We start from the raw sequence: 144179 nt of genomic DNA, 5'->3' as shown, positions 1-144179 counted from the left end.
TCAGCCCATTGTTAACATAGCAAGCCTCATTGGTCAGGTGGTTGTAATGGCATTGTTGGTTCTGAATAGCATTTAAGGGAACATCTGCAATGTTTATAAAAAGCAGTCATATGAATTAGTGTTGTTGAACCCCTTTGGATGTTCAGTCTGTAGAATACCTTTGCATCATTGTAATGGCTGTGAAGACTACCATCGGGGATCGTGCATGATCTCTCATGGCAGTCTCCACAGTCACAGCACCAGCAACAGAAGAGCTGGACCATTGCTGGAAAATCTGGAACTTTGCTGGTGTTTCGAAAACTCGGAAAAATCTGGATTAACAACTTTATCCAGGGTTAACTCACACTTGTATCATTTGTATTCCTCAGACTAACACACCTTCTATAGTGCATTTTCTGGCAGCTTAGATGGATCCTAAGAGACTGAATTTTGAATCTCTTGTTGCTGAGAATTTTCTGGGAACTCAGAGTGGGATCAATAAAGTGATATTATATGGAAGGAAAAAGGGAAAATCAAGGATTTTAGTGGGGTGGGTGAGAAACAGGGTTCTCAGAAATTCATGTAGTTGTTTATAAGTGGGTCTATGTAAATAATTATTGTAATTTCCAGATTCATTCTGGTAAACTGGCATTGTGTACAGCCATTTAACTTTTAATTTAAATAATATTTAACATAAGCTTAATAGTGATTTTCTCCTTTCTAATGTAAATACAATTGAGTTAGTACAGTAAAGGTAAAGGTTTCCCTCTGACATTAAGTCTAGTCGTGTCCAACTCTGGGGGTTGGTGCTCATCTACATTTCTAAGCCGAAGAACCGGCGTTGTCCATAGACACCTCCAAGGTCATATGGCCAGTATGACTGCATGGAGCACCGTTACCTTTCTGCCGGAGTGGTACCTATTGATTTACTCACATTTGCATGTTTTCGAACTGATAGGTTGGCAGAAGCTGGGGCTAACAGCGGGTGCTCACTCCGCTCCCTGGATGCAAACCTGCAACCTTTCGGTCTGCAAGTTCAGCAGCTCAGCCACCGGGGGCTCCTAGAGTTTATATATATATATATATATATATATATATATATATATATATATATATGATTAACTACAGCTTTTTTTGTACTAACTTGCCTATCTCTATATTTACTGTAGCACATTAAAACATTACTTAACAATACACAGGGCAGTGTATATATGTGTGTTTGTGTGTGAAGAATGGGGGTCTTCAAAACTGATTGGAGAACCAACACTGGGAAAAGTAACTTTGAGATGTAAAATTGACCCACCACATATCTCTTCCCATTTTCTGTGAGTTTGGAAACAATGATTCATATGAAACTCCACACTCAGGGTCCTTCCATACTGCCATATAATCCAGAATATCAAGGCAGATAATCCACATTATCTGCTTTGAACTGGATTATCTGACCCTACCCTGCCATATAATCCAGTTCAAAGCAGATAATGTGGATTTTATACAGCTGTGTAGAAGGGCCCTCCACCTCTCAGTTTGCCACTCATTCCATGAATATGTATATAACAACATGAGTTCATTTTGAAAGGATGAAATAATGTATGCTTTCCCAAAGTGTCAATCATGTGTAGTGAACTTTGCATTTGCATTTGTAATTTCAGAAAACAAAGCATTTTTGTGGATACATAACATCCCAATCACAGTGATGCTAACATGTTTGATTGCTTGTTTTCTTTGGGCAGCAGTCTCCTCACTTCCCCAGTACACACTTGTCTCAATAAAGAAATTAATTTGGAAGTCCCTTTTGCAGACAGTTGATGTGCAGTTGTCCCTCAACGTTGGCAGTTTTGCAGATTTGATTATTCATGGATTTGATTTCAGATGTTCTGTCTAAGGATCTCTAATTTCTCTAGTGTGATTCTATGGCCAACTTCCTCCAGTTGTGCCAGAGGTCCTAGAGGTTTATGGAGAGAACATCTCTCTAGGAATCTCTGATGTAATTCTGTTGCCGACATCCAGCATAGCTTGACTTCAGAGTCATGCTGAAAGACCTAGGAATTAGTCTTGTGCATTTGTATGGAATCACTATCCATTTTGTGTTGTTCTCCCCATTTTCATTTTGGTTTGCTGCTTCTGAAAATGGGGCACCTATCCGAATGGGAATTTCATCCTGCCTCCGAAAGAACAAATTTTTTGGACCATTGGCAACAATGGGAAGGCTTCCAAGGCTTACCCTCCCTCAGTTTTAGGGATAGAGGGGTGAAAATCGCTATACGTGAAGGGCATATTGACCCCTTTTAGCCCACCAACTTTTAAAAGGTTTTCTAAATGGAGAAGGTAGAAGCCCAACAATTTCTTTTCTTTGAAAAATATTTGTTTTTTAAAAAACAATACTACCTGGGGGGGGGGGGGCTTAAAAATTAAGAATAAAAGATTTAAAGATATAAAAATATTACAGTACAGCAAATAGAAGCTACTGAGATCCCCTTCGTTCCCCCACCCCCAAAGCCCTGCGTGTACTCCACAGCCAAACCTACCCTACCCCTTCAAAAATCCCAACCCCCTTTCCTTCAAAGAAAGAATAAAAACAGAAACCAAGCAGCCAAGCTTGGTGAAAAAAACGAAGTACAAACAAATCTCTTTCCCCTGGCCAAAAGCCCCTAACATCCCCTCCTCCTTCTCTGACGCATGCGGAAGAACTCCCTGAGCCGTATGAGGAAAGCCACGTGGCCCAAAAACCAAACAAAGAAACTGAAACCATGCAACTTTCTCTTTCGTTTCACCTTTTATTTCATCCAAAAATGGGCTCTTTCATTTCGTGCCATCCAAATGGATGGTACGAAACAAATACTCAAATGAAACAAATGGAACAAATACTGTGCTCACCTCTACTAGGAATTTCTAAAGAGATGTTCTGTCAGGATGGAGAGAGAGAGAGAGAGAGAGAGAGAGAGAGAGAGAGAGAGAGAGAGAGAGAGAGAGATTTGTGAAAAATATAGCAATTTGTGAAAAAGTGAAAAAAGAATGTTTTTTTCATTTTCCATGGGTGTCCTATGCCCCTAGGTTCTGCAAATGTGAAGAACTCACTGTACTATTCTTCTTTTTAAACCTCTAGAGCCATCCTGAATGTCAATCATAGCAATTGCCTCTCTTGTTGACTGAAAACACAAAAAAAGAAAGGCAGAACTTTGTCTTACATGAAGAACTGCATAGAATAGAGTGGGGCTTCTTAAACCTTTTCACTCAGGACTCCTTTCTGCCCAATGAATTTTTACATGACCCTGTATATATAGGTATATAAAATAAGCATAAAAACAAACATTTACTGATAATAAATCAGCATTTGCAAGGCTTGCTAATCACTCTGATGTTCCTTTTTGGGCCCTTCTACACATGCAGTAAAACCCAGAAGTAATTGGAATAGAGGGGTGTGTGTGGTTAAATGGCTTTTGGGGAAAGTGTGGGCGGAATGGGTTGACAGCTAAAAAGGACATGTTTAAAAGGTGAGCTTAAAACCCAATTCCACTGCCAAAATGCGCACTTTCACATGACTGTATATCCCTGCAGTTATGGAAAACACATGATTTCCTTCTGATCCCCGTATGTGGACTGCTCTAGTGCATGTGTGCATTTTAAAAACATGAACAGCTGATCGGGTTGTCAAACAATAGAGCCATGGACACATAGGTGGCTAAAGGGAAGCACAATTGGAGAGCAATTAGAACTCACTGAAACCATTCCTTTCTTTAGTTCAGTGGTTCTCAACCTGTGGGTCCGCAGATGTTTTGGCCTGCAACTTCCAGAAATCCCAGCCAGTTTAACAGCTGTTAGGATTTCTGGGAGTTGAATGCCAAAACATCTGGGGACCCACAGGATCTTAATAATATTAAATAGAGCTTGAATTTAGAGTTAGGTGAAGAGAGAGAATGCGAAATCTGCTTGTGTGTACATTATGATCTCCTCATGAGCACATATGAGTTCCAGTGCATCTTGAAGAATTCTTTTGTATATAAAAAAACTTCCACCGGATATCCCCTGTCAGTTCTCCTTGATCTGCTTCAAAAGAAGGTGTGAGGACGGTGGGCAACCATTTCCTGACAAGTCTGTGTGTGGATTTGCTGTCAGGACCCAGGATTTTTTGCCCCACTTAAAAAACCCGCATTTTGACGCAGTCTGGAAAAGCCCTTTGTGAAGCACAGCTGAAGCATCTTCTGCTGAATCCACTGTAAACACTGCACAACAGATTCGTATAAATATCTAAAACAGCCACTAACTGACATTCAGAAAACTTTTACTGTTGCTAATTTTTGTGACCCCAACACTGAGCAAAGGGAACCCACTGTTTAAGAAGCAGTGGACTAGAAAATTGGAAGCATACAAAACATTAATACAGTAGAGTCTCACTTATCCAACATAAACAGGCCGGCAGAACATTGGATAATCGAAAATGCTGGATAATGAGGGATTAAGAAAAAGTCTATTAAACGTCAAATTACATTATGATTTTACAAATTAAGCACCAAAATATCATGTTTTACAAAAAAATGGGCAGAAAAACAGTTCAATACACGATAACGGTCTGTAATAATTACTGTAATTACGAATTTAGCACCCAAACTTCGCAATGTATTGAAAGATTGACTAAAAAACATTGACTACTAACATGCAAACTGCGTTGGATAATACAGAATGTTGGATAAGTGGGACTCTACTGTATTTTGTTATTGTGCAGTTTCCACTATTCTAGGGCCCCAAAGTTTTTGTATGTTTGCAATACAAATCTATTAGGAATACAGCTATAATTTGGAACTGCATTATATGGCAGTGTAAATGGGGCCACTGTCTGAAGGCATAATGCCCTAAAGTGAGTTTCAGAAAGCACAAATATACTGTATGAAAGCATTCAGCATTTTGCTGCCATTTTTGGGCCAGAAATGGATTTTTAGATTTCATTCAGCTACAAAGGCCCCTCAGTCTGGAATGTGGTAGGCATGAGAATGACATTTCCAGGTCCAAAGCTATGTAGGAACACATTATTTTAGGGATCTATATAAATGTTAGCAGCAAGGTACCATCTGGAAAGAATTTTTCCTGAGAATTTCCAAGGTGCATTATCTGAATTTATTATGGTTGAACCATATAGTGTTTTCCTGTATTTTCAATAGCACAATAGTAACAGTAACAATAACACTGTAAAGAATGTACAATCCAGTTCATTAAATTTCTGGGCTACAGTAACAGAAACAAGTTCAAGAGAGATTTATAAAAATATTCTTTTTACTGTGGTGATGCTGGTGGGGAAGAATTAGAAGAAAGTGTCACATCTGAAGGTCAAAAACAAAAGGCTACAATCCAGATTGACTTGTTCTGAGTAAACACCAGATGCTTGTGGAAATTCAGTGGGAGAAATGTATTGGTGATGACAAGAACATCACCAGCAGTGACAGAAAAAGAACATTAGCTAGGTATAAAAATGCAAATCCAGATCCATCTTTTTGGAAAACATATGGCAGGCTCCACCAACCTGGTATTATCCAGCTGTACTGGATTATGACTTGTGTCACCCCAGCCAATAACCATCTCAGTTGGGGATGGTCACAAATGGAGTTCAGCTCTGCTGCAGGATCTCAGGTTGGCAAATCTTATGGTGGTGTTAAATGACAAAATGCAATAGTATGCATTCTATGCATAAAGCACTCCCAAATGTAGTTTGAATTATTAGTTTTATTAATATTTTATTAGTATTATGGTATTACGTATGTTGCTATTACAGGCATATATGTTATCTTTCACGGAAAACACTATCAAACACAACCTTGTATCTGTGGGGAGATGCATTCATGATTAATAACAAATTCAAAAATTTGTGTATACTATAGAATTGCACCGTAGGGAATATTTTTAGACTGTGGGTAAGTGAAACATAGATATCTGTGGATAAGGGGAATGTAAGGGGGGGCATGGTAGTAAAACGGGTTAAACCGCTGAGCTGCAAGACTTGCTGACTGAAAGGTTAGTGGTTTGAATCCGAGGAGCGGGGTGAGCTCCCGTTGTTAGTCCCAGCTTCTGCCAACCTAGCATTTCGGAAACATGCAAATGTGAGTAGATCAATAGGTACCGCTCAGGCGGGAAGGTAATAGCACTTAATGCAGTCATGCTGGCCACATTATCTTGGAGGTGTCTACGGACAACGGCGGCTCTTCAGCTTAGAAATGGAGATGAGCACCAACCCCCAGAGTTGAACTCAACTATACCTTAATGTCAAGGGGGAAACATTTCCCTTTAATACTGTATTTTTAAGAGCTTGTACAAACTCTCATGGAAGCATACAAAGGGCTGGAGGTTCTTTTTATATTTTTAACGTATTATATTGGATGTGATTTGCATATGCAAAGTGTGAAACTTTCATGTGATATTTATGAGATGCTTTCTGAATTAAATGCAAAATGATGATTTCACCTTGAAATAATACACTCTTTCTGTGACACCTGGATGAATAGTCTTCATTTATGTAATATTCAAATGATAACTAACCAAATTAATGTGAGTAATATTTATGGCAAAAAAATGATTGAATAAAAGTCTTGCTGCTCCTTGGTTAGAATCATAAAGTTAGAAGAAACCCCAAGGGCCATTCTGTCCTGTTCCCTGCCATGGGGAGAGGCCATGTCTGAGCCTTCTTATCAAAGGGGAAAGGATCCATAGGAAAGTGATTCAACCATGAGGATTCAGTTGCTCTGGGCTCCTGCAGGAAGGAAAAGGCTGAGTATCACATGTTCAGAAATATGCTATGTGACCTTGATGTAGGATGTGAACAAGTAACTACAGATAGGTCAAGCTGCCGAAAGATGCAAGCACCCTCCCAAAATCAGACCACAGAATAAATATGTACAGACCAACCTGAGCAGCCGTCCCATTGCCTTCCCACTTTTATACCCTTTCCTCTCCTTGCTATGACTCAGCAAGGAGCAGGGGATTCCTCAGAGGATGAGGGGGATTATGGATTTCAAACTGAGCAAACTGGGGAGTCTGTGTGTTATCAGGGAGAAGCACAGGCCTCAGATCAGAGAGAATTGCAAGCAGTTGAAGATGAGGCAGAGGATGTTTTGAATTCCGATGTTTATTCCTTAGCAACAGGGGAAAGGAAACCGGTGAAATGTCCATTTCTCTTGGGAATTGGCCTTCAGCTGATGGGGAGTTTCCCCATGATTCAGATTAGGTCTCTGAATGGCAGGAGCGAAAGATAAATTAGGCACTCAGAAAGACTCCATGAGAAGTCCTTGAAACCCAGGTGTGTGAGGCATGACTTGATGGCTTCTTGGTCGGGCTTGGGTTTAAATTAAGTGCTGTTTCTTTGTGTCTCTAGAGGAGATAACATTGCTTAAAGGTCCATGTTCCTGACTAGCTCTCAAGTTCATGATTCAAGTTACCTGTGTTTGCTTATGTTCTTGGAAGAGTTTGCCTTGGAAAAGTTCCCACTTTCATGCTTATGGATTCATGCCTGTGATTTTGACTCTTTTGACTTCATGTACTTTGCCATTTTTGGGGTATTGCTCTTTTGTATATAGACTGCTGGTATTTTACAGTTCCTTTTCTACTGCTCTTTGGGGAAATGCCCTTTTCTCCTTTGCACCTGGTTTTCTTAGGACCTCATTACACTTTAAATCCGGTTTCTGCCTTCTGCAGAATTCTGGTGTTTGTAGTTTGATGAGGCCCAGGACCTGTCTGATTTAGGTGTTTAAAGCCCCCTTCCTAAAGTGGATTTAAAGTGGATTTAAAGCGGATTTAAAGCGGATTCAAGCTCTAGTGTGATGGGGTCCTTAATAAATGGATGTTGATAATACTACTAGACTCTAGTGTGGTGCTGGGTGAAAAGATGTCTCAAGACTAGAGTGCAACACTCCCTGTGACCCTGAGTGACAGAATTCACTTACTATCTCATTCTCAGTAGTGGCTTGGCCATACATGATATCTAGCAAATGAGTGTACAAACAAGTTTGAACGGCATTATTATTTTTAAGAGATTTATTTAATGTAATTTTCTGACAATTCAAAAATTGTCTACAGCACCTCTATTGCTGGTCAAACCTAATCCAAGACCTTCTTCCCTAACTAGCTCTCATAATCCATGCTAATATGTTTATGACAAAATCCTATAGTTTTAAATAGCATTAATTCCCTGAGTTTTCAGTATTTTACATGTACTGTTCGAGCAGACAGGAGTGTTTTACCTTTCTTATCTGGCCCACTCTGTCCATTAATAATTTTAAAAGAAAGAACTTGGGGTCAAGAAGCAAGTTTTCGCTAAAAGAAATATTGATTGAAGCTGTCACTCGTTTCCAGCATCTTGGTCCAAATTGCAATACATTAAGTAGAACTTTGAGTTATTTTAGACGTAACTAGTCATGATCATATACCCAAAGTAGAGCATTGGCACTGGTTTTTTTGTTGAGTAAGACAACTAAAATAGATATTTTTATTTCCTTTTAAAAAACTGGCTTGTACAAAGCACTTTCCTCTTGACAACATGAATTCAACATCCTCAATGGAGCATGAGGCAAAAGCATCAGACAACAGCAAAAAGTCATGTAAGATTTCAACCACTTGACATTCTCCCACCAATATATAGTGAGGCCACAACTCCAACATTTTATTCATAATTGCTAGTTCCAACTGTAATGTTATGAACTTATAAATATTGAGTAAAGGATTTAACTACCATGATTAGTTATTTGTTCAAATGAAAATCTGACTTTAATTTTGGGATTAGATGTAACTGCAATGATAAATTTATTAGTGTATTGCTAAATAATTTTTTCTACCCAAATTTTCCTTTTTAGTTTACCACAAACAATTATTTTATTTAACAATTTGGAAATGTATCATATCTGTTCTTGCTAAGCCACTTCCTCTTAGCTTTTCAATATTTGCAAATCAGCCCACATTTTTGTCATACTTAAATAGATTAGTTATACATCACCACTCTTTCATTCTTAGCATTAAGGGTATTTTGTATGCAAAATCTGTTTGTTTAAGGATAATAATTTAAAGGCTGGAATGTGCCCTAACCAGGAAAGATATAATTTAAAAGATTTATTAAATTCAGTTTGGAGTTCATTCCTTGTTATTTATGTTTATTTAGTTCCTTTTGGAGCTTAATCAACACATATTGGATACAGGTAGTCCCCAATTTACAAACATCCAACTTACGAACGATTCATAGTTATAAACAGGGGTGAGGCAACAGGAAGTGAGAGAAATCTATCCCTTGAAAGGGGAATTCATTCCTGAAATGGGGGAAAGGTGTCTCCACTGAAGCTGTATCACCAATCCTTGTTTCCACCACAAGCCACATTTTTCAAAATGATCACAGGGACAGAAAGTGAGGTGAAATCTTCTGAACAGGGGCTCAGACAGCAAAACAAACACCACAGGGGAGTTAACCCTTTCCTATGCTATCCAAAGCGCATATATGGAATTTCACTTTAAAAGGTGCCCATTCTGATTTACATACAAATTCAACTTAAGAACAAATATACAGAACCTTGTTATTCATAACTTTTGTCACTAGGTAAAGGTAAAGGTTTTCCCCTGACATTAAGTCTAGTCGTGTCCAACTCTGGGGTTGGTGCTCATCTCTATTTCTAAGCCAAAGTGCCAGCGTTGTTCATAGACACCTCCAAAGTCATGTGGTTGGCATGACTGCATGGAGCGCCGTTACCTTCCAGCCAGAGAGGTATCTATTGATCTACTCACATTTGCATGCCTTCGAACTACTTCTGAGCACAGCATGAATCCTTTCTCCTCAAGGCCTACTACTGTCCATTCCCAAGTACTATTTGGACTGAGCCAAGTAATTTTGATAAAGCTAATTCTTTGAGGAGATTTCATACAATTTAAAAAGAGAGAGAAATATGTTATATTCACCTCAAGGTGAATCAAGTTATTGCTGCTGGGCCGTTTGACAACCTATGAATGTGCTGCCAGGCAATACCCTTCTACGTTTCACATCTAATAATCTGAAAAGTACAAAGTGGCATTTATAAAAATGTTTGACTTCATGCCACAAATGGCCACATGGGATCTATATCCTACTGAAAACCAATTGAACAATTTGAAAAATCCTGTAGCTTATTTTACTGAAATTACCATCCAACAAAATTTGTCGAGTTCTATTGAGTTGTGTCCTAATTAGCTTTAAGTGTATTATTCTTTTAATTATGCCTAAGTAAATTAAATGTATATAGCCATTTTGAGTATCTTGCAGGAGAGATAAAGTGGAATAATAATAATAATAATAATAATAATAATAATAATAATAATAATACTCAAGAACATCCAATCACATCAAAAGTAGGCATATCTGTGCAGCATTTTAAAGCCTCCAACATCCTTTCCTGATTTATGAACATTATCATCCTTTCACCTGAATCACAAAGCATAGGCAACAGAACAATGGAATGCTTCCATGTTGCTGTTTTTTTTCAAATATCCAGAACAATGGCAATGTGGAAGGTTTTTTTTTACCAGTTTCATCTGAATAATTTCATACTAGGAGACAGATAATGCCATACATTTTTCTGCAGCTCTGCAGAGACAACAATGTCAATTTCCCTGTTCAATGAGTTGTGAAAGGCTCCATAATGGGCAGTTTGCACTTTGAGAACTGGACATACCCTTGCAGGGCTGCAGTGAACCAAGAAATTATGCATTGAAGTAGAACTTCTGGAGTAGTAAACTGTTAACTTTCCCAGAACAAAACTCTGGATTGCAGGCCTTGTCCTTGGGACACTCACAGGGCTAAAGAAGGCTTAGGTTCCTGTTCTTTCAGCTTCCTGATGGGTTCAGCCATTAGCCATAGGTCTGAGCCAGCAAGTCAGGTTGCAACAGAGTGAGCAGGCCAAGCTATTTCATAGATTTCATCTTCTGATATCCATACTATTTGAGCAATCCTTCCTTGATTTCTTTGTCACAAACAAATGGCTGTAAAAATTTAATATTCTGACTCATATACAGTAATGACCTTGCATTTATTTCCCTCAAAATCTTGCCCAATACTCTTCTTATTAATTTCCACTTGAGAGTTTCTTCAGATTTTTTCAATTGTTGTTTTGAAGTTTCTTTGGAGTGGGTTTAAATGTCATACCGCTATAGGTAAATGTTTGAAAGGGCTTTTAGATGAGAGGATGGGGGCAACCATATTCCGCCCCCCCCCCCCCCCAATACAATAGCTGCTAGGAACATTTTGAAAAAGCACACAGCAGGAGCTGTGCAATGCAACATCTCAGAATATTTTTTTTTAAGCGCAAGAATCTTTTTAAAAGACTCTTGGACCACATCATGCTATCTTGGTCATATTGGGTATTTGTGCCAAATTTGGTCCAGATCCATCAGTTGGGTGCACATTGCTCTGTCGATGTGGGTGAACCATAACTCCCAACCTCTGAGGTCAGTCCCCTTGAAACCTCGCCAGTATTCAAAGTGTTGGGAATGTGTTTCAAGTTTACTAGTTGCATCACAAGTTTGGTACAGAGTGCTTTCTGAGTGTTAGTGAACTACAATTCCCAGAATTCAAAAACAGCCCCCCCCCCCCCAACACCACCAGTATTTAATCTTGGCCATGTAGGCAGTGTGCCAAGTTTGGTGCAGATTCATTATGGGCTGGGTTCAAACTGCTCTTTGATTGTAGGTTAACTATAAATCCCAGCACCTACAACTCCCAAATGACAAAATCAATCCCCCCAACCCACCAGTATTTAAATTTCGGTGTATCAGGTATTTGTGCCAAATTTGGTCCAGATCCATAGTCGTTTGGGTTTACAGTGCTCTCCGGAAGTAGGTGAACTACATCTCCCCAAACCACTGTCAATTATTTCCAAATTAAAGCCATTTATTTTGAACCTTGCCCATATACCTCCCTTAAGCACCCAGAGGTGGCAGACATAGAAAGTGGCCACATTAGAAGCTTGAAAGGGGACAATGACAGTTTATTAAATTTCCCACTAAACCAGAAAACCAATCAGCATCAACAGCAAACAGTGTGCCTCCATCAATCAGCGCAAAGATTGGAATTTGCACCAATAAGTGCCCAGCAAGGCAAAAGTCCACTTTTTTGGATTGCTGTCAAGTTTCTATAAATGTCTCTGTATGTATCCATTGCCTTTACATCTGATTTGGGAGTGTTTTTCCACCTGACATCCACCTTTGGCCAAAGTAAATAAAATCTCTGATCATGCCTATACCTGTTGTGTCCCATTTCAGAAAATTAGCGCTTAGGCACGATAGGAACCTGGACCCGTAGTTCAGTGGAGTTTCAAAGATAGTAAAAGGTAAAGATTTTCTCTGGACATTAAGTCTAGTCGTATCAGACTCTGGGGGTTGGTGACCATCTCCATTTCTAAGCCGAAGAGCCAGCATTGTCCATAGACACCTCCAAGGTCATGTGGCCAGTATGACTGCATGGATCACCGTTATCTTCCCACTGGCTCGGTACCTATTGATCTACTCACATTTGCATGTTTTTGAACTGCTAGGTTGGTAGATGCTGGGCTAACAGGCGGAGCTCACCCCACACCCTGGATTCGAACCACTGACCTTTTGGTCAGCAAGTTCAGCAGCTCAGCAGTTTAACTCACTGCACCACCAGGGGCTCCTTATCAAAGATAACACACCAATAAAGCTTTTATTGCAACAATGGTGTGTGTCATGAATACCCAGCCAGGAATTGCATCTGGCTGTTGCTTAATATGAGGGAGGGAGCAGCATGAGGTGAAAAAATGCCTTTTGAGAAGCAACCAACATGTAAGATAGAGAATTGGCCATGGGTGTCTGTGTGTGAACAATATTATGTATTGATTTGGCAACTGATTTGTGTTTTCAGATCCTTGAATCACAGGTATTTTGCAAACAGAATAATTATTCACGGAATGTAAAAGGCAATTGTGTGGTGCTGTGCCAAACACTTGAAGGATTCATCTTGCTGGAAAACAAGCTACCCCTGAGGTTAAAATGTTCTTTCTCCAAAGTGGAGTACAGATGTTGGACAGGGATCCTTCTTCCGACTGTCTACTTTGAAGGAAGCCATCTAGAACGCAGGCTACTCCCCCCATCCTGTAACAAAGTATTTTGCAAGCACAATGAGGATTATAGATCACACAGAATATTCTTATTTCAAGTGGTAGTTTCCATTTCAATAGAAGCAAGGCTTTAAAGGATTTTTTGGCCCCTGATGTGGTACTACCAGAATCCCAGAACAGGGTGAGGGCAGTTGAACTGAGCAACAATGGCCTTGTGTCGTGCTTTTGATGAGTCTTCACTGTTGAAAAATAGAAACCATTTAAAGAAATATTTTCTTTCTAAATAGTGATCCATAGATGACTAGTTCAGGTGGGTATGGTCTTATTCATAACTTTTTATTTATTTCATGTCAAAAGCGTTGCATAATAAGTAAGTTTAAAAGTGATGAAATAAAGGAATCACAAGCAGCTAAATAGTTTTAGACCCAAAGCGGGCAATGCCGACCACATTGTTTGTAGCTTTAAACAACTCCTCCTCCATACATGAGGCAGGACATTGTGGGCAAGCATACATATGAAGAGTTGTTTCTATTTTCTTGCTATTTTCCCCAGCATGTCATTGTTGAGGTCAAAGGACCTCCTTTAAAGTTTTTTAATTCTTTTTTCCCTAGTTTCCCCATTAAACATGATCCATATTCCCATCCATTTGTTAATTTCTCTAATCTAACCCACCTTTTGGGCTCGCCAATGTCCAGTTCGAGTAGCCTGGCCAATTGGCAAGCTTCAAAATAGTTTTGGAGGCAAGGTGTTCCCCAGCCTCCATTATCCTGTGCCCATTCTTGGTTTGCCCCTGAAAGAAAACCCTCATGGGGGGCCATCCAGTTGGGATTGCCTGGTTTAGCTGCCCAGGGGGATACTCTTGCTGGAGGAATATTAAGAGGAGTGATGGTTCTCATGAAGCTTTTCCTTGATTTGAGTCTAGTGGGAGAAGGCTGATAGTCATTTAGTGAATGGCTTTCACAATGTTTGACCTTATTTCTCTCATAGTTAGCAGCAACTTCCCGTCGCACATCGGGGAGGGGGGGGGGCAATGCCAGCTAACTTGTAGAGTTTATCAACAGGTGTAGGTTTAAGGCATCCTGTGATTATTCTGCATGTTTCGTTCAGTGCTATGTCCACCTGCTTCGCATGGGCAGACTTGTGCCAGACAGGACAGGCTTATTCAGCAGTTGAGTAAGACAAGGTCAGGGCTGATGTTCTTATTAATTGTGGGTCTGCACCCCATGCACTGCCAGTAAGTTTCCGCAGGATGTTGTTGTATGCGCCTGCTTTGTGCTTGGTGTTCATGCAGTGTTTCCTATATGTTCGTGTTCCATCTAAGGTGACACCAAAAATTCTTGGAATGCAACTGACAGTGGAAGGACCTCACAGACAATATGGTAGTGCCATTTGTGTACGATCTGGTGTAGCAATCTCTGCAACCTCTCTCACAGAAGTGAACAACATTGAAATCCTATCTGTGGAACTTGATAGTTGCAGTGTATCACACTCTATAAACCACCTGGGGCTGATTTCTATTTTATGCCCCCAACTAATTGCCACAATCATGAAGCCCATTTTGTTGTGGGAGATTTCAATAGCCATATCTGTGTCTGGGGCTATGACGAAGATGACAGAAATGGCGAAGCAGTTCAAACATGGGCCGACAATAGTAAAATGAGCCTCCTTCATGACAGTAAATTACCACCATCATTTAATAGCGGCTGATGGAAGCATGGCTATAAGTCTGATCTGATTTTTGTAAATGAAAGCATAATCCACCAATGCATTAAAAGGGTATTAAACCCGATACCTAATACCCAACACAGACCAATATGCTGCATAGCATATGCAGCTGTAAGACCAAAAAGTGTCCCATTCTGCAGAAGATATAATTTCAATAAAGTTAACTGGACAAAGTTTATAGAGACCTTGAAAGCTGCTATTTCTGATATAGAATCTTCTATAGAAGGCTATGACCTGTTTGTAAAAGCTGTGAAAAGATCCTCAAGGCTCTCAATCCCTAGAGGCTGTCACACAACCTCCCTACTGGGCCTAAATGAAAAATTGCTTAATCGGCTACAGGAATATCTCAGACTATTTCAAGAAAATCCACACAGTGATGAGACTATACCAGCAGGCCAAAAATTATCTACAGCCATAGCTAATTGTAAGAAAAACTGCTGGATAGAGCTGCTTGAGAACCTTGATATGTCCAAGAGGAGCCGAAGAACCTGGCAATTGCTGAGACGCCTGGATAGTGACCCTCTGGTCAACTATAGACACGCAAACGTAACACCAGACCAGATAGCTCACCAGCTAATTCAGAGTGGGAAAACCAACCACAGTAAAGATGAAAATCAACAGGGTGCCAGAACTTGAAACCCACCAGTTGTCTTCTCCTCTAAACTTGAAAGAACTCAGAGAAGCTATCAAGCGATGTAAGACTGGTAAAGCACCTGGCCTAGATGACCTGATGATGGAGCAAATCAAACACTTGGGCCCCAAAGCTGAAAACTGGCTTTTGAAATTCTACAATCAATGCCTGGCACACAAACAGATTCCCAGAGCATGGAGGAAAACTAAGATCGTTGCCATTTTAAAACCTGGTAAAGATGCCTCCAATGCCAGGAGCTACTGACCAAGCTCTCTCTTATGTCATCTATATAAAGTATATGAGAGGATGCTATTAAATCGATTAGGACCTGTCATCGAACCTAAGCTTATTGCACAACAAGCAGGTTTCAGAACAGGGAAAAACTGTACAGGTTAAATTCTTCATCTGACTGAGCATATTGAGGAAGGCTATGAGAAAGGCTGCATCATGGGAACAGTTTTTGTGGACCTTACAGCAGCCTATGGCTCGGTGCAACATAGAAAAATGCTGCATAAAGTCTACCATATTACCCGGGACTTTGACTTTACAAAAACTGGCCAGACCCTCCTGGAAAACTGCAGTTTTTATGTGGAGTTTCAGGGCAGGAAAAGTAGATGGGGCAGGCAAAAGAATGGTTTACCCCAAGGAAGCGTTCTTGCACCCACCTTGTTTAACATATTCACGAACGATCAGCCACAACCATCACTCACAAAGAGCTTTATATATGCTGATGACCTTGGCCTAACAACACAAGCAAAGTATTTTAAACAGTTAAAAACCGACTCACTAATGCCTTGAAAGATCTCTCCAGCTACTACAAAGAGAACCACCTGAAGCCCAACCCTGCCAAGACAGAAGTGTGCGCTTTCCACCTACGTAACCGTGAAGCCAACAGGAAACTGAAAGTTACTTGGAAAGGGCAAGAGCTCGAACAATGTTTCCATCCTAAATATTTTGGTGTCACCTTAGATCGAATACTAACATATCTATAACTAAACTTGTGGCTCGAAAACACACACGGAAGGACTGAACAACAGTAACAATTCATTCCTTTCCATTTTTGATGCTGCACATTCCATAGGACTGGCAGAGTACTGCCTAGATCAGTAGTTCTCGCCCTGAGGTCCCCAGATGTTTTTGGCCTTCAACTCCCAGAAATCCTAACAGCTGGTAAACTGACTGGGATTTCTGGGAGTTGTAGGCCAAAAACATCTGGGGACCCCAGGTTGAGAACCACTGGCCTAGATAGATGCACTGGATTATTTTTGGGTATAAGGTAAATCATGTGGAAAGAGAGAAAATATTTTTATATACAGTCGTCCTTTGGTATCTGCTGAGGTTTGGTTCCAGGACTCTGTGTGGATGCCAAAATCCATGGATGTTCAAGGGTTCATTATATACAGTGGTGTAGCGAAATTGTGTCCTCTACATAAAATTACAAAACCAAGATTTGCTGTTGAGATTTTTTGGGGGGGGGGGCATATTTTCAAGCCATGGATGCTGCATCCAAGGACACAGAGGTCCAACTGTAACAGATACCATATCAGCATCAGTGAAGAGACTGATATTGTAATAACTAGGTGTCCAAGAAACAGCTTATAGGCAGTCATGAAGTAATCCATTCACCTCCTGTCATCCAGCTCCAGTTTCTGTCAATCTAAACTTTAGTGATATTCTGAACATGAGGTTATGAGACGTTGATAATCTTATCTTCTATGGAATTGGATAGGCTTTTCTATGCTTATAAATGCTTTGACTGTATCAATCTTGAGGAGGCTTAAAACTCTATTCACAAAGTCTAGCGGATTGTGATATCTTTATGCAGCCATTGAAAATGTAATAATGCCAAAGATGTAGTCAAATCTGGTGAAATACAATGTGCTTTAGGACTCCTGATTTCAATGGCAGGTATGTAAGGTTAGAGTCAACTTTTTCTTTTAAATCAATGGTCCAACCAATCCTATGTTATAGAGTTGAGTGGGTCATTCTTTAGGTTGCTTGAGATTCCAGCTTTAAAAATCATAATTTTTCTCTTGATTTTACAAATGAAGACATCCACTAAGTTAAGAACTGAGGATGCATCTACACTGTAGCATTAAATTGTTTGATACTGTTTTATTTACCATGGCCTAATGCCATGGAGTCCTGGGATTAGTAGTGGTGTCAAGTTGCATTAATTCTATAGTGTAGATGACCCTCAGTAATTATTCTTTCCACTGAGCTTTAAAAACAAGGGCTATATGGAAAGATCTGCAGTATTCGGGAAAGCATATTCTTATATATTTATATTATATAACTAGATATTTTCTCCTTTGTGTCAACAGGGTGATAACACAGGCATTCTTGCACCGAGGAACTGATTAACACATCTGATATGATTAAAGAAATTCTCAAAGTATAAGACAGAGTTGAACCTCTTGTGCATTCTTGTCATATGGGAACTTATCCTCTCTTAGCTGGTACATGATATCAAGAAAAAAAGTGGACAGTTGAATGAAAGCAAATTTTTAAATAAGACAAAAAATGTCACAAAGCAGTGTTGATAGTAAGATATAAACCTGGTACTGATAAATTAATTAATCCCTGTAGTAGGATAAAAATACTTTATTTCAATTCCAAGCAGAGTTGAGAAAACTGAGATTCTTGATAGGTTGTGATTCATCAGTTTCACTTTGGAACTTAATTTTCTAAAGTTGTTTGCATAAGACAACTTTAGTACAGTAACTACATGTAATGGGAAACTAAAATGTTATGCTATCAGGCATGGACTGAATAAGTGCCCCTAAGTTATTGGGACCAATAGTAGCCCCTGGTGGCGCAATGGGCTAAACCCTTGTGCCAACAGGACTGCTAACCTGAAGGTTGGGTTGCTGACCTGAAGGTTGCTGGTTCGAATCCGAGGAGAATGTGGATGAGCTCTCTCTGTCAGCTCCAGCTCCCCATGCAAGGACATGAGAGAAGCCTCCCACAAGCATGGTAAAACATCAAAAAATCCGCCCAAACATTGGGGTGTCCCCTGGGCAACATCCTTGCAGACAGCCAATTCTCTCACGCCAGAAGCGACTTGCAGTTTCTCAAGTCACTCCTGACACACACACACACACACACACAAATTGGGACCAATGCCTTCTATAGAAACATTGAAAGGTCTTCCTACTTATGCACCCACATTAGAAGTGCTATGAAATATTAAGTGTCATCTTCACTGTCAGCATTGTCACGACTCACATTATGCTCCTGACTGTTTCTCTGGTCAGTAAATATATTTTTCTTCATCATATATCAGGCAATTTACTATTAGCATCAATAAAGCCATTGACTCACTGTAATGCCTGCAGAATGTTTCTAAGGTGCCAAGAAATAAGTAATGAATTCTAATTTGATCTATTTTGCTGATGGCAGCGCTTCTTCCCTTGGCACTGGCACCGTGGTGACAGACTTCATCACCTATAGTCAGATTCCTGTGTGATGTCAGCAGACTTACTTCTTTTTGTGTCACCTTGGTCTTTCTCCACCTTCATAGTTGGTCAAAAAAGGGATGTGCGATTCACTGCCTTTATCTCTGTTGGATCAGATGAAGTGATTAGTATTTGATTTTTATACCGAACATTGTTGTTTTCAGATCAACTACTCTGTGAAAAAGATCAACAGAACTATGGACTCAAGGAAGGGAAGAAAAGTTGTATCATCTCAGAGCCCCAAGCCTTGCCTGTTTCAATGGGAGTAATAAGATGCCAGCAATTTTTTCTAGTCTGGTGGAGACAATTTAAGGAGAAGCAAGTATAGTTAAAGGTAAAGGTTTTCCCTTGACATTAAGTCTAGTCGTGTCCAACTCTGGGGGTTGGAGCTCATCTCCATTTCATAGACACCTCCAGGGTCATGTGGCTGGCATGACTGCATGGAATGCCATTACCTTCCCACCAGAGTAGTACCTATTGATCTACTCACATGTGCATATTTTCGAACTGCTAGATTGGCAGAAGCTGGGGCTAACAGCGGGAGCTCACCCCGCTCCCTGGATTCGAACTGCCAACATTTCAGTCAGCAAATTCAGCAGCTCACATGCATCACCAGGGGCTCCTAAAAGCAAGTAATTACAACCACTTCCAAGAACATCCCATAAAAATAAACCTTGATGGAAACATACAAGACTCACATAACAATTACTTTTTGTCAACTCTCTCTTCACACACAACACAAACTCAGAAAGGGAAGAGAAAGAGAGCAAGGGGGGACATAAAAAAGCAGAAAGAATGTAGGGAAACTGTGAGACAGAAACAGAACTTTAGGCGTTTTTCTTTCCAAAACACCATTCTGCAAAAATTGCTGAGTCATGCCAAGAACATTCAGGCTTCTGCCTTCCGCCCTTTGGGATCGACCAGCCCAAAGCATAGGCTGTGCATGATCAGTAGCTGCTTTGCCCATATTTAGAGAGCAGGAAATGATATTATTATTATTATTATTATTATTATTATTATTATTATTATTATTATTATTATTATGCCTTTTTGTAAGCCTGAATAAACCTACTTTTAATCTAAACAACAACTAGTCATTTTGCTTGTTCTTGAGCATTTTGAAGCTGTCCATCCCAGGCCTGAGGGTAAAACCAACAAACTGCAAATTACTATTATACTGTGCAAAATCCAGACGCTTAAAAAACAATAAAGAATAACAGAAGATTCCGAGTTGGTTCCATGAATAGAATTTTAGAATCCTTGAGTTGGAAGAGACACAAGGGCCATCCAGTGCTATCCCAATCTGCCATGCAGTAACACACACTCAATCTGCTTCGAATGTGATTTTCCTGCTTCTTGGCAGGGGATTGGACTGGATGGCCCACAAGGTCCCTTCCAAATCTATGATTCTATGATGCTGTGAAAGCAGTTCCGACAGATGGCCAACCAGCATGTGCTTAAAAACCTCCAAGGCAGGAGATTCTACCACACTCTCAAGGAGCATATTCCACTGCTGAACAGCAATTTGAATCGATAGCTGCATGTCCTAGTCTCCAGAGCAGCAGAAAACAAGCTTGGCCTTCCTCTATGCGGTGTCCTTTGAAATATTTAAAAGTGGGTATCATATCTCCTCTAAGCCTTCTTTTTATTGTCGAACACAGAACTCCCACCCCAAAAGATTTATAGTTTTCAAAGGACTTTACACCAGAATGAAATAAAGCTTTGTCACCCTGAAATGGACCAGCAGCAGCCAAACCCTTTCAAACTTACTTTTCCCACTTTATATTTACTAAAAGTTCCTTAATATGCACTGATTCGTACAAGTACATATCTAAGTGAAGCAAGACTTATACTTGGAGCCTCCCACAAAGGGGCAACTTAATATCAACCTTCTAAATAAAATGTATTTTTCTCACCATTACAGTGTATCTTATTTTCTTTCACTGCGCCTCACTCCATATCCCTATTTACTAATCATACCTGCAACTCCACTGATTCTGAGATGCGCACATGTGCAGAGGTTAATAACGATATATCATTAATAACGATCTATCAATTTCCCTAACTGCATATATCCGATCCAGACCATTCTGAATAACCTATACCCTTGCTTCCTTCCTCCATATCTCTAGCTGTGAACTATATTCTATTTTGTTCTATTTTATTCCTGGGAAGAACATAACACAAACAACATTCACTATATAACCTCGGCCTGATCCAGGGCAGAGGCAATGACGCAAAAAAACCCTCATTGCACCTCAAGCCAAATAGTTCAGCAAATGGGCTTATGATTTCCCATCCGATATCGCTTCAAGTTGGACCCTGGCCATCAGCCAAACAGGACACTAGACAAAGAAACTATGATCACCCCCTGCATCCTAATAGATGTTTTGGGATCTTTATTTGTCCCATCTGAGAACGGACTTAGGTGATCATTGCCCATTATCCCCAGAATCCTGGACTCTACATTTAAATAATCCTGTCATCTCCATGTATGGGCATCCCTTGTCTTTGAAACTATGATCGAATCCCTCCAAATATGTACTTCCTGGGAACTTCCTTCTGCTCAGGGAAATACCCTGGCCATCTGACTGGCAGTGCCAGGGCTTCTCCACCTGGCAAGGAGGGGATCACCAACTGTGTCACCAGAGACAGTGCCAATCGAAAGGTTAGCCAGCTCAGTCCCAACAGCACAGGTGGATTTAGGTGCATGATTCTAACACACCATTGAATCTGATACGCACTTCAATTTTGGCAATGTAATTTAGCCCAAAGTGGTGAGCATTGGACTCAAAGAAATATGGTATATAAAACAGATAGAAAAATAAAATCATTTACTGATAATAAATCAGCATGTGCGAGGCTTGCTAAACAGGCTGTTTTTCCTTTTAGTAAAGTAGAGCCTAAGCATTTTCTGCAGACTCCACTGTAAACACTACATGTTGTTGCTAACAGAGTTGTGTAAAATGGGTGAGTGGTGATCAGAAACCTTTTACAGTTGCCACCTTTTGCGTAACAGCAATAATGACTAAGGATAGCATTTGTGGTAGGGACCCACAGTTTAAGAAGCAGTAAATTAGGTGGTCTGGTTGAGTGGTTAGATTTCCCTGTTCAGTGATCCTGCTGTAGCCTCAGACGGTTCTGGGCAAAAGATAATACCCTGGACACGCCTGATCTCTTCCCATTTTGGAAGGTTGCTTGGGAAAAGTCTGGTCAGTACTAAGGTAGGAAGATACCAGGGATCTCTAGGCAGGCTTAGGAGGAAACACCTGGCAACCACAGGTGACAGTTGGAGGTGATGCTGCTATGTTGAAACAGAGCAAGAGTGTGGTGCCAGAGTCAGAGCAAGGCAGCTTCTGGTGCCCTCATACTCAGACTTGCAGCACTTGGTTGGAACTCCATCTCCTCCAGTGACATATTATATCTTCAGATTGGAACATGTGGAATATTATGGTATTTATCTGTAAATGTCACAGCCTGCAGGGTATGCATGGTAAATATCAAGCCACCCATCCCACCCACCTCTCCGTGACAGATTTCTGACATTTTTGCCTTTAAAGCGGTGCTGGTAAATGTCAGCATTCTGGTGTTTACCATATATACTTTTACCATGTGTGTCAGTACAGCAGGATAAAAATATATACAGATATAGATTTTATTAAAATATTTTACTGTAATTGTTTCAAGCTCTTATGGCTACAATGAGAAACAAAACAATTAACCAGAGGGGAAAAAGAGCGCCAGCGAGAACATAGACCAAACAGAAGAGATGTGAAGAAGCCGTAAGGATGACGCGTCTTGGGCCAAACACAGGTTCATTGGCTACTATTCATTCCCTGGCCAGGGGAAAAGGAGTCTCCTGGCACTTGGAAAACACAGGGGTGAGGGTTCTGCAGTTTTAACCTGAAGAAAAGCACAGGATGGTATATTTTGGCAAACGGTAGTGAAGCCCAACAGAGTGGGTCCATGACAAATCGGATAGGACTTCCATTGCAGTTTTAGAAAAACACAAATGGGGTTTTGTACACATACACAAAGTACAAAACATGGCAAGTGAACAGTATTTTTTGGACCGAAGAAAATGTTTTCACACCTGACACCCTCCCCCTGCCCCTCGTTTTCAGATACTGTCTGGCTTGTTAGAAAACCGTGGCTCTTTCACAAGAAACCATGTCATCTGCATCTGCACTCTACTCACACAAAAAAACCCTTTTTTATTTTTTGCTCCAAACCATTTTCATGGGACACTTTCTAACAGAGCTTTCCAAAGGATCCTATGTGTTGCAACCTGTTCAGAGTGTCGGCTGCAGTGTGTGGCATGATTATATTTTATTATTATATTTATGTATACTCTCTCTCCCTCAAGGAGCTGCGGTGGCGCAATGGGTGAAAGACTTGTGCCGGCTGAACTGCTGACCTGAAGGTCAGCGGTGCAAATCCGCGAGATGGGATGAGCTCCCGTCTTTCAGCCCCAGTTTCCCAAGACATGGAAGAAGCCTCTTACAGTATGGTAACACATCTGGGCATCCCCTGGACAACGTCTTTGTAAACAGCTGATTCTCTCACACCATAAGCAACTTGCAGTATGTTCTCAATTTGCTTCAGACACAATTAAAAAAAATATGTCCTGCAGGAGACTCAAAGTGGCAGTGAGAAAGCCCTGAAACTAGGCAAGAGAAGCAATAAACCCTATATATGTGTGTGTGTGTGTGTGTGTGTGTGTGAGAGAGAGAGAGAGAGAGAGAGAGAGAGAGAGAGAGAGAGAGAGAGAAAGCTTTTCATGAGACATGTTGTGTCCCCATACATTTCCTTATTACACTTGACCTATGTCCATAGTTCTGATAAGCGGGTGGGTTACCTTCTGCTTTGCTAAACTGAATAACTGTGTGGCAAAATGATGCATTTCTAAGGCTGAATCTACACTGTCCTATATAGCTCAGTTGGTGAGAATGAGAGAGCGGGCCTTCCTTCTCAGTGGATGCCCCAGGACTCTGGAACTCCCTTCTCCCCAGGGAAGCCAGAACAGCCCCTCCCTCCAAAACCCTGAGTCTACACTGCCAGATGACCTGGTATAAGGAGATGATCTGGGATGAGATTCTGGGATATAGGGCCGTGTAGATACAGCCTAAAAGGGCTGTCACCAAGATGTGATGCTCTGAGTGTGTAAGGAGCACATAAGAAGAGTCAGGGTGAGAAGTGCAGAGTTTGGACCCTTCCACACAACCATATAACCCAGAACAGCAAGGCAGAAAATCCCACAGTACAGTGTTCCCTCACTTACTGCAGGGGTTACATTCCAGGACCACCCACGAAAAGTGAAAATCCGCAAAGTAGGGACGCTATATTTGTGTTATTTACAATCTCACTGGCAAGCAGCGTCTCTGTCTGCCTCTACCTTGTGAGACGAAAACAAAGCTGCTTCAGCCTCCTTTTCTCTCCTTTGGGCTTCTCCTTCTTTCCTTCCTTAGGCTTCTCCTTAGGAAGGCAGTAGAAAGGATTTATAATACTATTTTATGATTTATACTATTATTTTAGTGTTTATTTAAAAACCATGAAACAGCAAGTCCACAAAAAGCAAACTGTGAAGTACCGAGGGAACACTGTATCTGTTTTGAAATGGGACCCCTTCCACACAGTTGAATAAAACCCCACATTATCTGCTTTAAACTGGAATATATGGCAGTGTGGACTCAGCCCCCGGTGGCACAGTGTGTTAAAGCGCTGAGCTGCTGAACTTGCAGACCAAAAGGTCACAGGTTCAAATCTGGGGAGCGGAGTGAGTGCCCGCTGTTAGCTCCAACTTCTACCAACCTAGCAGTTCGAAAACATGCAAATGTAAGTAGATCAATAGGTACAGCTCCGGCGGGATGGTAACGGCATTCCATGCAGTCATTCTGGCCACATGACGTTGGAGGTGTCTACGGACAACGCCAGCTCTTCGGCTTAGAAATGGAGATGAGCACCAACCCCCAGAGTAAAATATGACTGGACTTAATGTCAGGGGAAAACCTTTATTGCCTCAGATAACACAGTTCAAAGCAGTTATTGTGGGTTCTCTGCCTTGGTATTCTGTGTGGAAGGGCTCTGGGTTATGAGGCCCCTTCCACCCAGCTGTACAAAATCCACATTGAACTGGATTATATGATAGTGTGGAAGGGCCCTGGGATATCTGAGTCCACACTATCATATAGTGCAGTTCAAAGCAGATAATGTGGGATTTTAATCAGCTGTGTGGAAGGGGCCTCAGGGCCCTTCTACACAGCCCTATATCCCCGTATATCAAAGCAGAAAATCCCACATTATCTGCTTTGAACTGGGTTATATGGCAGTGTGGACTCAGATAACCCAGTTCAAAGCAGATAGTGTGGGATTTTCTGCCTTAATATTTTGGGATATAGGGCTGTGAGGCATGGCTCTCCGTCGAGGGAGGAGAGAAAGCCCTGCGCCCTAACCCCGGGGCAAGCCAGCGCTGGAAACCCCCGAGAGCAGGTGGTGGGGGGGGTTCTCTCCGGATGCCCCTCACAAAGGCTTTAGTGGGCGAGGCTGAGCTTGCCAATGCAGCTGTGCACGCGGTGTTGCAGTCCTCCTCTTTCGGCATGGGCGCTCTCCCCCGTGGAAAGGGTCTTGCGGCAGAAGCCCCTCCTCTCCTGCCGAGGCTGGCCTGGAAACGGAGACGGGAAGACAGCGAGGAAACCCCGGAGGAAGCCCCCGCCCCCTGCTTCCCTCCTGCTGCAACTTGCTGCAGTGTTGGGGCGCGCGAGCGAGGGAGTGCGTGCGTGCGTGCGTGCGCGAGCGAGCGAGTGCGCGAGAGGGCGCGCGTGCTGGTCCCGGGCTGGCTGCCTGGCTGCCTGGGTGCCCCGCTCCGCTCCGCTCCCGATGTCACATGTGCTTCCTACTGGGGCGGCGAGCGGGCGGCTCTGCTGCTGCTGCTGCGGCTGCACGACGGCGGCGGCTCTTGCGGCTCTTGCGGCGGCGTCGTCGGAGGATGCTGCGGCAGGCGATCCACAGAGGGCTCCAGTCGTTCTGCCGCCAGCTGGGCTTGTTCGTGAGCCGGCACCCGGTCTTTTTCCTCACCGTGCCGGCCGTGCTGACGCTGATCTTCGGCTCGAGCGCGCTGCACCGCTTCCAGCTGGAGCGGGACCTGGAGCGGCTGGTGGCGCCGAGCCACAGCCTGGCCAAGATCGAGCGGCGCCTGGCCGGCAGCCTCTTCCCGCTGGACCGCGCCAAGGGCCAGCTCTACTCGGACTTGCACCCGCCGGGCCGCTTCGGCCGCCTGCTCCTCCTGGCCAAGCCCGGCGGCAATGTTTTGCTCCAGGCGGAAGGACTGCTGCAGATCCACCGAGCCGTGCTGGAAATGAAGGTGAACCACAAAGGCTATAATTATACTTTTTCCCATCTGTGTGTGTTGAGGAGTCAGGATAAGAAATGCGTGCTGGATGATATAATTTCAGTGCTAGAGGAGCTGAGGCAGGCTGCCCTCGCCAATAAGACCGCGGCCAGGGTGCCAGTCAGCTATCCCAACACTAAATTGAAGGTATGCTCTTCGCTGCTGCATGCGTTTGCCCCTTGCCCGGCCGGCACGGCCTCTCTTGCCCTCCACAGCCAAAAAGGGAGGAGGGCAGCATGGTGCCACTTGTGTTTGTGTTGTGTGACAAATAAGGCAGCCGGTGGCAGGTCTCCCCTGCGAGAAGGACACTGGCGGTGAGTGGGAACCACGACGGCGACGAGGGGAGGGAGGGAAGGGGCATGGGGAGCGGGGCGGGGGGCGGGGGGGGGCAGGCGGGGATGTGCCTGCTAACACCTCCCAACAAAGGATCCCTCCCAGCCAGGAAGCAGCCAGGCTTTGAAGCTGCAAAGTTATTCGGGAAGGGGCATGGGGAGGGGGAAGAAATGATGGGGATGACACCAATGAGCAAAGCATCCCAAAACTTCTAACACTTACCAGCAAAGGATCCCCTCCAAGCAGGAAGCAGCCATGCTTTGAAGCTGCAAGGCTATTCAGGAAGGCACATGGGGAGCGGGGAAGGGGCAGAGATGGTTGGGCGGGGAGGGGAGGCAGACGGGGATGTTCCTTCTAACACCTCCCAACAAACGATCCCTCCCAGGCTTTGAAGCTGCAAGGCTATTTGGGAAGAGGCATGGGGAGTGGAGAAGAGGCAGAAATGGGGGACAGACTGGGATGACACTGCTGTGCCAAGCATCCCCAAACCTGCTAACACCTCCCAGCAAAGGATCCCTCTCCAGGCAGGAAGCAGCCATGCTTTTAAGCTGCAAGATTACTCGGGAAGGGGCAGAGATTATGGAGACGGGGATGACACCAGTGTGCAATATATCCCCAAACCTGCTAATACCTCCCAGCAAAGGATCTCCCAGGCGGGAAGCAGCCAGGCTTTGAAGCTGCAAGGCTATTACGGAAGAGCCATGGCATGAGGAGCAGGAAAGGGGCAGAGATGGGGACAGACGGGGATAACACCACTGTGCAAAGTATCCCCAAACCTGCAACACAGAATATTTTTGGTTAATAGATGGTTAGAGATATTTAACCACTCTTAACAACCACCATGCCAGACAACGCAGAAGCCATTGAGATCCATAAGCATGCGGACAATTTCAACAGAAAGGAGGAAACCATGAAAATGACCAAAATCTGGCTACCAGTACTTGCTAACTCTAAAATCAGGGAGCAAATAAAGAACAACACTCTGAAAACAGGGGAATTCCAGGCAGGAAACAATCAGGGTCAGCTTACACCTCCTAACAAAGGATTCCCCCAGGCAGGAAGCAGCCAGGCTTTGCAGCTGCCAGGCTGTTCAATGCTTATTAAAGTGGCCAATTGCAACATCCACACCTGCCTCAAACAGGCAAGAGCTCTCTCTCACACCCTGGACATTCCACAGATATATCAACCCCACTTGCCTAGTTTCTAACAAGCTTCACAACCTCTGAGGATACCTGCCATATATGTGGGTGAAACATCAGGAGAGAATGCTTCTGGAGCATGGCCATACAGCCCGGAATACTCACTGCAACCCATCCCCAAACTCTGGGTGACCCCTGTGTTAAACCACTGCAGGAGGAGCAGAGGCCGTCTGTCCCTCACGTGTGCCAACTGTGGCTTTGGCATGAGGAGAACCCCCTGCGATGCTGCTCCTCCGAAGGGCTTCCCTCAAACGCATCCTTGCCAGAAGCCTGCCCTGTGGTGTGCTCCAAGCCGAGCCGGAGCGCTGCAGTGATTCGAGGAATTTCATCCCAGAAGCGAATGGAGGGCCAGAAGTGTCAGCCCTGCCAATGGCCACTGCCTGGGCCCATTGTGCTGCAGCATCAGGGCTGTCCCTATGCAAAAGCACACAGGGAAGCGGGCTGAAAGGGTGCACTCTAACAATTTCAAATATCCCCATCCCAAGGCTAGCACACACCCTATGGTGACGGACGAACCTCCAAAACAGGATCCTCCTCTTGCCTTTCGTAGAAAATATCTCCACTCCTGGAAAGTTGCATTTATGATGCCTTTGGAATAAAGATGACTTTGTTGTCGAAGGCTTTCATAGCCAGAATCATTGGGTTGCTGTGATTTTTCCAGGCTGTATGGCCATGTTCCAGAAGCATTCTCTCCTGATATTTCACCTAAGACAGGCATCCTCAGCGGTTGTGAGGTCTGTTGCAAACTAGGCAGGTGGGGTTTATGTGGAAGGCCCAGGGTGGGAGAAATAACTCTTTGTCTGTTGGAGGCAGGTGTGAATGTTGCAATTGAACTCCGCAATTCATTGAAATCCACAAGCCTGTGGATAATTTCAACAGAAAGGAGGAAACCATGAAAATGAACAAAATCTGGCAACTGGTATTTAAAAACTCTAAAATCAGGACAGTAAATAAAGAGCAACACAAAAAACAAGGGAAATTCCAGACAGGAAACAGTCAGGGCCAACTAACACCTCCCAACAAAGGATTCCCCCAGGCAGGAAGTAGTCAGGCTTTGAAGCTGCAAGGCCATATAATGCTAATCAAGGTAGCCAATTGCAACATTCACACTTGCCTCAAACAGACAAGAGTTCTTTCTCTTGCTCTGGACTTTCCACAGATATATAGACTCCACTTGCCTAGTTTCCTAACAACCTAGGATGCCTGCCATAGATGTGGGCAAAATGTCAGGAGAGAATGTGCTGGAACACGGCCATACAGCCCGGAAAACTCACAGCAACCCAAAGATGATTTTAATTGTGCTTTTCCTGCATGGCAGGGTGGTCTCTTCCGACTCATGATTTTATGACAAGGTAGATATAGAGTTTGTTTCCAAAACGTACCAAATCCAAAAAGAGAAGAATATGTAAAAATGTTATAGGTAACAGCACCTTGCTGGCTCAAAGTAGAGTCTTATGTATAAATCAAAACTGTCAAATTGTATAATGACTTGGAAAATGTCCTTTTTTAACAAAAGGATGCACGTCCTTATTGCTGCTTTGAGTCCCCTTTGGGGAAGATAAAACGGGGTATAAATAAATAGTAATAATAGTAATAGTAATAGCATCCCCACACCCCTGATTCTTGTAAAAATGGTTCAGATTGACTTGTTGGTACCTTTTGGAATGGAGCTCCACAACGTCATTCATTTTGCATTTTGATGCAAAGATGTCAATATCACTGTTTTGTTGTTAGTTTTTTGGGCTGTATGGCCATGTTTGAGTAGCATTCTCTCCTGACATTTCCCCTGCATCTATGACAGGCATCCTCAAAGGTTTGTTCAGAGGTCTGTTGGAAAATGTCAAGAGAGAATGCTCCTGTAACATGGCCATACAGCTTGAAAAAACTCACAGCAACCCAGTGATTCCAGCCATGAAAGCCTTTGACAACACATGTCAGCATCAGATTCCCAAACCACTGTGTCAATGGGAAGATTGGTGTTGGTCACTGTTCTCACTCCTCACAATTTCGGGTGCGATTTTTTCAATGGAAAATCCACGCAGAATGTTTACAATAGTAAAAGTGCTCACTAAAATGGGTATACATGTTAGTGAGGGTGAATAGCGAGGATTTTATGAAAGCATGATATATGGGGAAAGGCTGTTTGAGGAAAATATGTATACCAGTATATATAATTGCATACAAAAGTGAAAACTAAATTGTACAAAGGGGGATAGAAGAAGAGAGTTGCAGGCTGATGTGGAAATGGAATAAAATCTACACTCTGGAAAAATGAGATTCTGGGAGAAGCAGAAATAGATAGGTAACTTTTCCTTTTGCGGAAGGATAAGGTCATTTGTGAGTCTTACTAGTCTGTCACCCTCAAGTGACCCAGGGTTTTTTTTCCCCATGTCAAAAGCAACTTGAGAAACTGCAAGTCGCTTCTGGTGAGAGAATTGGCTGTCTTGAAGGACATTGTCCAGGGGACACCCAGATGTTTTACCATCCTGTGAGAGGCTTCTCTCATGTCCCTGCTTGGGAAGCTGAGCGGACAGACGGGAGCTCACTCCTCTCCTCGGATTCAAACCGCTGACCTCTCGGTCAGCAGTCCTGCTGGCACAAGGGTTTAACCCATTGTGCCAGCAGGGGCTCCACAGTCACCCAGGGTAATGTCATCATGCAACTGACCACCTAAAAAACTATTTATTGCAATCATGTTGGAACTGATTTTACTCAAGCCATGTTGGATTCCATACTATGTGTGCTTGTCTCATTTTAGCTAAGCTTAACAATTTTTGTAATTCTCACAAAGTCAAGTCAATGAATCCTATTAGATAAGGAATTCTAATTTCTTCTTCGTTTCTTTGGAGTCCTAGCTTCCAGCTATTCTGCTTGTTCACTCCTTTCAGTTACCAAACAACTATTCAACTTCAGCTCACAAAAATCTCACAAAGGACGCCCAGCCACAGTGAGATTCTACCAACCAAACCAATTTATTCTTCCATGATAATAACTACAGATACATCCACATACCAACACATATTGTGTTCTTAAGCATGATTAAACCTGTATTTTAATTATATAATATAAATTATATAAAATGTCGGTAAATCCTCAATTTCCCTGTGCTAGATTTGTTCACCCTATTGTTGAAAGACAATTTTACATAACTGGCAGAATTGGAGTTGGCAACTTCAGTGAGGGTGAGTTCTCAGCTGAACATTGGCAAAAATACACCTAGGTAGTGACCAGAATTTTGTTGGATCTCACTTTAGCTGATTTTTGGTGCCAATTTCTAGTGATTTTTATAAGGTGGGTGAAGGTGGCTTTAATCCAAATACCTTTCTAGAAAGCCTTTACTGTTTTTTTTTTGTTTTTTTTTGGGGGGGGGGCTTCTGACTAGGGCTGCAGAAAACAAATGCAGGCAAGTTTGTTGTTGTTTTGTGTCTTGAAGTCATTTCTGAGCTAAAGCGACCTTATGGGGGTTACTTGGCAAAATGCAATTTCTGGTGAGCTTTTCCCCTACTTTTCCCTGAGGCTCAGAAGGTGTGATTGGCCCAAGGTCACCTTGCAGGTTTCAATGGATGAACTATGGTCTCCCAAAGTACTAATCTAATATTAGTCACTGCCCTGCAGTATCTGTCAAGTAAGTAGGTAGGTAGGTAGGTAGGTTTGACACTTTTTCTCCCATGGCCTACAACTTTTCCTGTCATTATGAACATTGCTATTGGCATCGATAGCTGGAGAATACAGCCTTACCTAGATTTCAGTTTCTATTTACAGCCTCTCAGAATTAGACCAGAATTAATATTGCATTTAGGAAGACATTTTTCTTTACTAGACATTGACTGAAGTCCAGCGGCTAGTCTCAGCAGTAATAGACGAAATGAATCAAGTAGCAACTTGGTAAGTGAACACATAAATTCCATTGAGTCACAGGATCCAATCTGATTGGAACTAGCAATTGGTTCAAGGCCATTAGTAGTAGCAGTGTTACTCCTCCTATGGGTCCTGGTTTTGTCAGATGGAGGCCAAGGACCTATCAAAAACCCAGTAAGCATGTTCTATCTGTTAGGATTTTCTCAGGTGTGTGTGTGTGTGGGGGACTACCCAAAAACAGCAGAGCATCCAAAATATGTAAAAACGGGATACATATAGTTGAGCATTCAGCTCACAGCAAGCAGAGCGTGAAGTGCCATGTGAATGTAAAGAATTTAGAACTTAAAAGACAAACATACAGAGTTCCGTCTTGAAGATTGCAAAAGGTTTATTTAAAAAATAATATCTACATTTCTTAATAGTAAAGAATTGGATCCTAGTTACTCTATAACTCCATCTCTTCTGCGGTTCATAAGAGAGGGAAAAATCTCTTAGCACTAGTGGTGCGCATTTGTATGAAATCGCTGTTCGTTTTATTTAGTTTCATTTGTTTTGTATCAGTTTTGTATTTGTCCCCGTTTCTAAAAATGGGGCGCCTATATGAATACAATTTTCATCTCGCTTACAAAAAAAAAATGAAAATTTTGGACCATTGGCAGCAATGGGAGGGCTTCCGAGGCTCCCCCCCCCCCCCCCCAGCTAGATATTTGGGCTAGAGGGGTGAAAATCGCCATACACTTGAGGGTATTTTCACTCCTTTTAGCCCACCAACTTTTAAAACGTTTCGGTCTTCCCCAGAGTACTATTGTTATTATTAATATTATTATTAACATCCATGGGCATACATCAGCTGTCATGGGGAAGTAGCCCTCTCTCAGACCCAGCTTAGGATCCTGGAGTAACTATTGTTATTAATATTATTAACACCCATTGGTACACATCAGCTGTAATGGGAAAGCAGCCCTCTGTCAGTACCTGCTTATTGTTACGTGGCCCGAAACGAAAGGAAAATGAAAGCAAGCACGTCACCGTGCAACTTTCTTTTTCGTGTCGCTTTTTGCTTCATCTGAAAATGGCATCTTTCGTTTCGTGCATCCGGATGAACGATACTAAACAAATAGACAAATGAAACAGATGAAAGAAATATTGCGCACATCACTACTAAGCACTACATCTCTCCTGACACAGAAGCAGAGAGAGACCTCAGTACACATTCAAAGACAAAAGGCATGCACCTGCGAAGTATCCATTCTACATAACCAATCAGAATGAGAGCAGAAACAGAGAGGAGAGAAGGAATAGATACATCCCAACTGTCATTCAGGAGACGGGGGGGGGGGGGGGGGGAATTCCCCTCGGCCTATTCTAAAGCTAACTAACTTTTCCTCATTGAGGACTGCAGACTTGGGCAGTGTGGGGTTGAACTCCAACACTATCTACCATAATCTAGTGACATCTAAAGCCCACTGAGATGAATGGGATGTACTAATCCCAGTTAATTTTGCAGTCCTTAATAGGAAGTGCGCTCTATTAAACACAGTGGCACTTAGTACTGTCTAACAATTACAGGATTGTGCTGAATGTGCATCAGTGTTACTAGGATTCCACATTGCTGTGCATGTTTCTTTGAGACATTTCCTATATTAATTATCCCTTGTACATGTGCCCAATATGAGACATAATTTCCATATGGGGAAATGTGCACAAAAGGCATTTATTATAGTTGGAAAAACTCTAGTGTAATACCTCAGCTAACATAAAGCTCATGCATTTTCTTTCCTAGAAATTATTTTTTTAAATCTAGGAACAATATAGCATATGAAATAGCATTTTCATCCTTTAGGTCTAATATTTAGGAATCTAGAACTGGTAGGCATAACTTCGTTGGTAAAACACATTGAAATGATCTGTCAACTGTTAAAAGTTGTTTCTCTGTTCTTAGTTAAGCTTCCTTGTTGAGCAGAAATACAAAATAAATGTTAGGGTTTTTTTACGGTCTGTATAGGCCCTACATTTACAGCAATTGAACTGTCCTAATATTGCACCAGCCACTTATGTGGTAGGATCATACTTTGAAGAGAGACCAGGCAACAGTCTGAGTGTGAGTGTTCATATGTGTATTCTAGTTTATTTTGTATTTCTGTCTTGTCACCGTGTCCTGGCAAAAGCTCAAGTCCACTTCTACTCTCAGTGTTTGGCTTTGGTCTCAGGGGTGAATGAAATTAATAGATTCCAGAAGGCCTTCAGGAATTTCTAGTTAGCCATTCCAATGAAACCCAGGATGCTCTATGAAATGACTGCAGCAATTACTACAATATTTCACAAATGCCTTGTATATTTTTACCCACTCAGCAATGTTCTTGTTTCACCAGGGAGCAAGGTGGGGGTAGGGCAAGGAAACAGATAGGGGGATAACTGGGACATTATCAATAAAAGGCTTGAAGATAATGCAGCCATGCTGAGACAACAGCATGTTGTCATGCTGACTGTGACAGAAGTAATGGTGATGGAGAGTCATTACTTCAGCTGCCGTTGCATCAGCAGAGCTTTTCCAGGATATCTAAACTTAGTTCAGTTTGGTTTAAGAAGAGACCCTAAATCCTCCCAAAGAAACCCTGTGGCATGCTGGCAAGACATCACTCACATCTGCTGTAGATTAGACAAGTGAATACATATTGAGAACATACAGTACATACATACAGTACATACATACAGTACATACATACAGTACATACAGTACATACAGATAGCTTTATCATTGTTGCAGTCTTGGGGAGCAGACAGGATAGTTGGAGGGTTTCGTGCTCTCTCAACCTTATGGTTTCTTGTTCAGTCTTGGTCCAAGAGAGAATGGTCCTAACAAGGGGTGTTGGTCTTGTGAAGCTAAAGAAGCCTTCCCTAGGTATCAGGGCCTGGGTGGATCTACACTGCCCTATATTCCAGGATCTGATCCCACATTTTCTTTTTTTTTTTAATATGCAAATTGGCTTTAATCTTTAATACATGGTAAATATCATATGTATACCAAAGAATTGTTTTAAAATAATTTTATTATCAGTAAATGGTTGGTTTGTATACCTATTTTATATATACCTGTATACCCAGGATTGTGTAAAAATTTCCTGGGTGGAAAAAGTTTAAGAAGCCCTGGTATGCGCGGACCTTAGGATCCTTCCTGGGCATTTTATTTTGCAGTATTTCCGGGCATTGTATTTTGCAGTATACAATGCAACATTGTAAGAATAGGAGAAAAATTGTGTGTCACACCAAAGGCCTGTCCAGGCAGACATTCTGTTTGCAAAGTGGCCAACCAACAGTTCATAGGGTGATTGACCGCAGAAAATCAATGCAACTTCAGTTTCCCTCTTAATTTTTCCAGCAAATGACATACAGAGATTTGCTCTTAAGTGAACAGTTGAGCATGATTCTAGGTGAGCATCTAACCTGCTAACATTCTGTCATTAATAAATTGAATTATGTACAGATTGTGTTGAAAATAATTATGTAGACAGTAATACAGACTGAAGATTTGTCTGGATGGCTGGGTAGGTGGGGGTATGTGAAACAGTAAGCTGTGTTCAGCTATGCCTCTAACTAAACTTCCCTGAACTGAAATATACCTTTTCAGTCTGCTTGGATCAACCATGCCCATAGCTAGTGAATAATATTGTCCAATGGTCCTTGTTTTTTAAAAAGCTTATTGATTATATTGGGAATGGGAAGCTGTGATTATCTAGATCTGTAGTTCTCAACCTGTCGGTCCCCAGATGCCCTGGCCTTCAACTAACTCTCAGAAATCCCAACAGCTGGTAAACTGGTTGGGATTTCTGGGAGTTGTTGGCCAAAACACCTGGGGACCCACAGGCCGAGAACCACTGATCTAGATATTGTTGGATCACATCTATAAACCATAACTAGCATAGGTGATGGTAGAAGCTCATGTAATCTGATGAGCCACAAACCACACACTCTGGTCTTAAATATAGGGTTAGACAGGTAGTTATGTATTTTAAATAAAATGATACACTAATAGAAAAGCTTGTTTTGCTTATAGATTCTATGCATCTTTAAATGAAGTGTCCATTTATAACCTAGATGACGTCAAAACAGAGGCAACTATGAAAGGGAGAATAAAGGTTGTTGATGTGTTGTCAAAGACTTTCATGGGATTTGAAGAAGAAAAGACAGACCTTGATAAGATACTTCAATCAAGAAATAAACAACTATCTAAGCTTTACAGTCTCCTGTTAAAATTACACACAGAAGATGAATATATCAAGGAGTGTATGGTAAAATGGGCTAAAAACATTGGTCGCTCGATTAGCATAGATGAATGGGAATACCTCTGGAAAGTAAAAATAAAAATTTTCAGAAGCTATTCCCTTCTAGAAAATTTCTACAAAATGTTTTATCAAGCTTATATGACACCTGTTAAATTAGCCAAAATACAGCCACAATTAAAAAAACACTTGCTGGAAATGTAAACAAGCAACAGGATCATTTTTCCACATGTGGTGGACTTGTAAGAAGGCAAAAAACTTTTGGATTAAGATTCATAAAGCCACTGAAAAAATACTAAAGTTAAAAATACCCATGCACCCAGAAATATTCCTACTAGGAATAACAGACACATCACTGCTGAAGCCACATGATAAACTCTTCACTTTGATGACAACGGCTGCGAGAATAGTTTATGCACGAGCCTGGAAATTGGAGGAAACACCAGAAATGGAGGAATGGATCGTGAAAGTGACGGAGGTGGCTGAGATGGACATTCTGACAGGGTATCTCCAGTCAAAAGACCCTTCTGAGTTTAGGAAAGTCTGGGATCCCTTCAAAAGGTTTTTAGAAGGAAAGACCATTTCAACGTGGGGGTTTCAAATTTGACTATTATAAATTTTAATTTTCACCACTCGTTTAACTTCCTTCTGTTAAAAAAAAAGGTCATGATGAAGAAAAAATAAAAAGAACTACAGTTCACAATTGCTGGTGGCTTGTGAACAGGTTGTGAAACAGTGAAAAAAAAAAGAAGTGAATACTTCTGGAACATGGCCATACAGCCTGAAAAATACACAACAACCCCAACAAAGGTTGTAGATCATGACTACAATGTTCTTTAATTTACTTTAGTCTTGGATGTGGATTTTGAAACAGCAATCTAGGTGCCCTCTAAACAGAGGTCATACAACCCGGAAAACACACAACCCCCTGTGATTCTGGCCATGAAAGTCTTTGATCCCACATTTTCTGCTTATCCCAGATTATCTGGAAGTGTAGACTGATAATCTGGGATCGGATCCTGGGATATAGGGCAGTGTAGATCAAGCCTATAACAACCACCAGCCAGATCTAAAATGATAGGTAGACTGCTCCATACACTCCTGGATGAGAGAGACTACCAAGATCACTTTCAAGCTGGGAATTGGCACAGAAACCTCCATGATAGATGATCTGTTCTTTGAAAGGTCAGAGATGAGTTTGAATGTGTGCTTCTTCTAAACTCAGCCATGATATCTTCCTTCTAAGCTCATACTAGAAGTTAATAGAAGAGACTAAATCCTGTCAAATCTATTTTATGAGATCATACAGGATTTCATTATATCCCCAATGCTTCTCAACATTTATGAAGAACAGCCATGCTGGATACTTGTTATCGTTTGAGCATCATTCCATTGCACTTCATGTTCTCCCAGACTTATTACATTGTGAATTTTAAACTGCTTTTGTTGCTTGCCTTGTTATGTACGTTTCTTTATGACTTCACATCATTATGTTATTCTTTTTGAAAAGTGTATTAGAAGCTATTTGGTCAATTGTAAAATCAACAGATGAGCATATACTGTAAATAAATGTACTGTAGTGCCCAAAATGTCTGCCTCAACTCCACCCTTGGACTGAAAGTGGGGTACATGTGGCTTATGCTACCTACCTCTCTTTTACTAGCAGAAAATAAGGAAGTAGTGTGGTCCATTCCTTTTCAGAGATTGAAATATCTTTTAATATTTACTTTCACACACAAAAACAAAAAAAGAATCTGAAGAATGTTCTCTGTTGAGTTTTATGCTTTTTTTGGGGGGGGGGGTGGCTTTTTGCCAGAAACTTTGACAATGTTTTTGTTCAGAGAGCAATATCCTTTGATCAAAAGCACAATTTCTTCGTGTTCAAATGTTTTTATTTTGCTCAAAAAACTTGGCCGAGATGCTGCAATGCCTGGGATGGGCCCGGGCTGTGGCGCAGGCAGGAGAGCAAGCCAGCTGCAATTAACTGCAATGAATCACTCTGACCAGGAGGTCATGGGTTCGAGCCCCGCTCGGAGCCTATGTTTGTTTGTCTTTGTTCTATGTTAAAAGGCATTGAATGTTTGCATATATGTGTAATGTGATCCACCCTGAGTCCCCTTCGGGGTGAGAAGGGCGAAATATAAATGCTGTAAATAAACAAATAAATAAATATGACATTATGGGTTCACACAGTTCTTCTTGCCTATTATGTCCTGAGTGCATAGGCAAAGGTAAAGGTTTCCCCCTGACATTAAATCTAGTCATGTTTGACTCTGGGGGTTGGTGCTCATCTCTATTTCTAAGCTGAAGAGCTGGTGTTGTCTGTAGACACTTCCAAGTCCATGTGGCCAGCATTACTCCATGGAGTGCCGTTACCTTCCCTCCAAAATGGTACCTATTGATTTGCATGTTTTCAAACTGCTAGGTTGACAGAAGCTGGGGCTAATAGCGGGAGCTCACTCCACTCCCCAGATTTGAACTGCTGACCTTTCAGTCAGCAAGTTCAGCAGCTCAGCGGTTTAACCCACTGTGCCACCGTGGGTGCACACAGTTCTGCTTGCCTACTATGTTCTGGGTGCATAGGTAAAGGTAAAGGTTTTCCCCTGACGTTAAGTCCAGTCATGTCTGACTCTGGGGGTTTGTGCTCATCTCCATTTCTAAGCCGAAGAGCCGGCGTTGTCCGTAGACACCTCCAAGGTCATGCATGACTGCATGGAGCTCCGTTACCTTCCCGCCGGACCGGTACCTATTGATCTACTCACATTGGCATGTTTTCGAACTGCTAGGTTGGCAGGAGCTGGAGCTAACAGCGGCCGCTCCCGGGGATTGAACCTGGGACCTTTCAGTCTCCAGCTCAGTGCTTTAACGCACTGCGCCACCGGGGCTCCTCTGGGTGCTTAAGCCTTTTTAAAAAGATGGGAAAGCTCCCTGGCCCATTTAATGCTCAGAGGAAGGTACTGGACATTGAGCAGAGCAAATAGTAGCCGCTGTCCCCCTGCATCTGCAGCAGGTACTTTGGAAATTGAGGAAGGAAGTGGCTGCTCCCCCTCCCCACAAGCCAGATTCTTCCAGTTGTCCTCCACTGGACATTACATGACTACCTCCCAGATTCCCTATTACTAAAGAACCAGGGGAGCATGCACCTATTGTTGGCAACAAAGTTGTGGGAAAGAGGAGGTGTTGTACAGAGTGTTACTGCACAAAATGAATTTTAAAGAGTATAGGCATGAATGAAGCACTCATGTATCATCTGCAGCATTCTATATATTGCTTCCAGGGCCGTAGCCAGAAAAAAAATTCAGGAGGGATTTTGAAAATTTTTTGGGGGGGGGTTTGAACCTCTAGCAACCCCCCCCCCCTCGCTACAGGCCTGATTGCTTCTATGCACAAAAAGTTGTGAAATTGATACAGTAGTCCCCCCACCACCAAACAGTAGTCACCACCACCAAACTCCTTTGGCAGGGTGTCTCAATATATCAAAATGTCCTATTCCGCAGAAACGCTATTTCTTACATTCCTTTTGTTTTTAGAAAATTATGCCCACTTCGAAGGATGCTTATTCTTGTATGCTCCTTCTAAATGACCAGATAATCCACATTATCTGATTTGAACTGGGTTGTCAGGTCCCTGGCTGCTGGGCACCAATAACCTTACACAGAGGCCAGTCTCTATCTAATATCTTTATTAAAGAAATATATAAAATCAATAAAAACAAGTGAAGAATATAGTTCAGAAGCAGACCTTTCAAATGAGGTCAAATATAGTCCAAAAATGTATTGTCCAATAAATGATATTAGAGTTCAAAGTTTTAATCCACTTGACCGAAACACACACTTTGCCAAGCAATAGTGTGGGGAAATAACAGAGTCTTAGAGTCCAATGAAGCTTGACAACAAGGCTGGAAATAAACTTGATTCTTGACTAGGTCCGTGACTGGAGACAAGGCAAAACATGAAGCATGAAGCAGGGTCCGTGGTAAAACCGCGAGGCAGGGCAAGGCTTGAAGCTTGATCCGAGAAGCAAGGAACTGGGGTACGAAGTCCACACACGATCTCTCTCCTGAAGGTGATCAATTGACTCCGCAAAGAATCCCTCGCGCCAAACACCTATATTGGGTCTCGTTTTCCCGCCAACAGAACTCTTTCCCTAGAGAACGAGAAGCGAAACCCAACTCTGTCCAGATGTGTGACTCCTTAGAATTTCCCAAGGGAAGCAGGCCTAATCAGCTTGATGTTTGGCAGCGATGCGTAAACTCCTCCGTTGGGCTTCTCTGACTCCCCTTTCTCTAGAATAAGATTCCTTCCTGGGAAACGGAGGGGAGTTCTGCCCAAGGCCTGTTTGGCTGAATTCTTGAGGGCAAACATCAACATCCTGCAGGTGAAGGGACTCCGGCTCTTGCTGAACCGGCGAAAACCCCATGTTTTCCTCTTCGTCTGCCACAATAGTACTAGGAACAGGACTACAAGGCCCATGAGTCATCACACGGGTTGTCTTAGTCTACACTGCCATATAAACCAGTTCAAAGCAGATAATGTGGATTTTATACAGCTGTGTAGAAGAGGCCATATAAGATCAGAACAGGAAGTTGGACAAGAAGTTTGGCTTCAGTTAGCAAGGTTCTTGGACATTACCTTTTTAACAGGGAATTTGGTACCAGACCTGAAATAATGGGGTTTGGTTTGTAGACCACAAAAGAGAAGAATAGTTCAACATGTATTAATCAACTTTTGATTGAAAACTTACAAGATGCACATTTTGTATCTTCTGGATAGAACTTGAAACTTTATTCCCAAATGCATCCAGGGATGCCTTTTTCTTTCACAGCTTCCACTTTTCTTACAATTTCCATTTCAATGACCCAATGTATAGATCTGTGCTTATTCTTTAGCATGTCGCAGTTAGCTAGTGAGTCAGACTTGTCTGTTCTCTCCCTCCTCCTCTCTGTTTTGCAGTTCACTTGTAGTCTGTAAGGGAATCTGAAGCCCATTCTGCACAGCTGTATAAAATCCAGATTATCTGCTTTGAACTGTATTATCTGGCAGTGTAGACTCAGATAATCCAGTTCAAAGCAAATAATGTGAATTATCTACCTTGATATTCTGGATTATATGGCAGTATAGAAGGGTCCTGAGTCAATTGGAAACAGAAATGCACGGCTACAATAGAATTGAGTAGGGTAGAATCCCATTATTATCTGGATCGAGATTTATTGAATATTGACTGCAGACATGCTGCTACAACTAAACGCTAAAAATGTTTGTTTTTACAACCCTTTTTCACTATTACTTTCCTCGCATTGCTGATGCTGTTAAAATTTCAAAATAGACGGAAGATGAAGAAAAAGTGGACTTGATGGTTAAATCCAGCTTCATTGTTATTGCTTTCGGTAGCAGATGCTTATTCACTGTCTTTTTCTCTGGAATAAGGGGACAGCATTTTAGAAACAATGAACTAAAAATACAAATTGTATTTTTAGGGAAGGATTAACCGAATAACAACAATTAAATCCGACTCACTGCTTCCTGAAATTACATCTGTGGTTCTGGATATTCATGGAGCACATTAAATATTGGCACACTCTGAGTAAAGATATAGACACAACGTGTAGATAATTTTCAAACAAGAACAAATGCACATGTTATTCAGTGACCATAAGGAGATTTAATAGAAGGGAAATTATTCTCTTTAAAGAAAGTTGGTTAAGTAGTAATGTTACTGGTTGTTGTTTGTATTCCTGAACTTTGAATTTACAAAGATTTATAAAGAGTTATCTTGTGTTGTATATGCAGCTCCTCATTATTACAGTGAATATTCTAAAATGTAAAATGTGTCCATAAACATGAGCCAAGAAAGAACATCCAATTTTGACTTGAAGTGGCCCGCAGATACACACTTTCTCTACCTGCTTGTACTTCTTTGTATCTGGAAATAACTGCGTATTTTGCAGCAAGGAAGGCTTTACAAGGTGCACTGGATCTTAGCAAGAAATGAGATCTCAATTCCAAGAGAACAGTAACTCAGATCCAGTCAACTCTCTGAAGGGGAGAATGGTAGGGAAAGTGTAGAAGGTGGCCAACATAATTCAAGGAATGATCCTGGAATTTTATTCATGTATTAAGATTTTTCCCAAAACACGACAGAAATAAAATACCTAAAGCCTTATCTGGTATGAAAGGTTTAAAAGCATGAAACAATCAATCAAATTAAAGCAATAATTTTATAACAATAGAAACATTTTACATTTTTTAAAAAGCTGTTATATAACATTTTGACCAAATCAGATAAAGGCTTAAGACCTATTTAAACAGAAAGTGCTTTGCCTACTGGCAAAAGACAGCAAGGAGAGGACCAACATGGGGCCCTTCCAGACAGGCCCCAATCCCAGGATTTCTGCTTTAAACTGGATTATATGAGTCCACACTGCTAGATAAACTTGGGTTCAGGACCTGGATATAGGGCCTATCTGGAAGGGCCCAAAGTTTCCTTACGGAGGGAGGTTTACAGCCAAGAGCAACCACTGAGAAGGCTCTCCACTGTAAGCACCACAGGAGATGGAGAGCATGGCAGAATGGAGGGAAAGCCTCTCTAAAATTATAAAAGTATGTCATCTATATATAGGGCAGTGGTTCTCAACCTGTGGGTCCCCAGATATTTTGGCCTTCAACTCCCAGAAATCCCAACAGCTGTTATTCTGGCTGGGATTTCTGGGAGTTGTTGGCCAAAACGCCTGGGGACCCACAGGTTGAGAACCACTGATATAGGGTCATATGGCTTTCAGGTAGTCTAGAGCACTGCTTCTTAAACTGTGGGTCCCGATTCCAAATGGGATTCCCTTAGCTCAATGTTTCTGAAAGCTATGCAGTGGCTGGTTTAGACATTTAAACAAATCTGGTAGCAACAACGAGCAGTGTTTATAGTGGACTCTGCAGAAAATGCTTCAGCTTTACTTCATTAAAAAAAACAGCCTGTTTAGCCAAGGTGGCAAATACTGATATATTATCTGTAAATGTTTGATTTTTAAACCTATTTTATATATCTATTTTTTCAGTTGTAAGATGCACCCTAATTTAAGTAGCAACACCACCAACAAAAATACATAAAATACACCTGCGATTCTAATATGCATCCCATTTTTAGAGATTTTATATAGGAAAAAGTGCATCTTAGAATTGAAGGAATACAGTATATTTCTGGGATTATGCAAACATTTTTTGGGTGGAAAGGGGAAAAGGTCTCAGAAGCCCTGGTCTAGAGCAGAGGTAGACAAAGTGCATGTGCCCTCAGAACCATTTTTGTGATCCTCAGTCCTGCCCCCAAATGGAAAATAAAATGAGAAGGCTTTAGGCTCTACTAAGCTGAAATTATTATTATAATGATCATTATTGTATGGAACCCCCCGATGGCACAGTGGGTTAAACCCTTGTGCTGGCAGGACTGATGACTTGAAGGTTGGGTTGCTGACCTGAAGGTTGCCGGTTCAAATTCAACCCAGGATGACGGTGGGAACAAGAGAGGGCCTTCCATCTTGGTGGCTGCCCTTCGACTCTGGACCTCTATCAGCTCCAGCTCCATGCGGGGACATGAGAGAAGCCTCCTGCAAGGATGGTAAAAACATCAAAAACATCCGGGTATCCCATGGACAACGTGTTTGCAGATGGCCAATTCTCTCACACCAGAAATGACTTGCAGTTTCTCAAGACGCTCCTGATACACACACAAAAAATAATTATTATATTTATTTGTATCCCACTTTTTTCTCTCCATTCAGAGACTCAAAGCAGCTCACAACTTCATATATACAAATATTAGAACAGTATTAAACAACATTAATATTAAAACAATCTAGGTTTAAAACATAGCATATAAAATCACATCACAAAAGCACAGAAGTCCTGATCGTCTCAAACACCTTCATCTTTAAAAGCCTGTCTGAATAGAAAGGTTTTTGGCTGCTGTTGGAAGGACATCAGAGAAGTAGCCATTCTAGCTTCGCTGGGAAGAAGGGAGGTCTAGAGTTGAAGGGCAGCCACCGAGAAGGAAGGCCCTCTCTCTTGTTCCCACCAATCAAGCTTGAAATGGAGGTGGGACTGAGAGAAGGACCTCTCCTGAAGATCTCAGGGCCCGGGCAAGTTGGTACAAAGGAATGCAGTTGGCCAAATAGACTGGACCCAAACCGTCTAGGGCAGTGGTTCTCAACCTGTGGGTTCCCGAGTGTTTTGGCCCACAACTCAGAAATCCCAGCTGGTTTACCAGTTGTTAGGATTTCTGGGAGTTGAAGGCCAAAACATCTGGGGACCCACAGGTTGAGAACCATTGGTCTAGGGCTTTAAAGGTCATGACAAACACTTTGAATTCTGCTCAGTAACAGACTGGCAGCTAGTGGAGATTCTTCAACAAGGGGTTGTCTGCTACCTGTAGCCAGCCCCAGTCAGCAACCTGACTGCAGCTCTTTGGATCAGCTGAAGTTTCTAGCACTCTTCAGAGGCAGCCCCATGTAGAACGCGTTACAGTAATCCAAACAGGATGTAACTAAGGCATGTACTACCGTGGCCAGATTTGGCTTCTCAAGGTATGGTTATGAAAAGGCCCTCCCAGCCACTGCCAACACCTGGGCATCCAGGTTCAGTGCCGAGTCCAGGAGGACCCCCAAACTGCGAACTTGTGTCTTCAGGGAGAGTGTAACCCCATCCAGCGCAGCATGAATCTCTATTCCCTGGTTTGCCATCTGATTGACCAGGAGTACTTCTGTGTTGTCTGGGTTAAGTTTCTGTTTGTTTGCCCTCATCCAATGCATTACTGATGACAGGCACTGGTTTAGGGACAGGATAGCTTCCTTGGCTTTAGGTGTAAAGGAGTAGGAGAAATAGCTCTAGGAGGCTTTAAAATGTGGCAAAAATGCCCCTACAGTCAATCCCTAGAGCAGTGCTTTCCAAACATTTCATGTTGATGACACACTTTTTAGACATACATCATTTTGTGACACAGTAATTCAGTTTCACTGGCAAACCAAAGGTTAAACCAACCCCTTATAAGAGATACGGACACAATAATAAATTGGAATAACAAAATGTATGGGGATACAACATATCCTCATTTAGTTTTGTTTTTTTAAAAAAAAATTGTTTGTAAGATAATTTAATACATTTACAATATTTTTTATCATTTATGAGCCACAACGTGTAAGATGTTTTTTTTTAAAAAAATTGCTTAACACTAATAAAATAACTTCATATCCTTTCAATGAGATGTATGACGTTGATGGAATGAACACAGCATTTAAACATTTGGTGGAATATTAAATAAAGATACTCACATTTTGTCATCAAGTTTCCACGTCTCGGTGGTATTGGTTATTCAATTTCACATTGGCTCAGAGCTATCTTGTTACATTCACGCAACACATTTACACACTGCAGTTGACACAAAAATGTGTCTTGACAAACTGGAAAGCTCTGCCCTAGAGGGTGTTGGAGGAGAAATAGGTGCAAAAGAATTGGTTTTTTTTTGGGGGGGGGGGGGGGTGATGCATGTAAGGTGGCCAGTTCTGTGTGGGAATATGAAATAAAGACTCCATATTGCGACGAGTTCACTGGAAAGGGTTGCTGTGGCAACAGCTGTTTGGTTATGCCAGCCAGCATTCTGATTGGTTGCTGTCTCTGGCTTGGCAGAGGCAGTCCAACGGTTTTTCCAACAGACGTTTTCAGTTTCAGTTTGTCTTCTCTTCTGGAGAGTGAAGAGAAAGGAGCTGACTAGATTTTTAATCAAGAATGCAATGGCTGTTGTGCTCTCCAAAGTTTGGCTATTTAAAGAAGGAAAGAGGCATATTTAAAAGGACTGTTACATACTGTTGCCCTGTGTATGTGTTTGAACTTTTGAACCTGAATAAAGATACTGTTATTGTTTCACTCAAGCCTAAAGTGACAAGCCTTATTACACAGCAGATTTTATCTTGATTTAAAGACTGTGATAAAGCTTCCGTTTACATCTTTATTTTATTTACACAAACTGCCACAAGTTCGAATCCAGGGAGCAGGGTGAGCCCCAGCTTCTTCCCACTTTGCAGTTCAAAAACATGCAAATGTGAGTAGATCAATAGGTACCGCTCTGGCAGGATGGTAATGGTGCTCCATGCTGTCATGGCAGCACCTGACTTTGGAGGCGTCTACGGACAGTGCCGGCTCTTTGCTTAGAAATGGAGATGAGCACCAACCCCCAAAGTCAGACACGGCTGGACTTAATGTCAGGGGGAAACTTTTACCTTTACCTTATGTATGTGGTGATAGGGTGCAACTCTCCAAGATATCAGTGGGTGGGGGATATCTTGGGGAGTTGCACACTATCCTGCTATGGTTGCCCACCTAACTATACAGGGCTTTGAATTGTGCCTGGAAGCAGACTGGTAGCCAGTAATGCTGCTCCAGCAAGAAAGTTGTATGTTCCCTTTAACCAACTCTGTTCAGAAATCTTGCTACAGTTTTGAACGGTTTTCAAAGGCAGACCCACATAGAGTGTGTTACATAAGCAAACAGGATGAAATGGAGTCATCCTATTTTACACGTACTTAGTGGAGCAGCAGTGGGAGTTTGCTTCCAAATGCTTATCATGCCATTAAGCCATTAGACTGTGAGCAAGAAGATGCAGATGCATGCGAATGTGGAGCCCCCTTTTCATAATGGCCTTAGCAATCACAATGCAAGCGCATTGACAACCCAGAACATGGTGCATTGGAGAAAAGACTGTCTCACCGTGTCCTGCTGATTGGGTGGAAGAAAGTAACTCGTGTTTTGTGACATTCTATTTTGTCATTACCATCACCTTTATGAAGAATGTCTTTCTAGCAAGTTTAGTTCATACGGTACTTTCCCAAAATAGACTGCTCAAAATGCCTTCGCTACATGCTTTCTTGCCCTTGTTTTCTTTGTTAGGAACCTTTTTTCCCCTCTGTTCCTTCTTCACTATGGGCTTAGATTGTACAAACTGTCCTGGATAAGAAGTTCAAAGAACGTATTTCTTTCCTTTAGAAGAGCAGCACATTTAGGGCTCTTTGGTGGATTTGCTCCAACAGGCTTACCTGGATTACCAAAAATCAGATTTTTTTCCAGACAGTTGTGCTTAATGAAGTGTATGTATTAAAAAGACCGTGTTTCATTCTTTTAAAGTTTTGAGCTGTAATTCTGTGCCCACTCATCTGGAGAAAATCAAGAGAATCTAATGGGATTTCTGTCAGCATAGACAGGTATTGGATAGTGCTGACTTAATTTCAGTTAATACTACCGTAACATGGATCTAAGAGTTTCCTTATTAGTTTTACTGTGCTTTAGTATATTTTGAAAGAAATTATTAAAAGAGTATGTCTTTTTTGACACTTCAACAACATGTATGCATGTCCCTGTATGGGAGCCCCAGTGGCGCAGTGGGTTAAACCACTGAACTTGCTGACCGAAGGGTTGGCTGTTCGAATCTGGGGAGCGGGGTGAGCTCCTGCTGTTAGCCACAGCTTCTGCCAACCTAGCAGTTCGAAAACATGCAAATGTGAGTAGATCAATAGGTACCACTCCGACGGGAAGGTTACTGCGCTCCATGCAGTCATGCCGACCACATGACCTTGGAGACGTCTGTGGACAATGCCTGCTCTTTGGCTTAGAAATGGAAATAAGCACCAACCCTGACTAGACTTAATGTCAGGGAAAACCTTTACCTTTATTTTTACCTTTACCTATGTCTGTGTATGGCCCTTTCCACATAGTTGTGTAAAATTCACATTGAACTGGATTATATGGCAGTGTGGACTGAGACAATCCAGTTCAAAGCAGATATTGTGGATTATCTGCCTTAATATTCTGGGTTATATGGCTGTGTGCAAGGGCTCTATACATTCCTTCGTTTTGCCTATTAACTCATGTCAACCCAGTGACGTTCATAGGGTTTTCTTTGTCAAAGAATACAGTGGGCCCTTGGTACCTTCCAAGGACCATCCAGTACAACCCTCTGCCATGCAGGAACACACAGTGAAATCACCCCCGTCAGATGGCCTTCCAACCTCTACTTAAAAACATCCAGAAAAGGAGGCTTCACCACACTCCGAGGCAGCACATTCCACTGCTTGAACCACTCTTACTGTCAGGAAGTTCTTTCTAAAGTTTAGGTGGAATCTCTTTTCCTGAAATTTGAATCATTTGTTCCATTGTGTCCTGGTTTCCAGGGCTCCAAAAAAACAAGTTTGTCCCCTCCCAAATCTGAAATCCTTTCAGACTTGGCTATCATGTCTCCTTTCAACCTTCTCTTCTACAGTCTCTCTTCTCAACCTTCTCTTCTACATCTCCCTCAGATGTTCTTTATAGGACTTGGTTTCCAAACCTTTGATTGTTCTTGTCGCTCTTTTCTGGACATATTCCAGCTTGTCAATATCCTTCTTGAATTGTGCCCAGTATTGGACACAGAGTTATTCCAGGTGAGGTCTGAGCAAAGCAGGATAGAGGAGGACTATGGCAGATAATCCAGATAATTTGCTTCAAACAGGGTTATCTTCATCTACACTGCCATATAATCCAGTTCAAAGCAGAATATCTGGATTTTATGTGGCAGTGTAGAAGGGGCCTTTGACTTCCCTCAATCTAGACACTATTTTTGATCCAGCCTCGAGTTGCATTGGCTTTTTAAACTGCCGCATCACATTGTGTGCTTCCAGAACCCCCTGTGGATACCAACATCTGTGGATGCTCAATTCTCACTATATACAACAGTGTAGTAAAATGCTGACCCTGAAATAAAATAGCAATAGATTTAAGTTTTGAAATTTTTAGAGGGAAGGGAATATTTTCATGCTGTGGGTGGTTGCATCAGTGGATATAGAAAGCCAGCTATACTCATAGGTGGTTTTGCCAGTTGCTACCTCCAAAACACAGCCGAGAGCACTGCTTCTTAAACTCTCAGGCATTACCCCAAATGGGGTCCCCTTTGCTCCATGTTGGGGTTATGAAAATTTGGCAACAGTCAAATATTACTGAATGCCACCCATTTACACAAATTTGTTAGCAACAGCATCCAGTGTTTACAGTGGGCTCTGCACAAAATAATTCAGCTGTACTCCATGAGAAGGAAAATCAGCCTGTTGAGTAAGCCTTGCAAATGTAGATTCATTTTCAGCAAATGTTTGATTTTTATTCCTATTTTATATGCCTACGCGTAATGGTGCTCTCAAGAGGGCCTCTTCTGAAGGCCTTTTTCTCCAGAGGTCTTATAATGAAACAGGAAGGTAGTCCCTCAGAGAACCAAACTTCAAACCGTTTAAATGTTAATACCAATACCTTAAATTAGGCAGAGATAATAACTGGCCACACAAATTCATCTTCCAGTGTCACAACTGCATGTTCTAGATACCGTGTCCTGGTATGCGGTTTCATATTGTACCAATGGTAATTGATTTTAATTAACTGAAAATGATAAATAAATTAATGCTATCAATTAGAAAGCTGCCAAAAAGCATGTTAGTCCTAATTAAGGAACTTTGCCCATGTTAGTCCTAATTAAGGAATCTTGCCCAGTTCTTGTAACATCTTGTATTAAATATGAAATCTTTAGGTTTGAGAAAGCACAGAAGTGCTTCAACAAACAATTCCAACATTTGTGACTAATTTCCTGTATAGGTAAAGGTGGTATTTTATGCACTTGTATTATCTATATATATAAAAAGGTAATGGCCTGGGGGCCGTGAAGTAAGCAACAAAACTAAATGCCCCAGAACCTCGAAACTTGACAACAGAACCCAGTGGCCTTGCCGCTAGGTTCCTGGAACAAAACCCAACACCTGGAAAAGAACAGGGACCCAAAAAAGCCAATAAACAGAAAAAACCGATCTGCGCCTGCATGAAACACAAAATGCCGCGCGCCCAGCAACCCCTCCCCCAACCGTTGGTCCTGCAGAAGCCTCTAAAAGCTGCTTCATCCATCTTTAACACCATCCCCGGCGTCAGATTCATCAGCCTCGCCTCTCCTCTGGGCCAGCTTCTCGAAGTAGGCTGCGAGGAAAGGCACCAGCTACTGCGGCCTGGCTTCACGAGGAGGAAGCAGGCTGTGCTGTGCCCGCCGGGGACTCCATTGCCAACGGCCTGCCACCATGCGGCCCGGCCCGTGCAGCCTGGCCACGCCTCACACGCCGCGCAGCTTGCTGCCACAGCCTGGCCCTTGCTGCCATGGCCTAACCCTTGCTGCCGCTCCCTGGGCCTTGCTGCCGCGGCCTGGCAGCCTGAGCCTTCCGCCATGCGTCCAGGCCCGCGCAGCCTACCCACGCCTTCCGCATGGCCTGGCCAGGTCTCCCATGCGGCCTTGCCACATCTCCCACGCCGCGCGGCCTGCCCATGCCTCCTGTGTGGCCTGGCTCTTGCCACTGTGCCCTGGGCCTTGCCGCCGCGACTGGGAAGGGCCAGGCCATGGCGGGAAGGGCCAGGCCGCACGGAAGGCGTGGGCAGGCTGCGCAGCTTTGGAGGTGTGGCCAGGCTGTCTGGGAGGCGTGGCCAGGCCGTGCGGGAGGCGTGGGTAGGGCCTCACGGGCCGGGACGCATGGCGGCAAGGCCCAGGTGACCAGGCCGCGGCGGCAAGGGCCAGGCTGCGGCAGCAAGGGCCAGGCCGCAGCGGCAAGGGCCAGGCCACGTGGGAGGTGTGGGCAAGCCGCGCGGTATGAGAGGTGTGGCCAGGCCCTACAGTCCCACCCAAGCTAGACCTTGGTTTTGGCTATGCCTTTCTGGAACAGATAACTACACATTAAGGAAGAAGACCTATAGGAGTTATGAGTGATTTAAACTCTTCTGAAATATGTAGTTGGAAATTAAACTCTGAAAAAAGTAGAAGGTCCAACAAATTGCTCACTGGCAGTGCAGATTATTTTGTCTGGACGGTAGAAGAGGTAACATGAGGATAAGGTACTTTAGATCTGATCTTAACCAATAGTGATGACTTGATTCATGGCTTAGAAGTGGCAGGATCCTTAGGTGTGAGTGGTTGTGTTATCCTGAAGTTTGTTATATGATGGAAAGAGGAAGCCAAGTGTAGTGGACATGCATTCTGGACTTTAGGAAGCTGATGTCAGCAAATGTAAGGAGGGTTAAGCGGTTACATGACAGCCATATTTGAGTGTTTGAAATGATGACACACATTAAAGAGGAAAGAAGCTTGTTTTCTGCTGTTCCAGAGACTTGGGACAATTGTTTATCCCAAGGCCAGCCTTGAGTGGTGAACATTAGTTTGATCCCAGGATGGTTTTGACCCTCTTCTCCCTGTCTGCTGCAGAGGCATGAGGGAGTCCATTCTTATCGTTGCAATGGCCAGCAAGTGCAACATGGAGTGGCATCAGTCAGGGTACCAGGTTGAATTAATAATAATACACTTTATTTATATTCTGCTTTTCTCCCCTAGGGGACTCAGAGCGGATTACAGCATTTACACACATAGGAAAATATTCAGTGCCTTTACAATCACATACAATGAGACACACAAACATAAACAAAGGCAAGGCTTCTCTTTTGATTTCCGGCTTCTAGAGGTGTTGCTCATCTCTGGCTCTGAGGAGGCACTTTTCTCCATTTTCAAGCTGAGGAGCCTGCATTGTCACCTCCTGGTCGTGTGACTGGCAAGATTGCTTGATGTGTCTGTTTTCTTTTTCCTACCGAAGTGGCAACTATTTATCTACTCACATTTGCATGTTTTCGAACTGCTAGGTTGGCAGGAGCCACGGCTGACAGACGGGAGCTCACCCTGTCTCACGGATGTGAACTGCCAACCTTCAGGTCAGCAGTTCAGCAGCACAAGGGTTTAGCCCAGTGCACCACCGCGGCCCCCAATTACCCCCTCCTTTCATCTCTCTGTTCTCTGATTGCATTGTTACCCTGGCTACTGTCATTCCAGGTGATGCGTGACTGACATTAACCATGTTTCAACTGCTGGCTGCTGCAACAACAGGAACAGGAAGGGGGCTGTAAGTGCCATTCTATGTCCCTGGGCTGTCCGAGGTATTATGTAACCTCTTAATGGCCCAATATGGGATGGTCATGTAAACAGTTGTGGCTGGTTCTGTCATGGAACCGGTCCAACTCCTTACACACATTCACAGTTGCAGTTGGCTTTGGATTCCTGGGGAGAATTCAGAGCAACCCATGACTCTGATCAATGTGATTCATGGCCACATTAAGGGCCCTTGGTCTGAATTAACTTGAATCATTTCTCTGCATTGCTTAGCTATCATAGAGCAGATTCATTTGCCTTCAGGATAACTGGCCAGTGTAGTTGTGCCCTCGGATATGGAGGAATGAATTCAAACTACAGGAAAAGAGAGACCACTGAAACATGAGGAAGAAGATCCTGATGGCAAGAGCTATTTGACACTGACGGAGTGTGGTGGAGTCTCCTTTCCTGGAGGTTTTTAAACCCCCAACACTCAATCGGTTGTACTTTGTGTATTCCTGCATGGCAGAAGGGGGTTAGAACAAATGGCCCTTGTGCTTCTTCCAGTTATTTGACTCTATAGCTTAAACCTATGGATATTGAGGCTGCTTCAAGCCATATTGAGGAAGAGTGAGAGGCTGATGTTTTGACTGCGAGCAAGGCCTTCACAACTTGTGATCTGTTTTGGTTAAACCTGATTTCCCTTTCTTCTGTCTTGCCAGAGAAAGAAGGAAAAACAAGTTGTTACATATTTGGCAGGTTCAGGACACAGATGAACCATTTTGCAACCATGGTGTGATGGCTCAGAAATTCTGCTGCCTTTTGGAGACTCATCATTTCAAGCACAGCTTTCCGCATGGCCTAAAGGCCATTTCAGAATAACATCCATACATTTCCTTTTAAGAATCAGCAGCAGAAAGAAGATAAGGATTGGAGCCCAGTTTGAGAAGAGGCAAGTTCACCCCTTTGCTCTCCTCTGTGCCTCCAATTGGGAGTTTCTCCACAGCTATGTTCCCATTGGCATGTCTGGAAGCATTTGGATTAGGAATATAAAAGGAATAGAGCCTACGCAGATTGGGACGACAGTGGAGGGCAAAGGATTAACACACCCATCTCCATTCATATGGAAAACAAATCTTCCTTTCCCTATGGCTTACTTGCTATTCATTTGTATGAATAGCAATATCATGAAGGACATTTGGTCTGCTTTGGTCATGAATACGTACTATTTCTTTATATTTTTTATATTAGTGTTACTCATTGCGCTCATTTAGTGTGTAAATGAAAAGAATGAAACTGAATTCTTAGGAAGACACACATTTCTTGCTTGTGTTTTATATCATGCTCACGCAGCAAATAATTCAGAATATTATTTAAAGGCATTGTAGTCCAGTTCTGCAGTAGATGTGATGGGTCTCCAAATTCAGGTTCAGGTCAACCAAATTCCTTGAATGCATTTCTTCTTTACTTTCCTGTGAAGCGAAAATGGTTGATATGATTCTTTATTTTTCTATATTCCCAAGCTTAATAGCAAGAATAGAATCATAGAATAGTAATAGTTCTCAAGAGGCAAAGTAAAGAATAAACAGTGCATGCCACTTTGAAGGTTTTCACACAAGTATCCTTCACAATCAGTAATGAAATTGCTGAAGGAAGTGAGCAGAAAGGTATTTTGGGAGTCATGTCATTCCATTCCTGAAGGTAAGCTCATTTGCAAGGAAGGCCGTAGAAGCAACCAGAGGTGATTGCTTTCAGCTCCATCACATGAACAGATGCTGCAGTGGATTCCTGCAACAAGGTGAGACAGGAAACCCTCCCTCCCTTCCGCAGTCTAGCAAGAGCTGAGAAAAAGAGGCAGGCTGATGTTGTTATAAGACAGGGTATCCTGGATTATCTTCTTTTGTTAGTTTTACAAAACCTACGCTGTTTTTCCAGGAAACTGAGAATAAAATAGAACAAAACCAAAATGGGAAGCATGTTGTATAGTGTACAACAGCCGGCTCCGGATCTGACCATTTACTGACCTTATAAAGTCTTCTAAAAGGTGCTGCTTACAGCATATTGCTTTACACTTCTGTGCCACACGGACAGTACTATCCCACATGTAACAGCATGGCATGTGTATACTCCTTTAAGTTTAAGATAGCTTGATTTTAGGGGTATTCAGGGAATGGGAGCTCAGCTTGTCCTGAACCCAGGAAATGTGGGATGACAATGGAGACAGTTGCCATTGCTTCTGTCTTGGAATCACTCCAACTGTCCACACAGGTCCTAAGTCAGGGGAAAATGCAGATTCTATGGCAGAATTCCAACTTTCCCCCGACTTTGGCTAATATGGAGCAAGGCTGTGTTAACATGGCCGTGCCCCGCGTTAGTTTGGATTAGCTTCATGTGATATTTGACGGTTGCAGGGCTGATCCTCATCTACACTGGCCTGTGTTTACTGTAGATGTGGTCCCTTCCACACAGTTGTTTAAAATCACATTGAACTGGATTATATGGCTGTGTGAACTCAGATAAGCCAGTTCAAAGCAGATATTGTGGGTTATCTGTCTCGATTTTCAGGGTTTTATAGCGGTGTGGAAGGGCCCTAAAACCCTCATTATGTAAATGTAGATTATCCAACATCGTGCCCATTTAGTTCTTTTTAAATTCAATATTAGTAGTCAACATCATATTACTGTAATTAAATATAACTTACGGTAAATACATTTAAAGTTTATTTATCTATAAACATAAATTTCACAGTAATTGATGCATGAGTGTTAGGGTTTTATTGGTCAATAATAATGAGATTTTAATGAATGTCATAATATTAAATAAAAAAATGAAAATTAGTTTCAGCTAATTGGTATTCTTATTTTACATATGTGTTGCTAATGTTTATGTATTTTAGGCTGAGATTCTAAATCGCCTACTTAATTAAGTATACTTAACTATACTTAACTAGTGTTAAGTACATGGAACCTCTACTTAAGAGCATTGCAACTTAAGAGAATTTTGAATTGAGAGCTGTTGCTTGGTCCCAGTTTTGCTTTGACATAAGAGCAGCATTTTGAGTTAAGAGCTAGCGCCAGAGGGAGTGCTAATGCCAAAGAACAGGGCTTTAGGGCTTCAAGGGAGCAACCTCTGTGCCTTATGCCTCCATGCCTCGTGCTCTTGTCCACTTTGGGAGATTGCTGTCTGTTTTTCTTTTGTCCACTTTGAGGAACTTTGGGTTAGTTGATTTTGTGTGGTTTTTATTCCTGGCCTGTTTGGCTTCATGAAGAGAGAGAGAGAGCGCAAGAGAGGGAGGGAGACTGGAATGAATACAGGATGAAGAAAGTGATGTTCCTGCCTCTTTGTTTTGTGCTTTGTGCTTCCGTGCCACAACTTTGTGTTTCTACCATTTTAAAGTTGATCTTTTTTTATTGTTTCATGTGAATGTTCACGTACACACTATTTTTTATTTATAAAGTAAATTTTCTTATTTAAAAACACAAGGGGGGGATGTGGGTGGCCGGAACAGATTAATAGCATTTCAGTGGGGAAATTTGGTTTGAGATAAGAACAATTTGAGTTAAGAGCTCAGTCGCGGAACAAATTAAACTCTTAAGTCCAGGTATCACTGTACTTCCTGACTTGAGTCACTCACTTACACTTACTGGATTTCAGTGAGTTCTCCCACTAGTTGAGATGCAGCAGGAAGATGTTTCCCTTCTCTTTTCTTCCCATGAGCAATTGCTAGTGTGACAGTAGCAGGGCCCTGTCACAATTCTTCCTCACACCAGAGACCACTTCTGGGAGGAGGGTGAAAATGCCAGTCTTCTGTGCCCTGTTCTCAGGATCCCATGGTTAGGAACTTCCATCTTCTATATATATAAAAGAGTAATGGCATCACGGCAATTCACAAAACAACAAAAGTACAGGTCCCCCAACCTCAAAATTTGACAACACAACTCATCATCCACGCCTCAAGGTTGATACAACAAAAAGAAAAGAAAAATAAAGTCCTAATTAGAGGGAGAGCAATAATTTTTTTATCCAATTGCTGCCAGTTTAGAGGGCTAATCTCTGCCCACTTGGTTGCCTAGCAACCAAGGGACAGCCAGGTTTCAGTTAGGGGACAGGCAGATTTAGGCCTCACTTAGACTTCTTCCACAGATTATCTAATTTGCACTGGATTATAAGGCCCTTCTACACAGCTATATAACCCATTTATAATCTTATATTATCTGCTTTGCACTGGATTATCTTGACTCCACACTGCCATATAATCCACTTCAGTGTGCATTTTATACAGCTGTGAAGAAGGGGCCTCATATAATCCAGTTCTAAGCAGATAATTTAAGATTAGAAATATACAGTAGAGTCTCACTTATCCAACGTAAACAGGCCGGCAGGATAAGTGAATATGTTGGATAATAAGAAGGGATTCAGGAAAAGCCAATTAAACATCAAATTAGGTAATCGTTATACAAATTAAGCACCAAAACATCATATTATACAACAAATTTGACAGAAAAAGTAGTTCCATGCGCAGTAATGCTATGTAGTATTTACAGTAGAGTCTCACTTATCCAACACTCGCTTATCCAACGTTCTGGATTATCCAACGCATTTTTGTAGTCAATGCTTTCAATATATCGTGATATTTTGGTGCTAAATTCATAAATACAGTAATTACTATATAGCATTACTGTGTACTGAACTACTTTTTCTGACAAATTTGTTGTCTAACATGATGTTTTGGTGCTTAATTTGTAAAATCATAACTTAATTTGATGTTTAATAGGGTTATCCTTAATTCCTCATTATCCAACATATTCGCTTATCCAACGTTCTGCCGGCCCGTTTATGTTGGATAAGTGAGACTCTACTGTACTGTATTTACAAATTTACCACTAAAATATCACAATGAATTTAAAACACTGACTACAAAAACATTGATTATGAAAAGGCAGACTGCATTGGATAATCCAGAACATTGTATAAGCGAATGTTGGATAAGTGAGATTCTTCTTTAATATGAAATAATTACTGGGATAGAATAATGCAGAACAATATAATCTCTAAAACCAGGACAGTAAATAAACAGGGGAATTCCACACAGGAAACAATCGGGGCCAGCTAACACCTCCCAACAAAGTATTCCCATCATCAAAGTCTGGCAAATCCTGTTTTCTCAGGGCCACAGACAGAAGAAGCACATAAAATATCGCAAACAACATCACTCTGAAAACAAGGGTATTCCAGACAGGAAACAATCAGGGCCAGCTAACACCTCCCAACAAAGTATTCCCATCATCAAAGTCTTGAAAATCCTCTGTTTTCTCAGGGCCACAGACAGTAGAAGCACATAAAATATCGCAAACAACACCACTCTGAAAACGAGGGAATTCCAGACAGGAAACAATCAGGGCCAGCTAACACCTCCCAACAAAAAATTCACTCAGGGAGGAAACAGCCAGGCTTTAAAGCTGCAAGGCCATTACATCCTAATCATTTTTCCTAATTGCAGCATTCATACTTGCCTCCAACAAACAAAAAAAACCCAATCAGAAATATTGTATATTCACAACCTTTAGGAAATAATATCCCCTGATGGCGCAGCGTGTTAAAGCGCTGAGCTGCTGAACTTCTGGACCGAAAGGCCACAGGTTTGAATTGGGGGAGCGGAGAGAGCCCCCACTGTTAGCCCCAGCTTCTGCCAACCCAGAAGTTCGAAAACATGCAAATGTGAGTGCATCAATAGGTACTGCTCCGGCGGGAAGGTAACGCCGCTCCATGTAGTCATCCCACATGACCTTGGAGGAGTCTACGGACAACGCCGGCTCTTCGGCTTAGAAATGGAGATGAGCACCAACCTCCAGAGTCAGACACAACTGGACTTAATGTCAGGGGAAAACCTTTACCCTTGACCTTAACTACCACCAATTCCTCAATACTTTATTTCCCATACCACCATACTTCACCACAGTAACGCGTGGCCGGGCACAGCTAGTGCTTTTATAATATGTTCTTATGATTATGGTTGTAATATATATGTTGTGTGTTCCATGTTGGTTACTGTATGTAATATTACATTTACTTCAGGGTGTTATTTTTTCATAAGTGTGTTTAGTTTAGTAGTTCTTGGTACTGTATTAACATACAGTATCTATCATAAGCACAGGCCTGTAGCGAGGGGGCGGTTTTAGGGGTTCAACACCCCCCTCCCGAAATTTTTCAGGTTATAAAAAAACCCTGGTTTACTCATGAATTTTAACTGGTTAACCAAATCCTCATGCTAAGTCTATGAGACACAAAACATTAAGAGTCCCTCCAGGCACTATCTCAAGCAGATATTGACAGGTTTGTAGCGGGGAGGGGTGTGTGCTAGGGGTTAAACCCCCCCCCCCCCCGAAATTTTCAACCCCCCCCCCCAAATTTTTTTCTGGCTACGGCCCTGCATAAGCATAAGAACAGAAAAGCATGCCGGTCCTTTAGCATAGGATCCTAATACCTGGTCAATAGGAGATTGGACCTTCATTGCCTGCAGCAGCTGGGGAACTTTTATATTCCATATTAAGGGCCTCTTCTACACTGCCATATAATCCAGATTATCAAAGCAGATAATCCACATTATCTGCTTTGAACTGGGGCCCCTTCTACACTACCAGATAAAATCCAGATTATCTGCTTTGAACTGGATTATATGGTAGTGTAGATGCCTATAATCCAGTTCAAAGCAGATAACGTGAATTTTTTACTTTGATAATCTGGATTATATGGCAGTGTCATAGCGGCCTGGGTGTGATGGTGATTTGTAACATTTGTGAATCAAGTATGTATGTACTTGTGTCTGCCTACATTGGTTTGGATTGTAGTCAGATTTAGGGCTCATCTACACTGGCCTGAGAATCTAGTACTCACCGTGCATTCGATCCTGTCTGTCCATGACATCCTACACTTCCAGTGGGTTTCGTGGGGTAAACTGTGTTCATCTTGTTTAGTCCCACATTAATAAATGTCAAAGGATGCTCTAGTGTTTGCATAAAAATCTTGAGCAACCTCTGCGGCTTCAGTGCAATGTGGACAGCAGGATCATGTTTGATTTGGACTGGACCTTTGCCCATATGGGGTATTGGTACCATCCCCTTTCCGTGCGCTTATCAGGACAATGCCCTGCCTCAGGCACAGAGGAAGAACTGTTTAAAGCTATAGACAATGCGGTTGCTGTTTCCCGTTTTTGGTCAAAAACTATTTAGCTGCTTGTGATCCCTTTATTTTATCAGTTTTAAACTTATTTATTTATGCAATGCTTTTGACACAAAATACAGGGTGTTTGAAAAAGAACTCCCTAGTTTTAGGTATAATTACATTAAAACTAGGGAATTCTTTTTCAAACATCCTGTAAATAAATCTGGGTGAATTAAGCCTTTGTCACTGCTGTTACCGTGGTTTGGGGACAGTGTGTGGCTGCCTCCATCATCAGTCTGGGCCATTTATGTGCTGAACTGGCACTAGACCAGGGGTCCCCAAACTTTTAAAGCAGAGGGCCGGTCCACAATCCTTGAGACTGTGGAGGGGCCGAATTATTATTTAAAAAAAAACCCTGAACAAATACCTATGCACACTGCACGTGTCTTATTTGTAGTGCAAAACAACAACAATGAAAGAACAATACAATATTTAAAAATAAAACAATTGTAACCAACGTAAACCTATCAGGATTTCAATGGGAAAGGTGGGCCTGCTTCTGGCCAATGAGATAGTCAAGTTAATTAGGATTGTTATTGTTGTGTGCCTTCAAGTCATTTCAGACTTTGGGCGAGCTTAAGTCTAAAATTATCTATTTATTAATTTACTACATTTATTTACTACATTTATATCCCGCCCTTCTCACCCCGAAGGGGACTCAGAGCAGCTGTATGTACATACAATATATTATATTATTAGCATAGCACAATATTAGCATTATATATGACTATATTGAACTATACCAGTGTACTGTAATATTATATGTCATATATAACATATAATTAATATTATTATATGGTATTATTATTAGTATTATATTGTATGACATAATATTATTATCAATATTATATGTATATACAATATATTATATTATTTAAAATGATATAAAATATTATATTATAAAACTGAGGGTGGGGGCCAGGTAAATGACCTTGGAGGGCCACATCTGGCCCCCGGGCCTTAGTTTGGGGACCCCTGCACTAGACTAATTGGCTTATGTAAATTTGGCTTAGGCCCCTTCAACATTGTCATACTGCATTATATGGCAGTGTAGACTGGGCCCTAGAGCAAATCAAGTGAAATAAGTGAGGCTTACTTAATGATGTAAGTTTATTGGGAAAGCAATAGAACAGAGCATGCTATTAGTTTTCCAAAGTGATGCTACACTGGAAAAAGCTATAAAAAGCATTAAATGTAGGAAATGTGAACACAGTATGGGAACATTTTATCATACGTCATGGAGAAAAATAAGGGCAGCCTTGGATTTGTGCTCTAATCTAAATGCTTTCCTCAGAGAATTCAATTTTTCCAATTTCTCTGGTGCAATTACAGAGACTCTTCATATGGTGAATCAAATTTTATTTAAAAGCCTATAAGAATTAACGAGTACAACGGACTTCAAAGTAAGTCTAGAAATGCTGAAGGAATATCATCAAATACTAGGTCAGATGGTCAGGATGTTATCCTAAACCATTAGCAATATCTGTTAGCATTTGAATGTCCTTACCTCATACATTAAAAGAGAGAATTGCTTCCATTGGGAATTGTGTGAGCAGTGATATGGGTTTTCTCACAAATGAATGTACATTCACTGAGAAGTCACCTAGATGAAGAAGAATACGGAATCAAATCATTACAAGCAAGTTACTTGTAATTAATTATTTTATATGGTGTTGAAAGTGCATTCATGGTTTCGTTAAGAATGTAAAGGGAAAAGATGTTTCATTACTTTTATCTTCATGGAGTGGAGCAACCTTACAAAATGGTGCCCAAGGATTCATCTACAACGTAGACTTAATGCAATTTGCCATCACTTTAACTGCCATGGCTCAATGCTATAGAATCCTGGAAGTTCTTTAGCTTTCTCTGCACAACAGTAATGGTGCTTCACCAAACTATAACTCTTTGTCTTGATCATCTTCCATTTCCATTTTTTAACATAATCTATACGTTTTTGCTATTACATGTTCATAATTAATACACAATGGCATTTCAAATTCTGATTTTGTTATCTGAAAACCATGTATTTTTCTTATTTATTTTAAAGCTTTTCATTACTCGCCTAGGAGCCTCTGGTGGCGCAATGGGTTAAACCCTTCTGCTGGCAGGACTGCTGACTGAAAGGTCGGCAGTTCAAATCCGGGCAGTGGGGTGAGCTCCTGTCTGTAGCTCTAGGTCTCCATATGGGGACACGAGAGAAGCCTCCCACAGGATGGTAAAACATCAAAACATCCGGGCGTCCCCTGGGCAGGGTCCTTGCAGTCACTCCTTACTGGAAAAAAAATTACTTGTCTATAGAAATAGACAAGCAACTCTAACCCTTCATGAAACTCTAACTCTTCCACTGTTTCCATTCCACATTGACACCTCTTTCTCAGAATTCTTTAAAAACGTGTATCTGTTTTCCATCGATCTTCATTATCTTCACATAATGTTCCTGTAATATTTACTTTCACATGTTGTCTCACAAAGTAGACAATACCATTTTGGGGGGAACGTCTTCTATCCTGCTACCCACAAATTCAATCTTATGGCTACCAACTTAATATCTTCTTTCGGTCTTCTCAAAAGATGTCACACCACATTTGTCATCCCATCATATATATAAAATGAGAAGGATGACAGATAGAGCACAGATGATGGAAATACCAACGTCTACCCAATCTAGAGGACATCTTTGTTCCTATAAAGTGGCAATATGCACAGCAAAGAAAGCTTTCTTCTCTGCATATGTTGTATCTGTGAATACAGATCTAGCTGAGCTATTCAGAGTGGCGAGAGATCTATCACAGATCTCTATGTATATTATCTATGCCTTCTTTTAACATTATTTTTAAATTCTTTTATTGAACTATATCATCAATTTTTACATATCCTTTTTTCACATATGTATACTTGTTTCCATATTATCTAGTTCATTGTGTAAAATTAACATTTTAAGATTACCATTTAAAACATGAAATCCCCATGTTGAATTTCTCTTTTCTCCCACAAAATGTTGGAGGGTTCCCAATCTTTCTTGAAGATTGAAGGGTCTTTTATCTGAAGATATCTTGTCAAAATGTCAGTTTCCACTATTTCAGCTACTTTCACTATCCATTCTTCAATTTTAGGTGTTTTTTTTTTCTAGTTTCCACATCTGCACATACACAATTCTTGCTGCAGTTGTCATCTGAATGAAAAGTCTGTCATATGTCTTCGAAAGTGAACTGTCTGTTATGCCTAGTAGGAATGTCTCTGGATGCATGGATATTTTTAATTTTAATACTTTCTCTATAGTTTTCTCTGTCTCAATCCAATTTTTTTGCCTTCCTGCAGGACTGCCATGTATGAAAAATGATCCCATTGTTTGTTTATGTTTCCAGGTGTCATGTAATATTGATAGAACATTTTGTAAAAGTTTTGCAACAGTGACTAATTTGTGAATATTTTTTTTTATTATTTTCAGAGGCATTCACACTTGTCCAGACTAATCATATGGCTAATATTTTTTGCCCATTTTATCATACAGTCTTTGATATATTCGTCCTTTGTGTGTTGTTTCAGCATAAGGGCGTAGTTTTTAGATGGCTGTTTATTTCTTACTTGTAATATTTTGTTGGAATTGATCTTTTTTTCCTCAAATGCAATGTGTACATGCTTTTGATATTGATGGTGTATTTGTAAGAATTTAAACCAGTTCAGGTTGTAGCCTTGTTGGTTTGTTTCCGTCCTTGTTTTAGTTAGAGATAACTTTATGTCTTTTTGAGTAAATCCGCATAAGTTAACCATATTCTGTTACCTTTGGTATTTCAACTTTGCTCAAACGCTTCCTAAATCGAAGTCAGTTGTGGTATTTTTGTATAAATTTTTCTTTTGTGCTTGTTCCAAGTTCTCATCAGAATTTTCCCAATTGGGTGTTTATTAAAGTTTGGGTCTTCTGCCCCTTTTCCATACATTAGGTATGCATGCAAGTCAAATTTTAAATCTGCTCCTTCAAGAACTATGAGGCTTTGATAAAAATGGAGCCATTCTTTTAACCAATTCAGTATAGCTGTTTCTTGGTATAGTTTTAAATTTGGAAGGGCAGATCCTCCTCGTTGTTTAGCGTCTTGTAATTTTCTCCCCTCCCCAAATAAGTCTTGTAAGTTCAGCATTCCAGTTCTTTTCTTCTTCTTCTTTTTTTTTTGCTTAATATCAATTGGGATATTTGGGAATAGGAAGCATAGTTTGAATAGGAAGAGAGATCTTAAAATTCATCCGTTTTTTTTTACATCTTAAAAAATCATTCCAGGGGTTTTTTGCTGTTGTTTTTATATATAAATCCACTAGCTGTGCCCGGCCACGCGTTGCTGTGGCGAAGTATGGTGGTATGGGAAATAAAGTATTGAGGAATTGGTGGTAGTTAAGGTAAAGGGTCAAGGTTTTCCCCTGACATTAAGTCCAGTCGTGTCCGACTCTGGGGGTTGGTGCTCATCTCCATTTCTAAGCCGAAGAGCCGGCGTTGTCCGTAGACTCCTCCAAGGTCATGTGGGATGACTGCATGGAGCGGCGTTACCTTCCCGCCGGAGCAGTGCCTATTGATGCACTCACATTTGCATGTTTTTGAACTTCTGGGTTGGCAGAAGCTGGGGCTAACAGTGGGGGCTCTCTCCGCTCCCCCAATTCAAACTTGCGTCCAGAAGTTCAGCAGCTCAGCGCTTTAATATACTGCGCCATCAGGGGATATTATTTCCTAAAGGTTGTGAATATACAATATTTCTGATTATTTTTTTTTTGTCTCTTGGAGGCAAGTATGAATGCTGCAATTAGGAAAAATGATTAGGATGTAATGGCCTTGCAGATTTAAAGGCTGGCTGTTTCCTCCCTGAGTGACTTTTTTGTTGGGAGGTGTTAGCTGGCCCTGATTGTTTCCTGTCTGGAATTCCCTTGTTTTCAGAGTGGTGTTGTTTGCGATATTTTATGTGCTTCTACTGTCTGTGGCCCTGAGGAAACAGAGGATTTGCCAGTCTTTAATGATGGGAATACTTTGTTGGGAGGTGTTAGCTGGCCCTGATTGTTTCTTGTGTGGAATTCTCCTGTTTTCAGAGTGTTGTTCTTTATTTAGTGTTCTGATTTAGAGATTGTATTGTTCTGTTTTATTATACCACATTAATTTTTATATATTCTGATTTTAGTGTTTTTGAATACTTGGAGCCAGATTGTATTCATTTTCCGCAACACAATAATAATAATAATAATAATAATAATAATAATAATAATAGTAGTAGTAATGATAGTAATAATGACTTTGGTAATACACAGTGCTTCACTGCCTTCTCAGCTTCCTTTCTGGAAGAATCCTTTCTTGGGAGGTGTTAGCTGGCCCTGATTGTTTCCTTTGTGGAATTTCCAATTTCCCTGCTTTATTTACTTTCTTTATTTCTTTATTTACTGTCCTGGTTTTAGAGATTATATTGTTCTGCATTATTCTATCCCAGAAATTATTTCATATCAAAGTAGAATCTCACTTATCCAACATTCGCTTATACAATGTTCTGGATTATCCAATGCCTTTTCATAATCAATGTTTTTGTAGTTCATTGTGATATTTTAGTGATAAATTTGTAAATACAGTACAGTAGAGTCTCACTTATACAACATAAACGGTTCGGCAGAATGTTGGATAAGCGAATATGTTGGATATAATAAGGAGGCATTGAGGAAAAGCCTATTAAATATCAAATTAGGTTATGATTTCACAAATGAAACACCAAAACATCATGTTATACAACAAATTTGACAGAAAAAGTAGTTCAATACGCAGTAATGCTATGTAGTAATTACTGTATTTATGAATTTAGCACCAAAACATTGACTACAAAAATGCGTTGGATAAGCGAGTGTTGGATAAGTGAGACTCTACTGTAATTACTACATAGCATTACTGCACGTGGAACTACCTTTTCTGTCAAATTTGTTGTATAATATGATGTTTTGGTGCTTAATTTGTATAACGATTACTTAATTTGATGTTTAATAGGCTTTTCCTGAATCCCTTCTTATTATCCAACATATTCACTTATCCTGCCAGCCTGTTTATGTTGGATAAGTGAGACTCTACTGTATATTGATAATCTTAAATTATCTGCTTAGAACTGGATTATATGAGGCCCCTTCTTCACAGCTGTATAAAATGTACACTGAAATAGATTATATGGCAGTGTGGAGTCAAGATAATCCAGTGCAAAGCAGATAATATAAGATTATAAATGGGTTATATAGCTGTGTAGAAGGGCCTTGAGTCTACACTGCCATATAATCCAGTGCAAATTAGATAATCTGTGGAAGAAGCCTAAGTGAGGCCTAAATTTGCCTGTCCCTTAACTGAACGCTGGCTGTCCTTTGGCTGAATTGGTTGCTAGGCAACCAAGTGGGCAGAGATTAGCCCTCTAAACTGGCAGAAATTGGATAAAAACAATTATTGCTCTCCCTCTAATTAGGACTTTATTTTTCTTTTGTTTTTGTTGTATCAACCCTGAGGCATGGGTGATGGGTTGTGTTGTCAAATTTCGAGGTTGGGGGGCCTGTACTTTTGTTGTTTTGTGGGTCGCCGTGATGCCATCACTCTTTTATATCTATAGATTTTATTTAGCATCATGTTTATTCCTAAATATTTTGTTTGGGGGCTGTTTCAGTTCTTGTTCTCTGTCTCCTTTTCTTCTTTTATTTCTTCTTTTTTGATTCTTCTTTTCCTTTGTTATTTAGCTTTGCTGCTAATATTGTTGTTTTGCGTAAATTGATTGAGAGTCCAACAACAAGCTCAAATTGGGGTGTTGTGTGGTTGCCAGGATGTATGGCTTTGTTCTAGCAGCATTTTCTTCTGACATTTCCCGTGCATCTGTGGCTAGCATCTTCCATGAATCAGAACCTCTGAACATACAACACCCCTGTGATTCCGGCCGTGAAAGCCTTTGACAATACATAATCCAAATTGGTTAACTTCGTGTATCATTTTGGAAAATTCCTTCAGTGGGTCTTCTGAAAAGCAGGCATCCTGTATATTTCTGTTTCTCCTGGTACCTCCCTTCTTTTGCCCTGGCAAATCAGAACACTTATGGCATGCAGAAAGAGGAAAAGTAACCAGGATCTACAGCAGTGGATCCTAATGCTGTGACCCCTTAATACAGTTCCTCATGTTGTGGTGATCCCCAATCATAAAATAATTTTTGTTGCTACTTCATAACTGTAATTTTGCTACTGTTGTGAATTGTAATGTAAAGATCAGATATGCAGAGTGTATTTTCATTCACTGGACCAGATTTGGCACAAATACTTGATACATCCAAATTTGAATACTGTGGGGTTGGGGGGATTGATTTTGTCATTTGGGAGTTGTAGTTGCTGGGATTTATAGTTCACCTAAATCAAAGAGCATTCTGAAATCCACCAAACTATGGAATTGAACCAAACTTGGCACACAGAACTCCCATGACCAACAGAAAATACTGGAAGGGTTTGGTGGGCATTGACTTTGAATTTGAGAGTTGTAGTTCACCTACATCCAGAGAGTTCTGTGGACACAAACGATGATGAATCTGGACCAAACTTGGCACAAAGACGCAATATGCCTGAATATGAACACTGGTGGAGTTTGACATTTGAGAGTTGTAGTTGCTGGAATTTACAGTTCACCTACAATCAAAGAGCCCCTTGAACCCTATCAATGATAGAATTGGGCCAAAGGACAGACAGAGAGATCTTCAACCTTCTCTGCCAAAGGGGTCACTTAAGACCATCAGAAATATGTGTTTTTGATGCCCTTTGGCGACCCCTCTGAAGTCCTCTTGCGACCCCCCCCCCAGGGGTCCCGATCAGGTTGAGAAATGCTGATCTACTGGGTAAGTGAAGTGGCATTTGGGGCTGGTTCCCCTCTCCCCTAGGACCATGACGGGTAGCACCTCATACAGGAAGAGGAGCAGCTAGCCCTGCACCACACTTCATTTACACTGCAGATGTGTCTCCTTTTCTTCCTGTGTGCTGTGAGTGTCTGTTTTGTCCAGGCACAGTAAGGGAGGTACTGGTGGAAAAGAAACATGTGTCACACAGAAAGAGGAAGAGAGGGCAGATCTGCATGAAAAGTGGTGTGAGGGTAAGCAGAACCTGTTCATCCTCCTCTTCCTGTTTGCTATGCTGCTCAGTACCTTCTTTCCATTGCCCAGGTCTGCTGGGGAAATGAAGGAGCGCAAGGGATCCTTCCTGGGACCATGGTGGGTAGTACCCCGGATCGCAGAAGCTGCACCCAATTCCTCTCTAGAGAAATGGGTGTAACTGTTTTTTACCTTGTGGTGATGGGAGGCTGACTATATTCATTTTGGTCACGTCATCTTGCCCGTCTCTTTTATATCTCTACCTCTTTGCTCTTTACCCCGGATGCAATTTTCCTCTCTCCATTTACTTCTTTGATGACAAAAAATAAATGAGCGTAGGATTTTTTTTTGTATCTTCCCAGATGGTTATTCAGAGTCGTTTGCCTCACAATCTCTGTAGAGATCTGGAGGTTTAATGTACTGTACTTGTTTGCTGCCAAGCTTCTTTAAACCTCACACTGTTGATACCTGAGTTTAAGAAAATGGTGGGTTTACTTTCTGACCCCTGAAAGGGATAATAGCGGTATGATAGGGAGCTTCTTTTCCCAGTCCCTTTTGTTCTGTTTGCAGCAAGGAGAAAATACAGTTTCCCCTTTCACACCTGGAACAGGAACCTGAACTCAATGGAATCCTTCCCCAAGTCTCCCTTGGCCTGATGTTACTGGACCTGCGCTTTATTATGTCCAGCACTGGTTGCTCATCAAGCTCGCCAAATGATTGAACAACACAGTCTCCTTCAACACTGCCATATAATCCAGATTATCAAAGCAGATAGTACACATTATCTTCTTTGGATTATATGAGTCTACACTGCTATATAATCCAGTTCAAAGCAGATAATCTGGATTTTATATGGCAGTATAGAAGGCACCACAGTAACATTCCAGCCTAGAAATCCCTCCTGCTGCCCTGTATTATTGAATCAGATAGAGGAAAAGCAATTTGTCTTCATAAATTCTAATATTCTAAAATAACTAACTTATTAAAACATTAATTTCAAGATTAATTAGAAAATCGGCATTAAGGCATGCCAGCAGGGAAGACTGCTGATGAATTACTGATTTAAGGCAGCAATTAACTAGTTACTTCCAGACTCTGGGAAGGTGATGAACAGAAGCAGAGATAAAATTCTCATTGGAGCTAGTTTGGGGCAGGCCAGGGGCAGAAATATGAGTATGTTTTTTTTTCTTTTTACTGTGCACAACACATATGTACCAGCAAACGTTCTCTTGCTTCTTGGTTAGGAAAGTACAAATTCTTTCACTTCTCTCTCAGGTAGAGAGAATACCTTGCAAACAGAAGCTATGCCAGCTGACAGTCTTTTCTCACTGCTTGAGAAAGAAGTCTTTCCTCCATATAGCTGCTCTAATGGGGAGACAGCTTAACAAGGAAAACAGGAGAGGTACCAGCAAAATGGAACAAAGTGAATGTTGCCACATGTCAAAAAAAAAAAAAAAAGGGGGGGGGGGGAGAAGACTTGAGCAGCTACTAACCAATTAGCTTGCCATAAATGCCAGGAAAGATTATAGAACAGGCCTGTGAAGACTTGATGTGATGACAGGGATGGAATCTTTTTGGATCCCACCTCTGCCACCAAATTGCGAAGGATTCAACTTCTACTTCTATGTATCCTACTTTTCAATGTTGTCGCTGCCACCACCTTTGAAAGATGCTTTGCTCAAATAATAAGCAACAATTGAAGAAACAGTAACTTGTTTATTTATAGCACAAAGCTTGATGGTTGCAAGAATGTTATATCTTAAGTTGAACGATGTTACTTCTGTACAGTAAGTGTTGCAAGACTTCTCAATAGTTTCACTGAGCTTAGTATGGTATCAGCTTTATATTACTTGTTTCTTTCAGTTAGGAATATTGTCCTTCTTGAACTTAGTTGATCTGTACCCGATCAAACTTGGATTGGGGAGTTTAACTGGTTAACCCTAGTCTTCCTTGACTTAGGGATATAGCCTCAGCTCTTTAGTTATTCCTACTAAAGGCTCAGCAACCTCAATTTTAGCCCTTCTCCGCTAAAACTCTCTAGCTGCTCAACTTCCTCCCACAATCTCTCTTTTTTCGATCACTCTCCTTTCTCACTGAACAGAACCAACTGCTCTGCTCAACCGACAAACTCCAACTGCCCAATTCCAACTGCTAAATTTTGAATTCTAAGGCTTCCACCAGCAAGGTGAAGCCATGCCCCTTTTCCTGGCCATGCCTTAGAGGCTCCCAGCTTCTGTATAAGAATAGCTGAAATATATAACCTTAAACAGTCAACCTAAACATAGCAATCATGAATAAAACACAATGATCATGACATCTTTACATACCTTCCAACCCGGAAAGATTATTTTTGCTTTTTCTAGACCCAGAATAAGCAAAAATAATAGAGAGTAACACAAAATACATATCTATACATAAACATAGCATCATACCTTAAACTCTAAATACAAACCTGTAAGTCTTCCGATCAAGGTGCTCTGGATAGAGCATCAGCTACTACATTACATTTGCCCTTTATATGTTTAATATCAAATGTAAAGTCCTGTAATGATAAACTCCATCTCAATAATTTGTTATTGGTCCCTTTTACATTATCCAACCATCTTAGGGGTGCGTGATCAGTTTGTAACGTAAACTTCCTTCCCCACAAGTATGGTTTCAGTTTCTTTATGGACCAAATTATCGAGTAACATTCCTTCTCGATTGTGGACATGCTAAGCTCATTAGAATGCCACTCCTTACTGAGGAATAGTATGGGCCTATCCTCTCCCTGAATTCTAAAGGCCGTTTTGGACTGGTCTTCAGGTGCCATAGGCACTTGCCAGAACCCCTTAGTCAAATCAATACTACTTATAAATTTGGCTTTTCCAATTCTTTCTAGTAAATCATCCAAACGGGGCATCGGATACATGTCGTTTTGGGTGATTTTATTTAACCGCCGGTAATCTATGCAAAACCTTACGGTTTTGTCTGGCTTCTTTACTAACACTATGGGCGAAGCCCAAGGGCTGTTAGATGGCACGATTATATCCAAATCTAACATCTCCCTGACCTCTTGCTCTATGCATTCGCTTATCTTACCCGTTACCCTATAGGGAGGGGATGCTATCGGTGCGGCGTCACCGGTGCATATTTTATGTTGCACTCCCTGCACTCTCCCGGGTAAATCCGAAAACATGACTTTATACTTAGCCAAGATTCCTTTAACCTCTCTTTGTTGTGATGGAGATAAGTCTGAATTTATGGATAATTTATCCAAGTTTCTATGTATCTCCCTATCACCTTCCCAAAATGAAAAAGGACCTGTATCTTCCTCTGATACTATACAGTAAACATTTGCCGACCTATTTACATACGGCTTAATCATGTTTACATGCACCCGTTTCTCAATCCCCAATCGTTCATCTAGGATGTCACAGTTCACATGGTTCTGCTTCCTGACGATCCTCCACAGTCCAGTCCAGTCCATCTGTAGTTTGTTGTTCTTGTTGGGTGTTAAAAACAGGACCTCATCTCCGACGTTGAAGTCTCGGGGTCTCGACGTTGCGTCGTACCGGGTCTTTTGTTGCTCCTGGGCCGTCATAAGATGTTCCTGGGCGATGTCCCTGGCCATCTTTAATGTTGACTGAAGATCCTTGATGTAGTCGTCGACAGGAACAGGATCTGGCGTAGGACTTGCTTCCCAGTGCTCTCTGATCAAATCAAGGGGTCCACGAGCCTTCCTTCCGAATAACAATTCAAAAGGCGAGTAACCAGTGCTGTCCTGTGGGACTGATCGATATGCAAATAACAGCTGCTGCAACTTGGTGTCCCAGTCGTGGGGTCTCTGCTGGCTATAGGCCTTGATCATTTTCACTAGTGTTTTGTTCAGGTTTTCTACTAGGCCATTCGTTTGCGGATGATAAGGTGTGGACGTTAGGTGTTTAATTCCGCACAACTCTAATAACTTCTTCATTAGCCGCGAGGTGAACTGAGTCCCCAGGTCTGACACAAGGTCTCTGGGAAATCCAGTCCTTCCCCAAATTGATAACAGCGCATTGGCTATGGTGGAAGTTTCAATATTGGTCAAAGCCACTGCATCTGGATACCTGGTTGCATAGTCTATTACTGTGAGGATATATTTGTATCCTCTCCGACTGGGCTTATACAAAGGACCAACTAGATCAATCCCTACTCGGAAAAAGGGTTCCCCAACAACCGGCATGGGGACTAAAGGTGCTTTGGTCTTATCTCTTCCCGTGCTAAACCTTTGGCAAGTATCGCACGACCTGCAAAACTCCTTGATATGTTGATACATGCCAGGCCAGAAAAAGTTCTTGCTGATTCTTTGGGTGGTTTTTCTAACCCCCAAATGCCCTCCTTGTGGATTGTCATGGGCCACATCTAACAGTTGTTTCCTGTAGTTTACAGGTACCACTATTTGGGTACGTGTTTCTGGCTTATTCAAAGTCTTATGGCTTGTACTTTTCCTGTATAAAACTCCCTCCTTAAGTACGAACTTAGGAGTTTTACTTTCTTCTGTTCCTGTGGCGCTCTGAGCTTGCAAGAACAAAGGTTGTAATGTTTCATCTGCTAGCTGCTCTCGCAGTATCTCTTGTTTTCCCTCTATTCCGCTGACCAACTCAATGATGCTCGAACTAGACTCAGGAAGTTGCTCTGAGCTAGCTTGGATGGTCAAACACTTGGCTTTTGGAGTGTGGACCTCCATGTTGCCTTCATGTTTATCAGCTTCTTTCTGCCAATTCCTAACTTTTCCATTTAAATCATTCCCAATCAAACATTTGTATGGGATATCCGCGCAGACAGCGAAGTCCCATAATCCTTCCCAGCCTTTGTACTTGATGGGTAAGGATACTACAGGGGTTGGTATCGACGGACCTATCCCCTTTAAATTTATCTCTGAAGAGGGATGTTGGTATCTCTGTGGGACCGCTTCAGGACGTATAATACAGACATCCGACCCAGTGTCTCTCCATCCCTGCGTGTGTATCTCATCTATGACAATAGATTCTAAATAGTCTTCAGAGACTTCTCTTGGAAAGATAAATAAACATTGTTTTTCTTTTGGCCTCGCATCAGGGCTTCTAGACTTAACTTCAGGTTCCCCTTCTTGTTCTATTGGAGCTCTATTTACAAAGAAAGTAGACCTGTCTTTCTCGATTAAGTTACATTGATATCTAAGATGCCCTGGCCTTCCACAATGGTAACATTTTATCTTTTCCTCAAGCCTGGCTTGGCCTGCAACTGCCTCATGCTTCCTATAGGTGGTGTTTTCTCCTGAACCTCCCCTTTGCATCTGTGTGCGTGCGTGAGGGTAAAACGTCGGCTTTAGAGGTTTTTTCTCTTTTGGTTCTTCCTCCTTCCTAAAGCCTTCTTTCAAGGTAATTAGCTGGTCAATCATAACTGCAGCTTCGTTGGCTGTCTTTGGGTTTCGGTCTTGAATTAGCCATCTGTATTCTGAGGGAACTAGGTGAAAGAGCTGCTCCAGCTTCAATAGTTCCTTAAGTTGCAGAAAGGAATCTACTTCAGAAGTCCTCACCCAGCTGTCAAAGTATTGAGCTTGCTTTGAAGCAACTTGCGCAAAACTTTGGTGTCTGTCCCTCTTTAAAGTTCTGAACTTTAATCTGTAACATTCAGGCGTCAACTGAAACTTTTGTTGTACCTGCAGTTTAAACATCTTATAATCTCTGTGAGTGTCTTCAGCCATATCACTATATATTTCTAGAAGCTTTCCACTAATTTGTGGCCTCAGATATAACATCCATTTGTCTTCACTCACTTCAAAATCCTTACAGCACCTTTCAAAGGATATAAGGAACTTTTCTATATCATCTTCCTTGTTATATCTGGGAAACCTTTTTAAAATTACATCAGGTGCTTCAGCTCTCAAATCCCCTTCTTGGGTATCAGCGTGAGGTTGAGAGTGTGTCAATCTTTGCTTCTCCAAATCTATTTCCATTCTCCTCAACTCTAATGTTGCCTGTCTGGCTCTCTCCTCAGCTTGTCTCTCTTTCTCTTTTTCCTCAACCTCCATCTTTTTCATTTCCAATTCTCTCTCTCTTTGCTTATCCTCCAATTTCTTCATCTCTAATTGATACTTGAGAGACATTTCAGACAAGGTTACTTGTTCTGAATCTGAGGAGGAAAGCTCTCCTGCCTCCTCTGCCAACTTTTTCTGTTTCCTGGTGGCCATTTCCAGGCAAGTAGGACATGCTTATTCAATTTGTAATTGATACTGAATTAAGAGGGGTAACGGGGACTCCAGAGGATTGAGTCAGAATTCAATATGAGGCTGAAACTAACATGGACATAAATGCAAAGTAGTACATTTAGGTAGGAAAAATGAAATATGCAGCTATAGGATGAGTGATAGCAGCACATTTGAAAAGGATCTACTGGGGTCTTAGTAGACCACAAGCTAAATGTGAATCAGCAATGTAATGTGGCAGCCAGAAAAGACAATGCCATTCTAAGCTGCATCAACTTGATTATAGTGTCCAAACTAAATGAAGGAAATGTTCCACTGTATTTTACTTTGATCAGACCCCCCCACCCCAGAATATTATGTCCACATCTGGATACTATATTTCAAGAAGAGTGTTGTCAGGGTGTAACATGTCCAAAGAATTGTCGCCATGGTGATAAAACATCTGGAAACAAAGCCCCATAAAGGCCTAGGGAACAAGGTATGCCTGTCTTCAACTAGAGAACATGAAGAGGTGATTGTTGTTAACTGCCATCAAATAAATTTTGACTTGCAGTGACCTTATGAGAGATCTCCAAGTCACCTATCTTCAATACTTCTGCTCAGGACTTGCAAGCCTAAGGTTGTGTTTCCCTTGAATCTATCAATCTGCAATCAAAATGGTTTTTCCTTTGAGTGAATCTGTCATCCTTACATTTCTTTTGTATATTCTGTATTTTCAATGATCTTTTTATTTCTATTTGGTCATGTAATGTGTTCCCCTGCTAATCACTCTTGATTTAAACTTCCCATTGATTTCTCCGATCTTGTGGAAGAGGTCTCTATTTCTTTTCTTTTTTTGTCAATTGTTTATTTTATTAGTTTTTCTTGTTCCTGTGCACAGTTGCATTCAGAGTTCTGACCTTCTTTCTGTCACCTTTTATGCTTATCATCTGTTCTTAACTCCCTGTATAGTTAGAATATTAGAGACCTGTCAGAAATTGTACAATGTGGTTAGCACAATAAAGATTTTTTTGGGGGTGGGGGAAAGGGGGTCAGTATCAGCTATTACATGACAACCTATGATAATGGAGAAGTCTGAAGATAAAATGTACTTCGGTATATTAGCTGGAGCTGCCCCTGTTTGAGAGGTGTTCTTGGGATTATGATTCCACATATATTTGCTTTAAAGCTGACTCTCAAATGTCATTCTGGGAGCCATTCAAATGTCCTTTATGGGCTCACCACACATCAGCTTTGGACTTGCTTCACCATTGCAGTGGCATCTCTCAGCATAAATTTATAACAGGCTGCTAGATGATTTCTTGCGCAACTGCCCTGGGACCACTCTATCAAATCTAACTTACATATTTATGGGAAGTGGGAATTATCCTCCACAGAAGGAAGAGAAATTAAAAGCTAGGTTACTGCAAAACATATTGCCTGACTTTGGCAGCTTTTAAAAGTGGGGTTGCCGTGGCTTTACGGCATGAATCCTGTGGGACACAAGTCTGACTTCCCAGCATTTGCAGAGTGCCATTATCCAAGGATGCATTTATCCATGGTTTTCTAATGACTTTTTACTCTTCACAGTAGTTTTTATCAAGGTCAAAATATCCTACAGACACATCGAAACATGACAATTTCAATAGCAAATCCAGCACTCTACTGTGTTGTCTGTATCACTTAATTATCCAATTTCTACTTAATTTTCCCATTAGTGTTTTCATTTGGTCCAAGTTTCAACTCTAGATATTTTGGATGGGCTACAGGCTACTTGGAGCCCCGGTGGCGAAGTGTGTTAAAGCGCTGAGCTGCTGAACTTGCAGACCAAAAGGTCCCAGGTTCAAACCCCGGGTGCGGTGTGAGCGGCCGCTGTTAGCTCCAGCTTCTGCCAACCTAGCAGTTTGAAAACATGCCAATGTGAGTATATCAATAGGTACAGCTCCGGCGGGAAGGTAACGGCGCTCCATGCAGTCATGCCGGCCACATGACCTTGGAGGTGTCTACGGACAACGCCGGCTCTTCGGCTTAGAAATGGAGATGAGCACCAACCCCCAGGGTCAGACATGACTGGACTTAATGTCAGGGGAAACCTTTACCTTTTTATAGGCTTGGTTTTGATGTAACACTAGGCATGCATTTGACTACACTTGAGTTATTTACTTACTATTAAAAGTCAAAATAATATCTCTGTGTATTTTAAACAGTATTTCAAAAATTGTAGAGTGCTTCCATGTAAAAGGCGGCTGTTCTGAGTCTAATGTGAAATTATTCATGGTCCGGAACACTATCTGTATTATTTATACAAATATGCGATAAATGCTTAAATATGCCTCAGGCCCCTTCTACACTGCCATATAAAATCCATATTTTCTGCTTTGATAAACTGGATTATATAACAGTGTAAAAGGGGCCTCAGTTACTGTTTATCAGGGCCAAGGAACCAAAAATGATGGAGGGATTTGATTAAGACATACCGTACACAGGTATACATATGCTGCTGATATACAGGGTTCTCTGTGAAACTAGAAAATTATTTGTGTTGCCTTTTTTAATAGGCTGGAATTACACTGCCATATAATCCAGATTATCAAATAATCCATATTATTTGCTTTGAACTGGATTATATGAGTCTACACTGCCATATAATCCAGTTCAAAACAGATAATCTGGATTTTATATGGCAGTGTCGGTGGGACCATAGTGAAAACAAAGAGTTATAAAAATACTGAAGTTGGCAAAAGTTGCTAGTTGCTGTAAAAAAAGAGAACGTTCAAACATCTCTCTCACCTTATCAAAGATCTCCCCTGCTGATTCTACTGTTACTATTTACAATTCTGTCAGGCTGAAGGGTGTCATTCTGGAACATGGGGACAGTTTTCCTGAAAGCAAAATATTTTTGTATGATCACAATGCAAATCGCTAATCTGGAATGCTGCCCTGCAAGAATGAAAGAAAAGTCCCCAGACAGGCTTTTAAACAACACATTGTAATGCACATATTTGATCCCACAAACTCCATTGACCTTGCACTCTCTACTTACAGAATGAGGCTAAAAGTTGGAACCAGGAGTTGTAGCAATGCAGTCTTCTCTAATCCACCTATCAGTAAGTCAGTGACTTTGCAGAAGAATGCTGGCTCTATCCAACTGATCAGGGAGACCACTCTGTCAAAAAGAAAGAAATGTCTCCATCAGGACCCTTATAAAAAGCTGAAATAATGAAATTAAGTCAGACCCTTCTAAGATCTCATCTTACCTTCTCTCCTAACAAACTATAGTGCAAAGTTACATGGAGCAGTTGTATAGATGTCATGGTTACAAACTTTGACGACCAGGCACTCAGCGATCAAGCAGAAGTTCTGCCAATGGAATCCAAGTATTCAAGAAGGCTACTCTGCAAGAAAAAAAACCCTTTCCACACAAGCCTTTAAACAACACATTCAAATATGTATGTTTGATCCCATAATTACTACCACCCTCTCCTTTCACCTCAACAAAGATATTTAAGTCTGACTCCTCTGAGATCACAACTACTGCCCTCTTTTACCAAACCAAAGTCGAAAGCCACATGCAGCAGTTGTATAGACATACTACATACTATCTCCCAACAAGCAGCCAGTCAGTGATCCAGCAGAAGTCACACCAACAGAGTTCAAGTGTTCAGGTAATGCTATCCTATCCTGCAAGAAAGAATGAGACTCTTAGGCATGCTTTTAAACAGCACATTCAGATGTGTATGTTTGATCTCATTTATACATTGACCTTGTTCTCTCTTCTTTGTTAATTTAGCCCAAAAGTTGGATTCAGGAGTTGTAACAATGCAGACATTGATACGTCCACTCGCCAACATATCAGTGTCTCTGCATAAGCCAGCTAGCTCAGTGCAACAGAACTGGAAGACCACACTCTCAGAAATAAAGAAAAGTCTCCATTAATACCTTAAAAAACTAAAACTAACCTAGTTAAACATCTGATCATTCTAATATCTCACCTTACCTTCTCTTGTAACAAACTATAGCAAAAAGCCACATTGAACAGTTGTATAGATGTCATGGTTATAAGACCAGGCAGTCAGCCCCGCAGCAGAAGTTCTGCAAATAAAATCTAAGCGTTCAAGAAGACTGCTCTGCAAGGTAAGAAAGAAAGGTTCTCACATGAACCTTTAAACAACACATTGAAATAGGTATGTTTGATCCCATGAACCCCATTTACCTTCTACTCCCTACTTACTTAATGAGGCCAAAAGTCAGATCCAGGAGTTGTAGCAATGCAGTCTTTGTTTCATTCGCTCAAAAGCTAGTCAGTGACTCTGCGGAATAATAATAATAATTAATAATAAATAGACCCCCCTATCTCCCTGAGGGGACTCAGGACGGTTTCCAATATTTTGGCAAACATTCAATGCCAAAAGGGAAAAACATTCAAACAAATTACATCAGGACAAACCATATTAAACAATATAAAAGCAACCTATCTCTAAATTTAGTAACAAAGTAGCCGACAGTAAGAACTTAACCTATATGGATATAACAATTAATATTAATTTAACACAAAATATGAACAACTAAAATGATAGCTAAAACTTTATAAGTTTGACTGAGCCCTCTGGCTCAGTCCAGCTGATCAAAGAGACCACTCTATCTGAAAGAAAGCGAAGTCATAAGAATTGCATAATGCATCCTTGATCTCACTACTTGAACTATATTCACAGTTCATGGGTCAAAGTTATTATATAATAAGAAGGGTTATTAAAAGTACTGAATATGTTGCCGTTGATGTAATACTATGACTTATTTGGTCACTTTCTGTTGGCAACTTAAAAACTTTCAGCAAAAATAGTTCATTCACAGAAAAACAAACCTCACATTGTTGCAGCAGGGATAAATCTAGTTTCTTCTTTGGTCTCTGTGAATCACACAACTGGATTATACTGTGCGTGTGCAGTGCCCGATTGGATTATTACAAAGCTTTAGGTGTTTGAATTTTGGCGGTAACCCCGCCTCTCTCCGCTGGGCATAAAGATGCCTTCTTGCCGGCAGGCTCTCAGTTGTTTTTCATCCACCACAGCAGTTAGTAGCTTGTCAAATCATTGCTTTCGGCTATTTTTTTCCTTCATTACTGACCTTCAGCTTGTTTCCCGGATTTCGTCCTTCGCCTTACCTTTGGAGATGTTGACTACCAGATTTAAAAGATGCACGCAGTGCAGCACAAAGATGTCAGGCAGCCACTCAAAGTGCCTTTTTCTTCTTAGTAGAGAGCCATGTGGTTGGCTCCTGTTCTCACTGCCAGACCTTTACTGTACAGGCAAGAAAAAATAGAGAAGCCTGTCTTTGCTCCCTTCTCTACCAATCAGCCTGGGCTCCTGCTTCTATGTTGGGTTCTAATCCTAGTTCCTTTCAAAGATAAAGTCTCCTAAGGCTTCATCTTCTTCGAAACCGACCTTATTGGTGTTGACTACCTCTCTGTCAACAACCTTGGCATTGGTACCACCAACTTCATCTGTGCCTCCATCCACCTCATCAATGCACGTAGCCTTGAAGAGATCAATGAAGGAGGCTAACGGTTCAGACCAAGAAGATCTCCCTCCAACATTATCATAGCAGAAAGGCATAAGACTTCCAAGTGCTTCTTGATGCTTTGGCCTCGATGGTAGCAGTAGCCCTTTGTGCCTGTCTCAGAATGTAACCCTGCAATGCTGGTTCATTGACTCCTACAACCCACTCCTGGACCCACCGGCTCACGATACCAAGGCCAATCCTCTGTTTCCTCACCAAATGGGAATCTTGGACATTAGTCTGTAGAGGCATCCCCCTTCATCCTCCTCAACCCTCCGCCATCCTCGAGGAAAAGCTGGGGAGCTCACTGCAATGGTCTCACAGTTCATGGCCTCTCATAACTGAAGGACGCTCAAAGACACATCCATTATTTGGAGTTTCTGGCAATGTTCAGATGTCTTTGATCATTCCAACACATCCTCCAAGGCTCCATGGTCCAGGTCCTCACTGACAACATGGTGCGCCCATTTCTACCTGAACAAGCAGGGAAGCATGGGATCCTGATCCCTCCTCCATCTCACTCTTCAGCTCTCGGCCTGGTGCGTCGACCACGAGATCTCCACAGTAGTGATCCACGTCCTGAACGATAACAACAGCCTTGGTGACAATCTCAACAGAGCCCCTCATCACCAGGATCATTGAGAAACTCTTTCTCCAGTCAACCTCTCGCATTGTAGGCTGAGGCAACCTTGGTATTTAGTGTTCCTCAACCTTTCTCAGGATCGAACCCCTAATTCTCAATCAGACCCAACCTTCTGTTGAGAACCTTGGGCTGAATCCTCCACCTGGACAGTGCATTGCTTTACCTCACGGCGCTGAGGCTAGGCAGATTGCTAACCTTCCCCAGCCCATCCTGGGAGTTCTGGAAGCGGTCTGCAGTCATCTACTAAGATCATATACATACAAGTGGGTCAGCTTTTCATCTTTTCTTCGAGATTGAAACTTTCCCCTCATTACAACTAAGATTCCATCAGTCTAGGATTCTCTCATGGACCTCTTCTTAACAGGGCTATCACTGGTTTTGGTAAAGTGCTATTTGGAAGCTATTTTTTGGCACTTCCAGGAACAGGGCGGGCTTCTTGTTTTTCCCTATCTATTAATCTGAACCTTCCTGCAATGCTACAAAAACCTGCACCCACCTACCAATCCTCTGGTTATGGGATGAAACTTAAAATTTGTCCTTTCATAGCTTATCCATTTGAGCCATTAGCTACCTGTGACCTTCAGCTTCTTATATGAAAGGTGTCCTTTTTGGTTCCTATCACATCTGTCCAGTGGGCTTCGGACCTTGCCACCCTCTGGGTGGATGCACCATATCTCATTTTCTATAGAGACCATGCTGTTTTCTGCCCTGACATTTCCTTCTTCACCAAGGGTTTTTGTTAGAACCAAGACATTGTTTTGCCAATGCTTGCACAGAACCCAGACACCCCCCTGGAACACCAACTGCACTCCCTGGACATTTGCCATGCTCTGCTTTGTCACAGGAAGTTCACTGCCCAGTTTTGCCAAACTAATAGATTTTATTTGCTATGCCAGGCTTCGACAGAGTAAGAATCTGCTGGAGAAAGGTTGTCATTTTCTCCTCTAGAGAAAAAATATGAAAAAGAAAGGCTGCTATAACATCATGACAGAGTCATGCTTGAGTGAATAGTTGGAAGTGTTGGATGCTACATATGCTCTTGAGTGAGTTTCTCTGAATACTTGAATGTTTTGGGACACACATGGCTCAGATGTGAATAAGAGAATCATTGGGTTGAAAGGCAAGGGCAATCAAGTCCAAATCTTGCTAGTTCAGGAACGTACAGGCAGGAGATTTAGCCAGATGTGGACACACATATTCCAGATGTGGTTCCACCATGGATTTGTATAAACTTTGTTACTGGCAACTTTAGCGTTTATTCCGTTGATATATTCCCAGGTTGGAATGCCACACCCATTTCTAACAGCAGCCACATTCTGGGTTGACCAATACAAAGATCAGTTCGCATCTTATCGGTGTGTATCTGAAACCTAGATTTTTTAAAATAAAAAATGCATCAGTTTGAACTTATCCTTAGTGAACTCCTTTTCCCATTTTAATAGCTATTCGTCTCCCACGCTTCAAAGCGATTTCTTTGGAACTCCTTGTAATTTTTTTAGTTCCTAACACTATAAATAAATTAGTGCCATTAGCAAATGTGGCCACCTCACTATACATCCCACAATACACCCCACCTTCAGGTTTTGCACCAGGGGAATTTCTTCAGATTCAGGCACACTGGGTACACATATATTGTATTTTTTATTTTTGAAAATTTTCTGTACAATCTTGTATGTAACAACATTTTGTAGGTTTTTCTTTTAAGTGATGCACTGAAGGGACAGGACTGTTGAGTGACCTGATATGCATCTTTTCACTAATTTCTCAGGGCTTTATGCAATTTCATTTTCCTTTATACATTTATTTTTATTTAGTTCATGTTGCAATATGTATTATTTTGCCACTACTTTCATAGTAGTACAAAACTGGAAATTGTCCACATGAGTGGCTGAGATAGTGACATCTTTGCATTCTGATTGTTCGGTGTATACAAACTGTTTTATGCGCAGAATTATTAAAAATATTGTGTAACATTACCTTCAGGCTCAAAGGTAGATCAAACATAACTGCATCTTGTTTATACTCAGATCTCCAAGAGATCTCCTTAAGTCTATATATGCAAACACACCTATTTCAAAATCTGCAAGAATCCAAAATACTTCTGGTCACAAGCATTTCAAATAAGGGCTATTCAACCTGTGCTGCTGTCTCTCCGCTTTGTGCCTCTCTTGGGCATACAAGCAAAGTGGAGGACAGACAATTCAAGCCACAGGCTGCCAGGGAAAGGGGAAAGCGCCGTGAAGCACTAACTGCACTGCAGTGTGTTCTTTATTAGGAGGACGTTGCTCGAATGGTATTAGCATAACAACCTGGAGAAAGGGAATGCTTTTCTTTTCCAGAAAATGCAAAAGTCATGCAATTTCAGTCTCTGCAGTCTTTGTGCTGTTGGAGAAGCCTTTTCCATTGTTTTGTGTCTCCCCTCTGCTCAGAAGGTTCCTTTTTTCTGGAAAGTCAGTTAAGAAGGAACCAGCACTTTAAGGAGCAACAGAGTGACCATTATCATTGTATGCTTTTGAAAACCATCCTTTAAAGATCTGTCTTTTGGTAGTCTTTACCATCCTATTTAATAGTTAGTCTTCAATCCTAATGTTCCAGTGATAACCCCCAAATACCGTCTTAGGTTACATGTTCAGATAATTTAGCAGACATATTACTTGAGTAACTCCTGATATTCCTGGCTCCAGATCTGCTCTCATGCCCTTGCATCTCTAAGCTCCAGGTGATTGCAGGAAAAGTCTTGGTGCTGTTCCATTATCCGGGTGGAGGCCACTAGGGGGTGATAGAGAGCCAATAATAGTCCATTTTATGGGGGTGAAGGATAGGTTTTCCTGTTATTCCCCCCACCCATGTTCCTGTGTTGTAGAAACTATTCTTGTTTATGATATGGGAGGGGGAAGCGGGAATAACCTTCAAAAATGGGGTTTTCCTCCTTCAACTCTCCCTCCCCTTCTGTAAAATGGACTATTCTTCTCTCCCTAGTGCCCCCTTGTGGCCTCTGGCTGGATAATGGAACACTACCAAAGTCTATTTTGGACAAACTCAGCATGACTGACCCTAGATCAAAGCTTGACTACTGGCATGCTTTTTTCTGCACACTACTGGGTCATGCCTTATTTTGGCCAAAGATAGCTCTCTCCACGTTGTCTTATTTTTGGATTTACTGCAATACTAAAGGTGCCTTCACCCCTACCTGATTTTCATCATGGGAAAAGGCAGGACATGTGCCTCCCCTCTTTTCTGCCCCACTCTTTTCTTAGCTTTCCATTTCCCAAGCCCTCCCTTCACTCTCTTTAAAAACAGTGTAGCCTTCCTTCTTTTCATCACCCAATATCTTTCCTGGTATTGTAAATAACCTTCAATAATAGCATCAAAGACGTTGCTTTGTTTCCTTTCCCAAAATTGCTTTTTTGGGAGGAAAAAAATGATCAGATTTCTGTTTCTCCCCTAAGCTCTACTACCTAAACTTTAAAATCTAACATTTTTCATGCAATGCTGCTGCTGACTCTCCTCCTCCTTGAACGTATAAGAGTTTCTGGGTCAGCGCCACTAGATAAAAGCCCTCAAGCATAACAAGAATCAGGATTCAAATGGCAAAAGATTTCCCTAGCACATTTGAGCTAAATTCATTCATTTTCTTCTCTTCCCAGAGCCATCACATTTTTTAAAAGATGGCATGAAATATGTTTGTGTGCTGGTGTTCTAGTGAAAATGATCATGATAACAATATTTCAACATGTGTGTGTTGTGGGTTTACCAAGAAGGAAGGGGTGGCTATAACCTTCTAACCAATGTACATTCAGAACCAAACATGTTTTTGTTGCCAATAAAAAAATGTAGTGAATTTAAAATATTTTCATTTTAGTGATAGCCTTTCCGCAAAATACACCAGTTTGAGGCAGCGGAGTCCAACACTATTACAAAAATATCTGTTGAAAATTAACATATAAGTAAAAAAAAACAAAACCCGGAGCTCCCGGTGGCACGGCGGATTAAACCGCTAAGCTGCTGAACTTAGTGACTGAAAGGTCGGTGGTTCGAATCTGGGGAGTGGGGTGAGCTCCCGCTGTTAGCCCCAGCTTCTGCCAACATAGCAGTTCGAAAAGATATGAATGTGAGCATATCAATAGGTACCACTCCGGTGGGAAGGTAATGACTCTCTGTGCAGTCATGCCGGCCAGTTGACCTTGGAAGTGTCTATGCACAATTCCAGCTCATCAGCTTAGAAATGCAGATGAGCACCAACCCAGATGAGCACCAACCCAGAGTCGAACATGACTAGACGTAATGTCAGGGGGAAATTTTTACCTTATCTTAAAAATAACCTGTGAAAATTAATATTTTCTACCATTTGAAGAAAAAAAAATCCCCCCCCCCCCCCACAGAGAGATGCCCCCAATGTATGTGTACGGCTCACATGATTGCCTGCATGAAACCAAACCCTATCTGGGACATTCATGATTAGCAATGCATCTGCTGGGAGGAGCAGCCTGTGGGATTGAAGCAGCAGAGCAGCGGGAAAGAGGATGGCGAAAAATCTCAGATTCAAAGGGGAAGATGTTCAAATTTTGCTTTTAAAAGGATTCTACTTCTTTGCTGCCTAAATTTGACGAACGCATTTGCTGAATTTTGACATCCAATTGTAGAGGTGCTTTCAGAGGAAAGAGAATAACACCAGGGACTACATTTGTAAAACAATCCACCCTGAAAACAATCTAATTACTGATTATTTTCAAAATGCTGAGAATCTCACAGAACTTGCATTCATAGTTTTTTTGTGGAGGGGCAAAGGGAAAAAGAGAAAAGGAAGAAGAGTCTGATGAGTGCTGGCAGAGAAGTGGGAGCAAAAGAAGAAAGTAGATATGAGAGAAGGAAAGAAAAAAGGTTGACAAAAGAATTAGGGAGGGAAGGAGAGAGGGTACAAGGAGAGTAGGGAATGGGTGACTGATAAGATGAGTATAACAAGAAGAGGTATAGATAGAAAGAAGACGGTTAGCTAGGGGTTGCGATTGTGGGGTGTGGGCCACTTCCACACTGAACTGGATTATATGGCAATGTGGACTCAGATAACCCAGTTCAAAGCATATATTGTGGATGATCTGCCTTGATATTCTGGCTGTGTGGAAGGCCCCAAGAAAAAAACCAAAGTGGAAAATGTTTGCCCACTTATTTGCGAGGAGAAGGTGTGGGCAGGTAGAGAAAAAAGAGAAGGAAGGAAGAAAAAGGACAAGGAAGAGCACAACCAGGCTATGCAATGAGAGACACGACAAGTGCAGGGAGCATGTAGGCCCCTTCTACACTGTCACATAAAATCCAAATTATCTGCTTTGAACTTGATTATATAGCAGTGTAGATACATATAATCCAGTAAAAAGCAGATAATGTGGATTATCTGTTTTGATCATCTGGCAGAGAGAAGAAAAGAGTATAAGAGAAAAGGGCGAGAGGGAGGGAAAAATATTGAGCATTAAAAGAAAAATGCCTAAACAAAAGTGAAGTAGAAAGACATCTATAGTGTTCTTTTTGTTAAGCATGGGAGAATCCATGCATGCCTCAAACTGAGAAAGGAAATTGTACCACAGAAATTGTACCATTTAGGGTAGGGTGAAAAGGTAAAGATGTTGTTTATTCGTTCAGTTACTTCTGACTCTTCATGGCCTCATGGACCAGCCAAGAATACGACTAGGAAAATTAAGAATAAGAAACCAAAATCCACAAAGGCACAGTCCTGTATTCAGGGATACTTAGGGCAGAAATACTAAGGCAGCTAAATATTTTCCTGTACCAACTATTTTCTTCTGTTGAAGCCAAGTGCTATCATAGGCCCCTTCCACACAGCTGTATAAAATCCACATTGAACTGGATTATATGGCAATGTGGACTCAGATAGTCCAAATTCAAAGCAGATATTGTGGGATTTTCTGCCTTGATATTATGTGTTATATGGCTGTGTGGAAGGGCTCTTAGTTTGAGAAACTGAGAGGTTGCAACTGGAGATCAGAGATGGCATGGTGTAGCTGTTTATCGCATGTCAAAGAAACTCAACATTGATAGGCAAGGACATCATAATATATAGAGACACTGCTTTGTGCTTACTTACTTAGGTGATCCCTCGTAGTTTGAGGATGATGGTCCTCCATTTCTTGGAAGACGCCTGTGCGTGATTTTTTTAAATGTGTGGAGGTTGGTGCCCGGCTGGTCAACACACAGTCTTCACAGATTGAGGTCCCAGCAGTGGTGTGATTAACACGAGAGTGGCTTCTCAGTCTGTTGCAGCCTTCTTCTGCCTTCACAGACATTGTAACATGTACCATGTTATCCTCCGCCTGTTCCGCCATTGAGGTCTTTGGGTCTTCGGATTGTGCTTGGTCTGGAACCTCCCCTGTGGCCAATTCTGGGAGTGTGTGACTCCCGTGGTTGTGCCCTCAGGTTCATTGGAACACGCAAGCCCCTTCACCACGTCAAGGTGACAATCCATCGAGGGGGAGCTTTGTGCATATGTCATATGACTCCAACCCCAGCTCAGACCTGGATACAGCTGCAGCTTGAAGTGTGAGATTGTGCCAAGCAAGGCGTTCATGCCAGATATAAACTGCTGCTTGGCAGTGGCTTTGCAGAGAACATAGGCATAAGGAGAAGTTGTGCCAAAAGGAAGAGGTTGAGAAGGTAAACAACAGAGGCAGGAGCAGTGTGCTTATGGGGGGTATGTGAGGTGAGAGGGATTGGGGAAATTCCCGAAGACATTTGGGGTCTATAGCAGCCTCCCTGTTGCAGCTTGCAGTGGTGATGGGACAGCAGCTCAGATTGTTTGCTTGTGTGCTTTCACTGTAGTAGTATCCTCAACCTGAGGTTGATGTCTTCTCACTGAGAATCAGGCTTAACCTTGGGAAAAGGGCATTCTCAGGGTATGTTGGAGGATGTTTGTCCCTTTTTGGCTGTGACATTTGCCCAATCAAAATGTTCTCAAACTTCTTGGACTTGTGCTAGTAGGTTGGGGGACCATTAGAGCCCAATATCCTCAAAATTGGCTCTGTTGTTATAACAATAGCTTTGTAGTTGAGAAAAAACAAATTCACCTGACTTGGAGAACTGAATTGTGAACTATACTGTTAAGTACATCAACTCTTGGCTGTTACCTACTGCAGCAAAAAAGAAAAAAAAGAAAAGAAAGAAACTGCGATGATAAATTAAATGCACAGTAACCTGTTGCATAGAAAAAGCAGCAATGGCTGTTTACCCTTGCAAAGCAATGATGTGCCAGTTCTGAAGCATCACCTCAAGCAAACTCATCTACAAATGGTTCCTCTGTTTGCGCCAGCACTTCTGCTGAACTGTCACTATCAGCAGCAAGGGATCTCCCAATGTCTTGATTCAGTGATTGGTGTCCAGTCACAGTGGGAAAAAGTCTCCCACACATCCCCACTTAATATGTAGCTTCCAGCAATGGGCCTCCTCCAAGATCCCAGTGCTTAGAGAGGTATACATAGGAAAAGGTGCCCCCACCCCCAATGTCAAGGCCCCAAGCAACCCTTGGCTTTCAACGTAATCACTGACAAATTGCACCAAAAGCTATTGGCATCCAGTAATATTCCTGTTTAAAACTGATGTGAAATAATACGTTCTCAATAGTAATCTAGCTGGCACATTTGGAACTAATTGTAAGTTGCATGCCATTCTCCAGGGTAGCCTAATGTGTTGTGCAATGCAGCGATTTAGATGGGAAGTGAGTTCAGGAATAGTTATTCTACTTATTCCTCTTATGTCTCCAGAGTGAAAGTCCTCCCTAGATTCCACCATTTGTGGGACCACCCATCCTATTGTCGCTCCTTAGAAAATTTCAGTGGTTTTTGAGAGGTGTTTTACCTTTAATTACTTTTTAGCACTATGTCATCATTTTCAGTAATGACTTGGTTGTCTATAGCAGTCTGGCAAAATTTCCAGGGCACTGAATACTCCTTGGGAGCTATGATCTGCCTTGAATATGAACCTCTAGATTATGGGGTACTCCTTTGGAGAGAGCAGGTAGCATCAGCCGTCTTTTCATTACTCATTTGGGAAAGTCCTGTTAATGTGTTTTCTCTCTTTTTCCAATGCATATCTGGAATCTTGCTTGATTAAGATATTTCAGTGTTCGAACGTGTCTCCCGTTATGACCCACCACGTAACCTAAGATCTTTTGGGGAAGCCCTGCTCTCAGTCCCGCCAGCTTCACAGGTGCGGCTGGTGGGGACGAGAGACAGGGCCTTTTCAGTGGTGGCCCCCCGCCTATGGAATTCCCTCCCAACTGAAATTAGACAGACTCCCTCCCTCCTGTCTTTCCGGTTCAAGACTGGTTCAAGATTGGGAAAGGAGTGCGGCAGGGCTGCATACTTTCACCCTCCCTATTCAACTTGAACGCAGAAGACATCATGCCCTGAGCCCCCGATGGGTGAGAAGGGCGGGGTAGAAATGATGTAATAAATAAATAAATAAAAGAAGAAAGGGTCATCTCTTAATAGTAAAGCTATAGGATGAATGGCGCCTGGCTTGAAAACAGTCCATGTGAAAGGAATCTGGGAGTCTTAGTAGAACACAAGCTAAAACAAGTATAATGTCTAGATCAAGGGAAGTCATAGTGCCCTTCTATTCTGATTTGGTCAGACTTCACCTGTCACCAGAATTCTGGGCACTAAAATGGTGGAATCTCCTTCCCTGTAATTTGCATTCATTGCTCTGAGTCCTAGTCTCCAGGACTAGCAGGAAACAAGCTTGCCCACTCTTCCTTATGTCATTTTTTTCAAATATTTAAACATGGTTATCATTTCTCCTCTCAACCTTCTCTTCTGCGGGCTAAACATACCCAGTTCTTTAAGCCACTCCTCATGGGGGATGGTTTCCAGACCTTTGATCATTCTAGTTGCCCTCCTCTGGACACGTTCCAACTTGTCAATACTGTTCTTGAATTATGGTGCCCAGAATTGGACTCAATATTCCAGATGAGTTCTGACCAAAGCAGAATAGAAAGGCACCATGATTTTCCCTTGAACTAGACACTATATTCATTTTGATGTATCTCATTGGCTTTTTTAGCTGCTGCATCACATTGTTGGCTCATGTTCAACTTGTGGTCTACTAAGACTCCAAGATCTCTTTCACATGCATTGTTGTTGAGCTAGGTGTCATCCATCCTGTTTCTGTGTATTTTGTTTTTTTCTGCCTAAATGTATAAATTTACATTTGTCCTTGTTGAAATTTGTTTTGTTAGTTTGGCCCAGCTCTCTAATCTGTTTGGGTCATTTTTAATTCTGACCTTGTCTTCTGGAGTATTAGCTATCCCTCCCAGTTTGGTGTAATCTGCAAATTTGGTAAGCATGGCCTCTCAACTTTGATGCAAGTCATGAATAAAGATGTTGAACAGTACTGGGCCCATGACAGAACCCTGCGGCACCCCACTAGTCACCTCTTCCCAGATGAAGAAGAGAAATCATTAGTGAACACCCTTTGAGTTTGGTTGCTTAATTAATTAAAAATCCACCTAACAGTAGTAGTGTATCCCACATTTTACTAGTTTGTTTGCAAGCAGGTCATGGGGGACCTTGTCAAATGCCTTACTGAAATCAACATGTTCTACATCCACAGTATTCCCTGCATCTACCAAGCTTCATTCAGGAGGCAGTCCTTAATCACTTAGAAAATAATGCTTTCTGAGTGATTACAGACTGCCTCCTTAATGATCTGCTCCAGAATCTCTCCTGGTATTGATGTCTAAAATTACTTCTACTAGTTGATTCAATACTTTTGAATGTAGTTCATCTGGCCCTGGAGACTTGAATTCGTTTAGGGTAGCTAGGTGTTCCTTAACTACTTCTTCACCTATTTTGGGCTGCATTTCCCCAATTGTCTCATCTGCTCCATATTGCTTAGATTGAACACCCTTTGTGAGAAGACTGAGACAAAGAAGGTGTTAATCTTTTACCAGGTGAAGTGGTGACAGGATAACCATAAATATGTCTTGAATATTTAAAAGGGTGTCATATTGAGAAGGGAGTGAGCTTGTTATCTGCTGCTCCAAAGACTAGGAAATAGATTAAAATTAAACCTGAGGAAAAGCTTCCTGACAATAAAAGCTGTTTGGCAATAAGTATGCTGTCTCGGAGTTTGGTGGAGTCTCCTCTACAGGTTTTTAAGCAGAGATTGGCTGGCCCTCTGTCAGGAGTGCATGGCAGAATGGAGTTTGAGTGGATGGCCCATGTGATCTCTTCCATTATTATGATTCATAGAGTCATAATAATACAATTGCATGAATCCTAGCAGCACTTAATTTATATAGAAGCAACTCCCACAAATATCAAAATAATTTAGTTTTTTGGAAATATTCTTGGGTTTTGTGGATGCAAATAAAGAATATATTCAGTTCTTCCTTGATGCCGATTACTATGTAATGAACAACCTTTCTTGGAGTATTTCAGGAATTTGCATGAGATTTTAAATTGTCTCTTATTTCAACTGATGCCATACAATCAGTTGAATGTGGAATGATAATATTAACTTTTCTTCATTTGTAGAAACATTTATTGGGGTATATCAAGTTAATGCTGCAAAAAGAAGGAAAGAAATGAAGGAAGAAAAGAAAGAAGGGAGGGAGGAAAGGGTGTCATGAGGTAGAAAATATTACTTCAGTTTGATTTTTAACAGCAGTGATTAGCTCCCAGGTTAATAGGAAGATTGTACAGAGACCGATATAATCAGTTCTGTAAGCATGACAAAAAGCAGGCTTTCACTTCATATTGCAGAGAAATTCCAGGTTACTGCAAAATATCAGACTATTATGCAGGAAGAAACTGTTGGCAAACTGCTGAAGTGTCTTGCAGACATAGCAAGGGATAGACAAACAAGATACAAAGATTTGGTGCTTTGGAAAGTAGTTTCTTTTTCGTGGTCTCTGTGAATCACACATCTGGGTTATACTGTGCCTACCCAAGTTCTTAACGCAGAGCTTTCCAAACTGTACGTTGCGACATGTTAGTGTGTTGGCTGCAATGTGTAGGTGTGCCACATGCATGTAATGAGAAATGACAAAACTCTTGGAAATATATGTTACTCTCTTACAAATCACATATTAATGAAAATATTAATAAAAGCTTCCCATGAGATATGTTACGTCCCCATACATTTCATTATTACAGTTTATGTATGCATCCATATCTCTTATAAGGAACTGGTTTAATCCAGTTTTCTTGTGAATCAAAATGGCTGTGTCATGAAAGAATGCATGTCTAAAATGCGTGTCATCAACATGAAATGTTTGGAACGCTTTGCTCTAACAGAACACTAACAAGCTTTAAGTTCACATTTTTGAAGGTCACCCTGTCCCCTCTCCTCTGGGCATAAATTATTGCGCCAAATTGCTATGTGTGTGTGTGTAAAGAAATCCTTGCAAAGTTGCTTGCTTTCTCTGCAAAAAGGGAGCTGAGATCTTTTTGCAGAGGCAAGCCACGCCTCAAACAATGTATCAGTTTGCTGGCAGATGGCTTGGTTTGTCAGTTGGAAATCTGGGCTTCTAGAGAGAGCACAGAAAAGACAGGCTCTCTAGCTACGGTCAAGTAGCAGGTTTAAATATGCTATGCTGGGTATATTGAATGCTGATTGATTAGTTATTGATCCTATGCAACTACAAGGACATTATACGATTGCTGAACTGTTTATTTGACTTCAACTCAACAAGTAAAGTTTCTTTATTCTTTCAATTCCTCTGCCTGGTCTGAGTCTTTTACACATGGTGTTAACTGGATGCTGCTTGTTCCGCTATACACACCTGCTAACATAAATCGCCCTGAAGCCAACAGGCTTTTCAGTTCCTTTTTGTCCGCTGCTACAGCTGCTTTTTAGGAACTACACGTGTCTATAGCTTTGGCTTTCATTTTTCTCCACATTCTTTCAATCTTAGATTGGCTTCATGTCTCTGACCTGGGACCAACTCTTTACCACAGTTTGTTCTTCCCTCTTGATGTAGACAACTTGTTTCAAGTGTTGCACCAGTGCAATGGAAAAGTACCAGATTACGATGGCCATGCAAAATTTTTCCGTTGCCTCAGCGAGAGCCATGTCACCTACTCTTGTCAACTGCTAGGCTTTTACAGCACAAGTCCACAAGAACCAAGAGGCCAGATTCAGGGCAATGCAAGAACTAGGAGGCCAGAATCAGGACAATGCTCTACCAATCATCATTCACCCCTGCTTCCCTGGCATGAGCCTAAGGGCATCTTCCAAGCAATCTTCATCTTCTAAAGTCACCAGCAAAACTGCTGCCCTGACTCCCAAGGCTTTGGGCCTGTTGACCTTGACAATCCAGGAATCATCAGAACCAGTGCCCTCAATATTGTCAGTCCTGCTTTTCTCCTCTTGCTTGCTGATAGCACTGAAACATTCCCTGGAAGCCATGGTTGAATATTTGAAAGAATATCTTAAGGAAGAGGGAACAGTTTTGTTTTCTGTTCCCTTTAGACTAGGACTTGGGGCAATGGGTTCAAATGACAGAAAAGGAGGTTCCATCTGAACATTAGGAAAAACCTCCTGACCATAAGAGTTGTTCAACAGTGGAACTCTCTGCCTCAGAGTGTGGTGGAAGCTCCTTATTTGGAGGCTTTTGAACAGGCTGGGTGGCCATCTGCTGGGGGTACATTGATTGTGCTTTTCCTGAATGGCAAGATGTGATCTCTTCCAACTGGTTCCGGTAATGGTGTATTCACCCCAGGCCATCCTTCTCTGCCAGCTTTTCCCTCAATCAGAGGCAATCCCATGATCCACAGACAGCTCCCTTGATAGGGGATGCCAGACAACTCACCTTTCTGAAGCTGCTTGCCAGATTGCCAGATTGCGAGGAAAGTCACTCAATCTCATTGCTCTTGGCCACCTTTCCCTGTCATGAGACTGCTCACCCTGCCACCCAGGCAGGCCTCCCTCTACACCATGAACACTTCCCAAACTCTGATGCCACCTCTTTCATGCTGTTTGCCACCATCTGAACACACAAGTCAGTGCTGGACTCGGATCTAGAGTCTGCATCCTTGTTCCCGTCAGTGTATATTAGCTTGGAGCTAAAGCAAACCTCTGAAACCCTGAATGACTAATTTTTGTTGGGTCCATAGCCAGGTGCCTCCAACTACTTTTCTTCCCTTCCTACCCTACATCCTCAAAGTACTTTAGTTCTCTTGAAGTTCTCTTTCCTCAATGTCACCTGCAAGATCAAGACATGATACAGAATCAATTATAACCAAGAGTAGCTCTCAAAGTACGCCATCAAAGTCCATCATGGCCGAGGTCTCCCACTCCTTTACATAAGCCAAGGCCAACTTAGCCCACAGGAAGGGCGAAAAATTCCACTTAGTTGCCCAAAAATTGTACTCCAGAGCTTCCCTGGTTGTCCTCATAGCAAATTATGGATCCTGCATGGGATCATATCAGGACTACCTTTGGGCTGTTCTGTTATTTTCAATGCTTTCCAAAGATGATAGATCAGCCCTAGCTTGCCACAAGATGCTACTGACTAAACATACCACCAACACATCCAGTAAATAGATCGCCCATGTCATTACCATATGCCACCACACATGTCTTCACTCAGCGGGCCTTCTCACCATCTTGGTTGGTTATCAAAGACTTCCCCTGTAATGAACAAGGACTGTTGAATGCCTTGACTGATGAGAAACTCAAAGCTAACTAGGAGTTTTGAGTGATGTCCAGGAAATACAATGTTCTGACCCATCCCTACCATTGGCAGTCTTGATCCTGGTGGCAATATCAACCTTTTCTTCACTGCTCCAGTTCCTCCACTTTCCCCCCACAGCCCTAGCATCATTCGTCCTCTGCTATTCCAGATACTTTTGCAGCACCTATTGTCCTAAGAAGGTCGCTTTTCTTGTTACTGTTAAATCAGCACGAGAACCTCAGAATGAACTGCTCTCTGTATCGATGAACCATACCTTGTTTTCCATCAGGATAGAGCGGCCCTCTGTCCCAACATTTTCTTTTTTTCCTAAGGTCCTTTTGGCCTTTCAAATGAACCAAAACACTGCCCTACTTGCCTTTTCTCAGTCCCCATAGAACCCTCTTGGGCAACAGATCCATATACAATAGCCTCTTTTTGACAGACTGAGAGATTCTTTGTATGCTAGGCCACCCAGAGACTGGGCCTTCCTCTCTCTTTCCAGAGACTGCACCGGGTGCAGTGAGTTAAACCCTTGTGCTGGCAGGACTGATGACATTGAAGGTTGGGTTGGTGACCTGAAAGTTGCCAGTTAGAATCCAACCCGGGGAGAGAAGGGAAGAGTTCCCTCTATCAGCTCCAGCTCTCCATACGGGGACAGGAGAGAAGCTTCCCACAAAAATGGTAAAAACATCCGGGCGTCCCCTGGGCAACGTCCTTACAGACGGCCAATTCTCTCACACCAACAGTGACTTGCAATTTCTCAAGTTGCTCCTGACACACACAAAAATTCACAGAGACCATAAAAAAGGACATGTTGCATACTGGTCACTGTATTTCTCCGAGTGGTCACCTGTGAATTCTCACAACCCCACCCATCCTTCCTTCTCGTCTATGCCATATTTTTCCTAGAGCTGCAGCTTGCATCCACGGAACTGAGGAGTTTGCTAGCTTGTGGGTAATTTGTGCCCAGAGAAGAGCAGGAAGGGTTACCATAAAATTTTTAGAGCTTGTTACCATTCTTTTAGAGCCTATGCAGGTGCAGTATAACCCAGTTGTGTGAATTTATGGATGACCACTTGAATAAACACAGTTACAGAAATGCAACATGTCATTCACTATTTACTATTCACTATTTTAATTTGGCATTCAGCAAAACAAAGTGTTACCTCACAACCTCACAGTACAATCATTCCCAATATCTGGCTCATAATAGGTCTGTGCAAATGATGTGATTCAGACTTTTCCAGATAGTGTTGCATGTTTGTGTTCATTTTTCAGGGTGATCTTGCATGTAACTGCCTGTGATATGCATGTTTGTTTGTATTGTGTTGCTTAGTTGTCTTGTGTATGTTGGTACATGTCATGTTCTTGCTTTGTTTTGTACATGTTTGTCTTCAGTGTAAGCTTTGGAATGGTGTGGGGGGGGGATCGAAGCTACATGGTTTCTGTGATATGTAGTTTCTGGCTTTGCTTAATTAGTTTACATGCTTTTAGGAATTCTAAGCCTCTGAGATAACAAGAAGCATAGGTGTCTAGATTTCAGTTATAATTTTACTACGCATTTGGTGTATAAGCCAAATGTTTTTAGAACATAGGTAAATTGTTAAGCACATTAACTCTTCTCTTTATCCAGACGTTCTTCTATCTTTAATTCATATGTTGGTCTTAACAACCAATTCCCACATGACTAAATATAATAAAGTCAGGAATACCTATCAACCCAGGCCTTGCCATACCCTCCAACATTTCAAGGATGGAAACTGGGACACATGTGGCCCAAAACATCATAGGAAGAACGAGATGACAAAAGTTATAAACAAAGAAGAACAGACACACTTGGAGAGGTTACAGCAGTTTACCTTAGCCTAAGGCTCCATTTACACAGCTGCATAAAATCCAGATTATCTGACTTGATATTCTGGATTATATGGCAGTGTAGAAGAGCCTACAGTCTCCAGGGAAGGGCAAGATTCTGTCCTTCTTCCCCTGGTTTTATGTATTTATTTATTTACAGCATTTATATTCTGTTCTTCTCACCCCGAAGGGGACTCAAGGCGGATCACAGAACATATACACGACATTTAGTGCCATTAGACATACAGAACAGACAACAGATAGGTCGGCATTTTTCCAACTTCAGCATCCTGGATGTTGTGATTGATTCTGGCCACAGGAACTGCTGTTGCTCCATCCTCTATGACAATGAGCGCTTGATCACAGACTTTTCTTCCTGGTCTTTGGTTGCTGGTATTTTCTGGTGTTTCCTTTTTTTATGGTGCCATAAAAATACCTCCCTGCTTAAACGGTGCCTCACAGCTGTTTTCTAACTGCTTAGGTGGACAGTGAGCTGGGCTAAAGGTTGGGTGCTCACCCAGAACTGGGCTTCAAACTGTCAACCTTTCAGTTGGTAGAGATCTATTGCTGCTGTAATTAGCCAGCTGTGCTAAAGCCCAGCCCATTTTCAATTACTTTTGCACCTTTCACTCAGTTTACAGAAGTTGAAATAAGCTAAAGTTGAAAAGAGAAATTGCTAGGAGAGAGAAACTGGGACATAATAACAATTACTGAAAAAGTGGGACAACAGGAAAGGTGGAAAGTGTGCTTTTGCTTTCAGAAACAAGCTCCCAAAGCAGCAGGTGGCAACGGAGCTTTTGCCTTTCAAGATATCGGTACAACAAAATGTCTACGAAATAGATACCATGTCCTCATTTTGCTGAATGAGCATTTAATGGGATATTAGGCAGAAGTTCTAGGAGTGGGAAAGAAGCTATCAGGAAAGAAGCAATGTGAAGTATGTGAGATTCAAGCTGAAAGCTGTCAGGGGAAAAAATTAAGTTTGAGATTGCAAGGCTTGGGAGGTCTGAAACCAATGCTGCTTCATTTTCTCATTGCTGCTTTTCTCATCTCATCTGTTTTTCTGTGGCATTTTTTTGCCTTGGCAATGTCTATCTGGCAACTGACCTGTGAAACAAGATTATATGATGACATGCGGGGAGAGCAGGAGAAAAATGGCAACTGCACATTTGTGACTTGATAAGCAATTTGTTGTTAAAGATTGCTTTGAAGTTTTGATAACATGAAATAAGACAGTTTAGTCTTAATGTATTTCTCCTTCATAAATAGATTTAGCTCCCTTCAACACTGCCATATAATCCAGCAGGGGCTTCGGTAGCACAGCAGGTTAAACCGCTAAACTGCTGAACTTGCTGATCGGAAGATCAGCAGTTCGAATCCGTGGACGGGGTGATCTCCCGTAGTTAGCTCCAACCTAGCAGTTTGAAAACATACAAATGTGAGTAGATCAATAGGTACTGCTTTGGCAGGAAGATAATGACACTCTATTCAGTCATGCTGGCCACATGAACTAGGAGGCGTCTATAAACAATGCTGGCTTTTTGGTTTAGAATTGGAGATGAGCACCAACCAGAGTCGGAGTCGACTAGACGTAATGTCATGGGTAAACATTTAGTTTTACCTTTATCAAAGCAAATAATCCAGATTATCTGATTTGAATTGTATTATATGAGCCTACACTGCTACATAATCCAGTTCAAAGCAGATAATCCAGATTATCTGCTTTGAACTGATTATATGGCAGTGTAGAAGGGGCCTAAGATATGAGCAAGAGAGATGTTCTGCTACAAATGACAAAAAACAAAATGGATACTCAAGATCACTTCTTGTCAATAAAATTGCATTTCACAAATTTGTAAGAACGATATTTGCAATGGGTTACTTTATTTGATGGAGAAGCATTAAACTGATCACTAAAATGACTAAGCCTTAAGAGATGGTAAATGGCTAACAAATCAGGGAAAATAACTGCTCGATTCATATTTTGCTTCAGTGTACTCTCTAAAAGAGAACTGTGTGTTTCATGCATCTGTAGAGTTCTTTGCAAAGAATTTGGATTGCAAATCAAGATTGATGGGCAATGACCTAGCTAATCTAAGTAAATTCAGATCTGCAGGTCTAGATGCACTGCATCCCTGGCTGGATCTAAGGTAAAAGTAAAGGTTTTCCTCTGACCCGCTGCACCGGCAGCGGCTGGATCTACACCGCCCTATATCCCAGGATCTCATCCCAGATTACCTGCTTTGAACTGGTTTATATGAATCTCCACTGCCTGACAATCTGGGATAAGAAGATAATCAGGGATCTGATCCTGGGATATAGGGCAGTGAGGAAGGGGTCCCAGAATATTGAGGAAAGCAACTTCCCCCTATAAATATTCTAGGCTGGTCAGACCTCATCTAGTGGACTACATTCAGTTCTAGTCTCTTAAACTTATGAAGGATATGGGCATGTTGGAGCAGATACAGAGAAGGGCAACAAGGATGATAAGCAATGTGGAGAAGGGGCCACCATGGCTGCACTCTTTCATTACCTGAAGGTCCTCTGCTGCTGCATTGGGTAGAAATATGTCTAATGGTTTGAAGTTACAGGAGGGCAGATTTTGATGGAACTTTAGAAGGAACTTCTTGAGAATGAGAGCTGTTCTGTAGTAGAACCTGGAGAGATGGTGGACCCTCCTTTTGAGGCGTCTTATGGACAGTTATTTGCTGGGGATGCTTTAGACGGGGCTTCTACATTGAGCAAGGGGTTGGACAAGTAGTTTAAATGCTTGGGCTGTTAAAAATTTTCCAAAAGCTATATAGGAAAAAGCAGAAATACTTGAATAAATATATACATTTGATGTCTTTCAAAGAAACTTAGAGGAAAACAATGTTCTATGCAAGTGATGAGACTTTATAAATCACAACGTCTTAAATAACTGTACTACAGATTTCTTTTTAAAAGAGCCCAAGCTCTTGTGGTCTTATTTGATTCACCAAATTGTAAAGTAGAAATATTACTTCATTAATTTCTGCACAATTTATTTTTAATTATTATTTATTTATTATATATCTATTGCTCTTTTCCTGCAAGGAGTTTGAGTTTGTGCAATTGCCCCTTCACCTTTCGTTTATGACAATAGGTTAGGATGGAAGGTGACCAGACAGGCTCCTTCCACACAGCTGTATAAAATCCACATTGAACTAGATTATATGGCAATGTGGACTCAGATAATCCAGTTCAAAGCAGATATTGTGGATTATCTGCCTTGATATTCTGGGTCATATGTGTGGAAGGGCCCTGAGTTGCTGAGGCTGAATCTGCACTGTCATATAATCCAGATTATCTGCTTTGAACTAGATTGGATGAGCCTACACTGTCATATAATCTAGTTCAAAGATGATCATCTGGATTTTATATGGCAGTGTAGATCCAACCTGAGGGCCCTTCCACGCAGAATATCAAGGCAGAAAATCCCACAATATCCACTTTGAACTGGAAAGGAGATTCCACCTGAACATTAGGAAGAACTTCCTCACTGTTAGAGCTGTTCAGCAGTGGAATTTTCTCCCCCGGAGTGTGGTGGAGGCTCCTTCTTTGAAGGCTTTTAAGCAGAGGCTGGATGGCCATCTGCTGGGGATGCTTTGAATGCGATTTTCCTGCTTCTTGGCAGGGGGGGGGGGGGTTGAACTGGATGGTCCACAAGGTCTCTTCCAACTCTAGGATTCTATGATTCTATCTGCCATATATTCCAGTTCAAGGCAAATAATGTGGGATTTTATTCAGCTGTGTGGAAGGAGCCTGGTTGAGTTTTGTGGATGAGTGAGGATTTGGATCCAGGTCTCCCTAGTCCCAGTCTGGTAGTCCAAACTGGCTTTGGCATGATCTCCTGAAGAAGAGACATGCTTATCATCACACTAGAACTTAAAGAGTAGGTGAAGAGTGTGCATCTTACTTGAAATTTTGTGGCTGCCCCCTACAGCAGATAATCTGCTATCAGATCCTGGGATATAGGGCAGTGTAGAAGGGGCCTCAGTTGAATTGCTTAGAAGTTTGGTAACATGTGGCAAAAGAAAAGTTGCAAGAATAAATGTGTTACAAATTTGAGACTTTAATGAGAAATTTTGGGTGTATCAATGGGAGGAAGGGGTAATACTTTCTTTCTGGTGCCCAAATAATTTTGTTTTAAAAATCCTTTCCTCCTCAGGATGGAAGAAGCACTTTTATTGGCCATCAGCTTGGTGGAGTCTTGGAACAGCCCAACAGCAAGGACCAAAGGGTCAAGTCAGCCCGAGCCATCCAAGTCACTTACTACCTCCAGACCTACCATTCTACGGCTCAGGATCTCATTGGGGAAAAATGGGAGAATGAATTTTGCAGACTGATGCAGAAGCTGCAGCCCCAATACGAGGACCTGCAGCTCTACTCTCTGGCCTCCTTCAGCCTGTGGAGAGACTTCCACAAGACCAGCATCCTGGCCAGGAGCAAGATCTTGGTGAGCCTGATGCTCATCCTGATGGCGGCTATCTTCTCCAGCTCCATGAAAGACTGCCTCCGCAGCAAGCCCTTCCTTGGCCTCCTGGGAGTGCTCACTGTCTGCATCTCCAGTGTCACTGCGGCAGGGATATTTTTCATTACTGATGGAAAATATAACTCGACTCTGTTGGGAATCCCTTTCTTCGCAATGGGTAATTATTTATCTTCATAATAATAGGATTAGTGTGGCTTAATGACAGGATTGTAAATTGTGTCCTGTGCTCCAGAAGTACTGGGCTTTATTTATTTATTTAGCTTCAAGGGGATTTTTTTTATCCTTTTAAATTGATCCGTCCCTTTGCCAGGGGGGGGGGGGGGGAAACTGAACAAAATAAAACTGCAAGGGTGAAATGATTGTGTTGGAATCTCAGCCAATATGAGAGAGGCGTTTTATTGATCCAAGTTACGAAACGAAGGAGAAATTGTTATTGAAAACTAGTCAGCTCAGCAGACAGGATGGATAGTTGCTGAACAGATGTTGATGGAGGACTGATAAGAAAGGCAAAAGGGAGAGGGGGAGGGAGGGAAACTGAAAAAAGAAAAGATTCGCAGCATCTTTTCAAATGGAAGGTGTTGCTCTTTTCATAGAGAGAGGGAAATGGGTTCAAAAAACCTACTAAGTAATTTATTTGCAAAAAATGCATTCCTGTTGAATGCAATCAGACTTATCCCTTTACAGCAGATACAGCCTGTTTATCAAGAAGAAAACTCCAAAGTATTTGGGGCAGGACTAATTCATATACAGGCAGTCCCCGGGTTACAAACCTCTGACTTAGAATGACACATAGTTAAAAACAAGGGAAAGACAACAGGAAATGAGAAAAATTTACCTTTAGGAAGGGAAATCCACTCCTGAAATAGTTATTATCATGGGGAAAAGGTTTCTTGCTCCTACAACAAGCCAAAGCTTTCAAAATTGAACTCTCACAGGGACAGAATGTGAGGTAAAATCTTACAGGGACACAGACAGCAAAACCAATATCACAGAGATGTTAACCTTTCCCTATACTATTTAAAACTTATATACACACGTGTGCACGCGCATGCGTGCGCACACACACATGTATACACGGAGAAAGAGAGGCTGGAGTTTGATTTACAACCAAATTCAGCTTAAAAACAAACTTACAGAACCTATCTTGTTCGTTGGGGACTGTCTGTATATCTCTGTGCAATTAGCGAGGTTTAATTTAGTAAATATCAGTTGTATTGAAGAATATAAGCCTATACCATAAATGTTAGGTGAATTGAAGAATATTAGCCAAATGGTCTGCTCCCTTGAGGTTGGCCCCAATCCTCACTTTTCTGGCATTTAGATGACTAGCTTTTCCCCTTCAAAGCACTGTAAGATTGTATCATTCATTCCATCTTAGAAAAAACAAATACGATGAAGCTATTTATTTTTCTCATAACATGGACTTTGTTTCCAAATATACCAAAGCCACACAAAAAAATAATAATTTATAAATGGGTTATCGGTGATTGCACATTGTTGGCTACGTAGGTGTAGAACAGGTCAAAATGATCAAAATGTACCAAATCACTTTGGTACAGAGGTTGGAAAATTACATTGTATAGTAAAATAATGCATATCCTCAACATGTTTTTTTCCTGATTTGTAAAATTTGTTCAGAGGGATTTGGTACCTTTTGAGAACAAGCACCCACAATTTGAGGCAATTTTTTGTTTTTATTACATGAAACAATTAAGGTGAGTTTCCCATCATTTTTAGGTGTCAGTTAAATAAACCTACTCTGCAATGGTAGAGCATATATATTAGTCACCTTCAAAGAGGAAGGCTTGGATTTCAGTGCTGCAGCTGTATGTCCCATAGATTCAACCCACCTATGAAGGACCTATGGCTAGAAGAATTTCCAGAGATCTTCAGGCCTTGATCCATATACTTTTAATCTTTTCAAAGGTGTTGTCACGTAAGATAAAGTTGATAGTTCTTAAGGTTGCTAGTGAAGTCACTCCAAGCTCCCTGTTATCTCTTCTGGGACCAGGAATAGTTTTGTGAATGTGAGTAATTATCTGCCTTAAAATCATTCTTTGTTTGACTAACTTCCATTGATTCATGCTTCTTACATTTCATGTTCCTGTAATATGTGTTGGGCAACTTTAAACTTTCCTTTCACTACTGAGCATATGAACAGCTGGATAACCTTTTAGCTTGAGTTGAGTTCTGGAATTGGCTACAGTGCAGTACCTAATTGCTGATCCCCAGTAGGTATTTGGAGCATTGAGTTTGTCAAATACCAAGGTTTTCCTGGACCAGGGCTCAACGGCACACTGTGTCCACATGTACCCCCATTCCGAGGCATCTACATGCAGGGCGTCACCCATGCTCCCTGAGATCTCTCACATCTTGCGCAACTTCCCAGGCTCCAGTCCAAGAAGCTAAAGCTAGGTGTCAGGATATTTCCCAAGATTGATATGTCTGTGTCTGGACTTGTTAGGTCCCATGATTTTTAAACTCACTTATTTAATCCAAATGTTGACGCTGCCTGGAAGTGTCCTGAATTGAGGTAGGATGCATGTGCGGGGGGGGGGGGGGGTTACTTCCTTCTTAGGGTTTTACAGTAATAAACATTTATTCACACTCTTTGGGTGTCAGGGAAAGAAAGGAAAACTGGGGCTTCACACTCTTCCTCAGAAACAAATATATACCCAAACTATGGGTACTAGGAGTCAAATCTGCCCTCATTTTGCTCTTGGGGGGGGGGGGGGGAATCTCCCCAAACCCATCATGGAATGGTCCCTATGTATGTATTCTTCCAAATCCACACATAAGCATGTGAGGCTAATCTGTAGGGCCTATGATATCTGAGGGCCCTTCTACACATGCACTAAAACCCAGAAGAAAACAGGATAAAAGTGGGGGTGGCTAAATGACAGTTCATGAATCAGGTTAGCAGTTGAAAAGCACATGTTTAAAAGGTGTGCTTAAAACTCGATGTTGGCTAAAAAAATGTGCATATTCGCATGGCTCTATATCCCTGAAGTCATGGAAAACATGTTACTTCCTTCTTATATCCTTCTGTGGACTGCTCCAGTTCATGTGTGCTTTTTAAAAGCCCGAAACAGCTGATCAAGGCTGTCATAAAATGGAGCCACAGACATACAGGTGGCTAAAGGGAAGCACAATTGGAAAGCTATTACAATCAGAACTTTCTGCAATTATTCCTTTGTTTTGATTTTTATGATATTAAACAGAGTGTGAATTTATAGTTGGGTGAGGAGAGATAAGAAATGCTTGTGTGTACATTGAGATATCCGCATGAGCATGAGTGCATATCAGAGAGAATTTTTAAAAAAAGTAAACTTCCACCGGATGTCCCCTTTCTATCTTGCTGACTTGTAAAATCAGCTACAAAGGAGGGTGCCAGGATAGTGGGGGACCATATCCCGGGATTGACAGGTATGTGTCTGGATTTGCTGTCAGGTCCAGGGATTTTTAAACCCACTTATTTTATCCAAATTTTGCTGTTGTCTTGAAGTACCCTGAATTGAGGTGGGATGCATGTACAAGGGAGTGGGGTTATTTCCTTCTTAGAATTTAACAATATTAAACATTTATTCACCCTTTGGGTATAGGGAAAGAAAGGACAACTGAGGCTCCACACTCTTTCTCAGAAACAAAAATATGCCCAAGTTATGGGTACTAGGAGCCAAACCTGTCCTCCTTTTGCTTTTAGGGGAAAAAATCTCCCGAAATAATGAATTCCTTCTGTGAGACTGGCTTCTAATATACCCTAAGATCCCTGTCTGACTCCATCCTTTCCTGGCTATTTTTCATCCCTTCTCATTCATGTTTCTCTATCAGGAAGAGTGCTTGGCCACAAGTTCAGGGTTTTGCCTGGGGCAGCTTCCCTTGTCCCAAATTTGATATCCCTTAATCTGATCTCCAAACTTCTCAGAATCCCATAGATCTTGCTATCCTCTTCCAACACTACCTGGTCCTACCTCCATCTTATAATCCTGCTCCACTAACCACCTGTCTCTCAGCACTCAATGAAAACTGTCCTTACACACACACTTTTGCTCTTGCAATCCCAGGACTTCCTTCTTTTGTTCCATCTTCCTCACAAATATCTTCTTCGTGTTGTCAAAGGCTTTCATGGCTGGAATCACAGTGTTGTTGTGTGTTTTCTGGGTTGTATGGCCATGTTCCAGAAGTATTCTCTCCTGACGTTTTCCCCACATCTATGGCAGGCATCCTCAGAGGTTGTAAGGTACCTCACAACCTCTGAGGATGCTTGCCATAGATGTGGGCAAAATGTCAGGAGATAATATTTCTGGAACATGGCCATACAGCCCGGAAAACACACAACAACCCTGTCTTCTTCTCCATCTTCCACCTCCAACTTTTCTATTCTTGTGTCCTTTAGCTTCTCTCAATAATCCTCGTCCCACTACACTGACACCTTTTTCCTAGTTCCCATTGCCCTACCAGCTTCCCCAGCTTCCCCATAGTCTAACCTTCCCATATTCTGTTTTCCTTCCATTCCAGTGTCATTGCCCCCTCCCCCCCCCCGAAAAAAAAAAATCCATCATGAGCATCATGTGCACTAAGTGGTTGAGGAGAGCCATGGTGATAGTGAATATCTGGTCCTTTCATTTGGATGCTCTCAATTGTTGAATACAGTCATAGTCATATTTGAATTGGCTAGAACAGGATCTTGCTTTTCCCCAGCTCATGCTTTATTTGTTGTATGGTTTACTGCAGCTATGGTGCTGCAATCCAACATTGGAATTCTTTGGGTCTCCAACCCACCTTCACCATTTTTTCTGTGTTGATGCTGCTAAAAAAGTCATATCTTATAGGATTGGTTGTGATAGGGAACACTTGTACATATATCATTACAGAAAGGCAATACAGATAAGAGCATGTGTGAAAGAAATCTTACATTAATCAAAAAGAATGCCTCGATTCATTTTAATTAGATTTTTTGTTTTCCCATATGTCTAGCTTTAGAATATTAGGAATGCAATTACAATGCCATTACATTGCAGCCACACAGTAATTAGACTGTAATTATATCTTAAATATTTAATTACGCACCATTAATGTAAACTACGTAAAATTACATTACCTGGGCTAGTTATTGTTCTTGCTGTTTGAATGCCATCCATAAGGCACTGAGACCAGGTTGACTACTATAAAAATGTGCTAGTTAAATGGTTAACTTCATACAACGATGCTTCTCAGAATCATAGGCCATGAAGTTCCATGCAATTCCATTTAGGTAAAAGTGATCCTCTTCAGTAACCTTCAAATCCATATTTAATAAAGATGTTGTATTAGTATTTGTTTTGAAAATTGATTTGTATTATTTATTTTGGTAATAGAAAATATCATGAGAGAATCAAGATTTTGGAAAAACCAAATGCTGGCAAAAAACTATCATCTTTTTCATGGATCATCTGATTTTGAGACATTACTATATGATGTTCTTATTCAGCCAATATTTGGCATATTTATGCCTTGCCTTGGTGGTGTGATTTAATGCTAATAGTTAAATTTTGTTCATGCCTTTTATAGGGCAAAAGCAATTAAAGAAATGTATTGCTTCCATCCATAAGCAAAACTCTCAGAGGAAAGAATGATCTCATTTTCCAGTGAAAACACAATTGCTAGCAAGTTGTGTTTTGTACTTCCACTTTTCATATCTCTGAAATGTAAAAGGAGAATTTGTATATATTTACTACAAAAGAACTATATGAATTGCTGAGACAGAAATACATCTTTATGCCTGTTTCCTTTTTGATTAGGTTTGTGTACTTACTTACTTACCTACTTAGGCAGTCCCTCGTTGTCTGAGTATGATGGCCCTCCAAATGTAGTGTCTTGGCAGTGTATACGTAGGTGACTATGGAGCCCTATTCTTGACTTCCACAGTGAGAACATTGGTTTCCAGGTGGAAGGTGGTCCCAGTCAGGGTTGGCTTGTCGCACCTTCTGGCACTTCATTTGTGTATTCACTTTGGCAACTAACAAAGGAGCAAATATTCCTGAATAATTCATCTCCTTCCATCAAGATATAAATTTGTTGATAGATTTTCTTCTCCTTAAGAAAAACATGTAAACCCATGTAGCCCATTCAGAAATTCCTCCACCTATAGTATGAACCACTACTCTGGCTGAGAAAATGTCCAATTGTAAGAAAGAGGGGAAAAGGTATATATGAAAGTTGCAGTAACAGTGAACATACACACACACTGGCTATAGGTTCCATGTCTACTGCAAAGCCCTCTCAAATATCTGTACTATTTACCAGCTGTTTAGAGTCACACAAAAGTGGATACTGAAGCAATACAAACAAAATCAAGGCACAGGATTGTGTCTTTCCACACATAGACCCAGTTTTTTGAACTGAACACTCCTACCTGTATTTTATAATGTGTTTTATGAATACTGATGTCAGTTAATAATAATTTTTAACTGATTTATATTGCACTGTATAATTTTATAATATATGTGTTTTATTGTAAGCCACCCTGAGTCCGCTGTTGGGTGAGAAGGGCGGGATATAAATATTGTAATAAATAAATAAATAAATAAATAAATAAATAAATAAATAAATAAATAAATAGAGATCTGCTCTCCCAACTTCAGGCCACGCCTAAAGCAACTAGCTGTGTTCCAGAGCAGGTTGCAGAGTTGTACAAAGACTATCACTGGCCACTTTCCATCAGTGTGTAGACCCCCATAAACTATTTTTAAAAACATATACTTTTGGTTGTTACAATTATATGTATTTGGCTCCCTTATTATGGATTTGGAGGTAGGAAGGTGATAGTTGCTGCCAATGTTGGAGGTTGGAGATTTCTCTTTATTAAGGCTTCTTTCTTTTAAAATTGAGCCTACATGAAACATCAGGGAGTGGGAACCATCTGCAGGTTCAGAGAAGCCAATTACATTTAATTGCTGTTTTGGCTGCTGCTTCCAAATCAAATGATCTGTCACCTAAATGGAAAATGTATCATAAATTGCAAAAGAAGTGCAATCAGCAATGTGACCCTTGTTATATATCTATTTTTAATGTCCAGTGGTGGTCTATGGGAGGAACAAAGTTTTGAAATTATGGAACTTAATTCAGAAACCAATTGAGATTGAATCAATCCAAGCAGAAAAGGACTATATTTCAGTGGGTTGCTGTGAGGTTTCTGGGTTGTATGGCCATGCTCCAGACTATCTGAGATTGCTGAATTGGGTATCTGGGCTACTACATGATGAAACTGGTGCATATGTCTTCTGTTTGTTCATCGATAATAATATAATAATAATAATAATAACTTTATTCTTATACCCCGCTCCATCTCTCCGAAGGGACTCGGGGCGGCTTACATGGAGCCAAGCCTGGAACAACAATATAAAAGCAAATGCAAACAATAAAACAGATCAATCAGCAATAAAACATCAAACAACGATAAAAATAGTCATAAAAAGTCACATACAAAGATAAAATCTTAAAATCCCAAGGATCTGGGTCGAGGTGCAAAATATGTCGAAATCATCAGGGAGGGGAGATTACCCAGCTGTCATAGTCAATTAAAGTGCAATTATAATACTGGGGAAGGCATACCTGAGGGTCTAATACTGAGTAGGCAAGCAGGTCAATCCTACAGGGATCATTCATCAAAGGCCTTCTGGAAGAGCCAGGTTTTCAGGCTCCTCCGAAAGGAGAGGAGGGTAGGGACCTGCCTGATCTCCCTCGGGAGCGAGTTCCAAAGCCGGGGGACCACAACGGAGAAGGCCCTCTCCCTCGTCCCCACCAACCGTGACTGCGAGGGTGGCAGAAGCGAAAGGAGGGCCTCCCCCGACGAGCAAAGAGATCGTGCGGGTTCATAGGGGGAAATGCGGTCTCGAATGCGGTCTCGATACCTCCAAAGATGGGATGACCATCATTTAGTTTAGTACATTTATGAAATAATATAAAGGAGACTGATTTTCCATTTCTAAGATGCCCTTTGAAAACAGATGCCATGTGATATATTTTTTGTTTCAAAACACTTTCCTTCCCCCCACCCCCCACCTCTCAGTGCTGTGCAACTACTTTCTTGGCCTTACTACCTTTGCTGTATTGTGTTGCTATGGGTTTGTCCCTGACATCTGCATGCAGGGGCGGTTCACCCACCAGGCAAACTAGGCATTTGCCTGTGGCACCATTTTGTTGGGGGCACCACAGGCAAATCCTGGCTCTGCCAGGAAGGTGTTCCGCGCTTTGCAGACCAGAGAAGCGGCACCCGCTTCTCTGGTCTGCAAAGCACCAAACGGCTTCCTTTTCACCAGGAAGGCATTTATTAGCGCTCTGCAGAGCAGAGAAGTGGCGCCCGCTTCTCTGGTCTGCAAAACGCTGAGGAAGGGCTTCCTTCTTGCCAGGAAGGCGTTTCTCGGCACTTTGCAGACCAGAGAAGCAGTGCCCGCTTCTCTGGTCTGCACAGCGCCAAGGAACGCTTTCCTTCTCGTTCCTCGGTGCTTTGCATACCCCTCCCCTCCCCTCCCTGCTGCTCAGCCCCCCCTGGTTTGGGGGGGGGCGCCAAAATTCAGGGGTGGGGTACCAAAATTTTTATTGCCTACTCTCAAAAATTATCTAAGGACGGCTCTGTCATGCCCAGATAATTTTGTTATTCTTTGCTTCCAGGCCTGTAAAGGACACTAGTATTTGCCCCTTTCCGTGGCATGGGCGATGTTTGGTGGTCTGAAATAGGAAAAATATTTGTTGCTACACAGGGAGAAGCTTCCACCGTTCAGTTCCATGCTGCCCGTTTGCTTAGCAGTTTACATAATAAAACATAAATAAAATCACAATAATCTGTTAAATTTTTTAAAATGAAAAAATGTATCAGCAGCTTCTAACTATTCCAGTCATAAACATTGTAGTATTAATTTTTTATGACTAAATCAAACAAACTGATTTGCCTTTCCTCACTTTCAAGTTCTGCAAGAATAAGCATTATCTTCTTCAGCTCTCCGGAGACTACACTGAGTTGCTTAGCTTGAGCCAAACAGATTTTGCAGTTGATCCTGCAATAAAACATCATGAGTATAACACAGTTTAGTCTTTTGTTGATGCCATGTTTTCCCCTTCTCAGATTCGAGATGTATGTGCTGGTTTTGTGGACTGCATATACTTTAGGGATCCCTCATTGTCCGAGTATGATTGTCTTCCAGGTGTAGTGTCCTGGCGGTGGATATGTAGGTGACTGAAGAGACCTATTCTTCCACAGTGAAGGCATCAGTTTCCAGGTGGAAGGCAGTCCAGATCAGGGTTGGCTTGATGCACCTTCCTCTTGGCATGCTTCTCCCTTTGACTCTCCATTCATGCCTCTTCAAATTCACAGCACTGCTGGTCACAGCTGACCTCCAGCTAGAGCGCTCAAGGGTCAGGGCTTCCTAGTTCTCCATGTCTATGCCACAGTTTTTAAGGTTAGTTTTAATCCTATCTTTAAATTTCTTTTCTCAGATCCGAAATGTATCAGCTGGTTTTGTGGACTTCATACATGGCTAAATAGCTAAGCACGGCATAGGTTATGTCTTCCCAACAGAATTTAGCGGAACTGAGTGATTAAGATCTTCCCTGTTCTGACAGATTAGCCTTTCCACCTGGAGAAAGTGTGCTATGGGGAATAAATAATCTTTGTTCTGAAGAGCTGCTCATTTTACATTTCTATTCACTGTATCAAAGGCTTAGTTCATTTATATCTTTCATGTCATTTACACAATCACTAAGTCACCACACTTTAAAGTTGTCTGTGGGCAATTTGAGCAGTCAGTCAGGCCATGTAAAAAGAAAAAGAAAACCTCAGTGGTATCATGAGAAGTGCAAATATAAGTTTCAACATACTTAAATAATCTTTCTAGCTCCCCCCCCCTCCTTTTCAGGAAGACTTACCAACATCCTCAAGTTTTGCTAAGTATTTCCATGTCTCCGTTTGTTTTGTGATGGTGAGAGGTTCAAGGTCCAATAACTTGGCAGTATTCTTCCAACTTGTAAACAATGGTTTTTCAACACCTTCCTAATCAAGGATTCTGTCTTGGGATTCTTTCAACTGCTGTTCAGTCCAATGTGTTCGAAGTTGATAAACACGAGGAAACCATGTAAAATGGTCCCCAACTCCCTGTGTAAATATAAGAAATCCACTAAAGTTGGCTCGGATTGCTCTGTGCAAAGTCGCTTTTAATCTATCTGCTTTTCTTTTTTCTTCTACAAGCATAAATAGAGCCTTGTCGTGTAGTGCAGGATATCTCTGCACCTCAGTAGACAGTATTTCGTCTCCAGCCAAATTAACTACTGAAATTAAGGTTTAGTACCAAACTGTTGCCATGTTCTCATGCAACTTCTTTGTAAACATTAATCTGGTACTTTTCCGACAGCACTTCATTATTATGTTACAGTAAAAGATACCATTTTGATCCAAGTGGAATTGTTTCTACTCACACCATCCTTGTCTTTTTTCCATTCAATCCTTTCCCCTAAAATGGGCTGTATATCACTGTCAGCTCCCTGATCTTTTTGAAATTCCTGCAAAGGCCTTGACTGTAATGTTGAGGACTTTATAGGGTCAGCTCCTTATAATACTAAGCCCCCCCCCACCTCCACACACCTGTATAAAATCCACATTGAACTCAATTATATGGCAGTGTGGACTCATATAATCCAATTCAAAGTTGATATTGTGGATTATTCTTCCTTGATATTCTAGATTGTATATGGCTGTGTGGAAGGGCTCAAAGATTGTTTCCTTGAACCTGTAGCAGTTCCAACCCAGCTCTTAAAGCTTCCAGGAATATATCTTTGCTGCACTGTTCTAGAATTTGCTAAATTGGAGAGAAATGTGTGATAGAGTATCAGCACACATATTTATGCTTTCATAGCAATATTCAGCACAAAAAATAAAGTTTAACAATTAAGATGCCCACCTCTAACTTCTTTCATTTAAATAAGTTGAGTTTAAAAATATAAGTCATCGCATTATTGACTATAAGTATTTTAAATGATGAAGCACTATATAAATATCCCCTAAATTGTTCAGTGATTCCCTTCTTCATAGGTAAAAACTCTCTTCTTTCTGAACATAAATTTTACCATTTTTACATCAGATTGTATTCTGGGTCTATAACCAATAGCTGTTGATGATATTATACTATCCCAAATCCTTCAAAAGAAGTATCAGTTTTAAAATAAATGGCTGCATGAAATAAAACATGGTTGGAGGCTTATTTCTGAGCAGATATTCAAAGGATTTCACTGTTGTGCTGCTTTACATACTGACAACCCAAACTATCAAAAGGACTTTTCCTTATCTATCCTTAGCAGCTGTTAACAAGGATGGAACATTGTTTGTTCTGCCGAGTCAGACTCTTAAAGAGTGAGAAATCAATAAGTTTTTCTCCAAATGCGGGACTTCTCTAAAATAGGTAAAGTGATGCCCTTGTTTCTATGTAACTGTGTAGCCCCATCCAGTAGCCAGCTAGCTACACACAAATAACTTCTGTTAGCTTCAATGCCACTTCTAGGTCAATGTTCTAATGTTTGTAGCATTAGAAGAAGCAGGGTTCAGCTATATGCCTTTGAATTCTTTCTTGTGCATATTGATGTCTTCATGCTGGGTGAGATACTTACGGAAGCAAGACTGCTGGGATTACTAAGAGCCAACATGCGCATCTTTAAAAACAAGTTATGCCAGTCTTATATCTTTTTATAATAGATATATGCCTGATGGATCCGGAGAACATTATAGACATGATACAAACCACAGAGGTATATGAGAAGTGTTCTGTTGTTGGAGCTTTTTCCTTTTTCCTTTTTTCAAACCTATTTTGGAATGGCACCATAACTGGCACTTGGAAAGCCTCATCCATCTATCTAGTCCTATCCTGCCATAGATTCCAGAACTTACAGTTGCAGTTTCTGATGGAAAAGGTGGGCTGCTGAGGATGAAAGATGTCTGTGGGATTCCATCATTTCTTTCATAATTTGGCAAATTCATTTCTGGTTGGGAGCAGTTGAGAGCAGGGGGGAGAGAAGGACCTTGAAGCTGTTTCCAGGATCTGAGTGAATATCCCCATTGTCCTTGTGAGCTCTTATGAGCATATCCTGTCTTTGCTAAAAGTCAGTTAGGGGTTTGTGGGATCTGGGAATCCAGTTAGTGCAAAAGAAGCATGGTTCTAGTATCTAGTTGAATTGCACACAAAGTGAGTTTGGAATTGTGTTGACTGTAAGGTCAAACTGTCATGGCAGTTTCTTGGTGAGATTTATTCAGGCGAGCTTTCTTTTGAGGCAGAGACAATATGATTTGCTCAATCAAGATAGTTCAGTGGGTTTCCATGGCTGAATGTGACTTTAAATTCCAGACTTCTGATGTCTTAGTTTGAATACTCAAGCCATTACACTATGCTGGTTCTCTACAGTCATCTTATCTTTCAAAAAACGTGGCTATGATTTTCCCTAAAGCCTTAGTTTCTCCACCTTATGTGACATGACTTTTCTGGTCAAACCTGGAAGATGTTTACTGATGCAAATGTCCAGCTGCCACCTGCTTCTTCTTTAATTCCTAACAACCCAGTTACTGCAGCCACATGTGCTGTAACACTGAAGCCAAATCTATAATGGCCGCTATAATATCACCACTATGTCATTGGAGCTGCCGTGGTGTAATGGATTAAACCCTTGTGCTGGCTGGACTGCTGACCTGAAGGTTGGGTTGCTGACCTAAAGGTTGCTGGTTTAAATCCGTGAGATGGGGTGAGCTCCCATTTGTCAGCTCTAGCTTATGGAGGCATGAGAGAAGTCTCCCATCAGGATGGTAAAACATCTGGGCATCCCCTGGGCAATGTCTCTATAGATGGCCAATTCTCTCATACCAGAAGCGACTTGCAGTATGTTCTCAAGTCGCTTCTGACATGGTTAAAAATAAACCACTATGTCATTCACAACATGAAATACAGTAGAGTCTCACTTATCCAACGTAAACGGGCCGGCAGAACGTTGGATAAGCGAATATGTTGGATAATAAGGAGAGATTAAGGAAAAGCCTATTAAACATCAAATTAGGTTATGATTTTACAAATTAAGCACCAAAACATCATGTTATACAACAAATTTGACAGAAAAGTAGTTCAATACACAGTAATGCTATGTAGTAATTACTGTATTTATGAATTTAGCACCAAAATATCACAATGTATTGAAAACATTGACTACAAAAATGCATTGGATAATCCAGAATGTTGAATAAGCAAGTTTTGGATAAGTGAGACTCTACTGTACATACGAATACAAAGAGTCCTCTCCTCCCAGTGCCAAAGAAGCAGTTCAGAAGGAAAAAGTGTGATGGGCAACTAGTGTGAGGAACAGAAGTATGGGGGTTACTGCAGTGTTATTCCATGATGTATTACAAAAGGAAGAGAAGAAATAACTTCAGGCTTTTTGCTTTTGCACATAAATCAGCATAAACAAAATGGATGAGAAACATAATTGTGGATTCATTTCTACATGAGTTTTTTTCCCAGCTGTTTCCAAGTTTTCTGCAAAAGAGAAAATGCTGGGTTACATTTTCAAAAGATCACCCATATTCATATCACTCTGGCATTTTCTATCCATTTTTAATGTTTGTAATAAACTAATCTGATGGAATTCAAATCACATAGAACAGTTCAAAGTTATTATTTTATGATGGCAGCTGCTTGCCAATTGTATATTCAGTCCAAAATTGTGAACAGTATTTACATATGAATATGATATGTATCTGTGTTGTGTTCATGCACGTGCATTTGCATATATGTCATATGAAATAAAAATAACAAATGACATCCAACATTGTCATTTTTCAGTACTAACAGAACTGAGGAATGGCAGACATTTTTCCTTTTTCCTGATGTATAAAAGTTAATGAAGGAAAAGAGGGAGAGTGAAACCTATATGAGTTGAACAACTGAAATCCAGTGAAAAGTGTTGATAACAACTTTATTGGAATTATGTGACAGCCCAACTTTTCAGAGTACAGCAAATATATTATCTGGGAGCATCCAAATACTTAAATGAAGTAGGAGTGACTGGAAGTAGGAATATGGATATGGGTGCACATTATTTAAAAGTGGAGGAACTGAACTACCCATCTCGAGTTTAATGCACCATCGAATCTAATGTGCACCTCAATTTTCAAAACCCTGAAACCAAAAATGGTATTTGTTGATGAATGTAACGCACAGCAGCGAAAGGTGCACTCTTTGTAATATGGCCATTAGAGTTGTTGCCTGTTTATATTTCCTTCTTTGAAAACGAAAGTGTTAGGACACCAAAGCTTTCAGAGAAGCTTTGAGAAGAAGCCTTGTAATGCAGCTATGCTGTAGAATAAATGCTTTTTTACTGCCTTGGTTCAATGCTATGGAGTCATGGGGGCTGTAGTTTTTCAAGGTCTCGGGCCTTCTCTGCCAAAGAATGCTAATGCTTCACCAAATTACAAATCTCAGGATTACATAGGATTGAGCCATTAAATTAATTTAAATGGCCATTAAATTAGAGATGACATCCCTCAAATAGAAGCTCCAGGTGCTCCTGAAGCAGCTTCCCCTATTGCTTTGGCTCAGCATTAAGATTACCATATGAGGCTAATCTATTGCGCACGCCAATTTTGGGAAAGGAATTTAGCCAAAAGTGAGCGTTAGATTCAAGTAACTACAGTAATATGGGAAGGGGACAGAAAGATTTGAGCAAGTGTTTATTAACACCACATAAGTGGACAGCTTAACAGTTGTAACGGCTAACATTATAGGAACAGAAAAGAAACAAGGGCTTAGGAATGCTGACAAGTTTTAGTAAATATTTTTCAAAATCTGTTGTTTATGACAAAAAGTAGGGTTGTTACTGCTTGTTGTGTGTATTCTTAAATTCCTATTAGAAATGTCAATTTCACAGCAACATAGCTCATTTGGATCCTCCCAAAAATTATTTTCATCCCCATTCTTTTGCCACACATTGCCTTTTGTGCTACTGTTAAGGTGTACTGCCAATAACCTTCAAGATGCTTCCAAATTAATTTTGTAGGGTTGGTCCTGCAGGTATGGGGTTCACACTGTATAGAGATTTTTTATTCTTGGGAAAATTAGAACACATTCACCTATGCATTTGTGCTACTCTACATCATGCTTTGATGACATCAAATCTCTGTGAGCTGTCAGTTCACAGAGAGATGCTTGTGTACATAGATAACTCCTGTTGAGTTGACACTGGAGAATCATAATCCAGAGCCTCCTTTTGCCTCTTTCTTCTCGCTAATCCGGCTTTTCAAACAACCAAACATAATAATATTGTAAATGACAACTGGCCTCCATACTTCTCCCAGAAGACATGGACCAGAAATTCCAGCAGAAGAACAATTCAGTACTGAAAATATAAAAGTAAAGGTAAAGGTTTCCCCTGCCGTTAAGTCCAGTCATGTCTGACTCTGGGGGTTGGTGCTCATCTCCATTTCTAAGCCGAAGAGTCGGCGTTGTCTGTAGACACCTCCAAGGTCATGTGGCCGGCATGACTGCATGGAACACCGTTACCTTCCCGTCGGAGCGGTACCTATTGATCTACTCACATTGGCATGTTTTCAAACTGCTAGGTTGGCAGAAGCTGGAGCAACAGCAGGCGCTCACTCCGCTCCCGGGATTTGAACCTGGGACCTTTCGGTCTGCAAGTTCAGCAGCTCAGTGCTTTAAAACGCTTTGCCACCAGGGCTCCACACTGAAAACATAGCATTGGGGTATTTCTAAATGGCTACTATGATTTGTTCATGAAATACCATAATGGGTCAAAATTGCACTATTCCTTTGCTATTTTGTGCCTGCTTTTCCAAGAGTACTACAGTTGGAAATATTCAGAAACAAGATTTCAGTTTAGATCTGCCTAGGATCTCAACCCAGAAGAAAGACAGGGTATAAATTCTATAAATAAAATAGAATAAATAAATAAATTTCCTCATATCTGATGGAACATGAGATTTTGAATTGATGACAAATTGATCTATACAGACTCAGTTCTAACTTAGAATCTTGCTTATTATCTTATCACTTCTTTCTTCTGTTCACATATAAACATGGACACCAATGTCATGTAACAAAAAAGTCCTCAGTTTATACTGTCTCAACTGTGTCTGAGATTTAATTAGTGAATTTTATTTCACATTATTTCTATTCAGTAATCCCAAATCTACAAGCTGATTGATTTGGATATATTTGAATCGAATGTCTGCTGTTTGACACTACTGGTCCCCAAATAAGTAGAAAAATGTCAGCCTGAAGAATACGAGACATCCCTTGTTTTCCAGAATATTAAATACTTGGATCACAATAGGCATTAGCAAGGAGTCTTAAGCTGTTCTGAAAATAATATCACCATGAACTTAAATATTTATACTGACCATTTAATTCTGTTCAAAAACTATATTTATTTATTGTGTCAGAAGAGAATTGAGGATACAGTTATATGTATTTAAAAACACAAAGTTAAAAACTTGGCATTACACTAGATTTTCTTTGACCAGAAGATGGCCACTTGGGAGTGCCTCTGGTGTCACTGTGAAAAGGTTCTCCATTGTGCATGTGGCAGAGCTCAGGTTGCATTGTAGTAAGCAGTCTGTGGTTTACTCTTCCCCATACTCGCATGTTGTGGACTCCACTTTGTAGCTCCATTTCCTAAGATTAGCTCTGCACCTCATGGTGCCAGAGCGCAGTCTGTTCAGTGCCTTCCAAGTCGCCCAGTCTTCTGTGTGCCCAGGAGGGAGTCTCTCATTCGGTCTCAGCCACTGATTGAGGTTCTGGGTTTTAGCCTGCCACTTTTGGACTCTAGCTTCCTGAGGTGTTCCTGCGAGTATCTCTGTAGATCTTAGGAAGCTGTTTCTTGATTTAAGGCGTTGGCATGATGGCTGATATCTGAACAAAAGGTGGTCCGGAGATGTCAATGCCTTGTTCCTTTCATTACAGGCTGCTGCTTCCCAACAAATGTCAGATAGTGCAATACCAGCTAAACAGTATAATTTCTCCAACAGTGTTGGGCGTATACATCCTGTGATAATGCGGCATGTCTCATTAAGGGCCACATCCACTATATTGACATGGTGAGATGTATTCCACTCTGGACATGCATATTTAGCAGCAAAGCGCAAGGGCAGATCTCTTCACTGTATCTGGTTGTGATCCCCAGATTGTGCCAGTCAGCTTTCGTATGATATTATTTCTAGCACCCACTTTTTGCTCAATATTCAAGCAGTGATTCTTGTAAGCCAGAGCACAGTCTAGAGTAACTCTCAGGTATTTTGGTGTGCTATAATTCTTCAGTGGGATTCCTTCCCAGGTAATCCTCAGAGCTTGAGATGCTTGTCTGTTCTTAAGATAAAAAGCACACGTCTGCATTTTAGATGGATTAGGAATCAGCTGTAATAGGCAGTAAAAGCACCTAAAGCTTCGGGGATCTTCTGTTCAACCTTTTCAAAGCTCCCAGCTTGAGCTGGAATTGCATGATCATCAACATAGATAAAATTATATTCCTATTAAAGCATAGGTTGTTGGTGAAAACCGTCCAATTCCTTCTTCCCTACAAGAGAAATGTTCTTGCATGGCAGAACTTTTCTCTTTCTCAAGTACAGTCAGATCAAGATCTTTTTTTATTGGAGATTTGACCAGATTGGATAGTTTGTGTTCTTTAGATAGGCAGGCAGGCAGCTAACTTTTCTATATTGTGTACAAAAAGGTGATATACTATATTAATAGGTTGTCATTGAGCCATCACAGGGATTTCTCCTGTGGTCACATGCATTAATTTTTGTCTCAGAGTATGCCTTCCAGCGAATGAGAAAAAGTCAAGGAAACAACCTCTGACAGTGCTGTACTACATTTGTCAGATGTGGTAAATTTAGAAGTGTTTTAAGTAATGAAAACAGTAAAGACCTAAAAGTATGTCAAAACAAGGTTACGCACAACAGCTGTGGGCAGTAGATAGCACATCTCACTGAGATGAGACAAACTCATAGAAGAGAAAGTACAAAGCTTAAGCACCGTGAATGTTATAAGTGTATCGAATCTAAAATGTTAACTGCAGAAGAAGAAATGTTTTCTTTTTACAAATTATTATAACTCAAGGATACATATAAACCCCATCTCCTGTGGAATTATTCTGTATTTGAATATGTTTGAAAGCTGGGTTGTTGTATGTTTTTCGGGCTGTATGGCCATGTTCCAGAAGTATTCTCTCCTGACGTTTCGCCCACATCTATGGCAGATAAGCTTTTCAATGCTAATTAAGGTGATTAGCTACAACATTCACACTGACCTCTCTCACCCTAGACTCTCCACATATATATATTAACCTCTTTGTTTAGTTTTCTCCATGCCTCACAACCTCTGAGGATGCCTACCTTAGATGTGGGCGAAACGTCAGGAGAGAATACTTCTGGAACATGGCCATACAGCCCGAAAAACATAAAACAACCCTGTGATCCCAGCCATGAAAGCCTTCGACAACACAGAGCTATTTACAGTAGAGTCTCATCCAAGCTAAACGGGCCGGCAGAAGCTTGGATAAGCGAATATCTTGGATAATAAGGAGGGATAAAGGAAAAGCCTATTAAACATCAAATTAGGTTATGATTTTACAAATTAATCACCAAAACATCATGTTATACAACAAATTTGACAGAAAAAGTAGTTCAATACACAGTAATGTTATGTTGTAATTACTGTATTTATGAATTTAGCACCAAAATATCATGACATATTGAAAACATTGACTACAAAAATAGCTTGGATAATCCAGAGGCTTGGATAAGTGAGGCTTGGATTAGTGAGACTCTACTGTATTTTCAAATGCTCATAATTCAATCCTCCCCCTTCCTCTCTCCCAACCTCCCTCCCATCCTTCCTTCCTGTGCTTTTCCCAGCAAAAAAAATTAAATCTCATCATCAAGATAATGCAGGAAAGAAAATCAATGTAAGGCCATATGGTTCCTGGAGCTGATCCTCCACAATGGAAATCATTGGTTCATGAAAACGGTGTGGTTGTTGAGTAGCAGGGGCTATATCATTTGTGGATGGAGTATACTGAAGAAAGGAAAAGAAAGCCATTAAGAAAGTTGATTTCAATGAATTTGAAGAACTGCATGGCACTATCCCATGGATAAAAATAATTGAAAAAAAGTGAGTTCAACATGAGTGGAAGCTTCTTTAAAATGATGTGTTGAGCACAATCACAAATAACTAGAGACACTGAGACCCCTTCTACACTGCCCTATATCCCAGAACCTGATCCCAGATTATCTGATTTAAACTGGATTATATGAGTCTCCACAAACAGATAATCAGGGATGAGAAGATAATTGTTGCACTGTAGCCTTGTGACACCTTTCCACCCAGCATCACATCAGGGTCCAGTAGTACTAATTACATCAGTTTATTAAGAAAAGCATGTACAAAGGGAAAAAGGCATTTCCCAAAAGAGCAGTAGAAAATAAACTATAAAATAGCAGCAGACTACCCTGATTCCCCTAAAATAAGACATCCCCAGAAAATAAGACCTAGTAGAAGTTTTGCTGAATTGCTAAATATAAGGCCTCCCCCAAAAGTAAGACCTAGCAAAGTTTTTGTTTGGACGCATGCCCAACGAACAGAACACCAGAGCATGCAGGATCGGTAAATGTATGTACCATAAAGTGTTGTACATGGAAATAATGGTAGTAACAAGAAATTCTTGATAAGATTCACAGTTTGTCTGGTTATGCTGGTTTGTAATGACAACCACTGTACAGTATATAATAAATGTTCATTTTTTTTGTTCAACAATAAATGTGAATTCTTTTTCATGGAGAAATAAGACATCCCCTGAAAATAAGACCTAGTGCATCTTTGGGAGCAAAAATTAATATAAGACACTGTCTTATTTTCGGGGAAACACGGTATATACAAAAGAGCAATAGTACAAAAAGTACACGAAGTCAAGAGAGTCAAAAGCACAGGCATAAATCCATCAGTATGAAGACAGGAATGTTTTCCAAGACAAACTCTTCCAGGAACATAGGCAAACGCAAGAAACTTGAATCGTGAACATGCGAACTTAGACAGGAACAGGGACCTTTAGACAACATTGTCTCCACTGAGAAACACCAAGTCAACGTCACTTAATTTAAACCCAAGCCATCAAATCATGTCTCACACACCTGGGTTTCAGGGAGTTCTCACAGAGTCTCTTTAAATCTATCCTAATTAATCTATCTTTCACTCCCTCCATTCAGAGACCTAATCTGAAATTGCAGGAAAACTCTGCATTGGCTGAAGGCCAATTCCCAAGAGAAATTGACTTTTCACCAGTTTCCCTTTCCCCTGTTGAGAAGGAACAAACATCAGAATCCATAACATCCTCTGTCTCATCTTCAGTTGCCTGCAATTCTTTCTGATCTAAGGCCTGCAATTCTCCCTGATCACACACAGACTCCTTAGTTTTCTTAGTTTGAAACCCAATAGCCTGCTCGTCCCCTGAGAAATCCCTTGCCCTTGCTGAGCCCTAATAATAATCTGGGATTAGATCCTGCGATACAGGGGCAGTGTGGAAGGGGTCTGAGATTAACACTTTCTAATGAGCACAAATTTGAAATGGGCATGTGTAAAAAGGAAGGAGACGTGAACCACTGACATGTATTAACTTATAGCCAACACTTGTGGAGGGAAGAGAGTGTTAGACTTGCTAAAGGTCAGAATGAATTAAAGTATGTGAATAATGTTAAAAATAACCATAAGGATGAGGAAGTTATAACTGGAGGAAGAGGAAGAACCAGGAAATGGTAAATCTGCTCCCAGAAGAGGAAGGTGGATGGTAGGAGATGACGACGAAAAAAATGTACTGTTCATTTTGTGATCTGAATAGTCTCATTTCCTAACTACACCAATATGGAATTTGACATTTTAGAACAGAATTACTAGCCTTGTAGATCAGGAGAATGTTACAACAGGGATATCTGCAATTTTGATTCTAGCAAAGATTTTGATAGGCCTCTCAATGATCCTAAATGGAAAGTACATAAGGGATGGCAAAGATGATAAAGGATCTGGAAACCAAATCTTCTGAAAACCACTGCATCTGAGGGCAGCAGGCTGACTTTGTGCATTTTGCCATTATTCTGCCACCTCAAATAGTCCCTTCTACACAAGATAGATGCCTCGTGCTTGCCTAATGCCAAGGCCAGTCCTGAATGCATTTATCAAATATTTAAAGGTGTATTGGTCCTGTTCCTTTCTCTGCTGAATATAGAGTGGGTGTGATATAGGTCCCATCTACACTGCCATATAATGCGATTTGAAACTACATGAAATGGCAGTTTAGATGGGACCGTAATTTGTAGACAAAAGGTTGTAAATCATGAGGGAGAACCGCCTCCTTGTATTGCAGATCATCTCACTATCAGTTTCTTTTAGAACAATGACAAGTACAAACCACAAATCCCTTAGCAGCCAAGTCAAAGGAATGAAATATTGTATCATAGCTAATATTTTGAATACAGTAGACTGGTTTCTGAATTCATCTTCCATATGCAGAGATGCAACCAGCTATTTTCTGGTAGCCAGATAATGCTGCCAAGGTGCCATTTGCAGAGCCCACAAAGACCAACATGGCCTGTTAACTACATGGCCAGCTACAGCAGAATAGTTACCCTGAGCCCCCTGTTTTCCTGGCCATCTGTGTGCGTGTGCGTGTGCATGGGTTTTTTGGAAGGAGCATCAGGAGAGGGGAGCTACAGAGGTTTAGCAACATAGAATGTGTACATTTCCCAATGCAGGATCTTGTCCTATATCTGTATAGTCCTGATTGTAAGCTGCTCCGGGTGATTGTAAGCCGCTCCAAGTCCCCTTTTGGAAGATGGGGTGGGGTATAAAGTTTTATTTTTATTATTTGTTATTGTTGCTGCTGCTGCTGCTGCAAACTTCTAAACGCCTGTGGAAGGTGTATTTTTTTTAATTTATTTCACAGCTTATTGTAACTTTATGGCCAGGTGTGCACTGATTTGCTTCATAATTTTGGAATGTTAATTACAAATGCAGTAAAATTAACTTGTTACTGTGTAAGTAACCTTAGAACCTCATCACATTAGACAATTTTCTCATTTCTAGACACTGTTAAATTGAAGTCCCTAAATTGCCATCACATCACACAAGCCTTTTTCTGGTGGTTGCCCGAAGGTCAAAAAACACTTGTTATGTGAAACTGGCAATCTACCAGCTCCAGCCACCTGTACATGCCTAGATGTGGGAAAAATCATGGATTTTCCCATGTAATGGCAACTGAACATTTTCTCCATACCAAACCATTTCCCACACAGAACCCCCATGACCAACAGAAAATACTGGAGGAATTTGGGAGGAATTGACAGTGATTTAGGAGAAAAGTAGTTCACCTACCTCCGGAGAGCACTGTGAATTAATATGTGTTTTTTATGGTCTTTGGCGACCCCCCTGACACCCCCTTGGACCCCCAGGGATCCGACCCTCGATTGAGAAACGCTGTTCTAATGTGACGAAGCCCTTATGACCGCGTCGTCCCCTATGAACCCACCCGATCGCTGAGATCCTCTGGGGAGGCCCTCCTCTCACTTCCACCCTCCTCACAACTGCGTTTGGTAGGGACGAGAAAGAGGGCCTTCTCGGCCGTGGCTCCCCGACTCTGGAACTCCCTCCCCAGGGAGATTAGGTTGGCTCCCTCTCTACCTTCCTTCAGGAAGCAACTGAAGACTTGGATGTTTCGGCAGGCCTTCGGAGATAGTCATTAATTAATCAGTCCCAGTGGGTTTTTAATAAATTATCCTGTTTTTATTACGGTCTTACCATTTATGTGTTTTAAATGAAATTTTTATCTTGTATTGTTGTTTATATTGATATATTGTATTATTGTTTTATCTTTTTATATTGTGATTGTATTGTGTTGCTTATATTTTGTTCTTATGTTGTTTGGGCCACTGCCCCATGTAAGCCGCCCCGAGTCCCCGTGGGGAGATGGTGGCGGGATATAAATAAAGTTTTATTATTATTATGATGTTATATTAGAGTGTGCTATATTGCACTGATTTTCAAACTGTTTGATTTGGCAGACAGCATTTTTTCTCTATGATGTGCTTCATTACCCTATTTTCCCGAAAACAAGACAGTGTCTTATATTAATTTTTGCCCCAAAAGATGCACTAGATCTTATTTTCAGGGGATGTCTTATTTTTCCACGGAGAAGAATTCACATTTATTGTTGGAAAAAATGAACATTTATTATATACTGTACAGTAGTTGTCATCACAAACCAGCATAACCAAACTGAATCCTATCAAGAATTTCTTGTTACTACCATCATTTCCATGTATAACAATCTATGGTACGTACATTTACTGATCCTGCATGCTCTGGTGTTCTGTTCGGCGGGCATGCTTCCAAACAAAAACTTGGCTAGGTCTTACTTTCGGGGGAGGCCTTATATTTAGCCATTCAGCAAAACCTCTACTAGGTCTTATTTTCTGGGGATGTCTTATTTTCGGGAAAACAGGGTAGATACATTTTTAAACTGATACTTTATTCTGAATAGTAGAACTCCGTGTTGAATGTATCATTTTATTTTGAACTACATATGTTTTAGGCTCTATCATAGTATTGGTAGAAAGTGCTATGCTTGAGATCCCAAGGAATGTGATCTTTATGGTGATAGAGATATTCATTTGTCTACCTTTTTGCTAAAAATTCAACTCAAGTTATATCCAGAAAGATTAAATCTAATAACAAGATATGACCATCTCTATAGAGAAGTATTAAATGCTCAAAAACAGAGGAAGTAAATTCGCTTCATAAAAAAGGACCAAATATGGAAATTGGTCCTTTCAGCAACATGCATAAGCACCGGGAGTTGAGAGTACATTACAGGTGATATCAATTAATAATATGGAGAAGAAATAACATTAACTTGAAGATAAAGAGCACAAGTAGAACAAATTAGCATTGCATCATGGGTAATTTTTTTCTGTGGCAAAGATACCATTCATTCTTATTTTTGAATTTTAGAAAGTCTTTTTAGAAGTACACTATTATTAAGCAGAGTTATTCTGTGGGTTTGCAGGAATCCAGTGGAAGGACTTGAGACAATTCAAGCGGAGAGGGCAGATCCCCTGCAGTAGCTTCACAAGCCAAATGTCATCAGATCTTTTGCTAAATTACTACTGAGAGCATCTCTAGATAATGCATCACCTTAATTTCACTTTTCTTTCCCCGCTTTGTTCATTATTTTTGAGTTTGCTTGTTTGCTTGAATCAGAATGTGGGCAGGCAGGAGCAAAGTTGTCTTCGGTGCTGCTTCTGGGAGTTCTTGAAAATGCCAGCCGAAAACAAGCCTGACATTAAACAGGGAAACGTAGGTGTGGTTGGTATCTTCAGGAATCTTGAATCATTTTGAAGCCGGATTAATGGCTGCCTTTAGCCACTGGTTCTCATACTGCTTGGAAAAACAGAGTCACTCACGATTGGGAGATGGCAATTGAGTGAGGATTCCCCTGGCTGCGCCTCTCATCCTCCTAATCAGGATGCTGTTATCTTCAGCTGCTGATTGCTTTTTGTACTAACCTGCAGGGAACAAGCTTAGCAATGCAGCTTGAATGATAGGCTCATAGAACTGGAAATCAGTGCAAATCACAAAATGTCACAAATATTTTTTGAGGCGCTCATAGATTGACATAGATTTTCCAAACTGTATGTCATGACACAATGGTGTGTCAGCTGCAGTGTGTAGGTGTGTCGCGTGAACATAGCAGCTTAATAATGAGAGGAAATGTGTTGCAGATAGATAGAGATATTGCCCAAGTCCCACCTGTCAGTTCATGGATTTCTATGTTTTTAAGGCAAGGGGAAGAGTAGAAGCTCCCTTGAGAGTGATTTCATTTGGAGCAGAGTGAAGGGAAAGTGCAAATGCCTGACCTGCCATCCCAAATGCTGCTGCTGCCCTTGGTTGTTTGCAAGCAGAGTAACCTTTCCACCCCTTCCCACCCAGCAATTGCCAGAAACTTTGAACTCCTCTCGGAGTAAGAAGGCAAAACCCAACCCTTTGCAACCTGAGAAAGGCAGGCCATTGAATGGTGCATCTACATGGTAGAATGAATACAGTTTGAAAGTATTTTCACTGCTATGGCTCAAAGCTATGGAATCCTGGGAGTTGTAGTTTTCCAAAGTCTTGAGCATTCACAGCCTCACCAACCTCCAACTCCCATGATCCCATAGCATTGAGAGATGGCCATCAAAGGAGTGTCAAACAACATTAATTCTATAGTGTAGATCGGTGCTTCCCAAATTGGGTACTATTGGCCCCTGGGGGGCACTGAAAGGATGCGGGGGGCCGGGGCAATAGTAGCCTTGAATAACATTGAATAACAATAAGGGGGCTGTGGAGACATAAAGAAGAGAGAGAGAGAAACCATTCATACATGTTTTATCTGTTGTGTAACATAGTTGTAGTGATTATTTGCACTTATCAATACGGCAAGTGCAAAAAATATTTATTTAAAATGTCTTATTCATGCTGCTGATAAAAATGGAGCTGGACATTTATCAATTGATAGCAATGAAGCCTCCGGTGGCCTAGGGGATAAAAGCCTTGTGACTTGAAGGTTGGGTTGCTGACCTGAAGGCTGCCAGGTTCGAATCCCACCCGGGGAAAGCGCAGATGAGCTCCCTCTGTCAGCTCCAGCTCCATGCGGGGACATGAGAGAAGCCTCCCACAAGGATGGTAAAACATCAAAACATCCGGGCGTCCCCTGGGCAATGTCCTTGCAGACGGCCAATTCTCTCACTCCAGAAGCTCCTGACACGGAAAAAAAAAATTGATAGCAATACACCATCCTTCCCATTTAGATTTAGACAGGACCTTAATCTGAGAGCTTTCTGGATTTTACGCGAGGCACCCAAATGACACATCTGGTAAAACCAAATTATTCCAGAGAATACCGGGACATCCCAGTTTGCTCAGGATTAATTAAACACAGAGTGGTTGATCTGAAAGCTACATTGTTAGATCTAAAATCAATTTCTAATTGTTTCATCTGATCCAACAGAGATAAATGCAGTGAATCGCACTTCCTTTTTTTGATCCATTTCCCTTGTTTGAAGGTGGAAAAAAACCAAGGGCACACAGAAAGAAATAAGTCTGTTGACATCACACAGCTTACCCAACAGGAATCTGACTATAGGTGATGAAGTCTGTCACCACGATGCCAGTGCCAAGGGAAGAAGCGCTGCCATCAGCAAAATAGATCAAATTAGAATTCATTACTTATTTCTTGGCACTTTAGAAACATTCTGCAGGCATTACAGTGAATCAATGGCTTTATTGATGCTAATAGTAAATTGCCTGATATATGATGAAGAAAAATATATTTACTGACCGTGGAAATGGTCAGGAGTGTAATGTTAGTCATGACAATATTTACAGTGAAAATAACACTAATATTTCATGGCACCTCTAATGTGGGTGCACAAGTAGGAAGGTTTTTCAACATTTCTATAGAAGTCATTGGCCCCAATACCTTAGGGCCACTTAGCATATTATATTTCCATTTATTTATTTATCGTGTCAGAAGCAAACCGAGGGTACAAGTTGTAATATATTTGTAAACACAAAGTTAAAAATTACTTGGCATTATACTCAATGTCCTTTGACTAGTAGCTGGCCACTTGGAGTGCCTCTGGTGTTGCTATAAGAAGGTCCTCCATTGTGCATGTAGCGGGGCTCAGGCTGCATTGTAGTAGGTGCTCAGTGGTTTGTTCTTCTCCACATTCACATGTCTTGGGCTCCACTTTGTGGCCTCATTTCCTAAGGTTGGCTCTACATCTCGTGGTGCCAGAGCGCAGTGTGTTCAGCGCCTTCCAAGTCACCCAGTCTTCTGCATGCCTAGGGGGAGTCTCTCATCTGGCGTCAGCCACTGGTTGAGGTTCCAGATGTAACCTGCCACTTTTGGATTCTCACTTGCTGAGGTATTCCTGCGAGTATCTCTATAGATCTTAGAAAAATATTTCTTGATTTAAGGTGTTACTGTGCTGGCTGATATCCGAACAGGGGATGGGCCAGAGATGTCAGTGCCTTGGTCCTTTCATTCATATTTCCATTGCAAGGTGGGACAAGGAACCAGACAGAAAGGGGAAGTATATTCCCAATCAAAGATCTTAAATAGAGTAGTGTTAATTCAGTAGTGTTAAAAACCTGAAGATACTTTCCCATGATAATTAATGAATATTTTGGTAAGAAATCCCAGGTTTCTAGGAGAAGCAAAACTTCATTGAAAGTTTTAACATCACTAAACTTCTCACCTACACAAGTTTTTCAATTTTCTTTTAGTTTGTTTTATTTTTATGAAGATGCAAGGTACTTGATTTTTAAAAAGCTGACCAGACCATCTGAAATACAGAGGAATAGGAAGAGAGTGGAAAAGAAATTATCCCTGGATCCTTGGCTGCCATTGAAGTCACATTTGGGACAAGGGAGGGGAAAGAATCTCAGCTCTTTTGTCTCACATTAGGGAAGTACCAGATGCATCCAAAGCAGAGTTTAAAAATTTAAGACCAGTGAGATTATTGGTGGCATTTTTCTGAATTGAGTTATTAGTTCATGTTCACTGTTAACTGTTATTACCTTTCGGGACTGAGAAAGTAAAACTATAGATTTCCCTGGAGATCTTCTACACCGACGATGTGCACTTCCATCTGCAGTACTTTAAAGAATATTCCTTGCTAGAACCCAGTCTTTTAAATTAGCTATTTTATGATAACTGTTTGTGACTGAATAATAGTGGTGTTGCTATCCTCAAATAAGGCTCAGGCAGCAAAATGCTTTTGATCCCTTTTTTTCTTGAGACGCAACCCCCGCTCCCTGCCAGCATTATGGAGAAAAGCATTTTCATTACTTTTACCATCCATTTCTGCCCAATAGGAACATGCATAGTTCACCCCCAACCTTCCTAGACTTGAATCATTTTTCTCTGCAGTCCAGCTAACCAGTTGTGCTACAAAGGAAGGGGGAAAGGCTATTCCTTGGTTCCAAAATTTCTGTCTGCCTGCTGTTAGAAGCAATTGAAATTGCTGAGACATGTGTGGAGTGAGGAGAAGGTATATACATGCATGTGTTTGTGTAACCCCTTGCACTGTGTATATACAGAAGCATCTTGATATGCCTTACACATTGTGTAAAATTTATTTATCGTGTCAGTAGCAAATTGAGAATACAGTTATAATGTATAGAAAAACCACAAAGTTAAAAACTTTGCATTGCACTAAATTTCCTTTGACCAGAAGCTGGCCACTGGAGTGCCTCTGGTGTTGCTGTAAGGAGGTCCTCCATTGTGCATGTGGCAGGGCTCAGGCTACATTGCAGTAAGTGGTCTCTGGTTTGCTCTTCTCCACACTCGCATATCATGGACTGCACTTTGTGGCCCCATTTCTCAAGATTGACTCTGCATCTCGTATTGCCAGAGCACAGTCTATTTGGCGCCTTCCAAGTCACCCAGTCTTCTGTGTGCCCAGGAGGGAGTTTCTCATTTGGTATCAGCCATGGCTTGAGGTTCCCGGTTTTAATCTGCTGCTTTTGGACTCTCGCTTGCTGAGGTGTTCCTGCGAGTATCTCTGAAGATCTTAGGAAGCTGTTTCTTGATTTAAGGCATTGGCATGCTGGCTGATATCCGAACAGAGGATGAGCCAGAGATGTCAATGCCTTGGTCCTTTCATCACAAGCTGCTACTTCCCGGCGGATGTCAGGTGGCGCAATATTTATTTATTTATTTATTTACTACAATTATACCCCACTCTATCTCACCCCGAAGGGGACTCAATACCAGCTAAACAGTATAATTTCTCCAGTGTTGTAGGGTGTAGACATCCTGTGATGCTGCGGCATGTCTCATTAAGAGCCACATCCACTGTTTTAACGTGGTGAGATGTGCTCCACACTGGGCATGCATATTTAGCAGCAGAATAGCAAAATGCAAGGACAGATTTCTTCACTCTGTCTGGTTGTGATCCCCAGGTTGTGCCAGTCGGATTTTGTATAATATTATAGCATGTCAGCTGCTAAAGAACAGCTGCTTTATGAACTGTGCCGAGATAAGAAATGTGGATGATACCTAAATAAGCCTTAGCACAATAACAGATTTCATCTCAATTCAGTGGATGTTTTTCAGTGTGCAAGCTCTAAAAATTACCCTCTCCCCAAGATTTCAAGTTCTAAAGATAAAATTTCATCTCTACGTTGCACCCTGATCACAGTACATGGCATGATTTCTTTTTATTGAATGTGTATTACCGTAATAATAAACAATGAGTTAATTTACTGGAAAAGTTAGCCTGATTGAAAAGATTGATTGGTGGAAAGCATAATACTATCTGAATACAGAAAAAATACGTATTTACATGATTTTGAACTGCAGTTCAAAATTGTTTTTAATGTCACTGTTGCACCACGTTGCCTGTGGTTAATGTAGTTTTTACAAGGAGAGCTGTGAACAGCAGTCAACACATGTGAAACAGTTGATGTAGGAGGGAAGGATACTTCTGTAAATGTTACGTTCTTTATTAGTGCAGTGAACACAAAACTCAAAAGAGTTTTGCCCAAAGCTACTTTGATTTTGCCATGATAATGCCAGAGCCACAGTAGCATGGCTTCTGTGGCTCCACTCAGGCAGCTTCTTCGCACCAGATGCTGAAGGGAACATAGAAGGAATTCACATCACAGCTCTTTCCTATGCTAGTGTGTCCTGAGAAATATGTGATTGGCATGGAAAGCAGCTTGTTCTGACTTTCTCCCATGCAATCCAATGGATGTAACATTACCCATACATTGTAGGAAGAAGCCAGGCTTAATCAATTCCCCAGCCATAAAGGTAACTTCAAAAAAGACAATCTGTGGAAGAAACTGAAGCTAGGAACTTCAGCTAGTGATAAGACTTGATCATTGTGCAGGAGGAGATCTATCTCTCCAACATAACCATACTTTTTCAATTCCCTGAGTGGTAGTTTTGTCCTCTGAGGCCTTGCAAAGTGGCTGATCTTGCCTGCTGATATACTTGGGAAGAGCACATAATGGCATTGGTTCAACTTGGGTTAAAGAACTGCAGCAGCCAGTTTATTTCCTTGTTTTATTATATCATTGTTTCAATTAGACGGACTAATCAAGGAAGTGCAGAATATTCAGGTCAATCATAATGTAAAAATTAACAAGTCTCTCCTAGGCACAAACTTGATATCCTTGTTTATACTGATACCCACACACACCCGAGCCAGGAAAGAAAATTAATTTTAAATTTCGGCTTTTCTCTTGGTCCCAGGCTGCCTGTGCCTACTGCCCTGATATAAAGGAAATTTTAATGAAACCATTTCCCCAAGCACAGTGTATGCTTTTCAGGTTGCAGTAGAGAAACCAAAGTCTTCAGAATTGTGCTACCTCATCTAGCCTATTTTTGTGAAAATCATGACAAAACTCCTATTGATTTTAGAGATGAAGAAGTAGAATTGCAGTCCATTTTATAACATAGCTATGCATATGCTTAAAACAGTTTCACAACTTTCAGTTTTTCTTTGGATTGATTTTAGGTTCCCTTGAAGCTTAGCACATTGAATCAAACTTACCTTTTCCATGTAATCCCAGTATCTCCCAGTTTAATCTTATTCATCCACTGAGTTCATTTAATGGGACTTACTCTCAGCTAAGAATGCATAGTATCACTGATTTAGTCAAACGATTTTCCTAACTTTATTATAGCTATTTGTGTGGGTCATGATTCCTATTCTGGAGATTAGATATTCATATCATAGAAACATGCCTTTTACATCATTTATGTAGAGATGGGGTATCTCAGTTATACTGACCTAAATCCCCTAAAGTCAACAGATCCTAGAAGCTAAACAAAACTTTGATCAGTATTTGGATGAGAGATCATCAATAATCTCGGGTGCTATAGGCTGTATTTCAGAGGAAGGGCCTGGCAATACCACATCTGAGTATTTCTTGCCTGAGAAAAGAATTCAGGGTAGCACTTCACAGTGTTCAAAGCTCTATTAGTGGTACTGTGGAATAAAATGGCTAGTACAGCTGCCATACATCACAGGGGTTTATTTTTGGTTTGTGTTGTAGATCAGTCACCAGAGAGTGATGGTTTAACTGATGATTAAAGGTGATTGTGAGCTTTCCTGTGGGTGATTCAGAGAGGATGGTGAGCTCTTCTGTGGCACAAAGTGATGGGCACACAAATCTGGGAAATGATTGTTCTCTCTGTGAGAAAACCGGCTCAGAAAGTTCAGGACCTCAAGGGCATTCAGCGGAGTCATAAGTAGCAACAGCAGATAAGGAATCGAGTGAACAGCTGAGTGATAAGAAAGGTTCCCATGGGAACCCACCTGCAGCTACGGAGATCAACAAAGGTCTTTGTTTACAAATCAGGGCCAAAAATAGATTGTGACATTTAGATAGATTACATGGGAAAGTGGTGAAAGAAATTCACGGGAAACTGAATGATTTCATGGGTGTCTATTAAACAGCAAGTTTACCTTAGAATCATAGAATCATAGAATCATAGAGACCTCATGGGCCATCCAGTCCAACCCCCTGCTAAGCAGGAAATCGCATTCAAAGAACCCCCGACAGATGGCCATCCAGCCTCTGTTTAAAAGCCTCCAAAGAAGGAGCCTCTACCACGGCCCGGGGGAGAGAGTTCCACTGTCGAACAGCTCTCACAGTGAGGAAGTTCTTCCTGATGTTCAGGTGGAATCTCCTTTCCTGTAGTTTGGAGCCATTGTTCCGTGTCCTAGTCTGTAGGGCTGCAGAAAACAAGCTTGCTCCCTCCTCCCTATGACTTCCCCTCACATATTTGTACATGGCTATCATGTCTCCTCTCAGCCTTCTCTTCTGCAGGCTAAACATGCCCAGCTCTTTAAGCCGCTCCTCAAAGGGCTTGTTCTCCAGACCCTTAATCATTTTAGTCGCCCTCCTCTGGACGCATTCCAGCTTGTCAACATCTCCCTTCAACTGCGGTGCCCAAAATTGGACACAGTATTCCAGGTGTGGTCTGACCAAGGCAGAATAGAGGGGGAGCATGACTTCCCTGGATCTAGACGCTATACCCCTATTGATGCAGGCCAGAATCCCATTGGCTTTTTTAGCAGCCGCATCACATTGTTGGCTCATGTTTAACTTGTTGTCCACGACAACTCCAAGGTCTTTTTCGCACACACTGCTGTCAAGCCAGGCGTCCCCCATTCTGTATCTTTGCATTCCATTTTTTCTGCCAAAGTGAAGTATCTTGCATTTGTCCCTGTTGAACTTCATTTTGTTAGTTTTGGCCCATCTTTCTAGTCTGTCAAGATCGTTTTGTATTCTGCTCCTGTCTTCTGGAGTGTTAGCTATCCCTCCCAGTTTTGTGTTGTCTGCAAACTTGATGATCGTGCCTTCTAACCCTTCGTCTAAGTCGTTAATAAAGATGTTGAACAGAACCGGGCCCAGGACAGAACCCTGCGGCACTCCACCTTAAGGTCAGTTCAGGCAATGCTGCTTTAGCGTGAGGAGCTAAGCCTGAGTTCTCTTGTCCCTGATTCAAGTCAAGTTTTGATTTGGGGATTTAATATATCCTGGAAGTTTTCTATGTTCCTGTTCATGTACTCCTGTTCAAGTTATACTAGTTATACCTTCATGATTGTGAACTTATGTTGTATCTGTGATTCCTGGCTGTTCCTGGACTTTGCCACCTCTGGAACTTTATGAGACCTTTGGATTATTGTTTGGTTATCACCTTTTGCTAAACCTTTTTGGATTATATATCTTCCTTTCTTATTCCTGATTTTTATATGCTTTTCATGTGGTTTTTACAATAGACTGCTTGCTTATATTCCTGGACTCTTGTGTGGTGCGGTGGTCATAAGGTGTTTCCAGGACTGAGATGCAACAGTATGGATTCTAGTTATGGACTAATGTAATAAAACTCTTTAAAAATCCCCTCTGCCAGCGAATTAAAAGAAATAATTGCTATAGAGCATCAGACCACTTGATCAATTATTATTATGCATGAATGTTTTGCATCAATTTTATATTAAAATGCTGATCTTGCATATGCACAGTTAAAGAAGGAAATGTTAATCATATTATGCATATGTTTTAATATTAATATCTCATATTAATGTATCTCTTCATTGTCCTTACTTTAGGTCATGGAACAAAAGGAGTGTTTGAGCTTTTGTCAGGATGGCGTCGAACCCGAGAGAACTTGCCATTCAAAGACAGAGTTGCAGATGCCTACTCTGACGTGATGGTTTCCTACACCATGACAAGCTGCTTGTACTTTATAGCCTTTGGGATGGGTGCCAGTCCTTTCACCAACATTGAGGCTGTGAAGGTCTTCTGCCAGAATATGTGCATCTCCATCCTGTTGAACTACTTCTATATTTTCTCGTTCTTTGGCTCCTGTCTTGTCTTTGCTGGGCAGTTGGAGCAGAATCGTTACCACAGTATCTTTTGCTGCAAAATCCCCTCTGCAGAATATCTGGAAAGGAAGCCTGTTTGGTTCCAAACTATGATGAGTGATGGCCACCAACACTCTTCTCATCATGAAACTGATCCATACCAGAATCATTTCATCCAACATTTCCTACGGGAGCATTACAATGAATGGATAACTAACATCTATGTTAAGCCATTTGTGGTGATACTTTATCTTATATATGCTTCTTTCTCCTTTATGGGCTGCTTGCAGATCAGTGATGGAGCCAATATTATCAATCTCCTCTCCAGCAATTCACCAAGTGTGTCCTATGCCCTCATTCAGCAGAAATACTTTAGCAATTACAGTCCAGTCATAGGGTTCTACATTTATGAACCTCTTGAGTACTGGAATAGCACTGTACAAGAAGACTTAAAGAAACTGAGTGAAGGCTTCAACACACTATCCTGGCTCCAACAATATTACCAGTATCTAAGAGCTGGGAACATTACTGCCACTAATAAAAGTGACTTCCTTAGCATACTTCAAAACTCGTTCTTAAGAAAGCCAGAATTCCAGCACTTCAAAAATGACATCATTTTCTCCAAGGCTGGGAATGTGAATAGCATCATTGCTTCTCGTATGTATCTTGTGGCTAGGACTAGTGAAAAAACACAGAGAGATATTATTGAGTTATTGGAGAAACTAAGACCGTTGTCTCTGAAACAAAGCATCAAGTTCATAGTATTCAACCCTACCTTTGTCTTCATGGACCAGTACAGCTTATCAGTAACTATGCCTGTCTTGATTTCCAGCTTTGGCATTTTGCTGGTGTTGTTACTCACCTTTTTCCTCGTTATTCATCCCCTGGGGAACTTCTGGCTAATTCTCACTGTCACCTCAATTGAGCTAGGTGTCCTGGGCTTGATGACATTATGGAATGTGGACATGGATTGTGTTTCTATACTGTGCCTTATTTACACTCTAAATTTTTCCATAGATCACTGTGCACCCCTGCTTTACACATTTGTATTAGCAACCGAACACACACGAACTCAGTGCATAAAAAGTTCACTCCAAGAACACGGAACAGCAATTTTGCAAAACGTTGCTTCTTTTCTTATCGGATTGGTCCCCCTCCTTTTTGTGCCTTCAAACTTGACCTTCACACTGTTCAAATGCTTGCTGCTCACCGGCAGTTGCACACTTCTGCACTGTTTTGTTATTTTACCTGTCTTCCTAACATTTTTCCCACCCTCCAAAAAGCACCACAAGAAAAAGAAACGGGCCAAAAGAAAGGAGCGGGAAGAAATTGAGTGCATAGAAATCCAAGAGAATCCCGATCACGTGACAGCAGTCTGAAAGCCACACAGTCATGTGTTTGTGTGTTTTTATTACCTAAAAATGTTACACAGAGCTGCAGGGAAAGTAGAGTAAAGCTCTCCACTGCTTGCGCTGGCCCATGTGAAACAAGACCAAGGAAGCCCAAGAAAGGAGCATTTCACAGAGGGAGGTGAAGGTGTTGTTAAAATAATAACAATCTTTTTTAAAATGGAAAAGAATGGAGATAGGGAAACAACACTCCAGTTGTTTTTTCCTTGAATGCTGTCACTTCAACAAGGGCAATGTTTATTACCAGTTGTTTTTTTTTAAAAAACACACACAAATAAGTTTGATTCAAGTAACCAGTTTTAAAAGAAAGAAAGGTCACAAGAACTCAAGCTGGAGAAAATAACAACAACAATAATAACAACAGAAACAAGGAAAAATAAGTTGTGGCCGTATTGTATTCTTAGAGGTTGGTCGAACTTAAAACCTATGCAGCTGGGAAGTAGATTTTCAATCATTCTAAGCCAAAGTACTTCCCTACTCAGAGTCCTTCCCTACTATTACACATCTATATGTCACAATTGAAATTAATGTAATTAGTCCAGTGAACAAATCAGTACTTTCCCATAATGTAAGAATTGTACGTATGGAAGAGGAATCTAGCAGACAGCTTTTACAAAATTGCCATTTGATAGTATCCCCAGTGTGATTAAACTGGCCATCAGAACCAGTAATTTTTACAACACGGTATACTTGAATTCAGGGAAACATCCCAGGTTTCAGCCATTGCGGTACTACGTACGATTACTGCAGTGCTGTCCTTTTGCTTCCTACACATTATCTGTATCAACATTAGACACAGAATACTAATCAGGTGGATGTATCAATAGATCATACTCCATAGACACAGCATGGTGACCTTTTTTGTGCCAGGCTTCAGTGTCGAGCACAGCACCATGTCTGAAGTTCCAAGATAAGGAATACAATTTTGCCTCTTTAAATATTATCTGAAATGCATGTGTTTCACATCTCTTTTGCCAAACCGATCCACTGACTATGCTTCTTGCCACACAAACACACACACAATAATAATCAAAGTTATTAAACATAAAAAATATCAGGCTGCTTTTGAAATTGATTTTTATAAAACATTGCTGTTCAATGCCTGATAGAATGTCTGTGATCAAAACAAAGCTTTAGGGTGATGAGAATTATAGATTAATGCAGTAAATTTGTTTTTTACTGCATGAGAATAGAGTTATCCTGTAACAAAAAGACAGTCTATGCTTACACAATATACATGCTTAGAAGCGCAAAAGAAAGAGTAGAAAGAGAATGAAGCCTATAATACTCCCAAGAGAGTGAAATTTCACTCTCGAGTTAAGCCACGTATTTCTCTTTTTCCAAAGGCATTTTAGAAAGCGTTTACTTTCTGCATTTTTGAATGCAATCTAGCCTTGCATAAACAAGCAATGTCTTCCTGGAAATATATTGTGCATATTTATTATTATTATTGTTGTTCAAATGTAATGTCAAGTGGAATAATATGGGAAGGGTTTCTGGTCTTAACAATTTCTTCCTTTTTTTGAGGAGTTCTGTTCCATTCTCAGGCAACTACATCTCTCCTTGTGTGAGGTCAGCTCAGTAACATTTTCCTCAACGTCCTCACCTCATATTTAGATAATGTGTGTTGCAAAGCTCTGAGGTGAGGAAATGTGGCTTAGTGGATACATGAGTGAGAGATGCTCCAGGGTCTTCCAGTAAAAGGTTTGGTTAGCCCAATGCTATGTGCATAGACCTCCTGGCAAGCCAGGGAGGGAAGACAGCTTCTTGATTCCTCTCCTGATCCAAACGTCATCTGCAGCCATGCACCAAGTTCTTTATTGTACTGGACAACCTCTCCTCCATGACACCTGAGCTGTAAAAGGATTGTGATTATGTAATTATCTAATCTAAAGCCATATTTTTTGCATACCATACAGCGTAGCACTGTGTCAACCGTTGGCCCATCTAATAGTTAGGTTTCAGTTCTAATTCTGACAGCTGATAACAATTCAGGTTTGCGGGCAAAGATTTTTCCCAGCACAGATATCCTTTCAAATGGCAATACCGGAATTGAATACAGAATGTTCTGCAGGGAAAATATGTGCCTACCACAGACCTGTTCTCTCTCCTTCTAATGTGTTTTGGGGCAGTCGTTCCTCCCCAGTGGATATTTTTCAGGAGAAGTACCGTCTAAGCCCCCTTCTACACTGCCATATAATCCAAATTATCAAAGAAGATAATCCACATTATCTGCTTTGAACTGGATTATATGAGTCAACACTGCCATATGCTCCAATTCAAAGCAATTAATCTTGATTTTATATAGCGTAGAAGGGGCCTTAAATGCAACTGCTTTCAGAATCTCTATGCATGTCTTCCGTTTCCAATATTGTCATTTGGAAAGTTATTACAGATGGCAATTTCTGATGGGAAAACATAAAACATAGAAGACCTGGGTTGCTGTGAGTTTTTTCGGGCTGTATGAACAAAACCTGGTTACCATTATTAAAAACACCAGAATCAATATAGTAAATAAAGAACACCACTTAGAAACAGGGGAATTCCAGACAGCAAACACGTGCCCATTAACACCTCCCAAACAAAGGATGCCTCCAGGCAGCAAAGGCCAAGCTTTGCAGTTGCAAGGATACTCAGTGCTAATCAAGCTGGCTAATTGCAACATTCACACATGCTTCAAACAGACAAGAGTTCTTTCTCCCACCCTGGCCATTCCACAGATATATAAACCCCACTTGCCACTTGCCTCGCAACCTCTGAGGATGTGGGCAAAATGTCAGGAGAGAATGTTACTGGAACATGGCCATACAATCTAAAATACTCACAGAAAACCAGTAATTCTGACCATGAAAACCTTCGACAACACATAGAAGACATGGTTTGGAATGGAAACGGCAGACAAATATGACCAGGTTGGCATGCATTTGTGCAAGCCATTTTCTGCAATGGCTACTAACCATCCTCCAGAATTATATTTGCATGAACCATGGGACCGATCCATCCATTCTTTTAGATAAAAGAAACTTATTTCTGTTTGTTTTATCTGAAACAAAAAAAAGTTTTTGCTTGTAAGAAAACTAATGATAAGACCTCCAAAGCTGTTATCAGTGAACTTTTTGAAACTGTACAGGAAGATATCAAAATAAATGTGAAATAATGGTTTTTTTGGCCTGATTCCCTAGCATTTTCAAAAGTTGGTGTTGCAATCCAATAAATATATACTCTTTAAACACTTTCAGATGTGTAATTATATGTTGCCATTTGCTTCCTTTCGGTAGAGTTCCAAGCTGGATAGATCAGGACAATGCTGTGGATGTAGTATATCTTGATTTCTGTAAAGCCTTTGATGGCTGCCCTCATGCAAAGATAGTTATATGTGGTTTTGTAACTGGTTAATGGTCCAACTGCAAAAAGTACTTACCTCTTTATTCTGGGGCCCCTTTCACACAGCCGAATAAAATCCCACATTATCTGCTTTGAACTGGAATATATGGCAGTGTGGACTCAGATAACCCAGTTCAAAGCAGATATTGTGGACTTTTCTGCTTGATATTCTGGGTTATATGGCTGTGTGGAAGGGCCCTTGGAAAGTGAGGAACAAGTGGGAAGAATCTCAAAAGAAACCAGGTTGAATAGACAAAGGACTTGCAGCTGAGCTGAAGTTTAATTGAAAGATGGGGGAATCCTCAAAGAGGAATTCAAGCAAATACTTGCTTGCAGGGAGAAATTCAGAAAAAAAAGCTCAGAATGACCTTAGGGCCCTTCCACAAAGCCATATAACCAAGGCAGAAAATCCCACAATATCTGCTTTGAACTGGTTTATCTGAGTCCACACTGCCATATATTCCAGTTCAAAGCAGATAATAGACATTTTTTTCAGCTGTGTGGATGGGGCCTTAGGCTTGTCAAAGCGGTTATAAATAATAACAAAGGTTTATTTGTTATATTTGGAGCACGAGGAACAAAGAAATGGTATGTGCCCTCTGTGAAGATGATAGCATGCTACAATGGGACAAAGGACATGACGAAGTGTGAGCTGGATGAACAGCATTCAAAGAAACTGAAGGAATTTGCAGGTGTAATGTGAAGACACTCTGCCTGCGATCAATGAGAATTCTCAGAACACGTGGAAACTCAACAGACTGGAAGAAAGCCAATTTTCTCCCCATATTTGAAGAAGGAAACAGGAGGCATCAAGTTACTGGTGTGCCTGATTTTAATAACATGAAGTTTTCCAAAATAGATAATCAGACAGCCAACATTTGAATACTTAGAAATTATCCCATTGTTCATTCAAAAAGTCATGCCAATATAAATTTGCTTGCTTTTTTCCTTTTTCTTTGTCTTTCGTTCTTTGGTTGATATGGTAGAGCTATTTAAGATTCCCTGTGATAATCTTGCAGGGAAGCTGGTAAAATGAGGCTGTAAAATGTTAATATATAGCTGTTATTTGTAGCTGGTTGATGAAAATGAACTGAAAGAGTACTGGATTGCTGAGAGCTTTCCGGGATGTATGGCCAGAAGCATTCTCTCCTGACATTTCGCCCATATCTATGGCAGGCATCCTCAGAACTTGTGAAGTCTATTGGAAATCAGGCAAGTTGGGTTTATATATATTATTATTTGTTATTATATATGGGAATTTCAACAGAAAGGAGGAAACTATGAAAATGAACAAAATCTGGCTATAGTATTTCTTTTAAAAAACAAAACTCTAAAATCAGGATAGTACAAAAAAGACACACTCAGAAAACAAAATTCCAGACAGGAAACAATCAGGACCAGCTAACACCTCCCAATAAAGCAGTGGTTCTCAACCTGGGGTCCCCAGATGTTTTTGGCCTTCAACTCCCAGAAATCCTAATAGCTGGTTAACTGGCTGGGATTTCTGGGAGTTGTAGTCCAAAAACATCTGGGGACCCCAGGCTGAGTACCACTGCAATAAAGGATTCCTTCAGGCAGGAAGCAGCCAGGCTTTGAAGTTGCAAGGCCATTCAATGCTAATCAAGGTAGCCAATTGCAACATTCAAACTTGCTTCAGATGAGCTTTCTCCCACCTTGGACCTTCCACAGATCTATAAATCCCTCTTGCCTAATTTCCAACAGACCTCACAACCTCTGAGGATGCCTGCCATAGATGTGGGTGAAACGTCATGAGAGAATGCTTCTGGAACATGGCCAGAGAGACCAGAAGACTCACGGCAACCCAGTGATTCCGGCCATGAAAGCCTTCAACAACACATTGAAAGAGTACTTACTAATCTTTCCTCATTATCTTGGAGGAAATGAGGATTGAGGTGCTACAGGATTCTGTCCTGATGTTGCTCAGCATCTGTACAAATTTTATGACGTAATGCCAAACTGGCAGGAAAAGTGAATGCCCCAGAAAACAGATTTACCTCAATAGATTGGAAAGTTGGGGCAAAATTAACAAAATTAATTATAATAAGGATAAAGGTAAAATCTGCACTTAGGAAAAATCAGATACATAAGTATAGGATGGACAAACTGGCTTAACAAGTAATCCATGTGTAAAGGATCCAGGAATTGTGACCACATCCTAAACGTAGCTTGTAAATGTGATGCAGAAAGGGGGCTAACTCAGTTCTAGAGTACAGAAACAGAGTTCTAGTCACAGAAAGTAATAGCATTTTATTCTGCTTTGGTTAGACTTCACCAGGTATACTTTGTCTGGTTCCACATACTGCAATTTATAAAGAAAAGTGTAAAATCCCATCTCAGAACAGAAAGTTTGAGCAACTTGGCCATGTTTAGCCCAGAAGAGGGGGCAGGATAACTATTATAACTAGATAACTGTTTTCAAATATCTGGAAATAATAGAGAAAATTTATGTTTTTTACCACTCCAGAGTGTAGCACCCAAGACAATGGATTTGTATTACAAAGAAGAAAATGTTGGATAAACCTTAGGAAGAACATCCTGTAAGAGCTGTTCAGCAGTGGAACAAAGTATCTTAGGCCCCATCTACACTGCTATATAAAATCCAGTTTATCTGCTTTGAACTGGATTATATGGCAGAGTAGACTCATATAATCCAATTCAAAGCAGATAATCTGGATGATCTGCTTTGATAAGGATGATATTGCAGTGTAGATCCAGCCCCAGAAGGTGGTGGATTTTCCTTTGGAGCTGTTCGTGGTCTTACGTCAGTAATGCTTTAGCCAATTTTCACATCAGTTGCATGTCGGATGCATACAACACTTTTTAAGAACTTGTCACACAAACATTTAGTGTGTACTCTTATGTATACATTTTCTCAGAACTTTGGCATGGTTCAAAAGTGTAATACATATTTCCCCATAACATTGTTGATATTGTTTTAAATTATGCAAATTATATCACCTGATTTTTGCTTGATGGATACTTTTAATACAGCTAAGGTTTTACAGAACTATACAGTCAAATATTCCCATGGAATCTGAATTGATGTTTTGTGGAAACGAGAGTCGTTGGCATCTTTGTGGTAGAGTGAGCAATGAATCATACACATCCATGGAATGTTAACCATTTTCTGAAGTCATATAATGAAGGTGCATTTTGTTTGGTGACGGATATAAGAAATATTTGGCTTTTTTCGTATTAGGAACAACTTGAGAAACTGCAAGTCGCTTCTGGTGTGAGAGAATTGGCTGTCTGCAAAGACGTTGCCCTGGGGATGCCCGGATGTTTTACTATCCTGTGGGAGGCTTCTCTCATGTCGCCGCATGAGAAGCTGGAACCGACAGATAGAAGCTCACCTTGCTCCTTGGACTCGAACCGCCAACCTTTCGGTCAGCAGTCCTGCTGGGTCAAGGGTTTAGCACCACCAGAGCCACCAATATTTGGCTGTTCATGATACAAACAAGACTAAAAGATGGAAAGTAGTTTTGCATAGCGCTAGGCATAGTTTGATATGGCTTGTTCTACATTCAATTAATTAATACATTTCTAAGAGCTCTCCAAGTCTTGTCAGAAGACATCATAAATGTGTGCTTCCCAGGGTTACTTATGTTCTTGTTTGTCTTATTCAGAATCTCAGCTTCAAACAGGGTAGGTGATTAGTCAGAGTAACTTCCAAGAATGCAAAATATTCTTCTAGTCTTCCACGAATGTAACTATTTTGATTAAATATGGTACATATAAAGGTGCATACTACATTGTGAAAATATGGTAACCTAAAACTGATTTTTGAGATAGATTTGTTTATTTTCTTAAAAGCAGTTTTGAGCAGCCCATTTAATTGTGAATCAGGACCAAGGGCTTTCCAATTTAGAAAAAAAAAAATCTAAGTTAAGCCTGCTTCTAGTTAGAACTGGTCTGCTGCATGGTTTTGGCTATCTGCAACACTTTTCAATGTGTCACTAGTGCTAAAAAGGGCTACCATGGAATAGCAGTACAAAACGAAACAATGGGAAATAAACAAATTCCACCAACAACAGTCATCAGTACGTGGTATAGAAGTAATCCTTACACTGCCTTCAGTGTAAATGATCTGCTGTTGTCTAACAACAATGGCAACAACAAAATAATCTAGAGCTCAATGCTTTTAAAATAATGCGTTTTATCTAATTTGTTATAGAATGCACTCTAATGCACTCTGTTGCACTATATTTTTAAAATCTGTCAATTGTGAATACCATGCATTCATGTACAGTATTTCCTCCCATGTACACGTTCTCATTATTTGCTACTGTGCTTAACTACTAACAATTCTGTTTGTTGCACACTATGTTTTTTTCATGTTAATAAACAAATTTCCAATTGCTATTTTCCCCAAGATTATTTTTTAAGTAGTATGTCAAAAAAGGCTTTTATTTTATTTTGTATCAAAAGCATTGCATAAATATATAGGTTTAAAACTGATAAAATAAAGAACATCACAAGCTGCTAAATAGTTTTACGATCAAAAACGGGCAACAGAGACTGCATTGTCTGTAGCTTTAAACAGTTCTTCCTCTGTGCATGAAGCAGGGCATTGTGGGCAAGCATACAGATGCGGAGTTGTTTGTTCTGCTCCACAATTGCACAAGCCGGACGATTCTTAATGTCATTTTGCCAGATTGTCTTTTGATCTGCCCACTCCGCTTCTGAGTCTGTTCAGGGACTTCCAAGATGCCCATTCTTGGTTTGCCCCTGGAGGAAGACCCTCGTGGGGGGCCATCCAGTTGGAATTGCCTGGTTTTGCTGCCCAGAGGGATACTCTTGCTGTTGCTGGAAGGACATTAAGAGAAGTGGTGGTTCTCATGAAGCTTTTCCTTGATTTGAGTCTACTGGGAGGAGGCTGATAGCCATACAGTGGGTGGCTTTCACAGTGTTCAACCTTATTTCTCTCACCGTTAGCAGCAACTTCCCGTCGTACGGGGGGGGGGGGGGCGCTATGCCAGCTAGCTTATGGAGTCTATCAACAGGTGTAAGGTTGAGACATCCTGTGATTATTCCACATGTCTCATTCAGTGCTATATTCACCTGCTTTGCGTGGGCAGACTTGTGCCAGACAGGACATGCATCTAAAGCATTACACAAAATACAGTCTGACATACATTTTACAGCTACAGATATTACTCTCCATGAGCTTGTATAAGAAAATGGCAGCTATAGGCTTGCCAGATTGAAAACCAGCCATTTTCTTAACAATTAATGGTAGTGTAGAGCAACCTAAAGTTGTCAGAACCTATCTGATCTAAGAGGCTGAGGAGAATTAACTCTGGTTAGTACTTGAATAGGAAACTGCCAACAAATGTCAAGTGCTGTAGGCTGGGTTTCAGAGAAGTAAATGGAAATTAATGGGGTTGCCATAATATAACAGGTAACATAGAATCATAGAGTTGGTAGAGACTTCGTGGGCCATCCAGTTCCACCCCTGCCAAGAAGCAGGAAAATCACATTCAAAACACCTTCAAAAGATGGCCATCCAGCCTGTGCTTAAAAGCCTTCAAAGAAGGAGCCTCCACCATACTCCAGAGCAGAGAGTTCCACTGCTGAACAGCTCTCACATTTACAAAGTTCTTCCTAATGTTCAAGTGGGATCTCCTTTCCTGTAGCTTGAAGCCATTGTTCCACATCCTAGTCTCCAGAGCAGCAGAATAGGGTGACATGAATATACATATACACACACATACACACAGAAGAGGGAATTTCAACAGATGTTGCTTTTTATTTAGTTGCATGATGACCAACGCCAACTGAAATCCCCTCTTTTATAAAAGGTACAACAGCCATCTTCAGGTTTCAATCTGGCAACCTTAGGCAGGCGGCCATAATAAGAAATGACTTGAAATAAATGTTTACCAAGTTGTCCACGATCTCTACACTTTTTATTTCTATTTCATTTCAAACCATGGCTTCTATGTCATCCAAGCAAAAACTATGATCTGTAATGACTTTCATACACAATTCTATTACAGTAAAGTCTCACTTATCCAACATAAACGGGCCGGCAGAACGTTGGATAAGTGAATATGTTGGATAATAAGGACGGATTAAGGAAAAGCCTATTAAACATCAAAATAGGTTACAATTTTACAAATTAAGCACCAAAATATCATGTTATACAACAAATTTGACAGAAAAAGTAGTTCAATACACAGTAATGCTATGTAGTAATTACTGTATTTACGAATTTAGTACCAAAATATCATGATGTATTGAAAAAATTGCCTACAAA

The 144179-nt window shown here is 41.1% G+C and overlaps 1 protein-coding gene and 1 long non-coding RNA gene across 3 annotated transcripts; one reads left to right on the top strand and one right to left on the bottom strand.

Annotated features, from left to right (window-relative positions):
• The first annotated feature begins 25486 nt into the window (after positions 1-25486).
• Positions 25487-142280, top strand: ptchd4 (patched domain containing 4). Of its 2 annotated transcripts, none has more exons than XM_062957226.1 (3): positions 25487-26394; positions 99296-99776; positions 132852-142280. In XM_062957226.1, exons 1-3 carry the CDS (start codon positions 25744-25746, stop codon positions 134483-134485), a joined length of 2766 nt encoding a protein of 921 aa, XP_062813296.1. In that variant the 5' UTR covers positions 25487-25743; the 3' UTR covers positions 134486-142280. The 2 variants fall into 2 exon arrangements, with proteins under 2 accessions (XP_062813296.1, XP_003215406.2); XM_003215358.3 differs by having other exon boundaries at positions 25490-26220.
• Positions 41365-45463, bottom strand: LOC134292402 (uncharacterized). Its single transcript, XR_009999631.1, has 2 exons — positions 45231-45463; positions 41365-43621 (listed from the first exon to the last, which is right to left on the bottom strand). It is a non-coding gene; the product is annotated as an uncharacterized LOC134292402 (long non-coding RNA).
• Positions 142281-144179: the final 1899 nt, after the last annotated feature.

This window comes from Anolis carolinensis, chromosome 1, assembly GCF_035594765.1.
Source record: "Anolis carolinensis isolate JA03-04 chromosome 1, rAnoCar3.1.pri, whole genome shotgun sequence".
Taxonomy (NCBI): domain Eukaryota; kingdom Metazoa; phylum Chordata; class Lepidosauria; order Squamata; family Dactyloidae; genus Anolis; species Anolis carolinensis.
Note: the sequence above shows the minus strand (reverse complement) of the source record. Positions and strands in the feature narration are given on the sequence as shown.

Coding starts and splice junctions, on each gene's coding strand:
- ptchd4 (XM_062957226.1), top strand. CDS start 25,744: ATGTGCTTCCTACTGGGGCGGCGAGCGGGCGGCTCTGCTGCTGCTGCT. Junction 26,395..99,295: donor ATCCCAACACTAAATTGAAG/GTATGCTCTTCG, acceptor TTTCCTCCTCAG/GATGGAAGAAGCACTTTTAT. Junction 99,777..132,851: donor AATCCCTTTCTTCGCAATGG/GTAATTATTTAT, acceptor TCCTTACTTTAG/GTCATGGAACAAAAGGAGTG.